General features: G+C 41.2%; 2 protein-coding genes and 1 long non-coding RNA gene across 5 annotated transcripts; 2 read left to right on the forward strand and 1 right to left on the reverse strand.

The window, feature by feature from the left end:
* Positions 1–36,198: 36,198 nt before the first annotated feature.
* On the forward strand, positions 36,199–56,617 carry HNRNPA3 (heterogeneous nuclear ribonucleoprotein A3). The gene is made up of 12 exons (XM_065412874.1): positions 36,199–36,293; positions 43,183–43,285; positions 49,379–49,501; positions 49,591–49,737; positions 49,821–50,031; positions 50,278–50,367; positions 50,450–50,554; positions 50,650–50,730; positions 51,623–51,799; positions 54,716–54,841; positions 54,918–54,987; positions 55,077–56,617. The coding sequence occupies exons 2-11, from the start codon at positions 43,220–43,222 to the stop codon at positions 54,968–54,970; spliced, it is 1,179 nt and encodes a 392-aa protein (XP_065268946.1). The 5' UTR covers positions 36,199–36,293; positions 43,183–43,219; the 3' UTR covers positions 54,971–54,987; positions 55,077–56,617.
* An 840-nt stretch (positions 56,618–57,457) lies between these two features.
* Positions 57,458–61,787, forward strand: LOC135885249 (uncharacterized). 2 transcript variants are annotated; one of them, XR_010561744.1, is made up of 4 exons: positions 57,458–58,581; positions 58,667–58,742; positions 60,512–60,596; positions 61,453–61,787. It is a non-coding gene; the product is annotated as an uncharacterized LOC135885249 (long non-coding RNA). The 2 variants fall into 2 exon arrangements; XR_010561743.1 differs by having other exon boundaries at positions 57,458–58,742.
* An 18,623-nt stretch (positions 61,788–80,410) lies between these two features.
* On the reverse strand, positions 80,411–120,533 carry NFE2L2 (NFE2 like bZIP transcription factor 2). 2 transcript variants are annotated; one of them, XM_065413352.1, is made up of 5 exons: positions 120,455–120,533; positions 84,985–85,254; positions 84,705–84,797; positions 84,214–84,396; positions 80,411–81,920 (listed from the first exon to the last, which is right to left on the reverse strand). In XM_065413352.1, exons 1-5 carry the CDS (start codon positions 120,485–120,487, stop codon positions 80,742–80,744), a joined length of 1,758 nt encoding a protein of 585 aa, XP_065269424.1. In that variant the 5' UTR covers positions 120,488–120,533; the 3' UTR covers positions 80,411–80,741. The 2 variants fall into 2 exon arrangements, with proteins under 2 accessions (XP_065269424.1, XP_065269425.1); XM_065413353.1 differs by lacking the exon at positions 120,455–120,533 and adding an exon at positions 120,169–120,221.
* Between the last annotated feature and the right edge of the window lie 1,363 nt (positions 120,534–121,896).

Consider the following 121,896-nt stretch of genomic DNA (forward strand, 5'->3'; position numbering starts at 1 on the left):
GTATTTTCTTCATACTCAAACATCTAATAAACAAAATGGCCCAAATTCAATACTGATTTACACCCTGTGCAAACCCAATGAATTGAATGGCCCAAATCCAACCACAATGTAAATGGGAGAAGCCAACATAGTTGCACCCGCTTCCACCAGGACTGGATTTGGCCATAAGTCTATAAAAGGCTCCTGCTAGATACATTTATGTAACTTCTTCTAGTCCTTGTAAATAGCCTGATAAAAATAACTTGATTTTACCCCTGCGCCTTTTTCAAATTAACTCTTGGGTAGAAACATTTTCTCCCATTCTGTCTGTGCTTGCCTGAAATAAATAGATTTTTATAGTTTGTGTATGCATAGAGAAGACCAGCTAATGAGAAGCCAACTAGGAATAAAAACTACAGACTGTGCCAAACTACCACCATCATTCATATCATTAGCACTGAACAAGTCTCATATGTAGATTCATAGGCAGCCAAGATGACACAATGTGGTACACAAGCCACACATCTGAGTGAATTTTATTTACTGCAGCTATTGACCTTCACAGCAAAGTAAGGTTTTATAAGTTCTCCAGAAGCAGAACTTGAGTTAAAGTCAGTGTACATTCCACACACAGCTTGACTGACTGACCAGACTCAAAATCCTTATACCTGTACGCGCATATGGGATACATATTACATACATTTAAATTGTTATAGGCAAAGGTGATAGCACCCCCTATTATTAAAGTTGCTCAACACTCCCCATTATAAGACCATGTTTTCAGTTGCTGATAACTTTACCAAACTTTAACTGTTCAGACTGAAATTTTCCATGCCAGTATCTGCCTACACAGTTCAGAATTTCCATGAAAAAGGCTGGACAGAAATATGATTTGTCCATGTTAGAAATCTTTGAGACGCTCTAAGGGCCTCATGCTTTAGAGAAAGGGGAGTAGCCTTTGTATCAGGAGAATGCTTTTTGCCTTCCCCATGAAAATCTGCCCACATTTGGCCAAGTTATAAACAAACCTAGTTATAAGCCTTTGAAAAAAAAATAATAGCAGTTCACACATGCCCAGAGACTTGCTAGCCCTTGATCTGGACACATCAGCAAGTAAGGACAGATATAGTGATAGAATTTAAAATGCCTGGTGACATACCAGGCATTTTAAGTGGTTCCAGTATGGAGGTTACAGAGCTCCCTATGACATATTATAACTAGAGCTCTGCAAATCTGCAGATATCCACGGACCATTATTTGTGGATCACAGATTGGGCTCTAATTATAACCCATACCTTGGAGTAGGCTCTCCTCAACCTACCGTAAGATTCAGCTCACTCTTCTGACTCCTTTTGTCCCGGCCCCTGCAAGGAGGACAGAAATACTAAATGGAAGGGACCTTGGTGCACGAAGGCCACAAAGTGTCCTCCTATCCTATTTGTAAAAGGCCCATTAGCAAAGTCTTAGAATGATCTTTTACTTGTGGGAACCAGTCCTTTTAGCCTTTTAACTGCACTGAAAACTGGCCTCAAGTTGCAATGAACTAACATACCTACCAAGTACTCCCACTAATCACTAACTCCTACTCCTATGTGACCTAGCTGTGCCTCCAGGATGCTGCAAGGCAGGCAAAAATCCCACTAGGCCTCTGGCAATTTGGCCCCAATGGGAAGAAAAAATTCCTTCCTGACCTCAATCAGGCAAGATCTGCAGCATCTGCAAAGCGCAGCTCGGAAACTAAAGTTAGAAGGGGGAGAGTAATAGGGTTTAAATTAATGAAATGGGAGAGCGAGGGACCAATAGCTCTCCTCGTCCTCCAACAGGCCAGTGGGTGGATAGAGCCTCTGGTGGACGAGGGGCTGCCCCACATTCCCCCAGGGGGTGTGCTCTCCTTCCCCCTTCTACTGAGACTGTGCCAATCATCGCTGGTCCCATCAAGTTTCCCCACACCTGGAGGTGGTTGGATGGCATTCAAAGCTAAAATCTCTGAGGAATCAGTCCACACTGAGCAGGCTCCAGCCTGGGGCTGAGCATGACTTTCCCTGAAATTTCAACTCTGGGCTGCTGGCAGCCAGGTGGCAGGAACTGGAAACGAGAGCAGGGAATCTGTCTCTCCTGTGCTCTTAATGTTCCCCTACTCCATCCCTCTCCCTCCACCTCCCACTGGACCCAGGCAACGAGGAGGAAGAAGCTGCCTGATTTGAATGCAGAGAGGACAAGAGCCAGACTTGGGGAGTTTGTGTAGTGAAGGAGGCTATTGTCTGTGAAGTTGGAAGCTGTGTACTATTTGAAGTACTGGCGCCCACAAGTCTAGGCTTGCCCATAACGAAGTGCCCTCCCCCACAACTAAGGGAGAGGAACAATTAAATCCAAGATCCAATTGATTACGGCGGGACAACAAAGGAAAAGCAGGAACAAGAGTGAGGTCAAAGGTTGAAAATCAAGGAACCAGAAGGGGATACCGCGCAGAGAATCTGAGACAGCGCCCACTGCTCCTCATAGGCATCTAAGGAGTCAGTGGACACTGCCCAGAGGAACTCTGCCCAGAGATGTGAGCAGACAAGAGACAAGAAATAGGCCCCCCAATCGCAGGGCAACCCCACCCCTTTCAGCATCCATCTTGGCCAGTGCCAGGAGGAAGTTGATGAGGCGATCCTGTGACTTTGTGGGGCCAGGGTTGGGGTGTGCATAGATCAGGAGGTGTGGGGGGAAGTGCAGCCAGAACGGAGCTGGAAGAGGGGCTGCACTCTGACGCATCCTCTGTAGATGTACACCAGGGTCTCCCTCTTGCCACAGAAATGACAGATGTCAGGAGAGGTTTGTGCAGAAGAATGTCACAAGACAGTATCAAAAGAGGCAGCAAAATCATTTTAGATGGATAAACAGCTAAAAGTGGTACACTACAAACAGGCAGCAAAAATACCAAAATGGGGTTCTACACAACTGTGGAAAACAGAAAAATATCAGCACAAGTTATAACTGCCCTTAAACAACTAAGGTCTTGTCTTCACTGCTATATGAGGATTTGTTTTTTTACCTCAGCATAAGTAACATGTGAGCTATCTCAAGGAAAAAATATCATGAAAACAAAGCACTTTAGCTTTCTTGCCAGGTAAACTAGGTGGGGTCAACCATAGGCAGGGGTAAAGTGCTGACCTGGCCTGGTTTACATCATAATAAAATGAAAGTGGGATTCACTTCTTCAAGACAGGGACCCCACATCATCATTTGTGTTATATATGTGTATATTTATATATATGTATATATATTTGTATGTATATATGTGGTATAATAGTAAGTACTGTACAGCAGAAATACTACTGTGATGAGAACAAGATAAGAATCTATATAGAATTGCTCCCTGATCCTAAAAATATGAATATTAAATAATAATTCAAATGTATTTACATAGACAAATGTAAAAGAAATATTCCATTAAAAATTAGACTTTGTCCCATGAGACTAAGATTCTAAATTATATAAATGTCAAAAAAAAGTACTTCAACGAGATTATTCTGATCAATTAAAAAGACTGGATTGTGCACAACTGCATAGTTAAGATACAAATAATTATGAAAGCAAAATAATAAGTTGTTGATTGTTAGTTGAGAATTACTTTATTCAATTTACAAGATTTTGAAGTACAAATTAAAGCAACTATTTTTCAAAATCTTACCAAAGCCTGTATTAATTTCAAATTGTGAAGACTGTGTGAGACTCTCAAACTCAAAATTTCTCTGGGATTAAAGTAAATTTGAATAAATCTAAATCTGAATCTCAATATGGCAGCATATTTCTGTTCTGCCACTTCACTATCAGTACATACTGATTTAAATCACATTCACTGTACATAATAATACTGAGAGATTGGCTGCCTCCGATCCTCAGTGCAAGATGTCTTCTTTCTTGCTTGACAGCTTTTTTTTTTGTCCATTTCTAGTTCATTCTTTCATTGTATTTATTGAATATAGCATTGTTCTAGTCTCTGAATATTATGGTTTTGTCAGCAAAATGTAACTGTTCTAACAAAACACATTCATCAACACCAAGAGTCTTTTTAGACCTATCTAAATGCTATCTAAATGAATTATAAAAGATTTCTTTAGAAGAATTGGCTTTTCCTAAAACATCTTGAATTGGAAACAAAACTAAATTAATGCAGTAATGCCAAGACTTTTCATGGTGAATAAACAAGACAAAAAGTGTATCCTTGAAATACGCAGAAGCAACATATTAAAAACAAGCAGATAGGTTACATTCTCTCTTGATAATAATGTATATTTAAAGGTAGCCACTAAGGTGTCAATACTAATTTAGTGGATCAATTCCATTACATACTGTTAACTTTCCCCACCTAATCTCATTTATTAAAGCTGATGTATTTGTTGAAAATCTGCAACTATAATTTAATAAAATATTATAAACACAACCAGGTCCAAGAAATATTTAATTTAGTTTATTTAAACATACATGCCTGTTTCTAATATAAACACTTGAAACTTTAATCTAAAGGCCCTGGAAGCATTATTCCTTTATATTCAGGAATGAACCATTGCTAATTACAATACTGCTTACAGTAACTCATCCAGTTCTGTGTGCTAAAGAACAGAAGAATCCTGTTCAGCAAGCTGGCCTTTAACATTTTTGTAAATTGTCAGGAGTTTAACAAGTGAGTAAGGTATTATTTAAAACATTTGGTACCTATGTACACACTCAAAACTCTGATGGATGATAATTCTTTGCACCTCTGTAGTGCCTGCCATCTGAGGAACCCACAGCAATTTAATTAAACCACACTACAGCACTGCAAGGCAAGTGAGTATCTGTATTCCGATTTATCCTGCACTGATGATATGGGAGTTTTCTGTACAGATCAGTGGGCCATGTAAAACATCATGACTCCAAATTCACTCTTTCATTGGAATCTCTGGGCCAGAATCACAGTTGGTGCAAATCAGCATAGTGATTTATACCACCAAAGGATCTGGCCTTCCATGTCTAAATCAACTCTTTCAGTATACTTGTTTAAAAGATATGAGTTCTTTAACTCTGCTAGCTATTAAACAGATTAAACAGGGACTGTTCTCTTTGGGAAATCCTAAGTGTCCACATTTGCAGTTTTAATAACAACAATCTGCTTGAGCATAAAATGGATTTGACACACAGAGTTTGTAAATGGATAAAGGTTGAGCAAGAGTGCTACATATAGATACACTATTAAATATACTGCATAATACAGTATCTAATTTGTTTTGAGCTAGTCTTCTGATTCTATTTTTACTCACTGTGATTTACCACCAGTATCCTCTGGGTGATAGTTAAGGAAACAGATGCTGGGAATCTCTGTCCCTCTGGTTCCTGAGAGGAGGGCTCTGACTCACACTCATGCCCAGTCTCTCCTTTGTACTCACACATGCAAAGGGTGGTGGAGTGAAACTTAAATTACTGCTTGATTTCCAGTTTCTCATTGCCAGTTTCCTCAAAGTTTCCACTTACGTATTTTACTGCTTTACCAGTTTCATTTAAAACAGACTTTATTACATGTTTCCCCTTTCAAAACCTGAACTGCATGTTCCCAGGATAAAGTTAAATTCTTTTCTTTCAAAATATTCTTTATTTAGGATTTTCCAAATGTAACTAGATAGAAAAATGTACAGATCTGGGACTAAGTTAATTTTTAACAGATGTTTCATTCTGAATTTTTCCTCTGACACTGGGGGGGAAAAATACATGTATAGAATTTAGCATAGAATTTAGTACTTAAGAATGAAAGATATATTAGATCATCAGTTTCATCCCATAAAAGGGAAGAATAGAGCTCCCCAGCACAGAACATATATGACACAGATATTATTATACGGAGTCTGTGCTTATTTATAAAGGCTATCACAAAACTATTGTGTGTTTGTGTATATAGGCAAATCTTGACAGGATTGTTGGCTTAAAGTGACAAACTATTTCCTAAGGGGTTGAAAAAGCCACAGGCCGAGGTAGTTCATAGTGGTCTTCTCCAGTGCAGTAGGACATACCAGGTGTGACCTTGCACGCTATTGATCTCAATGGATGTTCTTTAAAAACTGGTGCCAAAACATGCAGCCCTGTAGCAGTGAAGAGTTAAACTGCTTGCCTTCTACTGTTTAAAGGAGATGTCTGCTTGGCTAGAATAAGTCACTGCACAATTCTGAGATGTGGTCCAGTGCAATTCAACAATGTGTTCTGGCCTGGCACAGTTTATAGAAGAAACAGTATAATTAATTTGGTGGAACAGCTGGATACACAGAATGCAATTAATTTTGCTCTGAATATTAACAGTTCCACAGTAGTGAGAAAGGGATGATATCAGTCAATAGATTTTTAGATTAACTAGTTTGTGAGCAATAAAGCAAATTAATGCTGGCATTGTAACAGCATTTAGATCAACTGGAATATGAGAATAAATTTAACGATTTAATAAATATGCACACACATTTATATAGGAGTACATAACACCTAAATTTCAACCTCTAGCCAAAAAGTGAAGAGAAGATTCAAAGAAATAGACTACTCTGTTCATTAAATAGGGCAAACATGAATCTTCCTCAGTTTACTAGTTCAACTTTTAGTATGTAAATAGATATATCAGAACAGTGCAGAATTGACATCCATATGTTGAAAAACTGTATCTCAGATAATCAGAGATATAGGAAATGTTTCTTTAACAGCTTCTTTCAGGAATATTTCTCTGGTAAATGCTGGACTTCCAGACAGATGGTCACTGAACAAGAAACAGCTGAACAGTGGCACCCAGAGGTGAAAAGTGTATTGCTCCTAGAGATTTATATTATTTACAGTAATGTATTTCTCAGCTATCCCGTCTGTCACTCCCATCTTACTCCCTTATCCCTCCCCCCATCCAAGTAACCAATGCCAGAAATAGTCCTTTTTGCTGCAGTTTGGAAGAGCATATTCCAGTTTTCAAGAAAACTTGCTTTTTGTAGCAACTGCCTAGTGCAGTTGGGTAGAGAAACTTTTTTTTCTATTTATTTTCTCTAACAAAAAATGATAAAAATAATAATGAAAAGGAGCAGCATCACATCAGATGTAGTGTTGAAAACACAAAGCCCTGTACCCTCCCTAAACCAACAAAAGGTAATGGGTAGGAACAGGGTATTAGAGCAACCTTTAAGGTCCTACTCTCAAAGGTTGGTGGATTTTTGGGAAGGGGAGCTAGGGAAGGTGGTAGGTGTAACAGTGTGCTGGCACAAGTGGTTCATATTCTGCAAGATCAGACTGCTTTTAATAACTTTCTACAGGCTATTGTATTATCGACCACAGAAATTCCAGCAGTGAGAGTGTCACAACTAATCTGTACTAATCTACTGAACATACACCTAAGTGCCAGTTATTTATTTCACCAAAACTTTAATTAAATACAAAGAAAAAAATGCGTGGTTCTCTTGCATCAATCTAAGCCCAATAAAATCAGGCCCACTGATTTTAATTAAAAAAGGCTATCCACCTTTGCAATTAACAATGGGTGCCTGCATTGCGCAGTTAAGAGTGGGGCTTAGTACCTGCGCTGAATTGCGGCAAACCACATCCACGCGCTCCCAGGAGCCTCCAATAAACCTTCGGCTAATGGGGCCAGAAGAGGGCAAGGATTTCTGCAAGCGTCTGTTTAAAAAAAAAAAAAAAACCACACACACAACAAAACTGGCCTTTGTTTTTAGCTCGGATCTGAAACACAACGTTTAACTGGGGTAGGTAGAGGGGACTAGGGAGGTGATTGGAATTAATCTGAGCCCATGGATTTTCGTTTGTTACTTAACCTTCATTGGCAGCGCGATCCTTTTGTCTGCTATCTTCCCCACACGTTGATGTCGGGGCGGGGGGTATTATTATTATCACGTGTAAGGGGCAATGTTGATGTGACAGGCGCCGGAATAAAACTCGTCTTTCCTGAACTGTGCCTCCAGTTCAAGCATCCATAAACTCTAGACAGACAGAAAGAAAAATGTTCCCAAACTTATCCTCTGCTCCAGCCCGCACAGGATTTCATTTAAACTGCCTACCATCCCTGCGTCCTCCAGGAACCATCAGCTGAGGTTAATTTTCAACAATTTATGGGGCAGGATATTTCCCTTCACCTGCCTTTCAAGAAGGATTTAAAACAAATATGTAAAAGCACATGAGGAAAGGAATTATGGCTCTATGCAAATCAATATCCTCTCCCCTCACTCCCAAACAGGAATGTGACTATTTGCATGCACTTTTTTTCATTAGAATTCCAGCGCAATAATCGCTGCAAGGATTCAGCATGTTGCAGTTGACTGTAGATTGTTGGGCTGGGGGAAGCGGTGGAGCATTGCCGGCAGAGAGCAATCCCCTTTTCAATGCAATGATCCCATAATGATCCCTGCCCAGTGATCATATTACCATAATTGTATCGCATAACGTCAAACTTATTGCATATTTTAACAGAGCTTAGGGTTTATTACACATCAATCATATTGATCCGTTGAGCTGCCCCGCCGCATGCATGGAAAATCAGCAGCTTCTCGAAGTGCAGAGGAAATCGGGGTGGGGGGTGGTGCGAGGATTCGGAATACGGAGCAGTGGATAATGGCGCCACCCCGTGGCTTGGAAATATAAATCTTCTAGCCTATATGCAAAAACATAAAAAACCTTGCACGGCAGAGTTATTACATTGCACACTGAATTAAGTTTGTTTCCATGACCTTAAAATACATTGTCAGGACGTCTTGGTATAAAGTCGGACACTCAGCAGAATAGGGAAATGGTAATCATCAAGTGTTCTTTCCACATATAGCTCTACAATTCATTGACATTCAAGACAATTTTCATTATTTGTACTAACTGAAGTTTTCATTTATAATTTTTTTCCTCTCAAGGAAAGCCCAATAAAGATTGATTCAGACCTGTAAAGAACATTATCAGTGCAAAATCCCAGATTATGTAATATGCAGCCTTTCAACTGCATCAATCATAGGGGGGATTTAGTTTATGTCCAGAAAATATTTTAATGAGCCCAGTTATGACTGTTTGGCTTTATTGTATTCAATGTGTGTTCTTTTAGCAGTTATGGACAGGGTTTTGGCTACATTGTTTTTACATTTTAAGTTTTGGTTCCCAGAAAATGTCATCTGTAAAGTGATCTATTCCTTCTGAAACAAAAGTTACTTAAATGCATGACTGAAAATATAAAACTTAGCAACAATGTTTTGACCGCAATTCCTTTTTCAGGACTGAACCATAAAGAAAAAATTGCCAAGCTATAAATAAAGACAACACCTTTAATTTCATATAAATATGTAGGATGGGGAGGAAAACTTTGTGAAGGGAAAGAATGGAAAAAATGGTAAATATTTCCTTTGAGGGGAAAAAGAAAGAAAGAAAACCACTGTTCCTTCTAAACAAGCACAGTTGCCTTATATGGATGTACGAAGAAAAATTAACAGTCTTTACTGGTAATAGACCAAGTAAGAGAAAAGTTGAAACAACATTAATGTTCTTGTTTCAACATCAATATTAAGATAAGTGGAATACCAGGTAGTTTAGCCTCCCTCCTCCCCATCCTTTAATTGCTTTTCTTTATAAATGTCCTTTTAAAATAGTTGGCTTTTGGGGAAAACCCTTTCCAACCCTGAAAATGAAAAGATGTTGCCTTAACCCTTGTTGTTTTACTTACATCCCTATATGTGTTTTTTCCCTAGATGTTATTAACTAAGGAGATCTTTCCATATTTAATAGTCAATGTTATGCTTAACTACCCAAACATATTTCCCCGCATCCTCATCTCCCACCCATCTTGCAAACACTGCTGCTTACGCTGCATGGTGTGCTTTAACACAAGAAAATTGATATTTGCAATACTCTTGCATTTGGGTAAATGGTGTAAGAATTACAACTGTGCACTCTTTTTTCACTATTAACATTTCTGTTGCCTGTGTTCATGCCTAGAAGCTGAAGTGTCCTGTAAATGTTAGATTATTTTATATATACACACCTCAAATACAAATTATGGGCCTGATCCTGAGGGTTGATAAGCACCTAAAATTCCTGCTTATGTCCATGATGGCTGAGGAGTGCTAATAGTCTGCATCAATCATCATATTAATAAGCGATGCAGGTGCTGAGCACTTCTCAGAAACAAAGTAATTGCCAAACTGGATCAGGTCAATGGTCTAGCTAATCAAACATCCTGTCTCCTATAGTGGTACATACAAGGTGCTTCACAGGAAGGTGCAAGACAGCCCATGAAGTACAATCCTGGAATAAGCCATCCATAGTTAATTTTTTCCCCAAACTCAGGCAATTAGTGGTTGGCATACACCCTGAAGCATGAAGGATTATATCTAATGTAACAGTGAATATTATTATTCATATTACTGGCTAATATCTTGGATCAAAACAAAAAGATTTAATTTTGGATTGGAAACTTGATGTCAGTTGAAAATATAGTTGATAAATTGGAAGCCTTCAAGAAAATAGTAGACTGGACAAAATATTACACAATGTAGTGTAGGGGAATACACCTGAATTGGCACAAAGATGGACTAGATTATCAAAGAGGTCATTTCCATTTCTAACTTCAGTGACTATGATTAAAAAGTTATAAAACACTTGAATTAAGTTATTTGATATAATTAAAGTATATCAGTGCTATATAAGCAAACTCAATTATATACCTTTATTTCTGGACATATAAATTATATGTTCAATACATAAGGCAATGTTATTTATTTTGTAATTTCTGACACCATTTAGAAAAAGTAATTGCTTTATACACAGATGTATAAAGCCCTTACCCTGCAATTGGATCCATATAGACAGATCCTTGACCTATGCAGATCTGACTGTAGGATCAGGACCTAACATGGGACAATAGGCTACATTCTACCAAACAAATACATATACCAAAGTGACAGTATTGTTTGGTAGCCCTCTGAGTTTAAAAATAAATTACATTTTACATATATTTATTTTAAACCTTTAAACATAGGCCACATTTTCTCCCCACAGGTGCTCTGTATAATGTGTACAGTGATTTGTTAAGCGCCGGATCTTGCAAGGTGTAGATATAAACATATACACACACACACTTTCATTTATATATATGAAACATTTTTGTTCATGTTTTTATGTTAACTTCTGTTGCCACACTACAATGCTTAAACTATGTACTGTAGGACAAATAAGGGCTGGATCCTGAAGCATTTACTCAGTCAAAACTTCCAATGATATCAATAGGAATTTGCTGAAGTAGGGCATGGAGTGGGCAAAAAGTTTGACACAACTACATATTTTTGTATGGTGATGATTACACCCTAAGTATCATAATAATAGGACCAACATGAAATATAGGGAGGAAATTACATAATAATGGTCAGTTATTCGACCAAACCAATGTGTTCTACCACTTGGGAGTCCTTAGTTGTCTTACTTTCTCAAGAATTCCCCTCTCCTGCAATGGAATATGTAAATCAATTGCAAAATGTAAATCAACAGTAATTATTTTACTATTCAAAAGAAAATCAATTAATCCACTTTTCTCTTGTTTGCCTCTCATTCTTTTATTCTTTCTGATACTTTAAAAGCTCATTTTGATGGCCAGATGAGATAACAGCAGTCATGAATCTTCTTATTGGATGTGGAGCTTGCAAGCCAATTTGCCAATCAGTGCAGAGCCCTCAGACCACCATTAAATCTGGTCAAAGGGCAGTCATCAACGATGGGTGACATTGTCTGTCTTTGGCCACAGCCACATGTGGGATCCCCTTATTGGCCCCAGGTGTGAAGGGTGGCTGCACATTGATCCTGTCCCATTTGAAATCCATTTAGAAGGGCCTGACATGGCAAATCAAAGCTGAGTACACACACAGTCAGGCCAATTATAAGAGACTGGTTTCTGACATCAGCTGCAGACTATTCTTCACACCATATCAAAGCCACAGAGAAGTCTGGGCAGTGTAAATGGGCCCCTAATGGGCACCTTAGCGATAGGTGCACTCTTGGGTGGTCAAAGAGGTCTGTTGTGGTAGGCTCTGCTTTGCCTGATATTCTTAACCATTCTGGTTGTAGCATTCTCATGATGGATGTATGGAGGAGTGATGTTGCTTAATACAGGAAGCCATGGTATTGGTGTGGGTCTAATCATCCAAGTTACGATTTGCACAGTTGAATATAATTGTGTGTCAACCAACTTAACATGAGATTATTGAAACCAGATCAGAGCACAGTATCATGATGCAGAGTAACAGGGCTAAACTGGTTGATCAGAGATTTTTGAGCATTTGATCCCCATGAAATGCTGGCCAATTTACTTAGAAGGTTGACATGCAACTAAGGTATCTAAGGCCAGGTCTACACTAACCCCCTAATTCGAACTAAGGTACGCAACTTCAGCTACGTGAATAACGTAGCTGAAGTTCAAAGTACCTTAGTTCGAACTTACCTCGGTCCACCCGCGGCAGGCAGGCTCCCCCGTCGACTCCGCGGTACTCCTCTCGTCTAGCTGGAGTACCGCAGTCGACGGCGAGCACTTCCTGGTTCGACTTATCGCGTCCAGACAAGACGCGATAAGTCGAACCCAGAAGTTCGATCGCTCGCCGCCGAACTACCGGGTAAGTGTAGACCTACCCTAAGTTTTTCTCAGGTGGTTAGAATATGTGAGAGATCTCTCTAGGGTTACTCTGAAGTAGAGTGGGTGGGATTTGTGTTTCAAGCGCTATCCACTGAGAAACATATTCAGTTCTTAGGCTGCTCTAGTATTGTAAATATGGAACACACCTGAAACTGTCTCGGTCACACTTGGTTGTAAATGCCCCCAACTACAGTATTTGGCCATTTTAATCAAGTCAGTGTTTAGGGCATCTACAGTTCTGGGAATGACTGTGCTCAGATGCCAAAGCAAATATCTTCTGCATATGTGAACTTGCAGGACTGGATAAGCAGAAGTCATGAATACCTATCCACTTTTAAAAGATCACATAATCCAAAGAATATATATGCACCTTTAGAACCAATGAAGTGAGTTAAAATAATCATTTGTGACTTTAATATTTACCAGTGCTTAGAGGACCATGTAAAAGGAGGAATTAATATTATAATAGATAAAATCTAATTTCACCAGTACAAAGGTACCAGAGCAATGTTAAATTCAGGAAAAAATGTGTTACTCTTTCAATTGTGTCTTTGCTAACAATTTGGAGGCATCCATTGTATTACTACTGCAGTGTTATTGAGCTAGTTTTATTAAGGCAAATTTACAGCAATGTTAGAAATTAATACCACTCTTATTTCCTCCACTGCCTGGCTTTATTGAATGCCATGGGGCATATTAATCAGTAAAGCCAACTAGTGCATGAAATAAAAGTATAAATTAACCAGTAACATGAATGTAAAAAGGGGCTTAATAAAATAGAAATAAATAACACTTTAGTGATAATCAACCCAGCCTGGCTTAACCAACCACATAGTGTCATACTGCTAAATACAAAAAAACTCCACATTTAAATAAAGTTTAAATTGTGACATAAACAGACAAACATAATCGCCAGACTTCAGGATAATACTTAATTCACTGCATTGTTTAAACACACACAAAATCTTTCAAGGTCCAACCCTGATGTAGGCAAAACTCCAATTGACTTCAGTATCAGGCACAAAATGTGGGTTATTTACCTATGAGATAAGAATGATATCGGAGTAATTCTGGTCTCTGAGTCTCTATGGTTAAATATGCAACCATATAGGATCTTTTGCATGGTATATTTAACATATATACACATCTCCAAGTATCCAATATTTACCTGATAGACCAGAACCGTCGTTTTAAAGCCATTTCACCCGACAGGTGGTATATGTGTAATGTGTACAGTGATTTATTAAGGGCTTGACCTTGCAAAGTGTGAAGCCATTCTAACCTGTCATTAAAATGCATACTTTTTAAAAACATGTATTACATGGTATAATGGAACACCTCTATTGAGTAAATCCTTTTTTATCTCCAGGGTCCAGTGGAAGTCAATGAGACAACTCACAGTGCCTAAAGTTAAGCCCATTGTAAGGCTTTGCAGGATCAAAGCTCATTTTGCAAGCATAAAATTGTTCATGAATCAATTTCTATCATTACTGCATTTGTCCATACAAATGCAATACCACCTGTTTGTGCCTGCAAATTCATTAAATTGTATACTCAACATGTTTGTATTCAAAATTAGATGCTGAAAATTTGGCCCTAAACCTGTGAAAAGCATCAAATAGCAAAGTGTGAGCTCCTCCTGCAGGCTCCGCTGCAGAAATTAAGTAACAAACTGTTGCCATAATTGTTCTGATATGGATGATGCTGACATAAAAACATGGAGCAACTTCATGACAAACATGAGGCTGGGTGGAGGTGAGGTGGGAAACACTGCATCAGTGTTTGCCAAAGGGAGAAGCACAAAAATGGTAAAGAAATAAATGTTTACTTTCAAGCTAAGATAATACAAAATAGAAAATTTTAAAACATTAAAAAAATAAAGTTCATTATATCATCATTTGAGAGATGCAATAACAGCAGATGCAATAAAGATTTAAAAGATACTACAAGGTATGTTTGAGGCACAACCCTTAGATAGAGGCCTGTACAATGACAATCGGTGCTGTTTAACTTTGTCACATTTGCCAATTGTATAAAACAGGATTGCAGTCTGGCTGCATTTAAAAGTGTATCCTGGGTCCAATAGAATTGGTTAAGGATCTTATTTTAGAGAAAATGTAATGACACTGAACAGGAGGCAAGCTTAACATTTAGTCCAAGTGAGGTCCCAGTACTCTTCGGTGATGTTCACTAGGAGTTCTGTCAGCTAATGAGTTGAACCATCTGTAGCAGTTTCCTAACAGATGTGGAAAATTCCCATACTGAGTCACAACATCTTCTAATGGAGAGATCTGTGGAGGGCTCCATCGACAACATTCCGAATAAAGGATAGGATATTTAGCCATCAGGAACTCAAATGTAGCAATTCTTCTTTGTAAATAATCAATCAGCTTTTTTTGCCAGAAGGTCTTCTATACACAAAATTCCCATTGATTTCACAATGAGTGCTATGCATGGAATGACTGAAGAATCAGAGGATCTTTTCTTTTCAGTCTAGTTCAAGCAGAATGAAATACAAAAAGTGAACAAACAGCACACATAGTGAAAAGCACACCGGGTGTCTGAAATGCCTTCACAATTAATATAATCTAATTTGCTTTTAGTAACAGATGAAGATTTTTCTTCTATATAACTTTTAGCTCAACTACCCTTTTAAATAATATGCCTGTGAGTTTGCACAAGTTGATGTAATCCCTCAACAAAAATCATTGCTTTTTTTTAATTCAATGGCATTACATAACAATGTATTTTCACACTAGTGCAGTCACACACATTAGACTGCCAGTAAGATTGTGACAGTTCTGTGACAGTTCATCTGGCTTATCCTTATTCACAATAGGTGACCTTCATGGGTACATGTGACATTTAAAAAGAAAAGTTCTCCTTTATAACCTTCAGTGTGATTTTAGTTATAAATTACTCGTAGAGTATTAGTAATAATAATTGATTTTAGCAGTAAGTAATAGAGTTATAAACAGGTCCCACTATTTAATGATATAAATGCCTCAGCCTCTAATTTTATTTATTAGTATTCAAGAACCTTCCACAACCCCACTAAGATCAGTTATCGCTTAATTAAACTAGAAAAAATAGCCAATGATTCTTTATTAAAAAAAAATACTAAGTATATTTTCAATTTCCCTGCAAATTTTACTTTTCTATTCAATTACATGATGATTTGAATACATATGTTTGCTGTACATAAGAAATTAGCTGAATTTTATCTTATATGCTTATAAAAACTGGGCTTTTATTTTCACTTGATGAATAAAAAAAATAGCCATTGAAGAGTTTTACACTTTATTAGCCACGTTATAGCTCTCCTTCTTAGTGTCCATAAGTGAATCAATAGCAGAGATAGCATAGGTACACTCAGGGAAGAAATACTCTCAACTGAATCTTTTGGGGGGAAAACCAATATTAAAATATACTGCATTTATAGAAATGCGGTATTTCTAATCAAATGCTACAGTAGTTACATGTCCAGAATAGATAGCTAGTGATGACCACAAGTAAGAAACCAGAGACTAAAGACTGGCAAATGGTTTAATGCATGATGCAATCTCTCCATCAATAATAGCAAGAAGGTTTCAAATAAACAATCCCCAATTAAATCCTATTGGAAAATGATGGCATCTGTCTGATTTTTTTTCCAGTCAAAATGCAGTGATAACTCACAAATAAAATGTAATGTCACATTATCATGATGCACATAAAAATATACTGTACACTTACATAAATGACAAGTCTGAGACACTACCTGTATATCATCTTTCACCACTAGCTGGCACCATAGCTTTAAAAATGTGGTGATGTAGCCCATTTTATATTTTACTAATTAACCAGCCAGCCAGATAATTTTCAACAGAAAACAATTATTCAGAGCAATGAGAAATATTTGGGGTCATAAACTAAAATGAATCTGAAGGTAGTATTCTCAATGATGACTTAAGTCATTTGCTGAAAAAATAAATGTATAAAGTTAATGGACTCTGAGCTCATTTTTATTAAACAGAAATAAATGGTTCTGTGCATAGATGAAAGGCTCTGATTTCCCCCACCCCTAGATGAGAAAGTGTAGAGGTCACCATGTTGGGTTATGAGGGGTATAAACCCAAATCAATTGCCACTTTACCAGACTTTCCAGTCCCAACTAACCTCACAGGGCACACCAGGTTCACTCCCAAGAAAGCTTCTTTATTGGACCTGCTAATAAAACTCACACAGTAGGTGTCTTTCACTGGTTTCCCTTTCCTAATAACTGCCTGTACATGATGCCCCAAGAGGCTAGGTTTCTGCTCTGGGACTGGAGTAGAAGTAAAGCAAATCTGGAGCCTTTTCCTGTGTGAAAAGCCCCAGGGAGGTTTTAACATTATGAGGAAATTCTTACTAAGAATAATCCAGTTTCCCCACATCCACCCAACATAAAAGCCACTCTGAAACGTGGGGCATGCACAGAGGACTTGTGCAGTTACAATGGCTCTTCTGTCCCCCAATGCTTTACCTTTGAGCCCTGGCAGCACAGCTTCATTGGAGCTATGCCCCTCTGGCCACGATGGCTCCATGGGGGGATTATCAGGGAAGTTTGTGCAACATGTGGCTGTGCTGCCTGCTGTACTCACTTTTTCATCTATCTTCCACAGAGCCAGAGGGAGGATGTTTTGCACCTTAATTAGCAATGTCATCCACATTACAGATTCTGTGCAATATCTAGCCAATACCCCCTTTTCCCCCACAACTGTTGAACAGGTCTCCTCTCTCCCCACAGAAAAACTCACATCACTGAGACAACAGGAAATCCCAAATGCGCAATGTATTGGGGGGGGGGGGGGGGGTTATATTCAATGAGATAGAAGGTGGCAGTTTTAAACCCAATCTGAGAAAGTACACCTCTTAATGATTTTTTTGTCCTAAACCATTTTCTGGAAGCGAGGAATCTAACTCTTAAAATAGTCTGTATACAGCACTACAAGGTACTCTGTTCCAAATACCCTTGAAATCAATGGGGCCATTACAGAGTAGGGCACTACTCCATGTTGGTAAGGGTATCAGAATCTAGCCTTAAGACAGCACCTTGCTTCTCTACCAGAGCAGCAAAAACAGCAGTTGCATCAAGCACTTCTGTCACTGAAGAGGTTACACACAGGCACAGAATTTACCTGTGCTACCAGAGTGAGTACTATACTGGCTTCATAAGGTCTGCAGTCTAGACTGAGACCACCATTTCTACTAGATTATGGATTTGGAAGGATATATATGGCAGAACTGGGGGTTATTGAATAAAATTGCAGCAACTATTAAAATTGGTGCCATATTTTTTCCTTTCTCTAATTAAAAACTGTTGCTTTTCAGAAAAAATCCTGAAGAGTAATAAGAGGAACACTGCCAAAACATATTCTCTTTCGATGTTTTAAATCTCTTTAAGGTCATTCCACTTGCATTCTTGGCCAATGTGGCTGTTTTTTTTAAGCAGGTTTCGATCCTGCATTAGCCAGGATTGTGAATGTGAACACTTTGTTGTCTAATTTCTTTTAAAAACAGAAGAGCACAAAGAAACAGCAAAGGCCACCTCTCTGTGAGGAAAAAAAAGATTGTGTGGGGGTGAGAGCACATATCTTTTCACAAGATGTTTAATATCAACATTTCTTAAATACATCTGGAGTTCTGAAATGCCTAAATGTTGTTTGTTACAGGTTATCCTGGCACTGTGTTGTTTGTGCAACTAAAGTTAATACAACAGATTTTGAGACTGAGCTTTGTCTAACAAAACCCTGTCAATGAACAATAAGTTACAGCCTCTTTCTAGGGTACTACAGTTGCCATTCTTTGCTATATGTGCTGCCATGGCATCAACACATCATAATGTCACAACAGAGCATGCTGGTGTTGCACTGTCCCGAACTTATTTTGGGTTACTTTGATGATCCTGTACACGCTCAACAGAACAGTCCCATGTAACCGAAGCAAGTCCACAAAATTCAGGACAGATGGCAATGTGAGACAAAGGGTCATAAATTGGAGAAACACTAGCTACAGTGATTGCAATAGAGAAGCTTGTAATGGCTGCAGTACGATAAAGAAGTGTTAGAATTAATCCACTGCTATCTGTCTTTATTTTGCTAACCCATTCAAGTGGACGCCACAGCACTGAGACTACATTAATCAAAATTTGGAATGACCTGCTTTTCATTGCAAACTGCAGTTATCTTTCTTTACTGATTGGCCTTGACCTGTCAGCTGCATTTGGTACTGCTGACCCTGGGGATCTTTTGAAGAGCCTTGACTACTATGTAGGGTTGTCTGACTCCATTCTTGCTTGGTTTAATTCATATTCTTCTCAGCGTACCCATTTTATTTCCAATAGAAATTGCTCATTTAATTGCACTGTAAGTTTTATGGGGTACGCCCCAGGCTGCGTTCTTTATGCCAAGCTTCTCAATATTTATATGAAGAGCGGTTGGGGGGGAGGAGGCACTTACAAAGCAAAACCAGGTTTCACAAAGCTGACAATTTTCACCTCTTTATTTTGTGCAAAAAGCAATTCTCTGCAGTAAAACAGAGTTTCTATGTCACAAGCATAGACTTACTTGCCAAATGTACACTTTTTTATTTAATGAACTTAATGTAGATTTTTTTCCTCATAGATTTAGGAGTTCTTTTCTTAGTGCTGATGCATATTAAGATTAGAGATGGACCCAAACCACATCTTTGCATCTAACCACTTCTGAAGTTTGTGGGGACGGGGTTGATAATATGAACCCAAATCTGAATTTTGTAGTTCAGTCCCAAGACATTGATATTAGTGCTGCTGTATAAACTCCTCCCTTTCGCTCTGCCAAAACAACTCTGATTTGACCTCCTGATGTTTCCAATTCCGGGCATCAATAAACATGCTAACTACTTAGTGTATTTGTGATGTTTGCTAAAATATACAAGGGATTAAAATTGAGACTACAAAACTATTTCACCTAATCAGTTAATCTAGATCTGATTTCCAGTTTCCAGGAAGGCATTAAAATATTATGCGCTGTAAACAGACTCTTATCAGAACAGTCCATAAACCTGCATAGGAGTGCCACTTCTTTTAACAGGGCTAGGTAGAAGGTAGAGGGACCATAGCCAGTATTTAGGACCATCAGATTCTTCGACCACTAGATGACTAGGGAAACAAAGGGCAACCAAAGTATAAGGTATGGGTACTAAAAAAAGGATGCTATATACATTCTGATTTTCATTGCATACTTTGTATTTATAGTATATTTCAAAATGCAGACCTGGGCCTCTAACTCATATATTTGACTTTATAATAGAACTAATTAATACTACTAACAATCTCACAATCATGAGGCTTGCAAAATTGAAAGTAGCATTACCTTTCAGGAGTTCAGGAGAGGGGATACATTTCTTTTAATGATAGAGAAGAACAGGACTAACTTGGGCCCTTCTTCAATTTGTTCTGCTTTGGTGGACTGCTGCACCCACACATAGCCCCATTGTCTTCAGTGGGGCTCCAAGCAAGTGTAAGTGTCTGCCCATACAGATACAATTGCAGGATTAGGGCCTCAGAAAGCAGAATACTGACACTGTATTACTTAGAAATAAAACAGATTTTTCTTGTTAGTATTGTTTATTTTTAACATGTAAGTAAGTTTGTTTTATGCAGTGCAGTGCAAGTCATCACATTTAAAAAAAGATGGAGAGGGTTCAGAGATGAAAAATTAAAATTAAAAAGGTATGAAAATAAAATGTATGAAGAAAAGTTTTGAGAACTGGGTAAAAAAAGAGATGAAGAGTGATAGGAGACATGATAACCATTTACAAATATGGGAAAATTATAAAAAGGATGTTATATAAAAGGACTATATTGGTTTCACTTATCAATACAAACAAAGCAATGGACAGTAATTAGTGAAGAACCAGAATGCAAACCTTGAATCCAAATAACTCCAAACTTCAGGAAAATTCTGAATTTGATCTGAATCTGAATTTTGTGACTTGGGCCAACATATAGTAGAACAGGGTTAAATGCAGCAGGAAAATTTTAGACTATTATGTAAACACAACTTGACAAAACGCAGAAATGACTGAGATTCTATGTCATGTAGCCCAGTTTTACACTCAATTGACTTAGGTGGAGTTATTCCCAGTTTCCTCCATGTATAAGTATGATCAAAGACAGCCCAAGGGAGTCTAAGGCTATGTCCACACTAGAGAGCTTACAACGGCACAGCTGTATAGGGTGAGCAGATGAGAGACGTTAAATATCGGGACGCGGGGGGGATGCCGGCGGAACAAAAAAAAAGAGCCGCCGGAGCATAGGAAAAATTGGTGGGGGCTGAGAACCCACCGACAGCTCCATGCCCCGCCCCCCCGCACCAGCTCACCTCCACCTCTCCTGAGCGGGCTGCCGCGTCCTGCTTCTCCCCCCTCCCTCCAGCGCTTGCGCTGCCATACAGCTGATTAGCACAAGCCTGGGAGGGAGAGGGGAGGAGGAGGAATGCAGCATGCTTGGGGAAGAGGTGGGGCCAGGGCGGGGATTTGGGGAGGGATCCAATGGGGCAGTGAGGGGGCAGGGCTGGGGCCGGGGCCAGGGTGGGGATTTGGGGAGGGACCCAATGGGGGACGGAGGGGGCGGAGTTGGGGCGGGGGGGGCACGAGACCCCTCCGCCTGTGCACCAAAGGGCAAAATATCGGGACAATTCGCGTCCCGACCGAACATCGGTCAGGACGCAGGACAAACAAGTAAATATCGGGACACTCCCAATAAAATCGGGACGTCTAGTCACCCTACAGCTGTACCAATCCAGCTGCACCACTTTAAGATCTCTCATGTAGTCACTATGCCGACGGGAGAGAACTCTCCTGTCAACATAATTAAGTCATCCCCAACAAGTGGCAGTAGCTATGTCGGTGGGAGAAGCTCTCTTGTCGACATAGCGCTGTGCACACTGTCACTTCTGCCAGCATAATTTATGTCGCTCGGGGGGGGGGTGCTTTTTTCAGATCCCTGAGCAACATAAGTTTTGCCGACAAAAATGGTAGAGTAGACATGGCCTCCACAGTCAGTATCCACCCACCACTTGTATGGAAAAGTTTTTTTTTTTCTTTCTATATCTGCCACCACACAATTCTCCAACCACTTTTTTACTATATCAACAAAAACAAAAATATTTTCTCCTACTAATCTGTAGTGCTCAGCTCAATAGCGAAAGTAGGAGAACTTGAGAATCAGAAATAAGGGCATCCTTACTCATTAATAGCTGATTTTTCTTCTTCCAATCACTCACATTGACCTTCTTTTCAGACCAAAGTCTCCCTGTTGAACAATAACTGGCAGGGCAATATTCTGATTGAGACCACGTGTCATAACAAGTTGCACTTTGGCTTTAACTTTCAGCTCTACCTCTCAGTAGCTCACACATTACACAAGGGGAAAAAAAACACCTTAAAAAAATAAACTAGGCAATACTGTTTTTCATTTATGGTAAACTTGGTCATCAGTCTGTAGCTGTATGTGACACTCTTAGGCAAAAAAAATGATTTCCCCCCCCACTCAGTACTATAAAAAGCACACAGATATATTCTCCCAAGTGATAGGAAACATATAAAATCTGTGTTCACAAAACATTTAGCTGTGACACTTGGAGTATCTTCCCAGACCTGAAGAAGAGCTCTTTGTGGCTTGAAAGCTTGTCCCTTTCACCAACCGAAGTTGGTCCAATAAAAGATATTACCTAACCCCCCTTGTTTCTCACACCATGTTTATTCTGGAGAATACCCATTTACAAAACAGTTCCCCCACCTCCAGCCCCAGTTAAAAACACATCCCTGTCTTGCAGCATAGATGGGGATGAACTATGATATATCCATGTTTTGAATATCCATCCAGGTATTCAGGGCTCCTAAGCTAACCCAGGGTTCTGGTCAGAGGGATGTAGGAACAGGGACAGGGAAATCCTGCAGGAATAGCTAGATTTGGGGAGAAAACTTAGGCTTGAGGTTTATGTTCAATTATTTAAATACCAACAAAGCAGAACCCCAAGAAGGGAGTGAATTTGGCTTTTCTACACAGTGTAGACATTATTTGGCTTAAAACATGGTCCAGTCCCCTCAGTACCATACAACAAAACTGTGTTTTAACAATGTTTTAGTGTAGATGGGAGTTTAGTTACCAAGTAATGGAATCTATATACTGTGTCCTCAGTCCTGAATCCCACTTTAGTGTCTTTGTTCTACTCCAGCATAGCCATGTCTTATGTTACCCTCCAGATGGCCCCCAGCACAGCAGGCATGCTAGAGGCCTTCCTGTGAGAAGGAGGCATGGCTGGAGTGCTCACAGGGCCGACTCCAGACACCAGCTTGTCAAGCAGGTGCTTGGGGCGGCCGCTCCGGAGAGGGGCGGCACGTCCAGGTATTCGGCGGACGGTCCCTCACTCCGCCTGGGAGCGAAGGACCTCCTGCCGAATTGCCGCCGCAGATCGCGATCGCGGCTTTTTTTTTGTTTTGTTTTTGTTTGTTTGTTTGTTTTGGCTGCTTGGGGCGGCCAAAACCCGGGAGCCGGCCCTGAGTGCTCACACTACCCTCCAGCAACCCTCAGCTAATGAATAGCCTCCTGGGGGCTGAGACAGCCAAACACATTTTAGCGCAGCCCTGGGCCTATGCTGGACCTGAACTGGCCCCAAGCCAGCCTCAGTACTGGGAAGGCACAAACTAGTGCTCCCACCTCAGCTACACCTAGCAGATTTGTTGCAGCTGAGCACTGAGGGGTATGTCTTACCTGCCTGGCTTTGCCAACTACTGTATAAATATGTTCGATAATAGTAGTAGATCATTCCTTGTACTATATGTTTACCGAACATTATATTAACACTAAGGGCTTGTCTACACTACCGCTTAAGTTAAGATGATGTAACTTATGTTACTCAGTGGTGTGAAAAAACCACCCCCCAAGCGACGTAAGTTACATTGATTTAAAGCGATGTCTCTCACCGACATAGCTTTCGCCTCTCCCGTTGACACAGCACGTCTTCACCAGATGCACTGCATCAGCGCAACTGCACCCATGTAGCACGGTAGTGAAGACAAGCCCTTAGGCTCTGTTCACACTGCCACACCCAACAGCCGCAGCTATAGGTGGTCAAAACTTATAAAGAGTGTTTGCAAAAAATTCAACATCCAGAGGTTCATAAATGTATTCAAAATGTTTTGATTGGAAAATTGTCAGTTTGGAGTTTTTTCTCTCCTGTCTTTCCCTTTTTTCCTTTTTACTACTTTCCCCTTTTGACACTGAAAAAAAGAGTGGAAGGGAATGGGAAAAAAGGAAAAACTGAAATGCAAAAATATGAGAACCAACTTCTTTTGGTTTTGGAGTTCATAAGAAAATTTAAATTTCAAAAAATTAAAATGTCACACAAATTTCTGTTTTAAAAAAGACTTTTTTACAACACTTTTTAAATCAAAAAATGTCTACCATCTCTTGCCACAGCAGTATTTGAAAATTCACATCAAGCACTATTCCAGTTATTGATAACTGAGTGTTTGTAACTAGCAAACATTAATGCCCCAGTGCAGAAAGGGATAAAAAAAAAAACAACAACACACAAATGTAAGCACATATATATTTGTTAAAACCATAATGCAATCCCTAGGTTAAAGTAGAAATTGTTGACAAAGGGTCACTGAACCAAACAAAAGGGTAAAAAGAGAGCAGGTAGCACATGAGTAGGTAGTGATATTGCCAAGTGTAACAATGTTCCACAATTGGCTAACAGTAATAGCTCTCTCCTCTTTCTCCCGCCACTACAGTCATGGTCAGGACTGTCTGAACTTGTGCTTCCCACTGGTCAGCTTGGAATATTACATCAGGGCAATAGTTAAACAGTTCCTTTCTTCTGTCCAAGTGGCCTGAGAATGGCTTCATTCGCCAGGGAAGCAGAGGATAATCTTTAGCCAGGGAGAACCCTTCCAGCATAACTGGAGCAACCTCCGCATCATTAATGGCCACAGTCACCTGGAGGCAGCTTCCTTTATTCATAAAGGCAAACGGCCGAGTTCCAAAAGATTCTAGCATGATGGACCTTTGCAGACCACCATTAATGTTTATGCACCATTTATGTTTATGCACCTTCGACGGTGTTTAATCAGGCGTTGGAGCACCAGGAAGAAATACCCCTTTCTATTTATAAACTCTGAGCCCTGGTGAGAGGAGCAAACAATAGGCACCTGGGTTCCATCAATTGCCCCAATACAGTTTGGGAACTCTATGTGTGCAAAACCATCAATAATCTCCTGAGCATTACAAGCTTTATAACTTGGTGCACTACCTTAATGCACAGCATCACACACCTGTATGACAATGCCCCTAACAGTTGATCTCCCTATGCCAAATTGGTCTACATATTCAGGCATCTGAGGCTCACTCTACTGCAGGGGTCGGCAACCTTTCAGAAGCGGTGTGCCGAGTCTTCATTTATTCACTCTAATTTAAGGTTTTGCATGCCGGTAATACATTTTAACATTTTTAAAAGGTCTCTTTCTATAAGTCTATAATATAACTAAACTATTGTTGTATGTAAAGTAAAGAAGGTTTTTTAAATGTTTAAGAAGCTTCATTTAAAATTAAATTAAAGTGCAGAGCCCCTGGACCGGTGGCCAGGATCCGGGCAGTGTGAGTGCCACTGAAAATCAGCTCGCGTGCCGCCTTCGGCACGCGTGCCATAGGTTGCCTACCGCTGCTCTACAGCATTAAAAACAGCAGTATAAACATTGCAGTTCGGGCTGGAGCTCAGACTCTGAAGTACTGAGAGACAGATGGGCTTTACACGCCAACTACTGTGCATCAACTCAGCATAAACTAAACCCCCCCGTGTAGACATGGCCTCAGTTGGTGTAAGTTGACACAGCTCCATCAAGGTCTCAAGAGCTTACATCAGCTGAGGATCTGATCCTATGACTTTTAAAGACTTTATCCAGGAATTTTCTATGTTTTGAGGACATTGTTAAAAAAAGAGTTAGATTCCATCAACACTACAAAATCATCAAAGTGTTTCAATCACACTGGGGACAAGAGTATTGTAACCAGTTCCCTTGACATCTGGTAAGTGTAGGTTAGATGGACACCACGTTGAGTGTGGTTCTGTGACACATGGCCAGAAAGGGTTAAACATCCTGCAAATTAAACAACCCTTAAAAACATGTGGGAAGATAATGTTTGTGGTTTTGTGTATTTACGTATATATGGGTAGGGGGTGGACAATGTAATCAACAGTCCCTGTCTATGCTGTATTCTGATAATTCAATCAAAAGAACATCCTAGCATTTAAATGAATTGAAAATACGGGATCTCTCTGTATTCATCTCTCTTTGAAATGTATACCAAGTCATCTGTGAATGGTGGAGGAACAAGCAAATTGCCTTATGTTAATTCGTATAGTTAAGTACTGGTGATGGACCTCCTTCAAAGTCATGCTAATTACCTTTCGTTCCCGGAAGAACTCCAACTTGTCAAAAAGGACATGAAATTGTATACAAGATCCTTGCATCCTGATCCTGTTCATCTCAGATCTGCATAAGGCTTCATACAGGGGAAGCTTAGGCCATAAGGACTGAGATCCCAGTCCTAAACTGAGACACCCTGCAATGACATTGGACTATAACCTATGAACTACTTCAGAAAGAACTCTTTGCAACTACAAAGCTCACCATCTCTGCTATGAATCTGAATCTTAAGAACTAAACTCATGTCGGTATGTATATTGATCTTTTAACCATACTCTCTCTCTCTTTTGTTTTGTAATAAATTTTAGTTTAGTTAATAAGAATTGGCTGTATGCATGTATTTGGGTAAGATCTGGAATATTCAATAACCTGGGAGGTAATGTCTCCGATCCTTTAGGATTGGTAAAACCTTTTCTTTTATATGATGAAATAAGATTTTCAGAAATCTTCATCGTATTTGACGTGGATACCTGGATGGAGGCCTTAGTCTGGACCACTTTAAGGAAACTGTGTTGTTTGAACTTCTGAGTAACCAGTAAGGTATAAAAGAAGCTATTTTATGCTGGCTTGGTAAATCTAAATATTGGAATATCCACCAGCTTTTTGGGGATTGTCTGCCCCATTCTTTGCAGTTCACTCTAATTGAGTGACCACAGCTGGCCCCCACTGGGACCCTGGTCACAGGTTGCAAACCACATTTCAGCTGCGTTTGAGCATAACAGTGTTTTTGCAAACATTGATACAAGCTCTGGTGTGGGCAAAGCCTTACATTATGAAAACTTCTGGATAGTTCTCAACAGGATCCAGAGGAGATCAAATGGATATTTCACAAAAACCCACATTTGTCTGCTTCTTCTATCTAAGCCTGCTAAGTACTGTTTACTTGAAACAGTTTTCTCATCACAAAAAAGACAACATTTCCAATGTGAATGCTGTTTCAGTTATGTGAAATCACTTGTTTAAAAATTAATTACTGTCTCAAAATATTATTCCATTTTTATGTATTATACAGTTGACCTTATCTTAGATTTTTGTTTGTGTAAACTGCTTACATTACTATCCTTCTTATTAATATATGGAAAATGATTAATTATATGGTCAACGAAACCAGGAGAACTCAAATCATGTGTGTCCTGAAGGCAGGAAATGTCATCGGGTTATATATTGCCATAAATATTTCTAGTATATTCAGCAGTTTCCAACTGTGCCTGTTGCAATGTGACCTACAGTATTTGGTAAACAGGTGTACACCGTCATTACTGTGGTGAAATCTGAACATATTAGTGCCACACAAATGGTTTTATCTTTTAATATGATTTGCTGTCTCAGAAAATATGTCCACATATTTCAGGCATTTAAAGGTAAATTTGGCTCTAGAAATTAGCTGCTGCTGTTGTTCACTAACACCTACACAGACATCTTGTTTTAGGTTAAATCCTCCCAGTCGATTCTATGCATACATCTCAAATAAGCGATTAAAATAGCTATAATGTGTTAATGGGGCTCTACCATTCTCTATGGTTTTATGCTAGATGCACAGCTTTCACTTTGGAGCTGCAGGTGTAGTCCAGAAAAAAATTAAGGAGAGGGCTACTTAGAAGAAAACATGTGGAAGTCACCTATGCTCCTGACACAATCTTAAATTAAGACCATTTCACATAAAAGGGGGAAATGTGTTTGTATTTAGGACTATTTATTCCTAAATAAAAATGTTCTTCCTGTTTATAGGGAGAAATTAATGATATACAGCTGCTTACTCAAAAGTGGGATCACTAGACAGATGTCAAGATACATGTATTTTTCTAAGATATGTTTTAAGATGAAAGTCCCATTGCAAACATTAGTATAAAATGTGGATGTGAGACACTCCCCTGGAGGAATCAACAAATTCATTCTGGCACCTTGTGATAGACACAGCTCTATTTACATATGTTTTATGCTATATATAAAAAGAAACTGTATCCATGTTCCTCAGATAAATAGTCTGAAAGTCTCAAAAAACAAGAAGTTTCCCTCAGCAAGAATAGACAAGGAAATATTGTATGTAAAATCAATTTGAGATCACCTTTTAAAATTTCAGACATTTTTTTAAAATGAAGCACAATTTGTGAACAGAACATGGAAAACAAAAAGACAAGGTATGCTACAATCAGAAAGCAGGATCCTAGCCACTGAGAACAGTAAACATAACTGGGAGAGTAAGTGCAGAATAAGATATTTTTTTAAAACTCTGGGATAATCCTTCATGAAACAATTTTTGAGGGTAGCTATTGTTTATGCTGGAAGAGTAGTCATAATTGTGCTTTATATAATGTAGTCAGAGTCAGGAGAGTGTGTAAATTCAGATTAGAAAATAAAAGTGAGAGTTTTCCATGTTTAGCAGCAAGGGAAAAAAGCATCTTGAATCAATCCCACACATTTTAATCCACTCCCAGATGGAAGGCTAACTATTGGTTGAATGCTGACCATGTGTTTGAGCTGTACAGAGCTGAAAACCCCTCCCAAGCCAGATCTGCATTGCAGTCAGTGAAGGAACAAGATTTATTTCCTCTACCCTCTTCACATGCACAGATATGTAGACAATCAGGAAATTCACTTGCAGATCGCCCCAGTAATACACTATAGCCTGTAATGTTTAGTATTTACCTAATAATACAATTATTTCTTATTAATGTCTTCCAAGCTGTTAATCATTCATGAGGAATTCATAAAATAAAATATTACTCTTAACACTTTGATTTAAGGAGCAGAAAATATCTTACCTGAATTGCCATAAAGCTCATCATCTGGGTTTGTTTTCTCCTTTAGTAATATTACTTCTGTGAATTTCTCTTTCCCATTCATGGATCTTTTGTTTGGTATCTTAGGATCTTTTCTTTCCTGTGGAGCGGACACCAACATTAGTTAGATTTGTGTCAAAAAATCTTATATTTATTCTTTGCCTCTTTCCATATTGTGATGATTTCTTTATATATATATTTTTAGCAGGGCTGGATTTAAGTGCATTCATTAGCATTACCTTCAACACGTTAGCCTGCATCTTAACTGGGTTTTCAATAGTGGTAAACTAACTCAGTTGAGCTAATATAATTGAAAAAACACACCATTTTCTCCTGACGAGACACACCCAACCTCTTTGTCCTTCTTCTGGTCTATACTACAGAGTTAGGTCGACATAAGGCAGCTTATGTCGACCTAACTCTGTAAGTGTCTACACTAACGTAGCTCCCACCAATGTAAATCGACCACTACACTGACTTAATAACTCCACCTCCGCGAGAGGTATAGCGCTGGTCGATGTAGTTAGGTTGACACAATGTCAGTGTAGACACTACATTGCTTGAATTGACTGTTGCTGCATTCCAGAAGCCATCCCACAATGCCCCACACTGACAGTTAAATTGGTGCAAGCACTCCTGGTGAGCTCAGATGCCAGCAACACCAGGACCATAGTGTGGACATGCAAAAGCAATGTAATTAATGTGGTGGCTGTACATTGACATAAGTTAGCTTGACTTAATTTTGTACTGTAGCCTTGCCCTAAGATTTAAAGGTGATGTGTTAGCTAACATTAACACATTTGAAAAGCATACACAAAGCACACTGCCTCACTAAGCTGATCAAGTTAAAGCCTAGGGTAACTCAACCAGTTTTGCATTTTTAAACTTATACACTGCCTTGTCTACATTAGATTTTTCAAATATGTTTGCTAACACATTCTAACATTACCTCTTTAAATCCTAGGCTAGGAAATGGGTTAACTGGTAATATTAGGCCCTTTATCCCTTGAGCCAGCCTATCCTGTGATCCAGCCACTGGAATGCAACTTTGTTCACAAACTCACATTCACACATTACACTGGCACCTCAGGAAGCTGCCTTTGCCTGATTTTTGGAGGTCTTATTCATTATTTGGTAAGTCTGAATAGGCCTTGGAAAAACATGCCTGGTAAGCAATTTCCACCTCATTTTTTGTCAGAGAGGCTCTCTTTTATTCAAGAAAACCGTTTGTTCAATGATACAATTTAAAAAGAGAAAAATGCCACCAAAACAGTCTGAAAGGAAAAAAGGGAATAAGATTGAGCTAAAACCACAAAACCTAAACCATAAATATGTTCAGATTTGATTAGTGTTTAGCACATTAAAGAGATTTGAATTGTCTACAAAATTGTATCCAACTCACAGTAATCCAAGGTGTAGATTATTTTCCCATATGGTAAAGACTAATTGCAGAGCATGTGCGTGTGCACACAAAATCTTTACAAAATATAAACACTTTTGTACAGTATGCTGCTTGTAGAAAAAAATCTCTCTCCTGACCCTGAATGAAAACAAAACATACAGCATCTCCAAGGGAAAAAAGCCATTTAAAAGTGCTTTTAGTTGAGCTAGCTGCTGACTATTTAATATTCTTTGTTCACTGTTAGAGCCCCATGAGAGTCACAGCAACCAGATGTGCCTCTTTGGGAGACAGAAGTCATACAATGTAAGTCTAAGACAGCAGACAAAATAGGGCAGTCATAATTTCAGGGGGAGAAGGTGTTTGGAGTTATTTGTTGTGTTCCTTTGGTTATTGTGTGCATGTATATACATTATATACACACAGAGAGAGACTTTTTAACAGAATAGATAAAAACTTATTTAAACCAAACAACATTTAAAACAGAATAAATGTATAGCTTGTTCAGATTTTTCATCCTGACACTTATAGTCATTTTGGCGCTAGGCATTTTAACGTTAATTGAGTGAAGTGAATGTTTGCAGTCTACATTGGATAAAAATGAATATAATTATGACTACCAACATTTAAACACATTTACATACTGTGTATGTTCCTGTGTTTGCTCAGAAAAAGTTGGGTAATAAAATTAAATATAGAGGTCAAAATGATGGGTCCTAAATAAAGAAGAAAATGCAGATTATATAATAGTTCAAGCTTCTGCAGTAGCATCCATATTTAAATATACAATATTCCTATAAATCCAGGGAAAGTACTGCATACTGAGCAGTCTACTGCTTTGCAAACTCATCTGGACTTTCTTGAACTATATAGCACTCAGGCCAGCTAAAGAGAGATTATAAACCACATGCTTTTTAAAAGTACAAACTACTGTCCATCAGATTTGTCATTGTGAAGGGGAGCCTGAATATTTGCAAAAGCAGCTAGAAAAAAAGGAGGAGACATCTTAGTTGCCTCCACTGGTAGCTGCTGCTACCTAATATGACACATAATAGGGAAAGAGGAAACTAGAGCCACCAGTAGAATGGATAAAAATAACTACATTACATTTCCATGTAAACAAATGTTGTGTGATCACAAATGGAAAGGGATATGTCCGGGAGATATGATTAATCAGTTTGAGAATCCTTGGGGCATGCTATCTAGCTAACAAAAATTCTATAAACTCCTGTAACTCACTGGAAAAATTAGTAAATTATATTCTGTAGTTCCTTAGTTATTCAGAATGGTCCCATTATAATTTTTTTGTATACCATTATATGCCAGTTTTACAAGAGGAAGATTGTCCTGAATCTCTGTCATTTCATCTAAGCTGATGCCTAGTCCTACATCCAGTTCTGGTAAACTGATGTGAACCTGTGTAATGTGAAATCATCAGCCACAATTCACCATTGCCCTGCACTTTATATAGTACTTGAACAATGCAAAGTGAGTGTAAAATGCTACCATTCTCAGTTAGTAGCATTTTACTACCACTTTACATTTGTGCAAAGGACTTCATGAAGTGCATGGTAACTGTGAATCAGGACTATTGAACTCAAACTTGATCTGCCTGTGGATTGGTAACAACATCAAATCAGAGGAAAACAGAGTTCCAGTACTACTGAACACTATTTGAAACCATTTACGCTTCTAACATTATTGTGATAACTGCAGGCGATACATGCAAATTCAACCTACTTTCTTGGGACTGAGATTTTTACAATAACGTCTGGAAAACATCATTACACAAAAAGATGATTATAGAAAAAAAAATATTTAAAGGAACTAATAGGAAGATTACCCTGTCTACTATGTTTTGTGTTAATGAACAGAATTTCTATGTAACTGTGATTACTCTGTTTAATATTTTGTTAAACCAAATGTATGGATATTACTTGAACCACATTAGTCCCTGAGAAACCATCACCTTTCTCCCACATTGTCATAGATGGATTAGAGTTTATTATTTTGCCTTTATGTTCTCTCCTTATGAGTATTATTACTCCTTTCCAATAAAGTATTTACTGTATATTACACTATCAATTGTATTTTATTTACTGCATGACTACAACGTTAAATTCCACAGATATAGCCTAAGTCAGAGTACTACTATTTCCAGTGCTTAAGTTTAAATATAAATAAAAAGCATACATCTGAGACCTCAATAACGTCTTGGCTTTTGCAGCTGAAGGAATACTAAAAAGTTGAACCATATCACTCTTTGACTGCTATAAGGCAATCCTAGCAAAAAAACAATAGCAAACTTTTTGCTATATTTTTTATTTAAAAAAAAATTTTGGTCAACACTTGCTACAATGATCATTAAATATCTTTGTTGCCCATAGTACCTAATTCTAGGAAACAGGGCATGAGTAAAACAAAAGCCAAATTTAGGGAAACTATTTTATTTGAAAACAAAGCTAGTTAAATGCAGAGAAGTTTGTTTAAATATCAGATATTAAGGGCCAGTTTGGGATTGTTGGTAATGGCCCCTAAGAAGCCATCTCCCCACCAACTGAGAATAGCCAGAGCACAATAGCAATCTGATCACCTCCCTTCCCACCTCCAGTACACTCCATACACCAGGGCCAGAGGATATACCATCTCTGCCCCAACTTGGTGGAATGCTTGGTTGATGAAATCCAGTAATTTTCTAACCCCTTTGCATCAACTGGAGTGAACTAGAGCATCTGGCCTGAATCTAAAAGAGCAGCAATCTTCTGAGTACTATAGATTTAAGATACTTGATCTATAGAAAGAAGAGTCATTAGATATTGTGCTGGATATTATGGAGACTTTTCCCCCCAAAACTTTGTTTGTATAACTATAACAATCACAATGTGTTTATCAAAAAGAAAGTTTAAATACAAAATAATAGTTAAAATACAAGCCTTACTGTAATAGTAGCTAACACACTTGTAGCAGTTTTCCTCTACATTTCTGCTTATTTACTCAAAACTTTCTGTATACTGTTTCTGCTCAAATTTTATAGAGCCTTCCCCCACCTGCACTTCAGTAAAACCACACCTATTGACTTACTCCACCCAATAAACTGGTCTTGTATATATAGAGGGAAGGGGGGAAGCCTACAAAGGGATAAATACTGACTTGTTCTACCTATTATTTTGGCTAAAAGGTGTATTTGAGTTAGTGTATCCTTCTGAAATGGCTATTGCTACAATCAAAGAGGACAAAGATATTCAAGACTATGTAAGAAGAAAGGATGAAGACTTTTACAGGTTGACTAGCTTTGGGGGGTTTTATGCTTATTCTGGTGTCCTTCTCCAAAGAGACAGAAAGAATTGCCTACCTATACTTATAACTATTCAGTTTGTGTCCTTCTTCTATGCTATATGTAACAAACAAATTGAGTACTTCCCAGTCCTATTTATTGGGTTACTTGACAGTTTGTTAATCCACTTCTTCCAGTCCCTACACAAGGGTGTGTGATAACAAAGGCCAGGTTTCTCTTGATTAACTGGTGATGAGCTTGCTTGTTACAATACTGTAGCTAAAACTTTCAAAGGTAACTGCAGATTGAAACTATTGCCTTTATTTTTAGTGCTCAATTTGAGACACCTTAACATGACCTGACTTTGAAAGTGTAGGTGTTCAATAATTCCTGCAAGTAAAGCTGTTTACAATATATCCAGTTGAATATACAAAAACTAAGGTATGCAAAATCACTCCTGAAAAATCTTGACCACATTTGTGCACAATTTAGTGTTAATCTAAGATTACTTTTGCAGTATAGATTTCTGAAAAATTACTATTTTGAGACAGGAGGTATAGCTTTTCCAATATTGCTATGTCTCGTGATTTTATCATAACTGCAGTGATTTTTGTGGTATTTTTATTTTAATGTGCCCTATGAAAACATGCTGAATAGTGCCCATGCATCAATTTCCTTATTCAAAATGGCCACCAACAACTACTACTCTCAATGGAGCTGAAGCCACCAAGATGGCCACTGTTTCCCTACAGTTTCTCTGCATATGGTAGCAAGGCTGCCCTTTATAAAGTTGGCTGCCATCTTCCACTGTTTTCAGTGAGATTGATGCCATCCCTGCAGGCAAAATGGCTGCTGTTCTATGGTTTAGGGGGTTAGCAGGACAGAGGGACTATGAGGAGCAGCAGAAATACTGTGAAAGGTGAATGGTGAGAATAAGGTAGAGCAGCAGGTGGATCTATAGGTTGCATAGGGATGTGGGGCTGAAGAGGTGCAGAGTAAAATGATGGGGGGGAAGAATGGCAGCAGCACTCCTAGCCTGGGGTAGTGGTGGGGAAGAGATGGCCCCTCTGACCAACCTGGAGAAGGCAGTCATGCCAACTCTTGCAAACTGATCATGAGTTAGGGCATTTTTTGTTGGCACCTGCAGGAGGAGCTCTGCTGTGATGTGAGAAGTTCCTCTGAGCCTGTGACTTTTTTCAGGGCTGGGCAATGGCATACTAGCAAAATTCTATGTGAGTGCCTTGGGATTGAGGATACTACAGACCTGCCCTACCTACATGTATGGCTAGATAGCAGGGAGAGGGACCTGGGGTGAGGGGAAGCAGTGATGTGCTGTTACTCCTCCTGGGCAGAGAAGTCCTGGGGAAGCAGGGGGATTCAGAGAGCTGGTGTTGGTGGGGCACAGGTGGAAAAGTCCCAGGGCAGCAGGGGGTGTAGAGAGTAAGTGAAGTCTCCATCTGAGCATCCAGGGAGAGGATTGCATCTTGTGTGCATTACTGGTTGACTTTTCAACCTGACATTATGACACACTGGCAGAGGAATAAAGGGGGAGTTAAGAAATAAAAAAAAAAACTGATTAAAAAACTGATTTTTCTAGGCCAAACTTTGTCTCGTGACTTTTGATCTCTTGAGGGTGGCAATCCTATGTTTGTTTGTTTTTAAACTCTAGAACATTATTTTATCTCACTAAGTTACTAACTTTCATAATATTCAGCGTTTGACGGGTGGGTTGTTCTCTTTAACTAATGCTGTTTACTGTCTAAAGTGTTGTGTATTTTTGCCCTTCCTCTAATCTGCTGCTATTTTCCATTTTGCTTGATGGAAGTGAGCCCACATTACCCTCCCGTGAATTGCGTAGGATTTTTGAGGGTGAAAGTATGGCTGCCCTTAGAGAAAATGGCTCACCCCCCTTCGTTCCAACGGGGAATGAAGGCAATTGGCTGTCAGGGAAGATGGCTGCTCCTTTGAGGTGTCAGATATAGCAGGAAGAAAGGCTGGGGTGAGCACTATTGGAAGGGCTGAGAAGGGAGGTCCTTGGAATCTGGAAGGGCAGGGAAGATGGACTAGGAAACGTGGAGGGGGCGGGGAGGAGGAGGCTCGCTGGACGTAGAACCGAAGTGGGACAGAGCTCCCAGACAGAGGTGGGTAGAGTCCTTCCATCAGGTCGGGGGAGGCCCTCATTTTTGCGTATATGTACTTAAGGGTGACTTGATAGTGCATGGCATATGCAACTCAAGCCCCGTAGGCTGCTTTCCAGGCTCTTGCAGGGATATTCCCTGAGGCAGGGGGCTTGGATTTATGTGTTGCGGCCCTATGTAGATATCAGAGTCATGGGCTGGGGCATGGCGGGCCACGCGCGCTGCGCCTTCTGAACAGGGAACATTCGTCTCTCCGCCCCTCCCCACGCTGTATCTTGTATGTATATCCTCCCCTCCCCCAGCTGTGGCTATTTCATACAGCGTTCTTGTTCGCAGCTTCCTTTCCCCCTCAGGGGTCAGGATCGCCCTGAGCCGCCCTCCCCGGCTTCCTGGCGGGAAGGGGAGGACAGAAGGAGGCGGCCCCGCCACGGCGCGCGAAAGCTCTGCCGAATTCTCTGTTACTGAGCGCACGCGCGGTCTCGAGCCCGCCTCCCCTCTTCTCACGTGACCCCTCCTCTCCTCTCCCTCTCGGCTCCATATTGAATTTGAAACTGAAGGAAACGAGTCTGGTCACAAAATGGAGGTAATCGCCGCCGCGTGGAGGGAGCGGGGCTGCTGTCTGGCCAGACACGAGGGAGGGATAGTGAAGCCGCCTCCCCCCGCGCTGCTTTCGTGCCCGGCCGGGCTCCATGCGGGTGGATTTGGGACGGGAGCGCAGGCAGCTGGGTGTGTCGGGCAGGCTGGCGGCAAAACGGCTCCGCTTCCCCCGAAGGGTTTCCCCCGACCCAGGCGCCTCGGCGTTGCGAAATAGCGCACTGACCGAGGGCGGGGGGAGGGCTGCGCTTCATGCTCCAGCTCCTCAAGCAATAGGGCTGCGGCCGCCATTTTGCCGCCCTCTGAGCACTCTACTCCCCGGGGGTGGGGGAGGGAGGGAGATTGACACTATGGGCCCGACCAGGAAACCGCAATGCTCGTAATAGCCCCCCGCCGGGAGGGTGGGGGTGGAGAGTGAGCCCCGGCCCCCAGTAAAATCTCCACCGCGTGCGTCTAAGGGAGGAGAGTAATTTCCAGCAACCCCCCCTCTCTCGGCATCGACAAACACTCTCCAGTCGGCACCCGAGAAAGGCTGGGACACCCCCCAACCCACAGCTGCAAAATGCCATCCTGCTGCCCTCCTTCCCCCTGTAGAGAAACCGCAAAATGCCATCCTTCTCACTGCACCTCCTGGGGGAGAGACTGCTAAACGTGACACCTCCCCACCTCCAGAACAGGCTGGCAATTGCACCCACAGCAGCACAATCCCCACTGTCCCCAGGGAGAGACAAACGTCTAAAGCCAAAGTCTGTCCCGGCCAACAACCAACATGCAGCTGCCACGACTCTGGGAAGAGAGACAAAGGAAGACTCTCACACGGAATCTGATCCAAAGCCCATTGAAGTCAGACTCCCATTGACTTCAATTGATTTTTGGATCTGGCCTACACTGAGAGTAAGATACAAAGCAAATCCTACCACCACCCATGGAAGATCCTGTAATGCCCCAACTGTTGGAGAGAGCTCTTGCACAGCCGTTCCTTTCTCTGTGATCCATTGGGGAGGGATGTGGGTATCCCTGCTCAGTAGAAACTCACAGCAAGATTCCACCACTCCGTTTCTCAGGTATCCAGGCCTGAAGCGTGTAAAAGCAACTAGAAGAAAGGGAGAACCTGGCTGCCTCCATTAGTAACTGCTACTGCATAAGAGGCAGAGAGGAAACTCCAGACGATAGCATAACAGGTCAGAATAACTTTCTGTGTAAGCAATTGTTTTAGTTGCCTCAGGGATGTTGCACAGTTTGCAAATGGTACGGGAGCTGTCCTACTGACATTTAACAGTGTGGATCGTGATTAATATAGCTTGAAAATCCATGGTGTACCTAATCAAATATTTTCCTGCTCTTCACAAATGATAATGCTGCTTACATTGGGAATGGGTTGTCTGCAACAGTGTAAACCATTTACATTGTTTCTAGCCCAGTTTTAGTTCTGTTTATGAAACTATGTTTTAAAGGAATTCAGATATATTTGCAATATATTATCCTTGTCAGAATTGGCTTAACTACAGCTGTGTTTAAATGCAGTGCCATAACTTTCTGTGAAACACATTGTAGACATAGCACTGCCAAATGTCATGCATGTTGACACTTCTGCATACTGCAAGCCTATCAGGCCTGCCTGCATCCCAGTTGATACCTCATACATTCAACTGGCCTCTAAGCCAGGGGTGCGCAAACTTTTTGGCCGGAGGGCCACGTTGGGGGTTGCAAAACTGTATGGGGGGCTGGGTACGGAAGGCTGTGCCTCCCCAAACAGCCTGGCCCCTGCCCCCTATCCAACCCCTCCCACTTCCTGCCCCATCAAAACTCCTGACCCATCCAACCCCACCCCTCCCTTCCGCTTCTTGTTCCATAACCGCCCTGGGACCCCATCCCCTATCCAACCCCCCCCCTGCTCCCAGTCCCCTGACTGCTCTGATCCCTATCCACACCCCCGCCCCCTGACAGGCTCCCTGGGACTCCCACACCTATCCAGCCCCGCTCCCTGTCCCCTGACTGCCCCCCGGGACCCCTTGCCCTTTATCCAACCCCCCGGCCCCCTTACCATGCCGCTCAGAACAGCATGTCTGGCAGCCGCGCTGCCCGGCTGGAGCCAGACATGCTGCACTCTCCTCAGCAGGTGCATGCAACCCTGCCGCCCAGGGCATGACAGTGGGGAAGGGGCTGGGGGCTAGGCTCCCGAGCGCTCAAAGGCCAGGCAGGACGGTCTGGCCCACCTGCCTTAGTTTGCCCACCTGTGCTCTAAGCTCACAGTAGTAGTTCCTCCTGGGCTCCTGTGTTCATTGTGGCACCAGATTTCAGGCAGTGTCTCCACCCTTCCTGCAGTGCTGGCCTGCATAGAGCCTAGCTGGTGGTGACAACAGCTGCTGATAGGAAAGTGAGGGGATTTAGAACCTTAAAAAGGCACAGTAGTGGTCTAAAAGAGGGAATAGATTGGGGAATCTCCTCCCACACCTCTTAACAACTCCCCCAGGCATGTGCTAGCGTGCATCAAAACCCACCCATGCTCGCGTTTGGCAGCCCCTGACTGCCTCCAATTCGTGGTCCCACCACCTGCCTCCTCCAGCTACCCATAATTCCCTATGTTCTTCAGAAGCAAGGAATAGACTCCTATTTTCTCCAACACCTGCTCTGAGGAATCTTGAGAGAGAAATTGGTGATTTTTACCTCTGAAATGACGTACATGAAGCTGCACAAAACTTAGCATTGAGGTAGACAGTGTTTGAGGACAATAGAGAAGCTCTGATGGTACTTCATAAATGCTCCTATAGAATCATAGAATATCAGGGTTGGAAGGGACCTCAGGAGGTCATCTAGTCCAACCCCCTGCTCAAAGCAGGACCAATTCCCAACTAAATCATCCCAGCCAGGGCTTTGTCAAGCCGGGCCTTAAAAACCTCCAAGGAAGGAGACTCCACCATCTCCCTAGGTAACGCATTCCAGTGCTTCACCACCCTCCTAGTGAAATAGTGTTTCCTAATATCCAACCTAGACCTCCCCCACTGCAACTTGAGACCATTGCTCCTTGTTCTGTCATCTGCCACCATTGAGAACAGCCGAGATCCATCCTCTTTGGAACCCCGCTTCAGGTAGTTGAAGGCTGCTTTCAAATCCCCCCTCATTCTTCTCTTCTGGAGACTAAACAATCCCAGTTCCCTCAGCCTCTCCTCATAAGTCATGCGCTCCAGACCCCTAATCATTTTTGTTGCCCTCCGCTGGACTCTTTCCAATTTTTTCACATCCTTGTAGTGTGGGGCCCAAAACTGGACACAGTACTCCAGATGAGGCCTCACCAATGTCGAATAAAGGGGAACGATCACGTCCCTCGATCTGCTGGCAATGCCCCTACTTATACAGCCCCAAATGCCGTTAGCCTTCTTGGCAACAAGAGCACACTGTTGACTCATATCCAGCTTCTCGTCCACTGTGACCCCTAGGTCCTTTTCTGCAGAACTGCTACCTAGCCATTCGGTCCCTAGTCTGTAGCTGTGCATGGGATTCTTCCGTCCTAAGTGCAGGACTCTGCACTTGTCCTTGTTGAACCTCATCAGGTTTCTTTTGGCCCAATCCTCTAATTTGTCTAGGTCCCTCTGTATCCGATCCCTACCCTCTAGTGTATCTACCACACCTCCTAGTTTAGTGTCATCGGCAAACTTGCTGAGAGTGCAGTCCACACCATCCTCCAGATCATTAATAAAAATATTAAACAAAACCGGCCCCAGGACCGACCCTTGGGGCACTCCACTTGAAACTGGCTGCCAACTAGACATGGAGCCATTGATCACTACCCGTTGAGCCCGACGATCTAGCCAGCTTTCTATCCACCTTACAGTCCATTCATCCAGCCCATACTTCTTTAACTTGGCAGCAAGAATACTGTGGGAGACCATATCAAAAGCTTTGCTAAAGTCAAGGAATAACACATCCACTGCTTTCCCCTCATCCACAGAGCCAGTTATCTCATCATAGAAGGCAATTAGGTTAGTCAGGCACGACTTCCCCTTGGTGAATCCATGCTGACTGTTCCTGATCACTTTCCTCTCCTCTAAGTGTTTCATAATTGATTCCTTGAGGACCTGCTCCATGATTTTTCCAGGGACTGAGGTGAGGCTGACTGGCCTGTAGTTCCCCGGATCCTCCTTCTTCCCTTTTTTAAAGATGGGCACTACATTAGCCTTTTTCCAGTCATCCGGGACCCCCCCGGTCACCATGAGTTTTCAAAAATAATGGCTAATGGCTCTGCAATCTCATCCGCCAACTCCTTTAGCACCCTCGGATGCAGCGCATCCGGCCCCATGGACTTGTGCACGTCCAGTTTTTCTAAATAGTCCCGAACCATTTCTTTCTCCACAGAGGGCTGGTCACCTTCTCCCCATATTGTGCTGCCCAGTGCAGCAGTCTGGGAGCTGACCTTGTTTGTGAAGACAGAGGCAAAAAAATCATTGAGTACATTAGCTTTTTCCACATCCTCGGTCACTAGGTTGCCTCCCTCATTCAGTAAGGGGCCCACACTTTCCTTGACTTTCTTCTTGTTGCTAACATACCTGAAGAAACCCTTCTTGTTACTCTTAACATCTCTTGCTAGCTGCAACTCCAAGTGTGATTTGGCCTTCCTGATTTCACTCCTGCATGTCTGAGCAATATTTTTATACTCCTCCCTGGTCATTTGTCCAATCTTCCATTCTTCCACTTCTTGTAAGAGAAGCTTTTGTTTCTAAACAGGATGTGTTGTTTAAATCACAGCATTTAAATTTGGATTAAAATCTGATCAAATTAAAGTTTGATTTAAATCTTGTCTTGTCTTAGTTTACAGAATAAAAGTTCATTCTCATTTAATGTAGAATCAAAACTTTTATCTAGTCTACACATTTAATGCATGCAATATCTACCTAAAAAGCTAATAGTTCTGTTTGGTAACTTGCACATGTGATGGTCAAGCAGTTACTTGGTTTACTAATTACATTTTTCAAATACCATTGTTGGAATAAACATAGAATTGCTCCTGATTTACTAGATTCTACATTGCTATATTTTGCTGAATATGTTAGAATTAAATCTAAAACCAACATACAGTATTAAAACTATTTTTCCCTTATTGGGGATTCCTATATTGGTAACAAAATGGGATATGGGATAATTTTAGATTATGGATACTTCTTGCCCCATGAAGAACTGTACATCTGACTCTTACTAACTGGGGTCTCTGCCTTCCCCAGGATATTCTTCAGTGGCTGAAATAAAAAAAGTACATTGAAATCACTGATTTATATATATCCTGTAAAAGCTAAGTATATAAAAGCTAAGTTTAGTAAACTGACTGAATTATCACCAGGGCAGAGAGAAACTGTCCTTGTGTTTTCAGCTTATACTTTACTCCCACTTTGGAATACATTTACCAGAATATTTCACAGTTGAATAGATTATATTGTAAATTTCGTATGGTGACTAGAAAGTTTAGATGTTGACTAAATCTGTGTGCAGTTGTTTCCAGCTATTCATTTAGAAGTGTAGAGGAAATTGAGGGCCTAAACTACAGTGTTAACTGAAATAGCCAAGGAGTAGAGGGGACATGCTGCCTTTCACTTGTTAAAGGACAATAATCTAGTACAGGGGTTCTCAAACTTCATTGCACCATGACCCCCTTCTGACAACAAAAATTACTACATGACCTCACGAGGAGGGACAGAAGCCTGAGCTTGCCCAAGCCCCGCTGCTTGGGTTGGGGGGAAATGGGGGAAGCAAAGCCCAAGGGTTTTAGCCCCAGGTGGGGGGCCTGTAACCTGAGCCCCACTACCCAAGGCTGAAGCCTTTGGGCTTCAGCCCTGGGATCCAGCAAATCTAACACCATCCCTGGCGACCCCATTAAGGATCCTGACCCACTTTGGGGTCCTGACCCACAGTTTGAGAACTGCTGATCTAGCACATGAGTTCAGACACTTTTCAATCTTGAAGATTCTTGTTGACTACCTCCCTTATTTGTGACTGCATGTGCCCTTGGTAACTGTAAGCAGTTGCTTACAAGACAGATATTAGAAATGTTATAGGTTTTTAGCTTTAATTAAACTTACAACGGGAAACAAAGATGAGGCAAAACCATCTGACCAGTTGTACTCTACATACAGATCACTAGTGGTCAGCTGACCACAATCTTGGAGTTTCTGAACTAGCAGAAACCCACAGTGGCATTAGAGGATTCTTGCATTAATGTCTAAAGTAAAGCATTAGAGCAATATTTGCTGTTATGGCAATGGTTTTTCCCATGTTATAGTGCTCCAGTCTTGTAGGCTACTTGCTCAGTGAGTAGAACACAAGGGGAAACATACCCAATAAAATAGGGAAATCAGCCTGTTAATAAACAATATTTGTTAAACATTGGAGGCTTTAAAGCAGTGGTAGGCAACCTGTGGCCCGCCAGTGGTTTACCCTGATGGGCTGCAGGTTGCCCACCACTCCTTTAAAGGATATCAGGAACAGAATCTAAGACCAGAAATGAAATTTTATGTAGTAAGATGAATCATATATTGACTGATAGCTATACAACAGCAGTCAGATTTCATGGTGTTTTATAAATCAACTGAAACATTTTTTTCAGACCTCACTTCCCTAACTAGCAATTAGAGTAACTATCTTAAAAATAACCTAAAGGTTAAACACAAAAACCAAATCCCGTTGCAGCACTCTTCCTCTAAGCTTCCATCTACTGGCTTGTAACTTGTTCTACTATTTTTTTTTTATAGAGCTTTGCCCCACTGCCATACCCTGCCCCCCTTAGTAAAGCCACTTGTTTGTTCCAACCCATGGAAAGGCATGCTTCTTTACATATGGGGAAGAAAAAGACCCACAGAGGTAAATACTGACTCGTACTGCTTGTTTCCTAGGTTAAAAGGAGCAACTGAGTTAGTGCATCCTTCCAAAATGTCTGGGATCAAAGAAGAGAGAGATATTGAAGACTACAAGAGGAAAGGAAGAAGATCTTCACAGGTAGTGTTTCCTTTATTTCTTAAGTTCATTCTGGTTCTCCTATATGGGTAGATGAAAGAGTCTTGTCTGTCTGAATGTTTCTATGCCAGGTATGTAACAACACTTCACCATTCATCCCTGCTGGGCTCTATTAACAACTTGTTCAAACACTCCCATCCCTTGCATTACAAAAACCGAAACAAAACAGGGTCCGAGCAACAAACTTGTTTGCTAAAATGTTATGTATAGTTTATTACTTCTACAGGACAGACTCTGAGAATGAGATAAAATCTGTACTTCTATTCTGTTACTATAACAAAAATTTATCTTACAAATGTCCTCAAAGTTGCTAATTTTCACTGATTGAGGTGTTTTCTGCTTTACTGCTGATGTTCAGAAGCATCAGCAGTAAATTAATGAATTCTTGATCTTATTCAGAATTCCTTCCATTTTTCTAAATGAGAGGGAAGACAGGCTATCTGTAACTAAAATGAACAACAATTCCTTACAACCTCTGAGAATGGAAGTGAGACTATACCTCGTAAAAGTGATAACTTCCCTATCAGGTCCCTCGGCATTTTTAGTCCTGAGAAAAGACTTGGTTTTTGTAACCTTTCCTTGTAGGTCAGGTTTTCTAAACCTTTTATCACTTCTGTTCCTCTCCTTTGGACTTGCTCCAATTTACCTGCATCTTTCCTAAAATGTAGTACCCAGAACTGGACCCAGTACTCCAGCTGAAGCCTCACCAATGCCAAGTAGAGTTGGAATATTACTTCCTGTGTCTTACGTACAACACTCCTGTTACTACACCCAAGAATACTAGCCTTTTTAAACTTCTTCATATTGTCTCATTCAATTTGATCTATTATACCCCCCAGATCCTTTTCTGCAGTACTACCACCGTCCATTTGTTCCACATTTTGTAGTTGTGCATAAGGATATTTTGTATCAAAAGTGGTCCTTAAACCTTTAAAAACAATGCCATAACTATTACTTTTTTGCATCTTTGGATAGAATGTAACATCAGTCGCTCAGTCTCTGAACCCACAAGCAAAAAATGAGTTAAATGGTCATTTTAGGGCTGCAGATTTCATGGTGGTGAAAATGTTATGGATGTGGTTTCTCTGACTTCCATGCAGGAAGGCTTTAGGTGGGTTGGCCTGCCAGCCTGGTGAAGAGGGGAGGCCCTGAGGATGGGGTATGTCCCTCAGTGGTGGCTCCTATGGGGTAGGGCCTGGTTCTCCATTCAGGGCTTTGCAACATGGGCAAAGGGTCTCGGTGCCCCCATGACTGAGAAGTGACCAGGCCAAACCTGAGTGCTGATTGCAATATCCAGAACAGGGAGCCAGGCTAAATCCTACAGGATGTAGGAGCTGCCATTGGGATGAATGTAGGGCAGGCTTGCTCTTCAGCCTCCATCCCCTTCCTTACTGGGCCAAGATTAGAGTTGCTGTGCAGAGGATAATGATTCTGTTGTGGATGTTAGTGCTTCCTCACAGGGTGAGGAGGAGAACATGACAGAGGAAAGGCTGTAGATGCTGGCCTATGATTTTAGCAAGATACTATGTTAAAGTATTGTATAAAAAATCACAACCTATGGCTTTTACTAAAGTTACCATGACTGCTGATTTTCTTGATTAAAAATGTCATGACAAATCTGCAGCCAGTTTTCCAGAGAACAATTGTCTCCACCAAACACTGTCACTAACTGTCAGTCTTATTTTTGGTCTCTGAAAATACTTGGGGATTGAATAGGCTTGGAGATTGAGCTGCCATATCTTATTCTTAGCTAGGGTTGGTCCCTGCAGATCAGTTGGTATACACTGACAGTGCCAATACAAGCTTCTCCACAGTTCCTATCTGCATGTCTTTTTTTTTTTTTTTTTTTTCCCTGCTGATAAAGGATATTGATATCTCGGGCTGTGAAAACAGCACCTGTAAGTAATCTGGGAAAACACTGTAATCTAAGTGTTCCTCAGAAGCTGTTGTGCTATAAATATGAAACAAGTGAACTGGTGTTGGAGCTGCTTCCCAAAACATAATTTGCTGTTGCACTTAAGTGCTTTTTAGTCTTCCGTGGCTAACTTTGTGTCTCTGGACAAAGCGTAGGATTCTCATGGGCTTGCAGAGGGGGTTTTGGCAGCGGTTTCCACATGTAGGTGGAAATGCTAGGATCTGGGGGTGCCTGTACAAGGGAAGGACAGAGACTTAAGGAAGCAGCGCGTTCGCACCCGGCCATGTCTTGTATTTCGCCCCTCCCTTATGCGCTCCTGTTGTGGCTGCTTAGTACAACAAGCCTGGGGTCTCCAAACAGAAAATGTTGGTCTTGCATATGGTGCCAGAGACGCTGCTCCCACAGGAGAAAGAGAGACAGGCCCTCTCCCTCCTCCCCTTGCCAGTAAGCGACAGCTGGGTGCGCGCGCTGGTTTCAAGCCCGCCTTCCTCCTATCACGTGATCCCGCTTTCCTCTCTGCTCCATATTGAGGCGAGGGTGAACGCGGCGACTCGTGTCCGGTCACAAAATGGAGGTAACCGCCGCCGCGTTAGCGCTGCGCCGGGGGAGCGCGGCAGCTGGCCTAGACTGCCGGGAGGGGAGGGGGGGCGGCTGGCGGCGGAGCGTGCCGCCTGGGCCGGGTCGGAGCAGAAACTGGCCGCTCCCGTTCCGGAATTCGCCCCCTGAATAGGCGTCTCGGCGCCGCGAAATGGCGCGCAGGCCCGCAGTGTGGGCTCGGGGGAGGCTGCCCTTCCTCTATGCAAGGGGCTGCGAGCGCTTGTGCTGCGTTTCCTCTCCATTGCAACCATGGGGAATGGAACAGGCTGAAAGTAGCTGACAGGATATAATATTCAGCATAATCCTGGAGACTAACACCACAGTCCATCTCACACACGCATGAGGGACAATTCTGATCCCATCCCCAGGAAACTAACATCTAGAAAACCCCAGCCATCCGTCCCCAGAGAGAATGAAATCCTTAACGAGTTAGCCCTGTTTCCCAAGCGACAAACTCCCAGAAAAAAACATCTTCCTGGAGAGCTTCTCTAAAATAGAAACATCCCCCTTTCAGAACTCTCATGCAAAAAAAAAAAAAAAGAGAGAGAAAATCGCTACGAGGAGAGTGCAGTACCCAGCAAAATACCTCCTGCCTCAGGGAGAAACTAATGCACCAAGATCTATTCCTTCTTGCCCAATGAGAATACAATACACAAGAAATCCCAAGGAAAGACTGCAGTTTGTGCAGGAACCAGGGGGAGAAAATGACACAGCAGAATTCCCCTTCCACCAGGAATGACTCTTCAGTTGTTCTCCAGACATATTCCTGGAGCATAGAGAAGACCTGATTTTCTCTTATTTGTATATTTATATTAAAATGGCAGGCCTGATACATGTTGAAAAACAAAAGGGACCAGGTCCACTTTTTCTCTTTGTAGGTCCCTTTTAACAAAGGAACCCAGCTCAGTGTTTCTGTTAGCAGTCTGAACTGCCAAACAAAATTCATGTTGAGAGAGCTTTTCTTCACACTTCCTTTTGCTCCATTACTGTGAGCAGGCAAGTTTGAAATATTCAAGACCTTTACTTATTATTTCTGTAAATTCAGTGCCTGCTAAGACTAAAACAGACAGGCACAGCAGGGAAAGGAGTGTGTGTACATATGCAATCAAAAACAAAGTTGGCTAATGTAAATGTAAAAAACATGTTGTAGGTTAAATACTGACTCTTTAGCATATGTCATGTAAAATTATGAATGCTGCTGATTGCATTATATTGCAGTTAGTATCAAGCAATAATTACACCATGACTAAACTTGAACCTTTAAAAATTTTAAATACAAATGTAACTACAGTATTTGGAGTAAAGGTACTCAAATATTTTCAGAGTCTGGACCATTTAAAGTATTTCATGACCCATGTCTCCCACTTGCAGTCACAGGACCCCTGAAACCCCCCTCTCTACTTAACCATTACATAGTATTTGTATGGTAACTAAGTCGGTTGTTTAAAATATAAAACTAATATGAGGGGGGGAAATGCTTTTGGCTATCTGTAGAGTTTCTCATCTGAAAATGAGAGCCAGCTCTTCATGAATCACCAGCCATTGGTCTTTGCACTATAGTTTGGAACCCACTTAATTGAATATTTCCCAGAAGTGGTACAAAATTCAGCCTTAAGCCTTTGTTTGCTAAGCACTCTTGAACAAATAACTTATAAATATGTTGTCCTTCAAAGCAGCCATATTGCATTCACTCAAAGGGAAATACATTTTTTTCTGAAAAAAGCCAAATGATCTTCCCGAACCTGAGAGCAGGACTGGAATGCTCCACTTGCAGATTGGAGTGGGAGATCACATCTGTCTGAGGCCAGGGTTACTTGATCCATATAGTTGTATCTACAATCAGCCATCCTTCAGCTTGCCCTGTGTCTGCCCCACATTAGCCTGTTGGGAGCAGATGCAGTGATCCCTCATGCACATCCCCACTGTAGGGCTTTAATTGTGCACAGGGCCTTGTGCCAGCACTCCACTCTGGAGTGTGTTTCCTATTTCTTATTTTGTGACTATGCTTTCATAAACGTTAAAATATTCTTCTACTGCTTTTCCCACATGAGCTGTTGTATGAGTTGCCCAGTAGTCTTAAAGAGATGTAATCAACTTGAAACAGTCTTTAATTTTTAACCTGCTGTGTAACTTAGTAAAACCTGTGGTTACAACAATTGGTAAGTTTGCCGAAAAAATGTTGTACATTGTCAGCACTTTGTCAGTTATCTCCTTCATTGCTTAAGTCACTTGAAACTAATAGGAAGGAGAGAGAACCCCTTATGTCTTTAAACTTTAAAAACAAAATTCAAAATATACTGTTAAAGCAGTGGTTCTCAAAGGTTTGTACTGGTGACCCCTTTCACACAGCAAGCCTCTGAGTGCGACTCTCCCTTATAAATTAAAAACACTTTTTATATTTAACACTATTTTAAATGCTGGAGGCAAAGCAGTGGAGGCTGACAGCTCGCGACCCCCCCCCCCCCCCATGTAATAACCTCGCGACCCCCTGAGGGGTCCCGACCCCCAGTTTGAGAACCCCCTGGGTTAAAGAATTCCCTGAGAAGCTGCACTCTGGAAAACTAAACTGTGCATTTAATTTTAATAGCTCACATTAAAATTTAGCTCAACTAAACTAGAAACAAGCTTTTTCCTTACTTTTGCTTTCCAATACAGTAGTTGTTCCTCCAGCTTTAACCTTGTTTCATGGGCCCAGCTCAAGAAAGTATCTTGGGGCCCTTTTTTCACAGCACTGTTGTGAGACTAGTGTTTCAAGATGCTTTACATTGTGTCCTTTTAGAAAAAATGTTTGTTGAATGAAGACATAAAATAAGCTTACACTTAATTCAGATTTCCAAAAATGTCTTAAATTTGATCTACTTGCTATAAGAAAGCTTTTACAACATTGTTTGCCTCTGTACAGGGGCCGAGATGCTCAAAAAGTGACTGATTTTGTATATCTTAGTTTTTGGTTGCTTATCTTGAAAGATCCCATCCTCTGAAAATTGGGCCCCTTTATAGTGTGGGCTCCCAAAGTCACTGGTCACTTAAATCTAGCAAAACAGCATGTTCTCAGACCACTGAGACTCTGGTCTTCAGTTCCTTGATGGTGCCCTTTGGCTTGGTGTCTTGCTTTATTTTTAACCAGTTAACCAGAAGTTATTTGCCAATATATAGTGGTGGCTCACTTATAATGAAATCCATAGGATATAGTTCCTGAGACTTGCAGATCAAATAGCATTAACATGCCATAGATATTTGGATACACTTTAAAAATAAACTGTTTGATACTCTTGTATCTAGCTATAGGTATGACCAAACTTGTAATATTCAAATTCAAAACCAAGTTCTAGCCTGCTAAACAAAACCACACATCACTAAAGAAGCTAACTAATGGAATTACTTAAACCTATTCTTCTTCACTAAATGTTAAACGTTTTTTATTGTTGTGAACAAAACTTATTTAAATATTTATATTATGAAAAAAAACTCAGAAGAATTGTTAGTAATGCTACCAAACTTGTTAACTTGACAGGACACAAGTGTTTGGTGTAGCTTGCTGAGAAAATGTCTTGTTTTTGCAGGGCCATGACCCGAAGGAGCCAGAACAGTTGAGAAAACTGTTCATTGGAGGCCTGAGCTTTGAAACAACAGATGATAGCTTAAGAGAACATTTTGAAAAATGGGGCACGCTCACAGACTGTGTGGTAAGTTGTCATAATTCAAAAAATGTTTCTGAAACAACGTAAATATCTAAATGTAGTAAGATGATAGCATGTCTCTTATGCTCTTGTAGGTGATGAGAGACCCACAAACAAAACGTTCCAGAGGCTTTGGCTTTGTGACATACTCTTGTGTGGAAGAGGTAGATGCTGCAATGAGTGCTCGACCACATAAGGTTGATGGGCGTGTGGTCGAGCCCAAGAGAGCAGTTTCTAGAGAAGTAAGTCATAACTTAATTTGTACTGAGTATATTAAGAAGTCATGAGAAATATAAAGTACTAAATATAATTTCTGGCCTTCTAGGATTCTGTAAAGCCTGGAGCACACTTAACAGTAAAGAAAATATTTGTTGGTGGAATTAAAGAAGATACAGAAGAATATAATTTAAGAGACTACTTTGAAAAATATGGCAAGATTGAAACCATAGAAGTCATGGAAGACAGGCAGAGTGGAAAGAAAAGAGGATTTGCTTTTGTAACTTTTGATGATCATGATACAGTTGATAAAATTGTTGGTATGTGACTGTTATAGAATGTGAAATTACTTGAAATAGTATAACTGATTTTACACAGACCTGAACCATGCATGGAATGTGTTATTAGTAAGCAAATAGTTGACTGAAAGCATGCTACAAGAAATATTGCATGTAGTATAATCTTTGCTTTTAACCTGTGCTTACGCTTTTACTAAAGCTTCGTGTAGCTCATGTTCTAGTGAACAGTGAAAACGAGAAACTATTTCAAAATTGTTTATTTTCTAGTTCAGAAATATCATACTATAAATGGACATAATTGTGAAGTGAAAAAAGCACTTTCCAAGCAAGAGATGCAGACTGCTAGCTCACAGAGAGGTAAGTTTGAGGTGGTGCATAATGGGATATTTTTACATAGATTAGTTTGCATTTCATTTAATATATGTAAAATGTCTTGTAGGTCGTGGGGGTGGCTCAGGCAACTTCATGGGTCGTGGAAGTTTTGGAGGAGGAGGAGGTGGTGGTGGTGGAAATTTCAGCCGAGGAGGAAACTTTGGTGGCAGAGGTAGATGATTGAGTCTCTTTCATATTTCATCAAAATGAGATGTTGGCTCAACCAGACTTGTATTTGTTCATGAAAACCTCTTTTCTTTGGTCCAGGAGGCTATGGTGGCGGTAGCGGTGGTGGTGGGAGAAGTGGAAGCTTTGGGAGTGGTGATGGATATAATGGATTTGGCGATGGTAAGCATATCCTAATACCACTTGGTCAGAACTGGCTTTGGACTTTGGAAAGTGAGGTTATTTTGGCAGTAATTATTTACTTGGATATTATGCAACATGAGTTGAATGACTTCCTTTTGATATATATATATTTTTTTTCAGCGCAGTTGCATCTTCCCTAGATGAGCAAGTCGGTTAAAATGAAACTGATCCAAGTGTAAACTGAGCCTTAAACACATCTACATTTAAGTAAATGATAGTCAAATAATTCATTGAGTGAAAACAGTTAAATGAAAGCTAACTTTTTCCAGTCCCTATGGCTGAAACCTCAAGGGTCAGATATGACATGAAAGTTGACTTAATATCTGAGGTTCCTATGTAAAAGATTTCATAAACTTGTAATCTTAGCAGACTTGGGTTTGGATAAGCATCCAAACCTGTGTCTGGACAGAACTTCTGGAAGTTTCCCATCAGCGAGATGTGTAAGTGGCACTTCTGCCTTTGAAAACAATAGAGGAAATAGAACAGTAGACTATTTTAGACCTGATCTTCCAAACACATGTGAAGTAGTCACATTGAGTTCACTGGTCTACTCTTGTGTGTAAAGTTACTCCCCAAAGAAATGTTTGCATGATTGGTCCCTTGCACAGTATGTTGATTTGAATCTTTTTCAGTATGCCTTTTTTATCTATATAAAGCAAGAACACCTGGCAGTGATGCAAATATAATTAAAGCTACTTTATTGCTTTTGGTACAGACACATAGACTAATGTGTTGTGACTTACCTAGCTATTAATTTATCAAAGAGTATTCTTGTAGCTGAAGAAAACTTAGCATTTCAGTTGCAGCATACTTATTCTACTTAAATCTATACCTAATTTTTTTGGTACACTGACTAATCTTTCTTTTTTAGGTGGGAACTATGGAGGTGGCCCTGGTTACAGTAGTAGAGGGGGTTACGGTGGTGGTGGAGGAGGACCAGGATACGGAAACCCAGGTGGTGGATATGGTGGCGGCGGTGGTGGTGGTGGAGGAGGAGGAGGAGGTGGTGGATACGATGGTTACAACGAAGGAGGAAATTTTGGTGGCGGTAAGTAGTAGTTGCAGATCTTTAAAATGTAGCCTATAGCTCGCAAATCTAAACTACATAGAACCTAAAATTACGGGATATAGTAATGATTCTAGAAATGACAGAGGTTAGGGTTTGGCCCCAAATATAATCAACATAAGGATATTGCAGAGCGGGTAAACTAACTTTCCTTATGTTTATACTTAATTGTACAGTCTTCTATTGCTCAGGAATTTTTTATAAAGAGCAATGACCATAATTTTTTGGGGGGAGGGGGGGAGTAGCAGATAGAGGAGAGACTTTCTTCTGATGTCTTGAGCGAGGAGGAGTAGAGAATTCCCAGGACTATGCCCAACTTAATATATCAAAATTCTGTAACGTGGCATGAAGGTATTTAGTTTAATCTTTCATAACCTGCAGACTACTGCTATTTTGGCCAGAAAGTAAGATACAAAACTTCCCTTCCTCCATCCTGTGACCTCAGCAAGGTTTGAACATCAAAGTCTGTATAAGACATTTAAATACTAACACTTAAGTATTTCAGTTTATTGCATTTTCTTTCATTAGGAAATGAGTGCAAAATTACTAATTAGACTGCAAAAGTCAGGAAATTAGTCATTACCACTGTCTTGATATGTAAACTATATTTGACAATTAAGCTTATTAGCCTCAAACCACCAATATAAGTATTAGTTAACCTATATGTAATCCCTTTATTATTAGCAAAAGGTTGCTTTCCTAACAAGTCCCTGTGTGTTATGAATGGGTAAAGAAGGGAGGGGCATTTTTGAAAAGTTGAAATATCACCAATGTCTATACATGCAGCTTTCAATGAGGACACTCCGTGTTTTTGGTTGCATAATGGTGTATTAGAATAAAGACCAGGTCTACACTACACATTCTTGCTAGTATAGCTGTATTGGTCAGGAGGGTGATACCTGATCAACATAGCTGTGCTGGTAAAAATCCTTACTGTAGGATGCAGGTACACTGGCAAAACTGTGCTTTTGCCAAATGTAGCGTACATCCCTTGGTGTCTGGAATAAGAGATGCCAACAAAAGCAGTTGTGAAGGTACGAGCTGAACTCATACTAGGAGCACTCTGCCATTGTAATATACCCCTACAAAGCCCACCTAGGGCTTGCCTATGGGGGTGTGAGTTGCAGTATGCACTAAACCAGGGGTCTGCAACCTTTCAGAAGTGGTGTGCTGAGTCTTCATTTATTCCCTCTAATATAAGGTTTCGCATGCCAGTAATATATTTTAATGTTTTTTTAGAAGTTCTTTTTCGATAAGTCTGATATATAACTAAACTATTATTGTATATAAAGTAAACAAGGTTTTTAAAATGTTTAAGAAGCTTCATTTAAAATTAAATTAAAATGCAGAGTCCCCCGGACCGGTGGCCTGGGCAGTGTGAGTGCCACTGAAAATCAGCTCGCGTGCCATAGGTTGCCTACCCCTGCACTAAACCATTGTACTGTAAATACCCTGCTAGCATGAGCATAAAAGCTACCTAGTTCACATTAATATACTCCTGGCAGTGCATGCCACAACTCACTCCTGTAGCCTGCCCTGGGGGCTGTGTAGACCTGGCCAAAGGATGAGTCTGTTTTGAAAGGTAAGGAAGTCCCTGTCAACATAACCAAAATGTCTCTTTCCACTAAGTTCAATCAAGTTGATTGGAAACCCTTCCAAACACCAATATAGACAATTGTAATGTATTTTATATCTTACGAGCTTATCTGGCTTGATTGGAAAACTTTTTGCTCATGTTGATGGGGTTTATGGGGCTTTTATACTCTCGGGCATTGCAGTGATTAATAGGATTAGCTCACTGATTAACAAATTGGCTTTTCAGTTGATTTAATTAAGCCAGTGGAGCCCCTTTGGAGGAAACTTTCTTAAATCAGTGTAGAAATGGCTAATATAAATTTAGCTAAACTTGGTGATATTAGTTCAGCCACTCCTACACTGACTTAAGAGCCCTACAAAGGCATTGCACTACTTAAACCAGATAGGTGTAACTAATTTGTTTTTTAAATCAGTGCACTTTCTATATATAGACCTGGCCAAAGGCCCCAGTTAAGCACATTCTTAAGTACAGGGCTAATCAAGCCATTAATGGTTTAACTGGCCTTTTTGGATATAGAATGAGGAGTGGGGCCTGAATTGATAGTTTGCTTTTCCTATAAAGGGGGGGGGAGGGGGGAAAGCTCTCTGCAGTTTTCCTGGATAACTTTTCTCTTCCAAGACTGGTTGGTAGCTAGTTAGCGGCTATCAAGGACTTGAAAAGGGTTCATCTTGTTTAACTGTTATCTCTAACTGTAGAACCTTCATCTAGCGATGCTTTTCGGCAACTAATATAGCAGTATTTGTGGGTTCGCACTATAAGTTCTGCCTTAAAGAGATACTGAATTACAGGTGGAAAGCTGTTAATTTGGGTAATTATGGTTAGGGTGCCTCAGTAGAAAAACTGACTTTCTGCCTTAATGGAGGTAGAAATAGGAGTGACATAATGGTGTGGATGCTTGGTCAAAGACAAGGTAGTACATGTTCTCTTCCCCAAGATGGTGTTAAAAGTTGGACTGGCATGGGTTAGCGTGAGGCTGTGGCAAGCCATATGACCAGAATTTTGTAAAACTTGATTATAAACACTAATTTGTCCACATTGCTCTCCCTCATAAGAAAGTTAAGACCCATTTCTTACTTCCCCCTAAATCAGAAGTGATGTTTCACGTTTTTCTTTTGTGGGTGGGGAGTGGAGAGAACTTCTATGTTGAGGGCTACATTAACAATACCAGTTTTGAGTTTGCCTTTCACTTCTGTGGCTTAAGTATACAACCTGAGGCCAATCAGTGGGGTTCTTCAGGTTTTTGTTTTTGAAGCTGTTTTAGGTGGTAAATTTGGGATGATTAAAAATAAATTTTGTTTCAGGTAACTATGGTGGCAGTGGAAACTATAATGATTTTGGCAATTATAGTGGACAACAGCAGTCAAACTATGGACCCATGAAAGGAGGTGGCAGTTTTGGTGGCAGAAGCTCAGGCAGTCCCTATGGTGGTAAATATAACTCTTTGAGCAAAAAATTTTAAACGCTTGCAAAGAAATTTTACGTAAATATATATGTTACTTGTAGGTGGTTATGGATCTGGAGGTGGCAGTGGTGGCTATGGTGGCCGAAGATTCTAAACTGAACCAGAAAAAGGGTGGGTATATTATACATATAGATGACAATGATGATGAAGAATATACAGCTGTTCACTGAGTAATAATTTTCTTATCCTGTATTCAACAGGCTACAGTTCTTAGCAGGAGAGAGAGAGCGAGGAGTTGTCAGGAAAGCTGCAGGTTACTTTGAGACAGTCGTCCCAAATGCATTAGAGGAACTGTAAAATCTGCCACAGAAGGAACGATGATCCATAGTCAGAAAAGTTACTGCAGCTTAAACAGAAAACCCTTCTTGTTCAGGACTGCCATAGCCACAGTTTGCAAAAAGTGCAGCTATTGATTAATGCAATGTAGTGTCAATTAGATGTACATTCCTGAGGTCTTCTATCTGTTGTAGCTTTGTCTTTCTTTTTTTTTTTTCTTTTTTTTTTTTTCATTACATCAGGTATATTGCCCTGTAAATTGTGGTAGTGGTACCAGGAATAAAAAACAATTAAGGAATTTTTAACTTTTCAATATTTGTGTAGTTCAGTTTTTCCACATTTAGTTCAGACTTTAACAAAAATAAAGAAATGTAGTTTAGGGTGTTTCTTGTTAATAGAGAAGATTGATGCATTTCTCAATTACCATTTTGTGTTAACTTCAACTGTAGAAACACCTGATTTGCAGTCTTAAGGGGTCTAGTCTCAATGCATATATGTAACTCCCATTGACATGAGTTTTTTATATGCGCAAATAGAGAGAACATATGTTGCATTATAGGATTGAGTTATTTAAACTAGTGTTTGTGAATGATAGAATTAAGCTTACTTTCAAATGAAAATTTCAAATTACTTTTTGGTTTGTGCATATTTTTTAATTTGTAGTTCTGTATTAGTGCTGGCTCTGCAAGAAAATAAGGCATGATAAATATTTTAACAAGACTTTCTTTAGCTACATAAAAACTGCCTCCAGTCTCATTTTGAGATATGTAGGGGATACCTGCAGTCTCTTGTTCAAGTTCTGGGTGAAGAGGAGATGGACTTGCTTTTACCTTTTTCAAATTCTTGTAAAGCTCAAAAGGGTGAAACTCAAGTGCTTATTACCTTAGGGTATGAAGTTAGATATTTTTTGGATGAAATTGTGCTTTGAAGAGAGCAGCCATGATGTCTTTCTCTTGAATTAACTATTTCATTTGAAAGTGCTGTTGTAGTGAGAGAATAGGTATATGTTGTAAAACCATTTAATGGCTATATGCTTCCTTGTATACACCCTAGGCATTTTTTCTGGACACATCCTTCTGACTTGGAACAAAGAGTAGCACAGGTATAATCCCTGACAGTCTCAGGTAATTCATTAAAAAGCCTCATGATGATGGGCAAACTGTCATAGTTCAAGTATTTTACTTCTGAAGATATGGGTTCAAGTAAGGGATTTAGGGCTATTTAAAAATAAACTTGGTCATATTTTAGTGGCAGGAAATCTTTTTAGTTCCATTGTTTGGGCTAGATTTGATACCAGCGTCAGTTTGCTTAAGAGACGCCCATAATCAATTCAGATATGATACACTGGATGGTGGCAGTGTATCAAAGTGGAATACAAGCAGAATAACTGGGTAGGTGACAGTAATGCTGAAAAGGATCTGGGGGTTATAGTGGATCACAAATGAGTCAACAATGATGAATTTGCAATCAGGGCTAATGTTCTGGGGTGTATTAACAGGAGTGTCTCCATGTAGGATATGGGGGAGGGGGGTGTTGTCCCTCTGCTTGGCACTGGTAAGCCTCAGCTAGAGCATTTTGTCTAGTTCTGGGTGCCACACTTCAAGAAAGATGTGGATAAATTGGAGAATTAAGAGGAGAGCAACAAATAAAAGGCTTAGAAAACCTGACATGAGGAAAGGCTAAAAAAACTGGGCATATTTAGTCTTGGGACAAGAACATGAAGGGGGGACCTGATAAGTCTTCAGCAATGTTAAGGGTTTTTACAAAAAGGATGGTAACCAATTGTTCTCAATATGTACTGAAGGTCGGACAAGCAGTAATGGGCTTAATCTGCAGCAAGGGAGATTTAGGTTGGATATTAGGAAATCCTGTTTCACAATAACAATAGTTGAGTTCTGGAATAGGTTTCCAAAAGAGGCTCTGGAAAATCCTTTTAAGAACAGGTTGGACAAAATCCTATCAAGGTTTACTTGGTCCTACCTCAGCACAGGGGGATGAAGTTGATGACCTGTGAAAGTCCCTTCCAGTCCACCACTTCTGAGATTGTGCTATATATAGCCCTAGCAAGTATGCTTAATGCCTTACTCTGAACCCCAAATTCAGGCACTGGTCATCCTTTCCTCTACTTGATTTGACTTTTCTCTCAACTCTTGCCAGAGCAGTGCTTTCTGTCATACAGGCCCAGAAGAGTAGGGATACAGTCAGTAGAAGAAAAACCCCAGACATTTGACAGTATGTGATGCTCGAATTGCTCTCACCTGTTTCACCTCTGAGTCAATGTGCGATTATAAGGTAAATGCAATTCCAGCACAGGAATCCATCTTCAAAGATGTTATGAAATGGCTTAAGTTACGACCAGTCAAACTACAATAAGTTACTATTTAAGAGGTTTTAGAAGAAATATTAATCAATACAATCATTAAGCAATGTTGCCAAACATTGTTATGGGAGTGTGTTCAAATTTCAGAATACTAAAGAAACAAGGAACACTGTCAAGGTTGGTAGGCACCAAACTGGATTTTTTTTCTCCTCAGGTTTTTTTTTCCTGTGGGAATGTTCTAAAATGATTTTTTTATCTCTGGTTTTAAAAAAAACCCCAATAGTCCAGTATCTGCATGAATCCAGATATAGTAGAATGGCATGCATTGAGATGGGAGTTGAAAAGGTAGCACTTAAATGAGATTTAAATCACCTCCAAGGAGCTTGTAGACAATGGCCAAACTTTAAAAGGTACATCAAATCTGGCATCTGATCTGGATACTTGCAAAATTGGGGGTGAGTTCTGCAGACACACAACATTTAGATCACTCCTTGACTTGCATGTGCAAATGCTTGCTAACAAGGAGTTGGGTAGACTTGGCTCTGCATCTGATTGTAGGGAAAGAATTAGGATGGGTTGAGGTAAAGTCTTGACAGTGTTCTTTTTAACAAGGCCTCTGTAACACTTACATTAGTTTCAAGATTATCAACAAGACTCGTTTGCAACTTGAAACAGTTGAAGTCTGCAAGTGACTTGTTCCTAAATGGGTGGGGTAGCTTAGTTGTGGTATGGAATATGGAAAAGTGTAAGCTGTGAGACAGTGATTAACCAGCTTTAAGAACCTAGGATGTACTTCCTTAGCAAAGTATGGATCAAAGGACTCATAAGACAGGACTTCAGCAGCCTATTGAGTATGGACAAGTCAGCATAATTAAAGAATGACAAGGCAGCAGCAGCAACAGCAGCTTCAACTTCCAGAGAAGTGAAGGCATAAGATACTGTGCTGATAGTGAGCAGCTTTCCAAAGGCTAGTTAAATCTGCTGAAATATCGAAGAAAGTCTAGCAAGAGTTCTTCACCTTTTGGAACCTCCTTGAGTGATAGCCACTTGAGTTGACACAAAATCAATAGGTCTAGCATTTAGACCTGAAAGGAAGGGCAATGAGATAGGTAAGGTTTGCCTTTAAAAATTTTTCATGAATTAGAATAGTAGTGGTTTTTTAAACCAGGTAAGAGTAATTTATTTACATTGCAGGTTGAATGAGAAGCTGCAGCTTGACAAAATGAGGAATGTCTTGCATATCCTCTTCAGTTCAAAGGTTTCTGACTAGGTAAGACTTGTCCTGTACAACAAGCATCTGATCATGACCCTTTAACTCACTCCCTTTTAGATTCTCTCCCTCCCCCCTCCCCCCCCCATTAACTTGTATTGAGCTTTTTCCTAGATAGGAGAAAGAAGTACATTAGCAAATCACAGCATTTGCTGCTCAGAATTAAAGATATTTTTGGGGGGTGTGAAAGCAGTTCTATATAATTCATTTCTCAACTGTCTTACAATAATATGTGGATCAGTGATTGAGCAGTGTACTATAGTCTTCCCGCTGTTAAGAGAGCTTCTAAACAACCTTTTGACCACAATTCAAAATAGTCTTTAACATGGTGGCTGTAGAGTATTGCAGATGAAAGCATTCCTCCTATTAACGAGAACAATGATCTGTTCCTTTGCAAAAGTCTAGGCTCTCTCTAACGGCATTAGTAATTAGCAAAGGCAGTTTTTTCCTTAGAATGTCCTATAACAAGTAGGGATCACTTAAAGTGGATTTTAGCCCAAAACAACGCTTTTATTTATGTGGGGACAGAACAATAAAATAACTTGTTCTCTCTATTTTGCACACAAGTCCTTGACTCTCTTGGATGTTTGCTGTTTTTTTTTTTTCAGTGTTCATCTCTCTAGGCCTGAAGCTGTCATGGTGGGGAATGTTTCCATTGTAGCCCTTTTTTACACTGGAGTCTAGTACCTGTTTAAACAAAAAATTTTCAGTCAGATAAAATATCTACTAGTTTTTATTTTTACTTTAAGACTGCTTTTCAGTGAACAGTCATAGTTCAAGTACAACTCAGCCAGTATTGTCTGCTTAAATTGCACTAAAATGAAAAATTCAAATGAACACATTTCACTTAGTTTTAGCTGTTAAGTGTTCATATATGGATTTTGATTAGTACTAGAATCCCACCAATTGAGTCCTGTCAACATCTGCCTGTGAGCACCTAAAAATCCAACCTTTGAAAACATTGGTGTGAATCATTCTTAATAGTTATCTTTAGATGGCATGTTTGTAAACACCATGAAAATCTCACTTAGTGCATTTTTACAAATTAAATGATTTCCCCCATCCTAGGTTGAGCCAAGGTTGAAAAGGTAGCTTTGTACTGAGGCAGAAGGTTCTCGATACCAGTCATAGAGTACTAGATACCCTTGTTGCATCTGGTGACTAGCATCCTTTCTTAGCCGGAGGTTGAAAACTGCTTGTGCCTGCCTGCTGTAACCTTCCCAACCCTGGCTAAGAGGAACCTCTTCTGAATGCACATGATCAACAAAGGGTCACTTCTAGATTAGATCATCAATTGATTTGCTGCAGCCTGCCTATAGCATCTTCAAGTGTTAAGAACATACAGGGTATCTAGGTATACAGTTCCTGGAAAGTATTTAGTTCAGTTGTAAGATCTATAGATATATTGGTGGTTCTTACGATGACTCCAGAAAATACACCTCTACCCTGATATAACGCAATTCGGATATAACGCAGTAAAGCAGCGCTCCTGGGGGGGGCGCTGCGCGCTCCGGCAGATCAAAGCAAGTTTGATATAACGCGGTTTCACCTATAACGTGGTCAGATTTTTTTGGCTCCCAAGGACAGCGTTCTATCTGGGTAGAGGTGTAGCTACAAAACATCAGTCTTTTCTGTAGATTTGTGCTTTGGAGATTTTCTTAATATTTTAAGTGTAAAGCTTGGATATCCGAGTTTCTGAAATTTCTGGATATGTAAAATATTGAACTAATTTACTTCTGCTTACTGTCTTCCAATTGCTTATGTTTTAGTTTCAGTTTCATCAGACAAGGAGATGAACTAATTATTTTAAAGAAAAGTTGGACATATGTTATACCAGAATATCTGAATTTCCAGGTAATATATACATAGGTGCTTTAAAGAGTGAGGATTGTCCTTTTTTCATGGACAACACTTTCTTTTCTCCAAACTGGGATCCACTTCAGATACTGGAACCAATTTACTTGGTGCAGTTGCTGAACTAGCAGTAGCTGCCATGCTTGTGAACAAAGTCACTGCCATACCAGTTTCTAATTGGTTGCTTTGTAAAGTACTTTAGGATACCAAGAGTATGAAATATGCTAGATAAAATCAGATTATAACAGAGAGGATCAATCTTAATTTGCTGTCCTTGCTATCAAGGATAAAGAGTTACAAGGCATTTGTTCCTACATTGCAACTGTAATGGGAAACTCCATTAAATACTTTCAAGTATGAAAACTCTTCTGTGTGTGTGTGTGTGTGTGTGTGTGTAATATATAATGTCACTTCCATTCTGTGTGTGTGAACTGTCCTGTTTCCCAACAGGGGCCCAGTTTGATGCAGAGTGAGACTGAAATTTGGTTTGCCACTAGAAACTATGGAAATCAGTCTGAACGTTTTTAATTAAACTGGTTATCTTATATTACAACTTTGAAACAGTCTGGTTTCCAGTATTTTAATGGGTGGAGGGAAAGATTGTAGTCCTTCCTTGTATCAGAATGTCACAATGCCTTGGCTTACCGTCTCTTGGCTATATGTTTAAGACACTTTGTACAACGAATAAAATAACATTGTTACTTCACTGGAGTATTCCTGTAAATATCAATCTGATCTCATTTATCAACACTTGTATTTTAAAAATATGCTTGAACATAGTGATACAAAAACAGTCTGGGGTATGTTAACTTTCTAATGTATCTGAATGATTCTTTTTCTACTGTGGATGCTGCAGGTTGACTACTGTACCTCTAAGATAACGTTTTCCTGAACTCAGTGGTGCAAGTCTATCCATCATAGAAGAAAAACTACCCTTCCATAGAGGATAATGTCACAAGATTTGAAAACAGAAATTAAATCTATAATTAAAATGTCAGATAAAGGCTTAAAGGATAATAGTGTAGTGAAACTTTACAGCTTGCATTCAAACAAGTTTTAGAAAAGAACATCCATAAATGTTAACTATGTATATCAAAGTATTGTTGATAATGCATTTCTCATTTTCTGTACGAGAATGAACTGTAAATTGTCATGACTTTTTATTAAAAGTTCTCTTTTTTGAGTAGTGTCAGTAAGAGCTTTTGTTGTCTTCCTATAGTACTGTAGAAGTAATTGAATTTAGAGCCATTCAAAGGAGGCTTGTGGCCAGAAGCAACCCTTCTAATGCTATTTGACTTGAATGAAATGTGTGGTCTTAATTCAATAAAGTCCTGGTCCAGTGTGCGCAACACTTGGAACTGGAGGGGTTGACCAGGAAATGAATTGCATCTGCATGGGGATTTGAGAATATAGTAGGTCAATGTTGTGTAACACTGGTAGGGTTGCATAGGAAAACTTGCACTGCCACTGCCCTTGTAACTATCTAGTATTTTCATGTGTGCTGAAATCGCCCTTTAAACTGGAAAGCTGTGCATGTGGAGGTTTTGTGGCGGATGTTTTTTAGGAAAGATGAGGTAGGATGTGTTAGAACTTGTTAAGGTCTTATGTTAAACCTAACTTGCTAGAAACCCTCCCCCCAAATTTCTTCCCTGGATTGAGCGTGTGATGTGCCACACTCCTCTACCAGGTCTTGTCATGACCATCTGCCCCTGGATTTCTCAAACAGGGGGTCATGAGGTTATTATGTGGGGGGTTGCGAGCTGTTAGCCTCTACCCCCAAACCCCACTTTGCCTCCAGCATTTGTAATGGTGTTAAATATATAAAAAGGGGTGTTTTAATTTATATGGGGGGGGTCACACTCAGAGGCTTGCTGTGTGAAAGGGGTCACCAGTACAAAAGTTTGAGAACCACTGTGCTAGCCAATTGATAATAGGACAAATGACCACACTTGGGGTGGGGAGGGGAGAATAATTACCCCCATGTAAATGCTGGTCCACTGCCAAGCAACTGGGGGTAAGATTGTAACTCTGTGGGAAGTGAGGAAGGACCATCTCTTCTGCACAAGTTCAGAGAGCTTTGATCGATGTGAGGGCTTAATTGCTGAGAGAATGAACATATGTTGTGGTCCCTCAAAGCAGCCTACACATGGGATAGTATGCTCTCTTGGTGCAGTTACAGTTGTAACTAGCACAGTTTATGTAGTAGTAATATTAGCTTAAACTCTTAAAGTACAGATTCAGTATTTGAAGCTGTTTTGTTTCTTCACAAAAATGCTAATTTAGTAGTGTTTATAATGAATCTGGGTGAATGTAGCACTGGAAGCAAACTAGAGTTACAAGATAATCAACTTTACCATTTATAAAACAGTTCTCAATTGTTTTAGTTGCCTAACACTTTCTATTATAAGTCTTTTGTGAGTTCTCATACCTCTGTTTGCATTGGGCTTCTAAAATGTACCCAGGAGAATGTCCTCCAGCTAAAGTGCCTTTTCTTTTTGCATGCAGAGGTGTAGCCATGTTAGTCCCAGGATATTAGAAAGACAGGTGGGTGAGGTAATATCTTACTGGAGAAAACTTCTGTTGGTGAGAGAAGCTACACAGAGCTCTTCAGGTCTGGGAAAAGGTACTGTCACAGCTAAAAGAAAAGTTTGAACAGACTTTAGCATAAGTAGGTGGTGCACATTCTAATAGGGACCACTATGGGTGAAATGAGACAAGCACTATGTTCTTGAATTAAACTCTCAGAAACATGACAACCAAACCATGACCTGTGAGTGAATGCTTTTCACAAACCAGTCATTCTATATTTGACTTGTCAGTCCTCATCCTCAAAGGAAACGTGCACAGCACCTTCAAACTATGAGCTTGGGAGCTTAAATTCATTACTCTGCTAGACACTGAACAGACACTCGATTTAACTTACTACAGTCTGTAACCCTTAACTCCCACCACCACCAATGACTGGAGAGGGGTTAACTGGCCACTTCACCTTGAATGGTCCCTTGAATTGTATTAACTACTATGCTTAATCTGTTCCACCTTGCATTTAGCTGACACAGTGTAAGTATATTTCCCAGACCTGAATAAGAGCTCTGTGTAAACTCAGTAGTTCTCACCAGTAGCAGTTGGTCCAATACAAGATAGGTGAGATCTTTTTGTTTCTAACATGCTGGGAACAACAGTGCTAGAATGATACTAGAAAGACACTACTACTCAACTGTTTCAGAAGGCAGTGCTGTTCTGCTGCTACTAGGCTAAATCATCTGATAGTAGCTTACTGCATTCACCATAGTCTGATCACTATTCCAACCTCAGTATATGCATTCCCTGTTTAGGCTGAAGAAATGTAGGCAGTGCAGTGTTACAGTGGCAATACAAAGGGACAAACTTGGTGTGCTACTTGTGTGAGTTCTTCTCTTCCCCCCCCCCCCCCCCAACCCCAGTACTGTTAGAGGAAAGAGCAGGACCAAATAAAATTCAGGGTAAAAGTTAAAACAAGTTATTTGTTATGGAGGTGTCAATCATAGTGCTAGAGTTCTTTTGCATATAAAATAGTTTAACATCTTATGTATGGGAAGACACAGCATATTTTACCCACCCTTACAGAACTTTTTGATTAAATTTAATTGAATTAAAAATAGGTTCTTCAAGAAACTGTGTTGTCAGAACTCTTGTCTTGAATTAATCTATGCTGTTACCCATTGATTCTCAAACTTTTATACTAGTGACCCCTTTCACATTGCAAGCCTCTGAGTGTGACCCCCCTCCCCCGTATAAATTAAAAACCCTTTTAAATATATTTAACACCATTATAAATGCTGGAGGCAAAGCAAGGTTTGGGGTGGAGGGCTGATAGTTTGCGATCCCCCCATGTAATAACCTTGTGACCCCCTGAGGGGTCCTGACCCCCAGTTTGAGAACCCCTGCTGTTAACTCTTCAACTTTCTCCCTATAGTTTAATTCACTACATTCAGAAATATCAACACTCAATTTTCCACAATCCTGATTTTCTTTTTTTTAAACATAATTACTAATTCAGGCTTAAATCTTCTAACTTTGCAAGGTCTATAAAATCATGACTGGTGGGGAGACAGTGAATGAGGAAATGTTATTGACTCCTTCACATAACACAAAAACCAGGGGTCACCTAATGAACTTGGACAGCAGGCATAAAACAAAGAGAAGTACTTCACACCATGCACAGTCAGCCTGTAGAACTAATTGCCAGGGGTGTTGCGAAGGCCAAAACTATAAAGAGGTTCAAAAAAGAACTAGACAAGCTCATGGAGGATAGGTGATCTTGGTGTCCCTAACTGCTGATTGCCAGAAGCTGGGAGTGGATGATGGAATGGATCACTCAATAATCGCATGTTCTTTTCTTTACCTCTGAAGCACCTGGCATAGGTCACTCTCAGAAGACAGGATACAGGGCTGGATGGATCATTGGTCTGACCTACTATGTCTATTTTTATGTACATACATTTATATGTGTCTCACTACGGTCTAGTGAATATAGTAACTAGCACTGCAGCTGCAGGGGGTGACATAGATTTAGACTGTGTAGTGAGGGCCTGAAGAGGCAAGCTGCAGCAATGAGTGGGTTTGGGTGCTGCTGGATTCACCACCCAAACTGCAGGCTGCATGTCGTGCTCTAACCCTCCCTCTCTCTTCCCCCCCCCCCCTTCCCTTTCTGGACCCTGCTGTGCTATGTTAATGCACTCTTTAGTATCTAGAGGGTGCTAGAAGGTTCAACCGGGGGCAGTTAGAACACTGCAGCCTGTGTCTTGTCAGCATTTCAAACCCCCTGACATCTGGCTTTCCTCTTGTCAGACCCTCACTGCTCTCTGCAGTGGAGGAGAAGCCAGAGAGGGAATATGACAGCAGAAAGGAGGTCCAGGTCTGAGCCTGGCTAAGGTAATTAAGGGCCCTAGGCAGCATAGGAGGGCAGCTTTCCAGGGGTCAATTTATCCGTTCTCCCTGTTTGGGGGGAGGGGAAGGGCAGGCCCCCTTCTCCACTGACATAGGAGAGAGGTCCTAGTTTGTGGGGGTCCAGCAACCACCTTTTTTTTTATTTATTTTTTTTATAAGCAATCCTAGAAGTGTCAGAGGAAGGTTGGCATCTTTGCTAATTCTTGGGACCAAGCTACCACTGAAGAAATTTTAGGATTAAGTTTATGCCTTAGCAAGGCTGGCACATAACTTCTTCAAAGAGTTGTCCTTTCAAAATAGCCCTTTTCCCCCTCTTCTGCCCCCCCCCCTTCTGAAGGGGAGTGAGGCCACAAACAAGGACTATAAATGTTGCACCCCTGCTCAGCCTGGCATTTGACGCAGCATGAGAAAAGGTACTAAACTATGGGCTACTATGGTAATGACAGTTTTGACCTGTAGGTGGGGGTATTCATAGTTTTGATTGATCAGAAAAACAAAATGCCTTTTCTATGATCTGAAACTTTTCATAATCACCTTTTGCAAAATCCCTTAGGCATCGTCTGTGGATCCCCAGAGGTTTAAAACTACTGTGCTATGTCCTCGGTTGCTGCACCACCACCCCACTTGGAAGTGCAGCAGAAATGATTCCTGCAGATCAGTGAGGCCACAGTTCCCTGACAGGTAACTTTGTGGGAATAACATTTAAGCCACCCTTTAGCAGCAGAATTATCTCATTCGCAAGCTGGAAAAAGGCTGTCCTAAACCACGTGAGTAGAACTGATGGCACCCCTAAAAACACATAGACCACAAATGAGTATCCTTGTCCTAACCCCACCATGCTTTCAAAAATGACGTATTACTTGCTAGGATATAAAAAAGACTCCACACAGCATAGGCAGGGTTTGTATTATTTTCTCTGCACCAGACATACTGGAAACATGATGGAAATGCAGGCAAATTGATCAGCTGCATCGGGTAACCAAATCAAGGAAATCTGCATCCCTCCACCTATAATCAACACACTTCTGTGGTCACTGATCTCTCAACCTAGGACTTCCTGAATTCTTTGATTCCCCTCATGCTTCTTTGTATCTGAGGATAACCCTTGGAAGTGGTATAGGGAGCAAACCAGGGCATGTGACCCAGCAAAACTCCTTCCCTGCTCCCCTCTTACTTCAGGGCAGGGAGTACTTTAGTATAGCCCTTTTCAGGACACACTCTATCCCCCAGCCAGTTCAGTGGTGTACCCATTCTGACCCATTTGCTCAGAGTGGAGGGGGGAGTATGATGCATGCAGACCTTGTTCTTCCATACCTGGAGCCACAATAGGTTTGTCTTAAGGTAAAAAAATCCTGTGAACATACCCACCAGCCTTACTCCCCCAAACAGCTGTGTAGCTTGAGGGAAAAATATATACCTTCATTTTACTTTCTCCACAACACATGTCCAAAGGCATCTGGACTCCTTATCACAAGTACAACCCACACATTAAACAAGGCAGCATCATGCCACCAAGAGACTGGGCAAGACTGCAAACCTATGTAAAACAAATACACAAGCTATTGGGCTTGACAGTGTTCATTTACATGGGAGGGAAGAATAAGCTGAAGCTTGAGGTGCACTTATTGCTGTCTCAACAACCACAACAATGTATGGTTCTCACAGTCCTGACCCATGGGCAAGGACCAAGTTATGCTAAGCTTATGAACAGTGTTGTCAAGTCTCACAATATTTGGTGGTGGTTCTTCAAGTGCTTGCTCATATCGATTCCAAACCCGCCCTCCTTCCCCTCTGTCGGAGTAGCCAGGAAGAAGGAACTGAGGGGGCGCTGGGTCAGCTGGGGTATATATCCAGCGCCATAAAGGTGCCACTCCAGGGGGCTCCACAGCCGACCCACCGGATGTTGCTAGGGTAAAAATTCTCTGCTCTCAGTGCCGGAGTCAATGGTGCTGAAGCCGCCAACTGTGCCCCTTGGCACTCCGCTGCGGGACACGGCTCTGCAGGCGGATCCGGAAAGGGTGGTGCTTGCTGAGGTGGGCCCACCTTTTCCGGTTTCCAGTGCCGTTTCTGGCCAGGCGAGTGAGAGCGGTGCCGGACCAATGATGTCGGCTGCGGTGCTGGGGAACGTTGGTGCCGCGGGTCTCTCTCAGAGTCCAACCGCAGTACTGTTCCTACCGCTGAAGCCGTTCCTGCGCATCGAAGCGCTCGGTGCCAGTTCTTGGCGCGCCGTTGGAGGCTGAGGGCTAAGAGCCGCCTCCATGAGGAGCTGTCTTAAGCGAAAGTCCTGCTCCTTCTTGGTCCGGGGACGAAAGCTCTTGCAGATCCTGCACTTCTCTGCTTGGTGCGAGTCCCCCAGACACTTCAGGCAAGAGTCGTGGGGGTCGCCCGTTGGCATGGGCTTGGAGCAGGAGCCACAGGGCTTAAAGCCCAGAGCCTTGGGCATGAGCCCAAGCAAAGGACGGGGAGGAGGGAAACCCCTTCCAACCCCACTAATACAAACAACGATAGTAGAACTACAACTATAACTATTAACTCTAAAACTATGCTATAATTATCAACTATTAACAAACTATGTAGGAAAAATGCTAGGGAGAGTGGAGAGTAGCAAAGCAAAGCTCCACAGTTCCAACGACCGTCCGACAGCCGTGCACGCAGCGCACGCACACCTAATTGGAATGGATATGAGCAACACATCTCAAAGAACAACAGTTACAAAGGTGAGTAACCGTCTTTTCTTTTCAGCACAGTTCCTGGAGTCACATGAATAAAGTAAGTTTCTAGCCCTCATGGTTGCAGAGAAAAGTTTGAAAACGTAACTTGAATGTATTCCAAAAACTCAGAAACCGGAAGGCAAGTAAAATAACCCAAAATGTATTATTAAAAGTCCTGTAATTTGGGGGGGGAGAGCTGATTTATGATTTTTGCATGCTTGACTTTGGCCCTATTGAATGAATAACTTGTCTGAAAGACATGAACACTGAGATCCTCACCCCCTGCTCTGGCTCTTTTAAGCTAAGTAAAAGAGCTGATGTAGCACAAAAGGCCCTAAAGGCTCCAGTTCGAGACAGGGGAGGATTCTCCCAGAATGGGCACTGAAGAGAGAGCCATAAGGCTGCCTTTCATGGACACCTTGCAAGCTGTTGTGTAGAAAAGTGGTTCTCAACCAGTGGTCTGGGGACCCCTAAGGGGCCACGAGCATATTTCAGGGGGTCCACCAAAATAAACCAGAGAGCAAGGCCGGCATTAGTCTCAGGGCCCAGGGCAAAAAGCTGAAGCCTGAACCCTGCCACCCAGGGCTAAAGGCAAAGCCCAAGCAACTTAACTTCACAGGGCCCCCTGTGGTATGGGGCCTGGGCAATTGCCCCTCTTGTTACCCTCAACACCAGCTTTTAATCTACTTGATATGCAGAAAAACAGTTGTTATGGCACTGGTGGGCTATGGAATTTGTATAGCATGTTGGGGGGCCTCAGAAAGAAAAAGGTTGAGGACCCTTGGTGTAGAAGGTGTGCTGGGATAGAGGCATGGCCAACAGCACTATGAAGATTTCAGATAGCTCTATGGCCTATTGGGGCAGCCTGGGATGGCTGCCATTACTTAGGACCCTGTGGACTGTTTAAGTTACACCTGCACCTCTCCAGCCCTGAGAGCAGCCTAGAATCAAGAGGGCACAAAGGTGGCCTAAAATCACCATCACAGGAGAAGGCTACTCACCCTGTGCAATAACTGACGTTCTTCGAGATGAGTGTCCCTGTGGGTGCTCCACTCCAGGTGTTGGTGCATCCCTGCGCCTTCACTTGGAGATTTTTACAGCAGTACTCGTACCGGTCGTGCATGCACAGAGCCCACCTCCCCACCCCCCGCTCTGAGTGTACATTAATAGTACGCGTGCATGACCGGTCTCCTCAGTTCCTTCTCTACAATGGAGGCTACCCCAACTCCAAAGTAGAGGGGAAGAGGGACGTCAGTTACTGCACAGGGTGAGTAACCTCCTCTTCTTCTTTGAGAGGTGTCCCTGTGGGTGCTCCACTCCAGGTGACTTAAATGCAGTGTATCTCAAGGAGGTAGGGCTTCGGATCTGGTAGGAATGCAGTAGATAATACGGCTCTGCCTAGTCGTGTATCAGAGAGAGGGCCCTGAGTAAGGGCATAATGCTTAACAAATGTGTGTTCAGAAGACCAAGTGGCTGCTTTACAGATGTCAGCCAGAGGAACTTTGCATAGAAAAGCGATGGAGGTAGCAACAGATCTAGTGGAGTGAGTTCTGATGCCGGCTGGAGGCATAACTTTCTTTATCTGATAGCACAGTCGGATACACTCAGAAATCCAGTTTGAAAGTCTCTGGGTAGAAATAGGTGTCCCTTTGGAGTGCTCCGCAATGGAGACAAATAGTCTAGAAGAGTTCCTAAAGGGCTTAGTTCTATCCAAATAGAAGGACAAAGCCCTGCATACATCTAACGTATGCATTGTGGATTCAAAAGAGTTTGCATGTGGTTTAGGAAAGACGGATGGTAGGTGTATCGGCTCATTGATGTGGAATGATGAATGCACCTTTGGAAGAAATTTGGGGTGTAGTCGGAGAGTAACCTTGTCCTTAAAAAATAGTGTATAAGGTGGGTCTGCCATGAGAGCTGCTATTTCTCCTGCACATCTGGCAGAGGTGATTGCCACTAAGAATGCTGTTTTCATAGAGAGAGGTGTCAGAAGGAGCAAGTGGCTGTTGTCAGATGCTCCCGGTGTGGTGCTCTGCTCTGTTCAATGTTGATATCAATCGGCTGTGTGCATGTGTTCCCTCTGTGTGCTGCCCCAGCTCTGCGCAGATAGCTGACACAGCAGATCCCAAGAGAACCCCCAATGACCACAAACTCTAGTAAGGTACGAAGGCACGTCAGCCAGGTTTATTGTCAAACGAAGCACAGTAATAGTTCCCTCTAGACTTTACTCTAGAGGACGTACTACGAATATGTATCCCCTGGCAATGGACTCAGCTCAGTCAGTGGCGGGACTTTCCACTGCCCCCTAGGCTGGACAAAGCTATCCACTCAGGGATGCATTCTTATACACAGATACAAACAAGTTACACATCACTCCTGACGTATGGAGGTGCAACTCCTCTACGCAGCAAGGTACAACCCCTTTACGGAGTAAGGTGCCGCCTTTCACCTTGTACATGTTGGTTTGAACAAAACAGCTCTATCCATCATATTACCCTTTTGGTCCTGTCATTGGTATGGGTCAGCCTGTTCCTTGTTATCTGTGTGGAATGTGCAAGTATCCGAATGTTCTGATATCTAGTGTCCAGTACCTTTTAGGTATGTATCTTTTTGCAGCATCAGCCCTTTCCTTGCCAGCTTCTGTGAGCAGGGCCTGCCTCTGGCTCACAGCTTAACTTTGCTTTATGTTAGCAAAGTCTTGACCATTACTTTAGTTCAGGCCTTAGGCCTCATACCAGGTCTCTGATACCAAGGTTTATATCTCAGGGCCTCCTCTTACTACAGTGGCTAGGGGGTCAAATGGTTGTTGAGTTAAGCAGGATAATACTAAGTGAAAGTCCCACGGGGGGTAGGAGGTTTAATGTCCGGGTATAGGGATTGGAGCCCTTTGAGAAAACATTTGGTGATTGGATGAGCAAAAACAGGTATCGTCGATCTTGTCATGAAAAGTTGTAGTAGCAGCTAAGTGGACTTTGATGGAGCTGAAAGAAAGGCCAGATTGCTTAAGATCTAATAAGTAGTCAAGTATGGGCGGAAGACGTGCAGAAGTAGGAGGAAGTTGTTTAGATGAGCACCATTGTGTGAATCGCTTCCACTTCTGGAGATCTATGGAATTGCTGGGTGTATGTGGGGTAGTGTGGTCGCTGGTAAGGCTGATATCAATATTGTTGCCTTCTGGTCATAGAGGTTTGAATTCCCTGCAGTCCTTCATGGAGTGGAGTACGTCATTTGTGGTGAAAGTGAACAGTTTGTCACCGTCGAAGGGGAGATGCTCAATGGTACTCTGGACCTCCCGGGGAAAGGAAGAGGACGAGAGCCATGACCCTCAGCGCATCACAACTGCTATGGCAGTGGACTGTGCTGCAGTATTGAAGAGCAGTGCGGGAGATGATTTGACCTTCGGAAACTATGGCTGTAAATTGTTGTTTCTTTTCTTCTGGAATGTGATCAATAAAAGTCCATGACTTTATTGTAATTTTTGTGGTCGCACTTTGCTAGAACAGATTAATTAGCAATGCAAAACTGCAACGTGGAAGAAGCGTATACCTTACGTCCAAGCAGATCTAATCGCTTACTGTCCTTGTCGCAAGGGGTGGAGCAGGGAAATTGGTGTTTGTTCTTTTGGTTAACTGCATCTACTACCAGCGAGTAAACAGGAATTCCGAGCCCTTGGCAGGAATAAAGTGCTTTTGGTCCACTCTCTTACAGGTAGGCTTGCAGCCGGGGTTTGCCAAATGGCCTTGGCAGGTTCTAAAAGGGCTGCATTGATAGGTAATGCAATTCTAGAAGAAGAAGAGGGCTGCAGGATGTTGGTTAGCTCATGCTGCTGTTCAGGGACTTCCTCCAGGTTAATTCGTAGTTCATTGGCAACTCTTTTAAACAGGTCTTGAAATTTTGAGAAGTCGTCTGAGACATCAGGGGAGGAGGAAGCAATGCTTCATCTGGCGGAACAACTGGTTCTACCGGCTTAGAGGCAGGCCGTGCTTGCTCTTGTGACAGGGCTGCCTGGTATCTGGAGTCAGTGGCAGGGTCGTCAGCTCGTGGTACCGAGCCGGTCTCATGCCTAGCTGCAGTGGTATAACGAGTGTGGTCCCGAGTATAAGGAGCCCATGGAGCCCAATATTGCCACTGTGGTGGAAATGGCATGGGTGGTGCCATCCAGGGGTTCACGCACCATGAGCCAGGACCCTCGGAGTAGGACGAGGCAGCTTTTCTATGACCTCTCTTGATTGGGGTCCATGGACGGGAGATCTGATAAGGTAAAAATTCTCCAAGCAGCCCAGATTCCTCATCACTGGAGGAAAGCTGTGAGGACTTTGCCTGAGGGCATGGCTACACTTTGAGTTAAACTAGCCTTCGTAGAGCGCAGTAGGGAAAGCGCTGTAGTCTGTCCACACTGACAGCTGACAGCGCACTGGTGTGGCCACACTAGCAGCTCTTGCAATGGCCATAGAGAGCAGTGCATTGTGTTAGCTATCCCAGCATGCAAGTGGCTGCAATGTGCTTTTCAAATGGGGGTGTGGGGTGGAGTGTGACTGGGAGTGTGTTGTGTGTATGGGGGGGGAGAGAGAGTGGGTTTTTGGGGGGCTGAGAGCATGTGAGCATGCTGTCTTGTAAGTTCAGACAGCAGCAGACCTCCCCCCCCCCCCCCGCCTTTCTCTCTCACACACACAGCATTCCACAGTAATGGTTGCTTTGTCTCAGAGCAGATAAGCATGCCGGCTGTCAAACGGAGCTGTCAAAGGGCATATCCAAAACAATGACAAGAGTGGCCACTTGACTTAAGGGGATTATGGGACATTTCCGGAGGCTGATCAGAGTGCAGTAATGCAACACCTTGTTCACACTGCCGCTGGGGTGCTCCAGCGGGGGTGCATCAAACATTATTCTCCTCGCCGAGGTGGAGTACCAGGAGCGCTCTAGCCGTAGAGTCAGAGTGCTCTACGTGCCTTGCCAGTGTGGACGGGTAGTGAGCTAGTGCGCCCGGGGCTCCTTTAATGCACTGTAACTCGCAAGTTTAGCCAAGCCCTGAGTGTCCAGAGAGAAGTAGGTGTTAAGTAGAGGTCACTGCAAGATAGGTGACACCAGAAGAGGTGTCTTGAGTGTGTGAATTGCGGTGTGTGAATTGCGGTGCCGCAGTGCCTCTGTGAGGGGAGGGCTGAGCGAGAGGAATTTGTTGTGAGGAGGGATTCCTCTGCACCGGTGTCCTGAGCGTTCTGTCACTGCCGGCTAGCTCAAAGGCTGATGGTGCCGGGAGAGTGTGAGGAGCCTGCGGGGGGTCAGGCAGGCTAATATGCGTCGGCACCACTTCCATTGCGGTGCCAAACAGTGCCGTGTGAGAGGCAGGCAACTGAAAGCCTGAAGCCTCGGCACCGGAGGTTAGCGTGACTGTAAGAGCCGCAGCCGCAGGCGGGTTTTGCGCAGCGCCGGAGGAGCCCGGCGCATCAAAGGTACTCAGCCGGGGGAGCGTGGGGAGGGAAGCAGTACCCGGAGAAGGCTTGTCCCTGCTAATACCCTTTGCGGGTGAGAGAGACTGATTTTTTTTGAAGTTTTCTTTTGTCTCTTTGAAGTGGGTAGGCCTGCGGTGTACAGCAGAGTCAGAGCCTGGGTCTGAGGCTGGTCTGAGAGATTTTTGCAGCAGGAGTAGTTTTAACTGCAGCTCCCTGCCTTTGCATGCCCTGGATTTCAGCTTGCTGCAGTTGGCATATTTTTGGGGGATGTGGGACTTCCCCAAACATTTAATACATTTAGAGTGGCCATTTGAAAGAGGGATGGCATCATTACAGTTAGAGCAACGCTTAAAACCTGGAGAGCCAGGCATGTCGGAAGCAGTTGCGGTGACAGGAACAAAAAGTTTGTTTTTGTTTGTTTTTTTAAAGAGAAGAGAAGAGAAGGGAAAAGGGTACCAAACTAATATTGGTAAGCTAAACTAAGAGGGAAAAAAGTTGAATAAGAGAGAGAAGAAATTCTCTAACGAGTCTGCTGAGCTCCGTCTCAGGCCGGGGACTGTAGAGAAGGAACTGAGGAGACCGGTCGCGCATGCGTAATATTAAGGTACACTCAGAGCAGGGGGGCAGGCTCTGCGCGTGCACGACCAGTACAAGTACTGCTGTGAAAATCTCCGAGCAAAGGCGCAGGGATGCACCAACACCTGGAGTAGAGCACCCACAGGGACATCTCTTGAAGAAGAACCTAGGGTTATTGGTTTTTGGGGGGGGAGGGAAATTACACTATTTCTGTGCTGTACCTCATAGAGAATTTCACCCTTTGTTATTTATTAAATGTAAAAAGTGTGCTCAATGCTTTACAAACAAACATACAGAAAAGGCCTAGGTCCACAGAACTTATACCTTAAATAGATACAGGCTGCCTCAGTGCTTGATATTATATTCTGAATGTGTCAGTCCTTTGCATTCTATCTTGAGATTTTCTATAGTGCCCAATCATAGTATTCACCAAGAATAAAGGTTTGCAATGTTGCCAATTATCCCAATTTTATTTTGGCTGAGGCTGGGGCCATATTGCCAACTTCAAGCAATCAAAAATCATCAGATTATTAAAAAAAAAAAATCAAACCATGTTATTTACTCGTCTGTTGACTTTTTAACTCCCCTCTATTCTTCTGCCAATGTGTGTGATATTTTTAGATTGGAAAGTCAATCTTTAATGCACACAAAAATCCACACTTCTGGTTGCTCAGTTATAGACTCTATTTACCTTCTCCTGAACCCTAAGAAAGGGGAATTCCATTTCCTATTACTATCTTAAATCTCCCCCCTCCGAGTTTTTTTCCCTTTAATAAAAGAAGGACTGGATGGTAGATAGTTTGAGAACCACTGACCTAATTAATGTATCATGATTCACACTCTCACACAGAACTTACATTACTTTTTAGGGTTGATGAATTACAGATACACTTATAAAAGAACTTTAAACATATCAATCATTCATATAAATAATGATGTCACAGTAAAAACAACATGGGATTGGTTTAGTATTTTGCAAGAAGCAACACTTCCCTGCCCTTCCCCCAAACTGCACACACACTTCTCTGCCCTCCCATATCCTGCCTGTCCCTGCTCCAGTCCCCCTCTGCCTCCTCCCCCACCCCTGGTATGCTTCCTTCAGCTCCAGGCCCCCCACCTTCATTTCCCTCCCCACCCCCTCCTGTGCCCCACATCCCCCTGCAACCTCTAAAACTACCTTCTGCTCTCCCTTCACCTTTCACAGTGCCTCTGCTGCTCCTCACAGCCCCTATGTCCTCTCTAGCCCCCTTGAACCATAGAGTGGCACCCGTTTTGCCTGTGGGGATGGCTTCAATCTCTCTGAAAATAGTGGGAGGTGGCAGCCAACTTTATGAAGGGCAGCCATTTTGGTGGCTTCACCCCATTGACAATAGGAGGTGGTGGCCATTTTGAATAAGGGAAAATTCATGAGTTGTCACCTTTCATCATGTGTTCGTGAGACTGGGGAAAAAACCCAGAATAGCTAAAATTGCGAGAGTTGGCAACACAGCTGGAGCCCAGTCTGCCCAGGAGCTGAGCCCTGCCGGGGGTTGGGGGCTGCCCCACTTGCCCTACTCCTGGCACCAAGCAGCCAATCAGAACTGCTGCAAGAAGAGTGCACTGGCTTACTCTCTCTCCCCCTCCCCCCTTAGCAACCTGAAGCCTTCTCTTGTGGGGCTAAGGAGTCCTCCACTCCCACTCCTTTCCTGTGAGCAACAGGATAGTTCCTCTGCTCCTCACCCCACCAACCTCCCCACAGAACCTGGCCTGCACAGGGGCAGTCCTGGAAGCTGGCCTCTTTGCCTGGTAGGGGGAGAGGAGGTCCCACTGCAGCCCCCCCAAGCCTGGGGTGTGTGTGAAAAACCCAGAAGCAGAGGTGAGGCTGGGGGGCTGAACAGATGGCAGAGTGGTCAAGGCAGTTGTAGGAGGTGGACTGATGGGTTGACTAGGACACAGATGTGGGTTGGAGATGGGGGCACAGGATTAATTGCTGGTCAAGGGATTGGCAGATGTCAAGGCGAGAGCTCCTGCATTGGGGGCCAAAATCACCTTACCCAATGAATCTGGAAGAGCGTGCATGCACACACACACACGCGCACACACACACACGCGCACACACACACCCTCCTTTGTTTAAAAAGCATTCAGGTTCTTTTGGCCAGTCTCATTATTTTTGATTGCTTGAGGTTAGCAGTAATGGGTTTGTGTTCTGGGTTACTGTGCTGGCTTGGTCTGTGTGTGTGGGGTACACCCACAGACAACCTCCAAAGGGACCTAGGATTGGAAGTAATACTGCAAGGTGAAGTAAGCAACACCAGCAGCAAGAGGGGAGCTGCCTTTGTACACTCTTCTAGTAATAAATGTGTGTTCTGTTACTATTGAGCTTGTGCCACTATCATCATTCCAAGGACTCTGCCAGCTTGTGCTAAACCACAAGAAAGAGACCGTGAGGTCATGCAACAGTATCCTGCTGGCCTTTCACTTTTTTGGTATCTATATAAAAGGAGTCTGGAACACTAAAAACAATCACAAAATCCATAAAGAAGTAGATTTCACAAGGATTTAGATTATGGTGCCAATAACAATTTGGTATTTTGCATTTTATGAAAAGTGCTGAATGACAAATGTTTAGTATTGGACATGTGCCTCAAGTACAGTTAAAAACTTGAATCTGTGCAAAGATTATCTTCAAAAGGTTAACTCACCAGCACCACTTTACAATCAGACTAAATAAAAAATGGCTTTTTCCCCAAAGATGCAGAATAACCGATAACAGATAACTATTCAGACCTGTACTTGTTACTGTAAAGGAATAGTATAAATGTGTTTCAAAATACAGATGATGTATTTTGTATATTTACCCCTGTGATCTGAGTCCCATATGTAACTGTTGGCATATAATCAAATATTACTTATTTGCTCCTATTCTTTATTTCTCTGTAAGTCATACTCTCAAACTCTACAATGCTCTCTATTTAATAGAGCAATAAGTCCCAAGTAGTGAACTCATTTGGCAGCTGTAATGTAAGTGATCAGTGTGCTACAGTTTTCTATGATGTTATGAAGTAAAAGCAGTGAAATGATGCTTATTGACGGAAGAGTCAGGAAATGTACAACATAGTAATTGAACAAGCATTGTAAATCTTACAGAATTTGTGGACTGAAAACTTTGTAATGTAGATAAAGTTTTAATTAAATGGATTAAAAATACCTATAATTAATAATTATGATATTTAGTTTAATAAGTAATGCTCAAATGACAAAATAATGGTGTAAACATGGAATGTTGATTTTTAAAGAAAAAATGTACACTAAATTTTAAAAGGCACTTGTGATAAATGAAGGGGGGGGGGGGTAGCTCCGTTTATGGACACCCAGCAGCTATAAAATCCCTCTTAGTAGCTGATCTCTAATTGCTCTACCTGTAAAGGGTTAAAAAGTCTCACTGCTATGCATAGGTAAAAGGAAGTGAGTGGGCACCTGGTCAAAAGAGCCAATGGGAAGGCTAGAATTTTTTAAATTTGAAACAAGATTCCCTTTTTGTCTGTGTGTTGTTGTTCTCCTGGGGAAGAGGCAGACAGGGCAGCAGTTATGTTGTAAGAAGCTTGGGCCAGGTATGAAAAATCATCAGTATCATACCTAGAAACTACTCATTTAAAACCCCATATGTAAGTAGATCAGGAAGTGTCTAGGAAGACGCAATTAGGTTTATCCCTTTTATTTCGGTACGGCTTGTGGATTCCTCTGGGCTAACCCCAGGTGCTTTTGTTTTGCTTGTAACCGTTCAGGTAGACCTCAAGAAAGCTATTCTTGGTGCTTAATTCTTGTAATTGCTCTTTTAAAATCTAGCAATAGCCTGAGTTCCCAGATGTATTTTCTTTTTCTTTTTTAATTAATAACATTTACCTTTTTTAAGACGAGAATTGGATTTTTGTGTCTTAAGCGGTTTGTGCACGTTGTTTAATTAGCTGGTGGCAACAGCTGATTTCCTTTTTCCCTTTCTCAGCTCTTCCAGGGGGGAAAAGAGGGGGAAGAGGTGAGTGAATGGGCTTGAGGGTACCCCACAGGAAGGAATTCCCAAGTGCACCTTCCTGGGCTCTCACAGGGGTTCTGCACTTGGGTGGTAGCAGCATCTACCAATCAAAGGTCAGAGAAAAGCTGTAACCTTGGGAGTTTAATACAAGGCTGGAGTGGCCAGTATTAATTTTTAGAATCCTTGGGGGCCCCCACCTTTTGCAGTCAAAGTGCCAGAGTGGGGAATTAGCCTTGGCAGCATTTCTGCAGTTTAAATGCACTAAGCTTAGTTTTTAAAAATGGTATCCGTGTGAGAGAGAGAGAGAGAGAGAGAGAGAGAATGAGAATGAATAAGGGTGAGTCCATAATAGTGGGAAGGATGGGCAGGAAAGCATGAACAATATCTAATATGAAAGAGTGTTTGTAGGAGGTGGAATTTACCAAGCACATTGGCCTCGTGATATTTCTCTACAGTAGTGAAACAAACACTGCAGCTTTGTGCTACAGCAGTGATTCCCAAACTTTAACAACTTGTGAACCCCTTTCACTAAAATGTCAAGTCTCGCGAGCCTCCTTGTAAAAATGAATATTTCCAGGGATTTTCTCCTTTACCTGAATATAAATTATAAAAGCAGTGATCTTGGAAATATAAAATTTGTTTTTATGACAGGATTATTACACACTATTTTATTATTTATCATTACAGTACTTTTATTACATTATGAAAACAGCAACACTCTTTCAAGATCTCATTTTCGTAGCTCATATCACTTTGAATAAGCCTGTTATAAGACAAAGCTCCTATGTTTCATCAAGGAGTATCAGATGTGAAACAGCATGAAGGTATTTAAGAAGCCAACTCAGAGTTCCTCCTACACAAGCATTCAGGTCTTGAGCAGTCCAGGCAAACAACGCACGTTACAACAAAGCTTAAACTTGTTCTTCATAATTTTAAAAACAATACTAGCTGCCTATTTCATTTTAAAAACAGCAAAAAATATCCACCTCCCTTTCCATTTCTTATAAGAAGTCTTGAAGTTTAAATCTCCTCAGTGTGATAGATATGCTTGCTTTGATCTTCTTAGCTCTTGGAAGTCCAGGGGCTCCAGGCTGCTGGCCCCGTGCTGCCCAGGGTCCCTAGGAACAATTCTTTCCGCCATTAGGGAATTTTTTCCTGAGAATCCCCTGTAACATTTCACGAACCCCCATTTGGGAACCACTGTGCTACAGCATCAGAACTAGAAAGTGAAACTAACCAAACTAGTTTATTTTTTGCACTTTGCTAAGTTTAATTAAACAACATTAGTGTTAGACTTAAGATTTCTACATTAAAGGTGACAGTACCTCTTTAAAAGGTAGTTAAAATTATTTATATGAAGCGTAAGTCAGGTCAACACATAAAACATTGCACTGGCGCAGGCTGCACCGCCGTAGTGCTTAAGTGAAGATGCTTCTACACAAATGGGAGGGCTTCTCTTGTCAGTGTAGTTAATCCACCTCCCCAAGAGGCGGTAGGTATGCCAACAGGAGAAGTTCTTCGCCAACATAGCGCTATCTACACGGGGGAAATGGAGGGTTAGGTCGATAGAATTATGTTGCTCAGGGGGTGTGGATTTTTCACGTCCCTGAGCAATGTAGTTATACGAATATAGGTCTGTATATAGACCTGGCCTTAGTAATGCTGACAATGTTGTATACTGCATTTCAAGTTAATAATTATATAGCTTGTTTATATGACGGCTCACCTTTGTAAAAAAAAGTGAACGTTTGTAAGTTAGTAAATAACCTATTTAGGGGAAGTAAACATGAATGATGTGCAGTTAAAAAAAAAAAAAAAAGATTTCACAAACTTAAGACAAATCAAAATAATATACTTTATTAAGTATCAACTTGTATACTAAATTAAAGCTTTTATTTTAAATGTAAAGCAAATAAAAATATATAAGAAAAGTGGCAAACATTATTCAATTTATATTTATAAAAATTTGTCTGAAGTCATACAATTTGTTGCAAGACCAACTGTATTTAGCCAGCTAAAATCATATATATATATATATATATATATATATATATATATATATATATATTATATATATATATATATATATATATATATTATATATATATATATATATATATATATATATATATATTTATTTCATATAAATCTATGAATATAACAGATGAGATAGAACAGTATATAAATAAGAGGTCTTTAAATATTTACACTCATACAGAAACTAGCCAAAGTGGTGCTATAAAGAAGGAAATATTGACTGTTAGAAAAATGAGATTACACATTTTGCATACATATGCATTGCACTAATAGTTTTTTAACTTGTGTATTTAATATACTAGTTATTAACTTTAGATATATATTTGTATAGAATCACTTTAAAATATGACAATTCTGCATTTCACATCACAGTAAAAGCTATTAGAATAAAAATACCAGCTCTGTCAAAGCCAGTTAGCTTCCTTGCCTGTCAAAATTTAGTCTCTGGCTTCTTGCTTTTAGGAACAAGGAAGATGCTGCCATCTTTTGTTTGCTGCAGTGAGTATTCACTGGGAGAGTAAGGCTTTCCATTTTCATCATGTAGCATGCTGAAGACCTCAAGATACAAGTTGGTAAGCTGCTTTTTCATTAGACGGATGCTTTTGTCATTCTCTCCTTTTTCTTTGAGCAATTTCTCTTTTTCATCCTTTAAATGACCCAAGTCTTGCTCCAGTTCCACTATGTTTTCCAGTTTTCTTTTACGGCAGTTTTGAGCAGCCACTTTATTCTTGCCTCTCCTGCGTATATCTCGAATAAGTGCAAGCTGGGCCTCGTTGAACTGCTCCTTAGACATCATTTCATTGAAGTCATCCACAGGAAGGTTGATGATCTTTTCTACAGAGAAAGGGATATGCAGAGCTTTTGCTCTTTGCTCATCTCTTGTGAAATGAGCTTCAAGGTAGCATGAAGGTTTATCTCTTGTAAATGGAGCTTTGGGGTGGCCTGGACTGGCAGGTAGTTCTCTCTTTGGTGTATTTACACATTGCAGATCAGACTTTTGAGTGCTTGGCCCTAGGGAAGGAGAGACTGGATCATGGAACTGCAATGAATACATTTGAGCATTGCTCTGTTGCAGACTTCCAGGAGCACTCTCCATTTCTTCTATATCAGAATCACTGTATCCAAAAGCTGCATCTCCAAAGACAGATGATTCAACAGAATGTTCAGGTGATGCAGTACTGGAATGTGCATTTAATGAGATACCAGAGTCAGAATCATTACATTCTGGTGCATTTCCCTGATGGTCACCATTAAAAGCTTTACACAGTGAGAAATCAGAAATATCAATAGGTTCATATGGAACTTCAGCAAATGACTTGTTGACAATGTTTGGTGCTGCTGTGTCAGCATTCACCTTTGGAACAACAAAGGTGGAGTAGAAATCTTCAGAAAAGTTGGAGCTTAAACATGAAGTGGTATCTAAAGAGTCCACTCTCAGCTGGCTGAGGTCTTCTGGTGGTAGGATGTTAGAAAAGGAATCCTCAAAAGTGTTGAGGAAATCAGTAATGGGTAATGAGTTGTAGAAGTTACTGTGAATCTCTGATGGCTTGGTTTCTGGGTTTGCAATAGTGGTTACTTCAGCCAGGTTATCATTTTCAATGTTAAGACACTATATGAAGAAATGTTACAAAGAGAAGTTTATCAATAATAAATTCACAAAATATTTTATCATCTATATCTATAGCTGCTGGATTCCACAAATTTAAAATTGCCCTTCTGAGATCAATATACACATAAAATGGCCATTAAAGCATTGTTATATAACTCGGGTGGTTATAGCACTGCCCACTGCTGTGCTTATTTTATTACTAAGGGGCAGTCTCTGGGGACTGCAAGTCCTAGCAGAAGATGAATCTTCTTGTTCTCAGCAGAGTCACCAGGTAGATAACATAGCATTATGGCACCTGTAGCGTCCCAAAATCATACCAATAAACCAAAGAAAAGACTTGCTGCAATATGCTCCTATTATACGGAAGCTAGATGCATCCCTCCTGCTCTAGTAAATTGCCAATATGGATCCTGATGCTGCCGAATCTGAATACACCTTAAGCAGCACCATAATACGAATAGATTTAGTATTAATATAGCCAACTTAAAACCACTGCATACGATTTACTGAATGATATCAGCAAACAACTATCCCTTAAATTTCAAACTATGGAATAGATTTTTACGAGATCTTTGGTCTTTTAGGTGGTACTCAATGAAGCAGCTGTTTGGTGCAGAGAAATTTAATTTACTATGTAATAAAAAACAGTACTAACATGGGGCTTTACAAACATTAATTTAACCCACATACACTAATGTTAACCAAAAGTAAGTGTTGAGGACTATTATTTTGATGGGCCTGATTGGCTACAAAAACAACATTCTTTCCAACAGGGTAGCAGTCTTAACATTTATGGAAGGAAGCTGGTATCAAAGTATGCCTTCTGTCCTTTTAGAATTAGGCAATTACAAAAATAATTCTGGTCCTCTTAAAGAGGGCCACACACTGATTATTTAATCACAAATAAAATCATACCTAAACTAGGATTTACCAGATGTGAGATCTTTTGGTTTTTTCTTTTCTCCTTAAACTAATCCTTAAACTTAAATCTCTGTCTTCTCCCTGAAAATTTGTTCAACTTCTACGCAGAATTATAATAGTGACATTTAAGGGTTTTTTCTTTTTTTAGTTTACTTTTTGTATTGTCAGTTTCATTGTTGCCCCTGTATAGTCACTCAATTCCCTGTTTTGGTTGTGTGGGTCTTTCACACAACAACAGGGAAGATTTAAAAAAAAACAAAAACAAAAAAACACACACACCACAGGAAAACTGATTGTGAAAACACAACAATTAGCAAAAGGAAGATAGGGTCAGAGCAGATGTAGTACCGGATATTGCTTTCTAACTAATTTTTGCTAAATTGACTTGCTTTCACATTGACAGTGTCCTTTTAAGCATTCCTTTGATCGGTTTGCAATCCAAAAAACAGCAGCTTTGTGCTTGTGAAAAACATTAAAATAAATAATTAAAAATAAACTAGTCTAATTTTACAGTCCAATTTGGGTGAAGTTCCAGTAAAAACACAGCAGAGGTGATTAAATAAATAAGCTAGATAGTCTCTGAAATGCTAAGATTAGTAAAAGAGCAAAGTGATTTTTAGCCTGACATATTCACTGCATGTACAGCACCTAACAGAGTTTGATTGTAACTGAAATACAAATAATAATGTTTTCATAGAACAAGCAGCCATAACTAGTCTCTAATATACCAATATTATTATTTTAAAAGCTTTTTTCTCCCACGATGGAAGATAAATGCAAAATCTAAATAAATGCAACTTCAAAGTTTCTAATATTAATTGCAAAGACAATCAAGAAATGCCAAGTTATGACCCCCACCGCATATGCAATATTCTGTTTTGTGTTTTATATATATTGTAATATATTAATGTAAATAATATAAAGTTAAACATACTACTCTAAAAGTATTTGTGGTATAATTTGGGGATAGACTAATGGTTGCTGTAGGAACCATAATTTAGAGGTTCCTCACATTTCTGCAGGTACAATTTCAAACATGACAGTGCAGTAACAGGTTTCTGTATTTAACACAGAGCCAGCTCAAGAATCAATAAAAATAGAAACATTATGGCCAGGAAGACAGCATATATTTTCATACAGTATTAGGTAAATAATCCTCCTCTCTTGAAGTCTCCCCTCTTACACTGCTTTTGATTAATTATATTTTAGATGCTCAGTGTACACTGATTTACAAAAACCCTGCAGCTACTAGCCTGATGGGCTTGTTACGATTCCTTAAGAATGACTGCACTGTTATTGTTTTGAATTCTTTGGAGATGTTCTCCCAGAATACTCTGCCATTCTTTCAGCTGCTGCCTACATTAACCCTTACCTGTAGTTCTGGAATGGACAGTAATTCTTCCCAAACTTGCTCTATGTTTTGCATATTATCTACATCAGCGTCAGGAGATTGAAGGATTGATGATTCAGGTGGCTGAGTCTGATTAGAAGTAATGAAGATTGGGTCGCTATCTATACGAGCAGGTACCAGCACTTGAAATGCAGCCGAAGAAACCTGGAATTTTATAAATATACATAACTCGGTAAGGCATCAAGCAAAAGCCATTCTTGGTGCTCTCTGTATTATTCCCATATAACAGATCCATACGTGTCCCCTTGAAAGAGTATTAGATACATATAAATCACTGTATTTTGCCTAACATATAGTACAATAATGTGAAAATATCCCATTAAGACTCATCATAATAGAAATAAAAAACTGCAAATAAGTTGTGCAACAGATGTTATCATTCCCTCCCCCTCCCCCCCCACAAAAAAAACCAACCAACCACAACTATACTAAGCGTTAGGTTGATATTTTACCTCATTATCTACAAATGAGACTGTTTCTGCCAAAAGCTGCATGCAGTCATCAAAGGATAAGGCATCTGCTTCTGGTTTTGAAATATGTGTAGTCTACGTAGGAAAGATATGGAAAAAAAATGTATTAGTTTATTTTTGGATGACTGTGAAGATTCCTCCCTTAGAAATACAAACTAAGTTTAGGTAACCAGCAGTTTTATCATCTTATTCACAAGAAGGAGAAATGAAGACACATATACATGATATATATCAGCATAAGAGAAAAATTACTATTTTTTACCTTTGAAAAATTGGTTGGCATGCCTGTGTTGTCTGACTCAATGTGCTGGGCAGGCTGAATGGGAATAAATTCACCTGTTTCTTCATCCAGCTGCAGCTGAGCCAGTAAAGCTTTTTCTTGCTCTTTTTGGAGCTGTTCTTGTCTCTCCTTTTCAAGTTTCTTCTGCTTTTCGAGTTCATACTCCTTCTGTCTTTGACTAAAATCAAAAACTTCACGTCTTGCCCCAAGGTCTATATCTTGCCTCCAAAGAATGTCAATCAAGTTCATGTCCTGTGGATAGGAAAGAAGATAATTTTTAAAAGACAACCTCCTCTACAGCAAAATTGGTTTAAAATGATAAAGCATAGTAATTCTGTACTAAACAGTTAAACTTGTGTAACTGTCTGAGGTTTTCAGGCCTACCAAATCACCTAAGCAATATGTACGTTTACTTCTAATTCCAACCATAGATTTTGTTTTTTTCCTAAAACAGCTCCCAGTTTTATATACAAAATGTGAATAGGCTAGCTTCTCATTGTGGCAAGCACATGTGCGTGCGCACACACACACACACACACAAAATGTTTCCTCAAAGCGCATCAATAATCAACACATTACAGTTGGTTATTGTAATGAATACGGTTTGCGAGATGTGGTCATTTGTCAGCCAGCCAAAAGGGCATAGATAGAGGAAGAATTAAGAGACACTTGACTTAATATCAGCTGGGTGATTTCTTTCTGTATGTATTGCATAAAATTTCAAAGTTGATTAAACATACACCTCTATCCCGATATAACGCGACCCGATATAACACAAATTCGAATATAACGCGGTAAAGCAGTGCTCCGGGGGGGCAGGGCTGCGCACTCCGGCAGATCAAAGCAAGTTCAATATAATGCGGTTTCACCTATAACGCGGTAAGATTTTTTGGCTCCCGAGGACAGCGTTATATTGGGGTAGAGGTGTATATTGTAAGATGTCGAGTAATGACAATTAACCACTATCTATATATTGTAAAATATAAGTTAAAGAGTTCTGTTATTTCATGCTATTAAAAATGAATATTCATTAGAGGCTACAGAATTTCAAAGTCACCAATCTTACTACCATTTTACCTGGAGGAATTTGCACTAAACACACAATTATTAACAATAATTATTACAGATTTGTAGTTTAAAGGTTACACCAGGTCAACCATACCAAAAGTGTTCCAGAGCTGGATTAGCACAGTTTGTATAAATTAATAAGTGACAAATCTGACAATTGTGGTTCTGGCTCATCACTTAATAGAGAGAGCTTATAAAGAGGCAACTACCGTTGAAGTCAGATATTCCCATACATATTTAATTTGGAAAGTGCAACTCTATGTCGTCTCAGGATATAACTAAATTAAGTTCCACCATTTAGAAAATGCCACTTGATCAATGAATTTTGTTTGGTTATATAACTTTCCTTTTTTAGTTAATGAAAATTATATCAATATGCATTTTCTAGTGTTCAAATATTCAGAATTTTTAGAGGCTGAAATTTTGGGTATATTTTAGTGTGAACAAAATCAAACATCCCAAGAGATCATCAACCAAGAAATTAACTGAGATGATGGAACATAGTTTATGGACATATAGTGCTAATATCTGTGATATAATAAGACTAATTTATGAATGGAAAAGATAAGGCAACTGTGTGTTTCAGGAAAATTTTTTAAAACTACACTTCAATAGTAGTAGACACATGCAAACTCACTGCTTAGTCCTGAGCATTTGCGTCAAGTTAGTACAACAGTAATATTACACCAGTATTCATTTAATTAAATCAAAATTGTACCAGTTCAGATAGCTATCCCAGACTTGGGATAATTTACCTTGCCAAAATAGTAAATCAATAACTTTCTCTTATCTTTATAAACTAGCTTCAACTAGGGCACAAGTTTAAGGCCAACATTTTAATGAGAGTCCATTTTGAAACACAGATAAGTTAAATAATCTTTGCTTTCTTCACTGAAATCTTCTCTGTACCATTAGTAGCAATACTTAGGGTTAGAAGGAATTAGGATTTCTACTGATTATTAAGGAACTGATTATTTTTAATTAATTGGTATATTTAGAATACCTGCTTGTAATACAGAATATGCATTACTACATATTTACATACATTACATATATATTTGATATACCTAACTGTAAGAGATTAAATTCTGCTTTATGGCCAGCAATGAAGAAGCTGAAATTATTACAGTGGCTGTCCAAGACGATGGTTTGGTCTCTCCAGATTGGCAGGGTAAACTGAACTAATTAAATTGTGCAGTAACTGAAGATATTGTAATATGGTATGGCTTCATTAAGGGCCAGTTGTTTACCAGCTGCTCATCCTCTTTTCTTGTAGCAGATTTGAAACTCCTTTTTAGTGTCAGAGCATTTGCAGTATGTTTTGGATAAACCTGAAGGATCTGGATTGTAGGGCATGTTTCTGAATTATTGATTTACAAGGCACTATGAGAGATTGTGACTCAAAACATTTCTCATATGATGTGTGGGAATGAGATAAATCAACAGAGCTCTATTTCTCCCTGGTCTCCAACAGACTAGGCCACTGGAATTACAGAACTGTTAATCAGTTTCAGTTTAAAATTCAACAACAAAACTGATCAGAAAAAGAATGTGGGAGGTACACCTTGTTCTCTTTAGAGGAGAAACCCATAGCTTTAATATGAAAATGCATCTCCTAAAGTAGTGGTTTTCAACCTTTCTTCATTTGCGGACCCCTAAAACATTTCAAATAGAGGTGCGGACCCCTTTGGAAATTTAACCTGCGGTCCACGGTCCCCTACTATAGAAGTCTTAGACTGAAAACTGACTGAACAGCATTTAACTATAAATGTTGCACATGCTTGGCACGACATTTGACACAGCATGAGAAAGGGCGCTAAACTGTGGTTTTATATGCTATCACTACCAATTTCGGGTTCGGACCTGTAGGTGGGGGTATTCGTAGTTTTGATTGATCAGAAAAACAGAATGCCTTTTCTGGGATCTGAAAATTTATTTTCATAGTCACCTTTCATGGACCCCTTAGACATAGTTTGCAGACCCCCAGGGGTCCACGGATCACAAGTTGAAAACCACTGTCCTAAAGCCATCAGCAATACCACTTCAGGCTGTGGGCTTCTAATCTCAAAATAAGCACTGCTGATCTGGATCAGTACCTGGGTGGGAGACCTCCAAATAAACTCCAGCTGCTCAAAGAAGCAGTTTAGGCATCTCAGTAAGCAATCTTCTTCTGAATCATTTAGAAGGAATGCACTATCATAATAATAGCGGTCCAGTGCTGCTGTCTTTTGGACAAGTAAGTCAGAGTGCTGACCATCTGAGGTCACTAAACATCTCCCCCTTTTCATAAGAGGGTGATTAGTCCCAGTGTCCTGACTGCATTCCAAAAGTGTTAATTACACTCTGCACATCTGAATTCTCTCTATCTAAAACTGTTGTGCAGTATTGCTATATTTTGTTATACAGTTGCTGTGTTCCCCTGTGACTGCTTTTTTCCCCAGAGATACTTTACTTATACAAGCTGCACATATCCTAAAAAGTGCTTGAGGTGTTTCAATAGACAAAATTAATTCTATGTAGTCTGTAAAAGAGAAGGGCTTTGGAGTTCACTGGATGAAAGGTGCTATAAAACTTAAATAATTATCCTTTTTAACACTAGTAAAAATTCAAGCAAATTCTATTCATGGGGGAGGGTCATGTTCTACGCAAGATATTTTAGATGTCAAATTTCCACTAGCAAGATATTTAAATGAAGACTACCTTTAAATACACTATATATATTTTAACATTGTAAACCAATAGCTTGAGTATTATTGCCATTATTAACAAAATGTACAGAAGTTTGGGCATTATTCCAAAGCATCAGGTCAAAATATAGGAAACCCCTAACAGTCTACTCTAAAGTGGTTTGATTAAAGCTATTTTAATATATGTATCTGACCCTTAAGAGTTATTTTCTAACTAACATATATTTTCTACAAACTTGTGTGTGTGATATGTTAAGCTAGAAAGGTTCACGTGGAAGTGCTGATGGGAACAGCAGGTGCACACTAATGTCCAAACTAAATTAAATGCATTAAGAATTCCATATCAGATTTATAAATGGTACATGTACACACACGTCACTGCTGCTTTTCAGAGCCCTGCTTACCACATCCTTAATACAGAAGGCATTTACTGTAAGGGCTCTAGTGGTGCACCATGTGACTTACTTCACAAGTGGCTGTTTGTTCTCTCCTCAGTTGTGTAAGCTCTTGCATCATGTCAGAGGAAATAATTGTTTGGGCAAAAGCTAAAAAGAGGAATGCCGAAGGAAGAAGCTGGGCCATCTCAGTATTAGGAAAATAATCTTATCTGAACTAGTTTTTCCATCAGGGATATTTTCCTCTAGTTTAGGCTAATAGTTCAATCCTACTTTCACTGAAGTAAAGGGCAAAACTCCCACTGATTTTAAGGGTGCAGGATTAGGTCTTTAAAAAAAATAAATTTCCACACCTCAAAAAATATGTTTTAATGGAAAATGCAAAGCATTAGGTTATTCAATGTGTATGTCACATCCCTCGGTATCATAGTCCAACTATTTTGTGCTTCAAATGGAGCTGTGTGTGCACAGTACCTTTGAAAATTAGGCTAACAATGATTTTGGGGGCTTTTCCTTTACCTATCTATAAATGGAGGAAGAACCACCTTTCCAATCAGACATGGATCTGCTTTTCTCTTCCATGGTCCATGCAGTAAATGTTGCCTTCTGCTCAGTGTTTGCTTTTTTATTCATTTAGTGATATGCTGTTCCAGAGTCTTTTCCAAACCACACTGCTAACTTATACAGCTTTGGACTTGTAAAGGCAGTTTTAATAAGATAAGCATAAATGTTAAACAGTTCACATTAAGCCACCATCTGGCCCCCAGTGGAAATTTTCATGTTTTAGATTTACATATCAGCATTTGCCATCTGGGTAGTCTGTTGTACATTTTATGTGAAACTCAGGATTGCAAAGTTTGACTATAAACTCTTATTGCTCTTAAGCAAACATATTTGCAGTAGGGTAAACAAAGGAGAGGGATTCTAAATTTTATATTATATATATATATATATATAAATAAATAAAATGTTGTATTTGTTATTTTCATGGACTGGAAGGTTTTTGTGGTTAAAACAGTAATTTTAAAAAACTGCTCATTGTGTTGGATTTGGGGTTTTTAATTCAATTTTTGGAGCACAACACAATTCCAGGTAGAGATGATAAAATTGAAACATCTGATGGCATAAGTGTCACCCTGGAAAACAATCCACCATCCCAAATGGAATTTTCACAAACCATTATTATCTAATCCCTTCTGACAGGGCACATTAATGCTGTTTTTTTAAGCAGAGTCACATCCTTCGTCACAAAGAACCCTACATAAATTGGGACAGCTTTAGCAACAGAGATCCCAAATGGAATGTTAATAGAAACGATATAGCAAAGAATGATGGGCTGTCACATGTGGAAAAAAATGTCAAGATAAAATTTCACACACACACACACACACACACACACACACACACACACACACACACACGTAAAGGTTGGAGCAACAGATGCAGGGATGGTTTACAGAGGCTATGAACTCAGCAGAGGGAAGGGAGCCCTAGCTTTGGACAACATTCAAATAAGGGGAGAGAACTGCTGCTAGTTGTTTTTCAGGAAGCGAGAGGAGTGGATAGGGAGCATCTAGAGCTGCAGCTGCGATCACAAGAGAGGAAGGGAAGTGAGGAACAGAGCAGCTTCTGAGCTACTACTCCACCTACTAGGCGGAAGAAGAGCACAGGGCCAAGTGCAAGAGAAGGAGCTGGAAGCTTTTTGCTCATTCAGAAAAGGGGAACAGAGGAGCAACAATAGCAATGGCTGAGCCCCACCCCACCACTTTTTGCCGGACAGGACTGATTTGTTTGGGCAGTGTGGGAACCACCTTGTCAAGTCTTATGATTTTATCACAAGATTCAATATTTGGTTGTTTGGTTTTATTTTTAAATACTTAGACCCTGAAATCTTATGATTAGGAGAAATTCTCATCTTTTGTTAAAAATACATTTCTAGCCCTCATGGTTGCAGAGAAAAGCTTGAAAACATGACCCCAGAGAACCCCAAAGGCCCAGAAAGCAGATAAAACAAGAAAATGTTACATTCATTTTTTAAAAGTCTTGATTTTTAAGACCATCTCATAATTTTTGGGGAGCCTGACTCATGATTTTTAAACATTTGGGGTTGGCAATAGTGGAGGTGGGGGGAAAAGAGGATTGTTTGATGGTGGTGTAAAAATGACACAAAGATTTAATTGGGCACAAGAATTGACTGGGAGAGAAGTAATTTATTTTGGAAGAATGAAGAGGCGGCAGTGTCAATGAAACAGGGATGGATTTGGGGAGGTCCCCCAGGTGGCTAGGGTGACCAGATGTCCCGATATTTAGGTGTTTGTCCCGCGTCCCGACCGATCTTTGGTCGGGACGCAATTCTTCCCGATATTTCGCTCCGCCGGCGGACCCTCCGCCCCCCCCCCCCCCATGTGTCCCAATATTTTCTTCCTCTCATCTGGTCACCCTAGACCTGGCAGTTCAAGTAATCTGATTCCAGACCACATGAAGAACAAGTAGAGCAAGCTGTGCCTCATGAACAGTAGGAAGGCCAAACCCCGCCCTAGCCCATCCATTATGGACCTGGCTGCTGGCCCATATTGTAAGCCAAGACATAACACTGGGTAAGTGGGGATATTGGTGTGGGTTGGGAGGTCAGAGGCCTCTCCTCTCTGTCTTTCATACTTGCCTTAATGACCCAATTACTTAATATGTTTTGACTGAGGATGAGTCAACACCCTTTGACCATTGCCTGCATAGGCTTCTGGATAACCTTTTATTTCTTCTGGACTCCATTGTGCCTGTCACTGCCATTACATCCTCTCAAAAAATAACATTAAGGGTGGGGGTTGAAATATTACATGAGAGGGGTCCCCCAATGTGCCTGAATCACCCCTGGCTTTACAGAAAGGATGTTCCTCTTTATCTGTTAGGTAAATTCCATTCTCTGTCCAGGTGGCTATTCCTGCTGCACGTATTGGCCATAGGTCCCAACATACTTCATCCCCAGTTCAGAGAACTGAGATAGGCTCATCCCTTCACATTTCAATGTTTGTTTAGAAACAAACTTAAGATTGACATTGGGAAATGTTTTATTCCACAGTTTGTCAATTTACCACACAGTTATCTAGACATGTATTTTAGCTTATGCCAGCTAAAACAGTTAATCTGATTAACTGAATCTAGAACCTCCCAGATACCATATGCACCTGTGAATGTAGACTCATACTGTTTGTCCAAGTATAATCACTATATTCAACACACTGAAGCTCTTGTTATACACACCAGTATGCTCTAATATAAATACACAGTTACCAGTATGCTCTGTTATAAACACAAAGTTATCTTGTCTGGATTGCCCAGTGTTAAATAAAAGTTGCTAGGAATGTTATCTTGGGCTATTCTAAATATGCATTGGAGGAGAAAGACATATTGATTAGTTGATTTTATCCTTTGGATGAAATACTCCACTAAAATCCTCCCTGTCAACACCATTACTCCAGGAATATCAATTTTAAAAAGTGAATGATTAATTTCAGACAAAATATATTCATCTTCCTGGAACAGTTTCAACTCATTCAAGGTGTGAGTGGGAGAACTGTACTCACTTGCTTCTCACAATTTGATACTCTTCCCCAACAACATACATTAGTGTATAATAGTCTCTATCATGCCCAACAATACCGAGGGATCCTCATAAGTTTCCATATTTACAAGACAACAAAAGCACTAGAAACAAGCAACATTTCACACAGACCCCAAAAGGAGGTAGGGCAGTGTGATGGACAGAGTTAAGGAGAGCTGGAGAACTCACTTAGTGCTTCTAGATGATGAGCTAAAATCAATTTAGGATGAGACGCAGCTGGGGAGGAGCTGGACAGCTACTATAAAGGAGGGGCTTCAGGAAGCCTGTGGGACAATAGACCGTGGGATCCTCTCTTCAGAAGGAGCTCTGGCAAAAAAAAAGTCAGGAAAGACATGGAGCAGGCCCCAGTGATGAGCCATGATTAAATGATCTGGACTTCCTGAGAGAGCCCAGGAGGTATTCAAGAGAGCAATGGAAGGTCAAGCACAGGAACGCAGAATTTGGTGTAACTTTTGTATCTTCACCTGGGATTTTTTAAGAGGACTCCAGAGGGATCCCTTCAACCTCCTGATCTCAAACAGAGGTGAACGTAGAGAGGCTGTGGATCCTGGTACACAGTGGCTTGAAGAAGCTGTGGAGAAAGGCCTGCTGACAGGCTGAGGTGGAAAGAAGCCCAGGGAGATAGCAAGGGGTGGGTCTAAATAGACAGACCTTGCCTGCTCACTACAACATTCGTGGGTTGGAACCCAGAGAAGAGGGAGAACCTGGGTTTCCCTAGCTGCCACCAGGGAAGGTGGCATGAAAACCCCTGATATAAGGGGATAAATTCTTGTGAAAGTCCTGAAATTAGTTTAAGTACCATAGGGTCCGCAGTTGGGAGCCTAAGGCATAAAAGGTCATGGGGCTTTGTTGGTGGGATTTCGTTGCTCCAGAGGGGGAGAGACTTTAAAGTGATCTGGCTGGAGGGCCAAGGCCTTAAAACGTAGTTGACCTAGCTACATCGCTCAGGGTCGTGAAAAATTTCATACCTTGTGCAACGTAGTTAGGTGAGGCTGCACACAACCCTGACATAGCGCAAGGACTGGGCCTGCCCCTCAATGCCAGATGCACCAAGTGTGGGCAGGCAGGCTCAGGAAGGCAGTATCCAAGTGTGGAGGGATCCAGGTGTCGGTTGAGAGGGTTCTGTGTGGGGCAATCTGGGTGCAGGTGGCTCAGTGGGAGGATCTGGGTGCGGGGAGGTGGGATCTGGATGCATATGGGTGCAACAGTTCTGGGTGCAACAGTAATGGGATTCTGCAGGGGGTGAAGGTGGTTGGGGCTAAGCAGGGGGTCTGGGTTTGGCGGGAATAGAGCTTGGAAGGGGGGGTCTGGGTGTGGGGTCCAGATGCTGAGCAAGTGGGGCTCAGTGAGGTGAGGATCCAGGTGCAGCTTGCTGGGGCTCAGTGGGGTGGGAATCCGGGTGTGGGTGGTTCGTCGGGGTGGCTGAGGTGAAAGGGGAGTAGGGCTCATCGGGGCGGTGCAGGGGGTGCACTGAGTGCAGGGGTTGAGGCTCAATGGGAGTGTCTGGGTAGGAGGGTGTCTGGACACATGAGGGTTAGGCAGATGAAGGAGCAGCTCTCTGTACGGGGATCCCTCCCCTTGCAGCTGAAGAGCGATGGGTGCAGGAAGTGGGGGGGGGGGGGCGAGAATCTGCAGCTTCCTGCAGCTGGGAGAGAAATCTGGGGGTAGGTCTGATGTGGCCCTGTATGCCATGCAGGGGAAGAGTAAGCCCCGTCCTCCCCAGCCCAGCCGGGACTAGCAGCTGAGCCCGATGCAGGGTAGGAGCCACCAACGGGGTCTTCCCCAGTCCTGTCCCCTACCCAGCAGTGATTTACCTCTCTGCCAGCTGCCCTGGGCACCCAAAACATATTGCTGGGGAGGGTCACATGACTGCTCTTGTGGCTTTCCTTTGCTTCACCGTCAGAAAGTCATTTTTCTCTGGGGAAGCAAAGAAATCTGTGGGGGATATACATTTTGCACATGTGCAGTGGCGCAGAATTCCCCCAGGAGTAGTAGATGCAGCTAAGTCAATGGAGGAATTCTTCCCCCAACCTAGCTACTGTCTCTTGAGGAGATAGATTTACCACAGTGATGGAAAAACCTCTTCTGGCGCTGCAGAGCAGTCGGGGCTGGAGCAGCTGTTGGCAAGAGGAGAGCCTGCTATGCCATGCCCAGCCACAAGGTGGCTGTCATTCTACTGACAGGTGTCCCAAAAAACTTGAAGAATGTAAAATGTGTAAGACTGACCACAAAGAATAGCCATTCTAGGATGATAAAGCAATCTGATGTGCAGGCCCAGTTTCATTCTTGCACTAACAGCTGCAGACACCTAATGCCAACCACAAGACAGGACCACAGTCGGTAAGCAATACCATCCCCACCACATAAAAGTTGAGAGGGAAGGAAAGAAAGAGACAAAAAGGGCACTTCCCTTCTCCTCTTTCTCACTGATATATTTTATACACAGTATCACATTGTAGTCACCATCCTTCTTGTGTGCAAAATAGATACAAATTCCCATCTCATTGTTACTCCTTAAAAATTGCTTGAATGCCCAGAGCGGAGTATATTGCCTCATTAGCACTCCCTGCAGGTAAGTAGTGTAATTATATGATTGGCATTCTCTGCTAAGGCTGTTCAGAACACCATGGGTTAGATCCACAGAGGGATTTGGGCACTTAATTGCCACTTTAAGTGCCAATGTCCAAAATTCAGATCCCCAACACACCCGCCAGCTGCTGCCTACCTGCATTTCCACTGATAGTTACCTAGGTACCTAAAAATCTGCAATGTGCACAGCCACCTAAGTTCTGATACCCATCCATTGTATAAGTGCCTAATTTGGGCTGTGGATTCCATTAGGAGGCAGGGTACCTTAAGTTAGGCTCAGTGTTATAATGCCTAAGTGCTCTTTGTGGATCTGCCCCAAGTAACCAGGTTGGCTTGTGAATATTATTTCTGGACGCTGACATCTTACTCAGCGTTACATACTAGTTTAAAAGGTTTATTTCTCATACCAATTGTTGCATTCCCCGAGAACCATACAAGAATTAAACACAGTTGGTGAGGCTAATGGATACATGTAGGGAATTTTGAGTTTCTCTAGATTTTTCTAGGAGATTCTTTGGCATTTTGCTATAATGATTCTTATCAAACACATTCTAAATATGTCTTCATAAGTTTATGAATTTGTATTTAGTAGTAGTTTTTAAATGGACTTCTCTTTTACCAAGTCCTACCATATAGCATGGAATTTCAAAGGGCCAAGCAAAGTGACAGTTCCTAGAATTATCTTCCCACAACTCCTTCTAATCAATCCAGAGGGGGGGAAAAAAACATCAGCTCCTCTCATTTCTGTGCCTTGAAGGATGCTGACATGCCTATGCTTTACTAGTAGAATAAACAATGATTGCAAGTATCTGATTTTTCAAAGGTCAGTCCTAGCATTCATTGCCATAATTGTGTCATATATTACCTCTGTTGTCAACTTCCCCATTTCTACCCCTTAACTGCTAGGCCAAAGGAAGCCATTAGGAGTCTTGATTTAGTTTGAGAGTAAAAGCTGACGCCCCTCTCCTCCTCCCCCCCCCCAAACAAATCCAGGTTAAGCATCAAATCCTGGCTGGTCACCACTGTCTCCCAGATTCTTGAAACTGGGGTCTTAAATCACTTGAAGTCCCAGGTTGATTGCTGGGCTATCAGTAACCAAATCATATACAGTTCTACACATTTTCACTTCCTTAGAGTTCCAGTGTAATGCAGGAGATGGTGATCATACTTCGTCTTTTAATCTTAATTATATTGTTTATACAGGTTAATCTGAGATCCACCCACTATGCACAAAAATGATTCATATCCCCTTGACTAGTCCAAAAAACTTCTCTGGTCTCTGTTTTCATAAAATAATTTGGCCTTGTCCACAATCCTCCTACTCTAGCTGCATCTTATATTGGCATACAACTGCTTCTGCCTTAAGCTATACTAGCAAAAGTGCTTTTATGCCAGTATAAGTGTATATGCACAAGGGCTTATACCAGCATAGCTATGTCGGTATAAGTTTTAAAACTAGACCAGGCCTTAGTGAATTAACATTATTTCCAAACAATATCAACACACTGAGTCCAGCCTCCCTTTGGTCAAATATAGATCTTTGGTCAAATCACACACACACACACACACACACACACACACACTTCAAATAAGTTTTTAAAATGTAAGCCAAATTCAGAATCCTTCTCTCAGCTGAACAAATACAGAGTCTTGTTATTTCTATACTGTGTGTTTTACTGGCAGTATTACACCATGATTCTCTCAACTAGCTAATAGAACTAGTGTATCTAGACTTACAATAGATTACACAGGGTGCCTAAGGAAATTGGGTGGGTCAGGCAAAAGGATCTGTTAAGGAGTGGGTTGGGCTTAATTAGTTTTTACATGTTTGGTACAGCAACAAAAATCTGCACTGCTGCAACAGCAAGTGGATTGAGCGGTTCTGTTGTGGCTCACTTTTGTAACTGCTATCTAATCACTATATACAGTACACAGCTCCATTTTGAAAGATGTTTGAATAGCAGCCATCTCAGTGGGAGACCTACTGTACTTCAGGAAAGCGAGTATTAATGCAGTTTTCTTTCAAGTTAAACTCAGTACAAGCCTACGTCATACTAAATTCAATAAATGCCAACTTTATTTACATCCTTAGGTACATAAAAAACAGACATACACCATAAAACACACATTTTAATTCACCAGCATCTAAAGAATTGCTGCCATCTCAACCATAGCTACACAGAAGCATTTGTTTGTATGTCAATCCATTTGAGACACTGAATCTACATTACTTGGAAAATAATTACCTGGTAAATGAGGTCTTCAAACTATCCTTCTATACCTAGCCAGGCATGTACTATGTGTGAACACTGCCACAAGCTATTGATTGATTTATGTAGGAGGGTTTTTATGATAATGGTGTAGTCATCTGGGAAGCATGATCCAGCCAGTTTACAGAACACTTTTCATCCTTCTAGATTTGTTTTACTGGATGTAAGATGGATGAACATATAACCAGATAAAGAACCTAATGAAGTGCAAAGAACTGGCTATTTGTTACTATTGTGGTTTCACCAGGATTATCCAAATTTTGGATAAGCCTGTTTTGACCCAAACATAAGAACACATCTGTCCTTACAGAGATTCTAAATAAATATATGAAAAAATTCAGTCTCAATAAACACCCATCTAGTATAAAATTACTACTTATATTATTTGAGCCTCAATTTAGTCCCTCTCCAGTGATAGTTGTCCATGTTAGAGAGAGACAGTAGATGGTTGCTACATTTATAGTGGGGAGTTCTAGTAGTAAAAGCAGCATCTATCACCAGGCTCTCTCTCATCCCTTGTTGTTTGTACCATAAGGGACTTTTAACTAGAAAAGCGTGAAAATGACTGACTATCTTCTGAACAAGTTAAATACCCTCTACATAAGTCAGATAAGCCATGCACTTTACTAGATGTTGCACTAGCACACAGAATTTTATCCCATCAGCCCCCCTTCTTAGGCATGGGAATCCATTTCACAAAGTTGAATCAAGTTCCAACATGAACCAATTCTACTGTGCTTCCGAACTGGGTGGGCCAGTACTGCAGGTTCATGGTCACTAGAGCCCATCATATATACATACAGCCAACCTAGAAGCAAAAAAGAGCTTAAGATAAAGTTATGTTTGTGGCAGCCTTAACTCTATCCACTTATGCATTACAATATTCTCTTTACATCCGGGGAAGGATTAGAACAGTTCTCAACATCTCAGCAAGTTGACACTTTTTCCTGGTGGCTGTCAGCCTGTGCTACAGAAACTTAGGTTCCATTAAAAAAAAAAAAAAAAAAAAAAAAAAAAAAATCTCTATCCCCGATTATTAAAAAGACAACCTTCAAAATGTTAAATGTAACATGATGCACTGTTATCCTGAGGCTTCAAACAGCCTGAAGTAATAGAATTAATAGAAGAGAATTGTTGCCAATCGCTTGAATGGGAAGTTACCTCTGGAGGGAAAACCACCACTTATTTTTACCCCAATCTGAAACCCATAGGTGCTGGAAGTAGGGGTGCTGCCACACACCCTGGCTTGAAGTGGTTTCCATTGTATACAGAGTTTACAGTTTGGGTCAATGTCTCTCAGCATCTCCATGATAAAAAATTGTTCCAGCACCCCTGCTGAAACCTGCTTTAAAAAGACATGATCACACATTATTTCTCAATTAATACATCATAACATTTGTTATAATCTTAAATCCACATGTAACATCTCCCTAGGATACTTAATTTTGTTGACACTGCACATTTTCTTCTCAACAGTACAGCTTTCCTTAGGTGCAATTCAGGGGACACAGTTACCGACAGAGATAGCTGAAACAGACGGGCAAACTTTCATTATTATCCAGTTATACTTATCCTGTGGCATACTTAGAGTTTACTGTGTACTTTTCATAATCCATGAGTCTTCTTTATGAATGCCTGGAATACACAGTAGTACGCAATACTTGAAAGTATTCATTTGTAGTACCCAAGGTTATAGAAAAAAAAAATGTATGATATTGTATTTGAGAAATAGTATTCACAGCAGAAATAGTATGCATTTGTGTATTTGAGCCAGCCCATAATGCATACGCACAAGAGCAGAGTTCAGGATTGTGCCCCAACCTTTTCTGTCATTCATAACTTTGGAGTCCTTAACAATGCAGCCTTAATATACTCTTATCACAGTTTTGTTTTCTATGAAAAAAGAAAAAAAAAATCCACAGCATGGAGCGGTTTGGATAGGCACCACTGGAATGCCCTAGTCAAGAGACCTTAGCAGGCCTGCAGCAGGGAGCCCCAATCCTGCACATATTTGCCATTGTACCAGTTTTACCTCACAAAACACACCCCTATATGGAGCAAGCTAGCCATTCAATCACACATAGCCCTGCCTTCTTTAGTGTCACTTCACCAGCCTCATGTTGGCATTATTAATCACTCATGACTCAATCCTGCACCCAGTGAAGTCATCGACTTCAATGGGAGAAGGATCAAATCCTTACTACACTTGCTTGACATGCAGTTTTTTTCCCTCTAGTCAGTCATGTTTTGATCTGGCAAAGTTGTTTTAATTGAAATGGCACTTCTCACTGACGGCTCTTTTCCCATTCCAAAATTCAGCCTCATACCTACATACATTGATATAACCACACCAAAGGGGGCAGGGGAGTGGAAATCACAAGTGGGTTTTTCACTATAACAGGGAAAGAGTATATTGTGTTTATTCTTTTCATAGTCATAAACTGATTAACTGTTTTGTTTAAACGTTCCAAAAATTAATTAATCTTTCATGACTCCAAATTGTGTACATCTTCTGCCCTAAAAATTGAAAATTTCAGAAAGCTATGAGTGATGAAAAGAAGGATTTGGAAAGGCAACAGTTATGTAACCATAACCTTTGCCATCTTCATTGTTCCCACTCCCACTTAGAGATATTATACAGTTAAAACCACCCAGATAAAATAAAACAAAAGAACCAAATATTAATGATACATAGTTGACAACAAGTCAAAAGTCAGAGTGCAAATGCAGATACTTCACCAGTGCACACAATCATGGCAGTTGTGCAGGAAAATATAGGCCCATTATTGCACACAACTGCACTTTATAAAATGATGGGTCTTTATGTCCTCACTTCGTAAAGGTTCTGCATAGTACTCAATTTATTACCTTGGAATGAGGAAGGAATGAGTTCACCCTACTAAGATTTTACCCTATTGTTCCAGTACATTTATGCATTTTAAAACTTATTCTTACACCATTCACTAAATTAAACCAAACAATTCCTCCCCCCCCCCAAATCTGCCCCTCAACAGATTCTGTCCCCTACCTCTTTGCAAGGCTCCTCTCCTGCGGCTACCCTTACTACTCCCCAGTGTGCCTGGGAGATTCTCTGCCTCCTAGCTCCTCCTATAGCTAAGCCATCTGCTCTCACACTGCTACCCCTTCCTAAAAAAACTAGTAGCAGCTCTGGGACTGCTCTACTCCCTGCATCCTCAAAAAAAAGGGGCAGAGGTACTGAATGAGTCAGGCTCCACAGAGCTATGCTGGCCAAGACAAAATGGTTGGCAAATATGAATAAGATTATATCATTACATCTTTCTTACCCCCAAGATGTAGATCTGTTCCATTTACAACAAGATGTTTTACAAATACTCATTGCTGAAATAAACTGTTCAAAAAGGTAAGGAAATCATGAGACTTTAAACCCAAGGTCACTCAATGCAATGTCTGTTAAACATTTATTAGTTTTATGTAATAACTGTATCTGTTATCTTAGCAGAAACTGATTGCTCGTACATTTATAATCCACATATTTATACAATAAATATATTAAAGGTGACCAGCAGCTTTGTTTTAAGGTACAACCTTAAAATCAAATGCTGGCTGAGTGCCTCAAACAAAGAATGTAAGAGGGCATTTCTGCACACTTTAAACATTTTCTAGGGCTGCAACATGTTATCTCCCACAACTGCTGGCTACAGTTCGATAAGATGCTCCAATGTGCATTCAGTAAGGGAGGTCATATTCAGTGTTGAACTAGGATAGTGAATACAGGTTGCCTGTAGGATTAAGAAAGTCTAGTTCTTCCCCAAACCAGTATGCGTAGCTTTGTAAGTTTTCAGTGTTATTCTGTATGCTATAGGACAGAGATGACAAGTCTTTTTTTGCTCTAGAGTGAAAGAATGGCACTTGAAAATAAAACCAGTTTTTGTCGTAGCTCAGAACCACAGTCCATTTTATACAGCCTTTCCCCTCTACCTCTTATCACAACAACTGTCTTTGGTTGAAGAAAGTTAGATGGCATTCCTTTGGGAATTCATCAATACCACCTTTAGCTCAGCTAAAGAAGTTTTTATTTCCCTACAAGGGTCAAGCTCTCTGTCATCACAGCAGTGTCAGCTCAGTGAAGAAATAGGCTAGGCTGGTAAATCAAGCAAGTAAAAGAAGGTTATCCCCAGATACAGCACCGTTGGCTTGTTCTCCTCCTCCCTCCTTTCCTTGCTCTGTCCACCTCTTTCCTACTCTGTTGTTCACCTGAATGATCTTACCTCTGCTGCCTCACCCTGTGTGTGCTATGTTATACAGGTGGGGGTGAGAGATAACCCATGTGGGCTGCCACCTCAGGACGACTCTCGTGGTGTTGTTAAGGTTGACACCACTGTTAGAACAGAGTGAAAGAGAACTTTACAAAAAAGCACTTTGGGGGCAGAAAAAGGAGAAAAACATACTTATCTGGTTTCCTCAGTAGAAAGCTTGCATTCCCTGAAAGATATGGCAACGTTACCAACAGCAACAACACAGTGAATGCTGGGCATATTATTCAAGAGCTGAAGGATGACAATTTACTGATGTACAAAACAGAAGAAGCACAATTATCCTGAATATCTGCTGACAAAATTACGGTTTGTGTGCTGAATGTTCCAAGTCAACAAGATAACTTTTTATTTATTTACTAGATCACTTCTACAAGTACTTGCGTTAATTTTCAATAGAAGATACTATGGAAGAAGGCAGAGATTTAACTTCTTCTCGTCTAAAATTAGAAGCAACTTGTTAGGCAAAGGAACAGGATTACAACATGTAGGTCATGGCTTTAGGAAAATACAGTAGAAGGAGGATCCCAAATTCTAATTCTGGCTGTATCATTTTGTCCCCTTGGGCAAGTTACTTGACCTCCTTGTGCCAGAGTAAACAATAGGAAAATTAGATTAAAAATAAGTGGTCACTAAAAATATGAGCTAAAATATTCTGGGCAACACAGTGAATTCACATTATAACAGATTAGTAATCTTTTAAATATATTTTAAAATAAATCTCTGCTAGATTCTAATATTAAAGTATGGTCATGTCATAAGGATTTTGTAATATTCAGCCACAACACACACAATTTATTAAAAGCTTATTTTTCAGAGTATCATATCTATTTGCATTTACAATAATGCTATGTTTCTGATGTAAACAGTACAGAGATAGTCCAGATCATTCTGTAAGATCTTTAGAGATTCCTACCAACAACTTAATTACTTAAATGGCTGCCATTTTTCCTTTTACCAGCAAATTAAATATAGAGGGTTATCTATAGATATCCAGAAGAGCTAAAAGGTGAGCAACGATTCCCCAGTGTGGACTGGAAAGGCCAAGTTCCTAATGCAGCAGATGGAAAGGGGCCAGAACTTCATCTGGCGTACATCTGTGTAGTTCCAATGAATTCAGTTGAGCTATACCAATTTACACCAGCTGAGGAACTGACCCAAGGTTCCTACATTTAAATTATATTCTCAAATTCTATTTGAGAGAGTTATGGAACACAAGAGAGAAACTATTGTGTGTTCCTTTCTATTAAAATGTCTGTCCTTATGTTATGCCAGCATAAGACAACACCACACTATTTCTACATGCAAGGTTTGTAGCCCAAATGGTCAAATTAGAAATTCAGAATCCAACTGTCAGAAGTTTCTGATTCTGAACTTCCTAACTTTTAACAACTTTTGTCAAGTTACAACACTGTAATGAGATTATTTTTAAAGTACTTCTGCTTTCAGTCTTAATAATAATAATGATATGGGAATTTACTTAGGAATCTTAAAAAAAAAATCCCCATCAAGATAATTTATACCTTTCAATAAAATCAAGTGAATTTGTTTCCGCTGCATACTGCATTTGACTAGTGATGCAACCCTTGAGGCTGTAAATTTAAACCTCTTACTGACTTTTGAGTGCATAACCATTCCTCTGCAGAATTACTGTTGAAAATCTGCATAGACTGATGTATAAACAGCTATTTTGCTCAAAGATGTTAAAAGTACCAGTGGAAATTCCTTGAATTGAAGATGTTTGACTAACGGAAACTTAGAAGCTGAGCAGAGCTTCTAAATTCCTGGATTCAGAGTTACCTTGCTTATGGCCTTATCTACCCTAGTAAATTTTAACGTGCAATGCATGGACCCCATAATGGACTTTAAGATATGTGACAATACAGAATTTCAAACAGTGCACACACAGGTGATCACACCACTGACTAAACTACATTTGCTCTAAAGATGTCTAGCCACCATATCATCCACCACTATGTCAATCTCTACCAGTGCAACATCAGTGTAGATGACAAGCACTAGTTGCAAAGGAACAATTAGTCCACTTACCACTGTTTCAGAATATACCAGTCACTCCTTGGATGGCCTCTCTGGTTAAGTTTGCCTGAGATCAAGTTTTCCCAGAATCCTGTCACTTGTAGAAACTGAGCTGCACCAATTTTTAGATCATGATGCACATAACACTCTAACCCACAACCCCTTCTTTGAGATCACTATGTTACAAACCAGCTTTTGGAGCACAGCTCTGAAGAAGCCAACCTGTGAAAATGCTGCAAGATGGCCAAAGGCAGAAATTAGGGCACTTGTTAACATGTGAAGTCATGAGATGATTTAGGTGCAACTAAACCTAATTTGGAATATCCTGTTTTATGACAGAGTGTCCAAGCATCTTGCCCAGCAGTATCTATCACTCTGGGTAACTGCCAGAAGATAAAGGGACTGAAGGTCCAACATATCGAGATGTGGAATGCCAAAAGCAGCTAGGGGCAGGTAGAAAATCCTGACTATTTTATGCCATGCTGCTTGTAAGTTTTGAGCAGGATACTTCAAATAACATTCATTCCAGTGGCACAATCACTGTTCCATCCTAATTGGAGTGGCGAGCAGGCAAGTACCACTCTTAGTCACAAGCATTTCAAAAAAATAAAAGGAATTTCCTCTTAGCTTGTTATGACCAAGCAGCCATGAAAAGATTGACTAGCTCCATTTAGTCATAGCAACTTTTCTTTAGATGAGTTATGTGAAGACTTTTTCAAAGTATCATAATGGGATATTAATCTCAAATGCAGCAAATAGGCAAGCCCTCAAGAACAAAACAAAACTGATTTTTTTTTAAAAAAAAGGTGTCTTGACAGATTAACACACAAGCACAGTCAACTTGTCAGGTATGTAAGCCATGTTTTGCAAGAGGCTTTGCCTGGATTATATCATACTTACAAAATACAGCATGCAATACCAATACAATAAACAGCAATAATTTTTAAACTGCAGGTGGGTAACTTTTTTCAATGTCACACAGCAACAAAGAAGGCCTTTCCTTAAAAGGTTTGAAAGAATTTAAAATTAATTTTCAGCTCCAGTTTTAAATCCTGGAAATTTGACATTTTCAGTCTGATTGTATACCACTTGGGGCTGAGATACTGGGATGCCATTAAATTTAACTGATATTTCTTTACCCCTCCTTTTTAGTTTTATTACTCATTAAAAAAAAAAAATTCTGTCTTGGAGAGTGATGTCCTCTGTCTATAACACAGATATAGAAATGGTTGGACAGTGCAGGCTTCCCTGTAGTAATGTGCCTCAGTTCTGACCTGAAGGGACCACCTCAAGACAAAAGAGCTTATTTCAGTACTGACCCTTTTAAGTCTGCTGACAATATTCCCAAATAACACCAGGTGTGGTTGTTTGATGTGGATGAATGTCAAGTTAGAAACTGGACTTAGCAGAAATTAAAAGATATATCAATCAGTGTAGAAAGACCTCACCATCTTCACAGTATTGTATATGCTGTTAGTCTCCTAAGCAAAAGTTGCAACACTGTTAAAATCCCAGAATTTCATGTGTATGACCATAGGAAACTAATTTACCATAACTGACAGTGTGTACATGGCCATCATTTCATCACACTGTTCTACCTGTTTCCCCAATACTTACGAGGTAGCAGGGAACTGACATTCAGAAAAGGCCTGCTCCCAGAGGACTTCAGAAAGTAGATTTCATATCAGTTTTTATCCCCTGCCCACTCAAAAGAATGAAGTTGTTTCAGGAGAGCACAATACTCTCATGGCTGTTGCATTTCTTGTTGGAGGGCCATTCAGCTACTGATCTAGGATTAAGTTGTTATGGAGGACTAGCATTTTGCCTCCCATTATCACAGGGGCATTTTTTCAAATAAAGCAACAAATACTGTAGGGTTGGTCAAGGGTAGGGCCTTTTTAAAGGGACAATGCTAAGGGATATAGCCATTACTACTGTATTTGCACAGTAACATTTCTAAAAAAAACTTTAATATACATTCCAACTGCACAGCTAAATTTACACTGAGCCAATTAGTCTAATTTACATCTTCATGCAGCTCTGCAGCATATAAATTACCCCAGCCTACGTATAATATCTGAATTTTACTCAGTGTCACATTAATATCTGTGCTAGGAATTAAAAAAAATAATTGAGAGGGAACAATTATACTGTTACCAAAAATAAGCTTATTTATTATGAGACCCACTTATTAACATTTCCATACTATGACTCTGATGCATCAAATTGTCATTTTTGTGTTAATTGTTATGAAATGAACGTAAGAGACTATGGAACATAAAACCAAAGCAGACAAAACCCATGTATTCAATCACTGTTTTGGTTTATCGGTGCTAGGGCTACAATAAAATGTCTGTTACAAAATCTGAGCAAATATTTTAGAAAGAATTCAAAATGGCTGGAGACTAGAAACAGAAGAGGCTTCATAAAAAAGAAAAACTGTTCATCTCCAAGGAGGTCACATAACTACACCACCATTTTTCTCCACATTTGATGACAGTAAATTTCTCAGTTATCCAAATAACTTTATAAACCAAATTCACAGCCCTAGTTAGGGCTTAAGACAGTTGCGTGCTTGGAAAGGGCTTTGTTTAAAACATGTACTCTTGGGTAACCAGGATACAAGCTGAAAGTAAAACAGTGCACTCCTTTGAGGAATGCATACTTTCCTCTTGTTCTAATGTTTTTTCATTTTACTTTTCTCTTTTTATAAAAATTCTAAAAATTAATTTTTAAAAAAATCCAGAGTTAAAGTGTTCACTGCTCATGCTTCACTACCGTATTGTGTACCGTAACCTACTATTCTCAGACTTGAGCAATACCTACGTTTATGGTTAGAAAACATATTACCAACAGTTAAGGAGTGACTGTTGCTGCCATTGCTTTTTCCTGTCCAAACTCCAACTCCAAGTAAAAAAAATATTAAAACACATTGCGTACTTTAACTCCAAATTCCTTTGCTCATTTTATCTTCAGACTAGGCTTTCATGTTTTAATGTAGTTATATATTTATATATCACTGATAGTTCCATTGGCTACATTTCTTACTGGTTGATGTAATTGCTTAGCTTAGTAAAACAAACATGTAATAAGGCTATTAGGTTGATTGCTACTGATCAGTATTAAAGTTCTACTGTAAATCAGTCTGCTTTTGAAAATGCCAAGTTTACAGTTTCAGGTGTTCAACTACTCTTACCTGACTCTTTTTGCTTTAAGTAAAAAGGTTGCATAAGCAGTAGATGAACTTTTTCCAAAACCTGTTAAACTAGATTACTACAAAGAAAAAGAATCTGTACAATTTGTTGTGACTTTCCATTTACCAAAATTTGCTCTTTGCCACATCCTGTATATACAATCTTAACTTTCTCTGTCAAACTTATATCAAAAAAGGAATAGATTTTTAAAACAAAATGTTTCTGTTTTTTTAAGAACCTGCTAAACTAAAGAAATACATTATTTAGGGTTGGAAAGTGATGCTTTTTGAGTCCAAAACAAACTTTAACTAGGTGATTAACCTGGTGACTTTGGAGGACTTTTTGCTGATTGCAATTCAAAACACAGCAGCAAGGGATTAATATTTAATTCGTGCCAACAGGGTTACTGTTGAGACTTGTGCTCCACTAAGCCTCAGTCAATACAATTATTGTAAATACACCGCACCTTCACAAGCTGGCACATTTATACTCAATGGTTTAACAATACTAAACTTATCTTTGCATCATTTCAAAGAGAAAGGGAAAAAAAGCTGATGTGGCAGATACAAAAGCAAATTAAAACCCTACCTTCACCCAACCCAAAGTCATTTTTACATAACTAAACCTTTCCTGACACCCCTAGTTTCTTTGGTTTAATATACAGATGCAGAAAGATGTGTGAATGTGTTTGTTAAGAAATAATATTGATTAGAAACCGCATTGTATGGTACCATTCTATAGTCAAGACAGGCAACAATCTTGCTACAGAGTAGTTTAAATGAAATTTTTATTTCCTCCCTTTCCATTAAAAAAAATAAATTGCATAGCTCTGATGTTATAATAACAAAATGCATAGTCTTTTTTTTATATCTAATGGAGAGACATCCTTCCTTCTTAGGTATGCCAGTTTACCATGTTTCTGTAAACTAAATAAAACAACTGGCGTTGTTTTATTAAGACAGTCTCATATCAATGCTTTTTTGATGCTTTTGAAAAGCTTCTACAGCTTCTTGTTGAAGGACCAAAGTTAACATTAAGTTTGGTAATTATCAATAGAACAATGGTATAATTCAGAAGTAGATAATTGAAATGTCATGTGTTCATTCGCTGCTGCTAAATCCTACCTCAATGCCTCAAAGTGGTGCAGGAGTGATCCTGGCTTGTCTGACAGCGAGGATAGCGGAGTGTATTCTTCAGTAGGTTCAACCATGCTATTAAGGTGTCAGACTTCAAACCCATGGAGAGGACAGCTGTCCTCCTTCTTGAGGCTGGGTGTTAGCTCAGTTGAGGAGGTAAACGAACCACTGACAGCATAGCCAGTGGGTGGATGAAGAAATGGCTAAAACAACATGAATAAATGGTCCCCAACTCCTTGTGCACTCCTCTATCTGTTCTATGACGGTGGTGGGGAGTTCAGTCAATGAGAGTCTGTTCAGAATCTCAGGGGCCAGAAAAAGGACTGCCCTCTCAGTGTGCACCTATAACTGCAGGACACTGACGAGAGACAATTCGATCAACCATCAAATGGAGGAGAAGGCAAGGACAGCCTGCGACATCCTTGGTCTCTGTGAAATGTGGCGAAGAAAGGAGATGGAAGTGAAGTGGAGAGACAAAAGTGCCATCATGTTGGGAAAAGGAGAAGGCGTGAGAACCATTGGAGGAATCTGCTTCATCATCAACAAGGAATGGTCTTCAAAAATCATCTCCTGCAAGTTCAAGTCATCGCGCATCGGAGTGCTACTCCAACTGAACAAGAACAGCATCCTCAAGATTATTCGGATCTATGCTTCCACAAGCACAAGCAAAGAGGACGATATGGAAGAATTCCATCAGGAGCTTGAGGAAACCCTCGCTCAAAAATCCACATATATGATCATAATAGGAGATTTCAATTCCAGAGTTGGAAGAGGGGAAAGAAGGTATGGCATTGGCAAACAAAATCCATGAGGAGAGCGACTGGCAACTCTGGTGAAGACGAAAGAAATGTTCATTGGTAACATTTGGTTTAAGAGGAAGGCTGAGAGGAGATGGACGTGGATCATGCCCAATGCGAAGAACAAGAACGAGATTGACTATATTCTGATTGATAAGCAGTGCATTGTACAAGACATCTTAGTAGTACCATCATTTAACACCGGTAGTGACCATAGCTTGCTCAGAGCATGGCTCAACTTCAACGAAAAGATGGAGAAGCAAATCAGAGATAGCGGCCAAAAATATTTGACGAGGCAATCTTGAAAGCGAACATTTCCAAGGAAGACTGGAGTCTTTTAGATAACTGCTATGAGGATTATAAAAAGTCACTAATAAGTTGAGGCAATGCATGAAATTAGCCAAGAAAGAAAGAGCGAAGGGAAGAATCTCGGAGGAAACAGGGAACTTGCTAGAGAAGTGGAGGAATACGAAGCAAAATGATGGTGACAAAACTTGAGTACCTCCTCCTCTGCAAGTTGATAAGAAGAAGACTAAAGGAGGACTTTGAGAAGTATGGATATGAAAGGCTCTTAAAGATAGCTGAAGATCGCAGAAGCCTCAAAAAAATGCATAAGGGAATTGACACTATACAGGTCAACAATAATGACGCTGAAGAACAGGGACGGAAAACCAGTAATTGAGAGAACAGGGATGGAAGCGGTCTGCAAAGATTTCTGCATTGAACTGTTCACATCTCAGATAAATGTCGAAGTATTGGTACTGGGACAACAGACCAATGAGCATGTACTCCCAGTCCTTGTCAGAGAAGTTTGACATGCAGTTCACCAAATGAAGGAAGGAAAAGCCCCAGGTAAAGATGGACTGACAATCAAAATTATAAGAGCTGGAGGCGAAGACCTCTGTGAAACCCTTGCTCAGAGGTTTAGCTGTTCCATGGAAATTCAGAAGATACCATCTAACTGGAAGGAGTCCAATACCATTCTGCTGTACAAGAAGGGCAATCGTAAAAATCTAAAGAACTATCCTCCAATATGTCTGCTCTCATGTCTACAAGCAATTCACCAAAATAATAATAATAATAATAAACCGACTCTCACAGAGTCTGGACGAGCAGCAGCCGAGAGAGCAGGCAGGCTTTTGAAGGAATTTCAGCACAATGGACCATATTTTCCACTATAAACCAGCTATTGGTATGCTCAAGGGAATACAAATTCCCTTCATGTATTGCCTTCGTCAACCACGAAAAAGCGGTCAACAGCATAGAGATCAATGCAGTGTTAAGAGCTCGAGCAGGACATCAACACAAATTATATCAAACTATTAAAGGAAGCAAATTCTGACTGCACTACAGATAACTTTATTTGATACTTCCCTTCACATCCCAGTTAAGAAAGGTGTGAAACAAGGAGACACGGTTTCACCAAAACTCTTCACAGCCTTCCTCGAAATAGTAATGAGGTGGATGAATTGGAAGGGTGGAATCAACATCAACGGAGAGCAGTTAAACCATCTCAGATTCATGGACGATATTTTGTTGATCGCCGAAAATACTATCAAACTACAGAAAATGCTGCGAGAACTCAACACAAAAAGCAGCCAAGTCAGATTGAAAATTAACTGCTTCAAAACGAAATTTATGCGGTCTGATACCTTGCCAAAAGTCCAAATAACAATCCAGGGAGAACAAATAGAAGAAGTTGAGCAATATGTCTATTTGGGCCAAGAAATTAACATGCCCTACAATCAGGAAGGTGAACTCTCGCAAAGAAAGAAAGCAGGCTGGTGCGCATTCAATTCTATCAAGAATGTCCTTCAAGGTGGGGGGGGAAAAAACAAACAAACAAACAAAAACAACAAGGCAACACACGCCAGCCTCTTCAACACAACAATACTGCCAGCAATGTTGTACGGCAGCGAAACATGGGCACTGACGAAGACACAGGAGTAGCAACTGTCTGTCATGGAGAGGGTGAGGGAAAGAAGAATTCTGGGAATTTCAATCTGCGACCGAGTCCCCAATGAAGTGATCAGACAGCAAAGTGGAGTGCAGGATATTGTCGTTGAGAGTAGGCATGGTAAAATGTGATGGGCCAGGCATATAGCTGACAATTCATGGACTGCAGCTGTTGCCGAGTGGTACCCACGGGAACTGAAGTGACCACTCGGCCGATCTCCAAAGAGATGGGAAGATTTTATCATGAAAAGACATGGCCACACATGGAGAAAGAAGGCCAGGATACGAGAAGAATGGAAGATGTGTTGTGATCGGCACAATCCATACGAGGGCTGAAGGACCGATTGATCAAGGTGTTCATTAGAATTTTCTTCTTCCGCTTCCAGTGTTTCTCAAACCAGGTGGTCCTATCTATTCCACAGAGGTTCCATGGAACTTAAGAAAATTAATACCCTTCCCCACCCTGGCTTACTAAATTGATTTTGGTTAGGACCACAAAGGGAGCACTATCCTCCAAACAGTTAATACTCTGTTTTTGGTGAGTTCTAAAGGGAAATGACTCAACAGAAAAGAAAAGCAAAGCACAGATTTTGGGTATGGGAAATGGTACAGTTTGTAAGTATTTTATTTTGATCAGTCATTCATTTTCAGTTACATATTTTGGCCTTTATGGTTGAGAGCCAATGTAAACTTTCCCCACTTTTTCAAAAAAGGTGGGGATAAGGAGCCAAAGTTATTCTTCCCTCTGAAACACTGATGGGAAATGTACACAAACCTCCCACACAGTACCATAAAAATGGCTGTAGTTCTTACATGCATGTGAGATAATCCAGCTGCTCCTTGCCTACATTGAATGTTTTCTTTTCCTCCCAGTTTGGTCTCTTGAAAACATTTTTCAAATGAGTAATTTAGGCCAAACATCTCTAACTTTAGGTGCTAAACTTGAGTTCTTTAGGCCCTGATTTTAAGAGGTGCTGAGCACTCACACCTCTGTTCATTTCAATTGTAGTTGTAGATTCTCAGCAGGACACAGGACTGTGTACACATTTTGGATATTTACCAAAAAAAAAAAAAAAAAAAAAATCCTACCTATTTGAACTGGTGGGAGTTAGAGCTTTATCAACACTATACCAGCTTCTGGTATTTTATCACCATTATACTTAGACCCACAGAAACAGTTAAATACATCAGAGACTCCTGGAGCCTTGTCTACATTACAGCTTCCACTGGTTTCACTGAAGGAGTGAGTTTTTGTTTGCTTTGTAAATTTTCTTAGTGTAGACAAGAGCTACGTCTCAAGTTGAACACACTAAAATGGGGACACCCACAACTAATGGACCCTTTCTAAAGTTTGGGTACCAATTTTTTAGAGATTGTGTTTTCTTTCCTCCTCTACTCGGTTATATTTTGTCCTTATTCTTAGAGACCTGGCTTTATTCAGATTTTAACACTTATCCTCTCATGACGTATAGCTGTAGAATTCCACTGTCAAGGGATAACGGTGAGGCCCTTTTTCACTAACTTAAAAGTTCTCTGTTAGTGTGACAAATGGGGGTTCTGTCTGTACCACTTCTGAAACTATATCATGAAATTACAGTCATGTATGATGGATCCCCTATGAGTTACCAGGGTTGTTTCATGTCTCTGCCAGGCCAGAGACTATGGTGAGTGATCAGCACTCAATGATCATCTATTCAAAGTAAAACACTTTGGGACAATAGGTTTGCTCTACCTGGGAGAAGAGGCTTCCTCCTCCTGTCAGAAGGGAGGGTGTTTTGGGCAGAACAAAAGAAGGAGAGGAGAAGTCTATAAAGGAGCTCACAGGGTGGAATACACAATCCCATAGACTCCTACCCACACACAGACAACCCCAACCAATCATATACCCCCATATGCAACCCCCGTTCAGCAATACAACCCACGCATGTACTTACCCTCACACACACCCACACCCACACACAGAGAACAGGTCTCTCCTCTAGGCCTTTCTGCACCAGGCTGAGCTGAGTTGCAATGAGACCGGTGTCTGCCCATTTGGAAGCAGCAAGGGACTCCCTCCCCAACACACACCTCCCTCTTAGGATGACCAGATGTCCCGATTTTATAGGGACAGTCCCAATTTTGGGGTCTTTTTCTTATATAGGCTCCAATTACCCCCCACCCCCTGTCATGATTTTTCACACTTGCTGTCTGGTCACCCTATTCCCTCTGGACTCCCTTCCTAGAACAGACATTAGTCGTGAGAATCCGTGGAAAGCTGCAGTAAAGGGCCCACAGCCCAGCACCTGGCACACTGTGACCACTCCCCAAAACAAATACTGAACAATGACAATAGGACCCTGGGCTGCTGAGAAACCACTCCTCAGTCTCCCAGTGGGGGGAAAGGGAAGGATCATCAACACATAACACCCCAAAGGTCTATGTGCAGTCTCTGAAGCCCAGAGCTGCAGACAAAAACATTCTGGAACAAAAAAAAAAACCCAGCACAAGAGAATGAGAGAAAATAGAACTGTTCCATTACTGTGAAGTTGGGGAAGGCACAAAGAATGGGACAAGTGGCTTTAGATACTAGGGAGCATTGGATCCAATACAGCCCCAAGATGGGGAATGGGACGTGGGGCCTTTTCCCTCTAGGGGGCACCAGCTTAGGGATGCAGCATCCAGCAAGCCAGTTCTTGGAGACACCAGCACCTGCTCGAGGATTTGGGGTGTTCTGCACATGATCTGCTCTGTGCCTCCTGGGCAGGGCCTGGATCCACCTCTGTACATAGCACCAGGCACGGAGCCTCTCCATCTCTTCCTCCAAAACCACTGCCCTTGGGAATCTGGGTCAGTTTTTCCCCAAATCAAAGGCTTTCATCCTCTTATTTTCCTCTATTTAAAGAAAAATAAAATTGCCAGGAACTCAACACTCCTGAGCAACCCTACAATAATAAACCATTGAGTACAAGTGACCCTACAATAACAAACCAGTGTGAACAGCCTGCACAGCCCAGCACTGCTGAGCAACCCCATAATCACAAAGCAGCCCAGGCATGCCAAGGGAGGGAAAAGCATTGGCTGGGAAAACACATTTATGTGATAAGTTCCTGCTCCCCTTTTGTTCCAGACAAACATGAAGGACAGAGTACACAGTGAGCTGACAGGGGAATCAGAGCTGCCTGCCGGGAGCACTCACCCCATGGTAACAGGCTGGGCATTGCACTCATCTGCCACTGCAGCGGGGCAGGGCTAGGAGGGGGGCAATGAGCAGGAGTTAAGGGTGACAGGGAAGAGGCAGTAGGGAGGATGAAGGTCAAGGAGGGGGTGACTGAAAGGGAAGCAAGGGGATGGCAAGGGCAGGAAGGGTCAGAGCGGCTCAGTTTGAGACAGCAAGTCCCCAGCTCCCTAGTGCCTTGCTCTGAGGGCCAGCAAAGACGCAGGCTGTGGAGCTGGGGTAGAGCCATTTTGCACCAGATTAAGATGACAGAGGCTGCTGCAGGGGCAAGGAAGGCAGAGGGGTGGAGGATCCTGCCTGACGAACACAGATAATTCCCCCAGGACTCCCAAGGGAAGGGTGAGCTAGTGAGGGACAGTGCATTTAGAATGTTTTATTGTGTATGATCTATATTTTCCTGTGCTTTCATGATTAAATATAAAGAGCATAAATATATTAGACTGAACAAAATGAGTGTACAGACTGCTTCACAACTGCTGCATGCCGCTGAGAGTTAAATTATAAACCAGAAGCTTCGCTCCTTAAGTGTGTGTTTTAGTACTAGGGAGTCTGAAGGGCCAGTACTGCATCCAGAGGAGCACAGCGGCTGAATAGCAGGTTCTGACACTTGGAGGGGGGTGCCAGAGAAGATCTGCACCCTGAGTGTGCGCCCAGGGACCCAGACATTGGGGCAGTGGCTGGACTCCATTTGGATTTCAGGAGCCTGAAACACCGTGGGGATTCAGAGCAGAGAAGCTTGGATTCCCCTCACAGCAGTCCTACTGGATGGCCAGGAAGGAGTGCTCACTAGGATCTGTTAATGAATGTCATAAATGGCTACAGGATGTATTTGTTTGTCTTCTCCTGAAGTCCCTTTCTTATATGTAGGGCCCTACCAAATTCACGGTTATGAAAAACGCGTCACGGGCCATGAAATCTGGTTTTGTGTGCTTTTACCCTATACTATACAAATTTCATGGGGGAGACCAGCGTTTCTCAAATTGGGGATCCTGACCCAAAAGGGAGTTGCAAGGGGGTCACAAGGTTATTTTAGGGGATCATGGTATTGCCACCCTTACATCGGCGCTGCCTTCAGAGCTGGGCGGCCAGAGAGCGGCAGCAGTTAGCCAGGCGCCCAGCTCTAAAAGCAGCACCCTGCCAGCAGCAGCGCACAAGTAAGGGTGGCAATACCATACCATTTCACCCTTACTTCTGCACTGCTGCCTTCAGAGCTGGGTGGTCAGAGAGTGGTGGCTGCTAACCGAAGGCCCAGCTCTGCAGACAGCAGCGCAGAAGTAAGGGTGGCAATACCATACCATGCCATCCTTACTTCTGCACTGTGCTGGCAGTGGCTCTGCCTTCAGAGCTGGGCTCCCAGCCAGCAGCTGCTGCTCTGCAGCTGCCCGGCTCTGAAGGCAGCACCACTGCCAGCAGCAGTGCAGAAGTAAAGGTAAAAGTACCACAACCCCCCATATAATAACCTTACAACCCTCCCCCCTACCCCAACTCCTTTTCAGGTCAGGACCCCTACAATTACAACACTGTGAAATGTCACAATTTAAATAGCTGAAATAATGAAATTTACAATTTTTAAAATCCTATGACTGTGAAATGAATTTGGTAGGGCCCTACTTATATGAAGGTGATCTAGCATGAAGATATGAGACAGAAATAAATTCATTTAGTTGGCAATTTAGTTAAAATCCAACAGTTTGACAAGTAATTTGCTTAGTAAAAACTTGGTAAAAGCTTTCTGTAATACAGATAGCATGACAGCAGATCCATATTCTTCAGGATACTTTGCCAGGGGAAAAAAACCTAACAGATTCCCCCATGCATATACTCTAATATTTTCTGAGACAATTTACCACTTTTTACTATTGGTCTCGCTCCAGTCTAAACTCTTAACTACATAGCTCTCCCTTCCTCACAACTTTAATCATATTGGGAAGGTACTCATTTTCCACTCTTCCCACCATGATGCTCAAAACTTGAAGTTAGTAACCTTTGTTAAGTTCACTTGGATACCTTACAAAGCTACAAGAGGTATACACCACTCTCTCTCCATTTAATTCAATGTTATCTGTCATCCAACATGACCTTTAAAGGAGGCCCATCACAAATCTTGGAATATTCCTTTATCTTATCTTTCAGAAGTGAAGCACTTGACACTTATTTCATTTACTCTTATCTACAGTAAGCATTTTCAACCACCTGTTAGTGTTTAATAGCAAAAAAGCCATTTTCATCTTCCTACACACAAGTAAAATTCACCCCAAGAATAATGCAGAGAGCGCTATTGTCATTCCCTCTCCTGGGGTTTGTATCAGAAGGAAGCAACTTAAAATTTTATTTGGGGCTCCATCCTGGTCCCATTCCCTCCTGGGTCTCTCACATTCACTTTTTAGAGCTGTGTCACCTGCCCACAGGCCCTTTATGGAGCAGGGATTGCTGGCTGCTTGGACATCTGCCCTGTCCCTCCCCAAACAAGTGGGCATATTGCTTTGAGGGCACACACCTCAGGTTCTGCTGGCTCACAGAAATCAAGGGGTTAAACTCAGTGTTTTAATATACCTTCCCCATCCCTTGTTATACATTTAAATATTTTATAGAAAAAGATATTAGAATTTTCCATGTAATAAATTTAAGCATTAGTTTTATTACACCATAAAATATGACAATGTATTAGAATAGCTAAACAAAGAGTGGGTCTTCAGGAAGAGAGGATTTGTGGCTCTGCAGACCAGCTCGGGAAAGGTATTACATGTTTAAGAGGCTGCATGGAACAAAGGATTAAGTCACTTATAGAAGTGGGCAAGCAGGCAATGAAAGCTAGCATTACTGACAGAGCAAAGAAGATTTAAAAAAAAAGAGTAGATAAGTAGGGGGAGGCATAGCCCTGGACCACACTACAAACTTATGTTGATATAACTATGTTGCTCAGGGTTGTGGAAAATCCACTCCCGGAGCAACGTATTTAACCAATTTAACTCCTCGTGTAGCCAGCGTTATGTCGATGAGAGGGCTTCTCCTGTCAACACAGCTACCTCCTCTCGGGGAGGTAGAGTCCTACGCCAATGGGACACGCATTGGCATAGGTAGCGTCTTCATTAAGCACTACAGCAGCACAACTGCACCAGTGCAGCTGTGCCACTGCAGTGTTGTAAGTGTAGACAAGCCCATAGTTGCTAAAGGCTTTAAAGATGAGAACAAAAAAAGCTTGAATTTGATGCAGTGCACAAGGTGGTACCAGGAGGAATTCGGAGGGGGGCTGATAGTCAAAATAAGCCAAGAAAATGACCTTAGCAGGAACATTTTGCAAGGAATTGATAGGTGTCAACTAAGAATGAGGCCAGACACAAGGCAGTTGTAGTAGCAAAGTTAAGAGATGATGAAGGCCCAGGTGGAATTTTTAAATGATATGAACCGAGAGAAAAGAAGCAGTGTTGGATAGAGGGAGACAGGCCAAGAGCGGGGAGGTAGATTTGTGTGATACTGGCATAAAGGTGTAGCTGAAACTTTGTGAATGGATGCTATCCCCTAAAACAGTAGCTCTCAACCTTTTCAGAATACTGTACCCCTTTCAGGAGTCTGATGTCTTGAATACCCCCAAGTTTCACCTCACTTAAAAACAAATTGCTTACAAAATCAGACATAAAAATATAGACGCGTCAAGGCACTCTATTACTGAAAAATGGCTTACTTTCTCATTTTTACATTATAAAATAAATCAATTGGAATATAAATCTTGTACTTACATTTCAGTGTATTGTACATAGAGCAGTATAAAAAACTCGTCGTCTGTATGAAATTTTAGTTTGTACTGACTTTGTGCTTTTCATGTAGCCTGTTGTAAAACTAGGCAAATATCTAGATGAGTTGATGTACTGGCTGGAAGACCTCTGTGTACCCCCCAGAGGTACACATATCCCTGGTTGAGAACCACTGCCCTAAAGAAAGGGTGTAGGATACCTAGCCCCTGAAAAAAACATACATATGCTCACCACTGTGTTATCTAAATGTTTCTACAAGCACAATCCTTATGACCAAGATCAGAATGAACCTAAACACAGGACATAAAATTTAGAATACACACTTTTTACTCCTGAGTTTATTCCACATATTTAATAATAACATGGAGATATACCTATCTCATAGAACTGGAAGGGATCCTGAAAGGTCATTGAGTCCAGCCCCCTGCCTTCACTAGCAGGACCAAGTACTGATTATTGCCCTAGATCCCTAAGTGGCCCCCTCAAGGATTGAATTCACAATCCTGGGTTTAGCAGGCCAATGCTCAAACCACTGAGCTATCCCTCCCCCAACAAACAATAAATTTCCCTATAAACAAGAAAGGAAAAAATGAACACAAAACATCTGTAAACTAAAATTGGAGAATAAGTTGGTTTACTTTTCAACTATTCTCTCCACCCTTTAAAAAACTACAGTTTTCCATAAAGGAGTGAAATAACTTAGGTTATTTTTTTCAGCATTTAGACAATTGATACATTTGGTAGCACAAGATTATGAAACAGAATGTCATTTTATGCCCCTGAAGAAACTTGTTATGGAGTGAAACTACTCAACTCTACATATATTTTATGTAGAAACATGAAATAAAGAAGCTAGCATAAAATAGTTAAAAGAATTTTTAATATTTAAAATTTATGTTCAGATAACACAACAGAGACTATACCCTCTACCCTTTAAATTAGCTAAGGCAACACAGAACTATATATGCTGGTTTACACATTTTGAAGCTCCACTTGAAAGGCTAATTCCAAAAACGTAACAGCCCTGGGGAACTAAATGATTGTGCAACAGCTCCAACTTGTTCCTGGCTCAGCGCACTAAGGATCACACGCTATAGAGCGGAAAGGGCCCTGTCAGGGAAATTGTGACAGACAACAATCAACTTTCAACTAAAGCCAAAAGCCACCCACACTAAGATAATTCACCCAAATAAGGAATAAGAGATGTAGGGCCTTCAAAATTCAAACGCAGTGACACGTTTTATATTTTATACAGACTAAATATCACACAGATCCATGGGGTCTCGAGGGCCACCAGGGGTGCTGGAACAATTTGTGTAATGGAGGTGCTGAGAGCTATTGAACCAAACTGTAAACCCTGTATATGATGGAAACGACTTCAAGCCAGTTCCAGCATCTGAGGGCCACTGCCCAGAATCAGCATTGCAATCTCTTACACGCACTAGCTATCCTGAATGTTGCCAGGTACTAAAATGATGTAGTTAAGATTTTCAAGGCTGTAGTAAAATTTGGAAAGGAGTCAGCTGTTACAGTGCATGCTGGGGGAAGTGGGGATGTAGTAAAAGAAATAATCTTTTAGATTTAGTAAAATCTGTTGAGGGTAGAGAGACTTTTTTTTTGAAAATAATGCTTGCTATGGCTACTATCCCTTACAGCTAAAACTGAAAGCTTTGCAACTTATTTTCACTCACAGGGCATTTTGATCTCACCCTAGCTTCCTCAGTCGATAGATTTTCAGGAAATCAAGAGGATCTGGTCTACATCTCTGGGAGGTGAGGCTGACTAGAAGTGGGAGGGTGCGGAGGGTCCACTCTTGACCCTCCCACGGCCTCTTGCACTGCGAGGCAGCCCATGTATAAGATTTGTTGGCACCACAGGTGGCTAAACCCAAGTGGCTATTACTGGCTTTGCCTGACCCACATTTCAGGCCTCTTCCAAGGGGCAACATGGTTCAGATGGGGAAACTGAGTCACAAACGGGTAAGTCCCAAGCTCTCAGAAGATAAGAAGCGGCCGCTAGTTTTGGGCACCCACCGCCCTGACGTGCCAGTTTCCCAGGAGCGCAGGGGGCTCCGCGCCAGGCTTCTCCCTTGGCCCTGGGGCCCAGAAGGTACCGTGCTCTGCCCGCCTTTCCCAGGACCCAGCGGGTACCAACCTGCCCCCAGCCGGTCCCGGTGACTCATCACGTTCCCAGAGCCGGGGGAAGCCGGGCAGGTCCCATGAGCAGGGGCGGGGCCGCCGCTCCTGCTCCACCCCCGCTTCTCCTGACACCCAGCAGCCCCCCGTGACCCGGCGTGTCACCACCCGGCCGGAACCGGCCCCCAGTTCAGGGCAGCAGGGGCTGCGCTGGGGGCGGCACAGCGCCAGCGGCACCCCGGGCTCCCGGCCCGGAGCATTTCTCTCCCGGCAGAGGGGCCCGGGGTTCAGGCCCCGGCTCTCACCTGCGGGGCGGGCGGCACCTCAAGCGCCATCATGCTGGCGGCAGCGGGCACAGACACCCCCGGCGCGGCGACCCTCGCTCACTGTCCCGCTGCTCGCTTCGACGCTGCTGGGGGGAGTGAAGCGGGCGGCCCCGGACGCGGACGGCTGGGACAGCGAGCCGCCTCCCGTTCCGCCCCGCCTTCGCCCCAGCCACTCACGACCGCGGGAAGCGGAGAGGCGGCCCTTATCCCGGCAACCGCGGCCACACGGAGCAGCGCGGGGGTGGCAGGCCATGCTGGCTCGGCTCCGCTCCGCTCCGCCCATCCTCACAAACCACCCTGACCCCGTCCGAGTCCCTCCCTGCCCTCAACTTGCCTGTCCCCACAGAGCCCTGCTACAAAGCAGCGCGTCCGGGCCCCTCCTCTCTCCTCCCATCGCTGCCACACACACACCCGGCCCCATCCTCTCCCATCTATCCCCAAAACCACCCATCCCCATCAGATCCCGTCTCTGGCACAAATATCAAGTTATTCCCAGATCCCTCCCCATTCCAACAGATCTGTCCGCAAATTCCAACTCACCAGATCCCTCTCCATGCTTACCACATTGCTTCCCCATCAGATCCTTTATCAACCTATCCCCACCAGATCCTGCCACAATTTATCAAACCTTCCCCAATTTACCATAACTCATCCCATCTCCACCAGATCTGACAGATCCCTGCCGGCTTAATCTCAGCAGATTCCAATGTACCAGATCCATTTCCCCCATCCCAATATATCTATCACAACCCAGCAGATTCACTGGATACCTTCCCAGTCGATCCTGCCACACCCCAACTGATCAGCTCCTTAACAGATCATACTAGATCCTTCCCCCCCATCCCACCAGATCCCTTCACCATCACACCCCACTAGATCCTTCCATGTCCCATCAAATCCCTCCCCACATCTCTGAGCTAATTTAGCAACCCTCACAGGAGTTTCTAATAGAATAGGAGAGGAAAATGAATCTGTCACTCCCACCAGATCTCACCCCACAGCTGTTAACTAATATGGCAGCTACCATGGAAGCACCAGGCATGATAATAGGAGAGGAGGGATCTATGGAAATTGCAACACATTTCTCAAAACTCTTAATATAAACCGATAACCATAATGGGATCTCCTGAGACACTCATAGGAGAGGAGTGCTCTGAATGATTCTCCTAGATCCTTCCCCACAGCTCTAACTTATTTTGCTTGGTTGCTTGCAACCCACCAAAGAATTATTACTTTACAATGTTATTTTATTCCTACTCCTAGAAATCCTGTGCTGTTTAGCTGTGGAACAGTGCTGTAGCTTGCAATATGAAGCTGTACATCAAGGCATATATGGACCCTACCTCAATGAAGAAGTGTGCATGGTGCAGTTTTGCTGCCTGTTTTCACAGAGGGTAATGGAAGGTAAAGGTAAACTCAGT

This window comes from Emys orbicularis, chromosome 11 (assembly GCF_028017835.1).
Source record: "Emys orbicularis isolate rEmyOrb1 chromosome 11, rEmyOrb1.hap1, whole genome shotgun sequence".
Taxonomy (NCBI): domain Eukaryota; kingdom Metazoa; phylum Chordata; order Testudines; family Emydidae; genus Emys; species Emys orbicularis.

Excerpts from the sequence above, each read along its gene's own strand:
- HNRNPA3 (XM_065412874.1), top strand. The coding sequence starts at position 43,220 with ATGTCTGGGATCAAAGAAGAGAGAGATATTGAAGACTACAAGAGGAAA. Across the intron at positions 50,368-50,449 it reads GACTGCTAGCTCACAGAGAG|GTCGTGGGGGTGGCTCAGGC; the intron begins GTAAGTTTGAGG and ends AATGTCTTGTAG. Across the intron at positions 51,800-54,715 it reads AGGAGGAAATTTTGGTGGCG|GTAACTATGGTGGCAGTGGA; the intron begins GTAAGTAGTAGT and ends ATTTTGTTTCAG.
- NFE2L2 (XM_065413352.1), bottom strand. The coding sequence starts at position 120,487 with ATGATGGCGCTTGAGGTGCCGCCCGCCCCGCAG. Across the intron at positions 85,255-120,454 it reads AGGTGCCGCCCGCCCCGCAG|GACATGAACTTGATTGACAT; the intron begins GTGAGAGCCGGG and ends TCCTATCCACAG. Across the intron at positions 84,798-84,984 it reads TGCCAACCAATTTTTCAAAG|ACTACACATATTTCAAAACC; the intron begins GTAAAAAATAGT and ends TTTCCTACGTAG.